The 143,425-nt window shown below is 44.0% G+C and overlaps 6 protein-coding genes and 2 pseudogenes across 17 annotated transcripts; 4 read left to right on the top strand and 4 right to left on the bottom strand.

The window, feature by feature from the left end:
* The first annotated feature begins 3,572 nt into the window (after positions 1-3,572).
* Positions 3,573-5,238, top strand: LOC102782444 (kelch repeat and BTB domain-containing protein 11-like). Its single transcript, XM_006793569.3, has one exon. The coding sequence runs from the start codon at positions 3,804-3,806 to the stop codon at positions 4,959-4,961; it is 1,158 nt and encodes a 385-aa protein (XP_006793632.1). The 5' UTR covers positions 3,573-3,803; the 3' UTR covers positions 4,962-5,238.
* Positions 5,239-11,007: 5,769 nt separating this feature from the next.
* LOC148098516 (uncharacterized) lies at positions 11,008-13,887 on the top strand (annotated as a pseudogene).
* Positions 13,888-28,635: 14,748 nt separating this feature from the next.
* LOC148098515 (uncharacterized) lies at positions 28,636-29,986 on the bottom strand (annotated as a pseudogene).
* Positions 29,987-36,685: 6,699 nt separating this feature from the next.
* ccr6a (chemokine (C-C motif) receptor 6a) lies at positions 36,686-43,547 on the bottom strand. The gene is made up of 2 exons (XM_006793454.3): positions 43,446-43,547; positions 36,686-39,511 (listed from the first exon to the last, which is right to left on the bottom strand). The coding sequence occupies exon 2, from the start codon at positions 39,500-39,502 to the stop codon at positions 38,303-38,305; it is 1,200 nt and encodes a 399-aa protein (XP_006793517.1). The 5' UTR covers positions 39,503-39,511; positions 43,446-43,547; the 3' UTR covers positions 36,686-38,302.
* A 3,272-nt stretch (positions 43,548-46,819) lies between these two features.
* Positions 46,820-72,315, bottom strand: cep43 (centrosomal protein 43). 5 transcript variants are annotated; one of them, XM_006793449.3, is made up of 19 exons: positions 72,152-72,315; positions 71,218-71,271; positions 70,625-70,679; positions 62,583-62,671; positions 61,420-61,557; positions 60,116-60,172; positions 59,953-60,023; positions 59,790-59,851; positions 59,624-59,685; positions 59,425-59,502; positions 58,630-58,677; positions 57,636-57,796; positions 56,377-56,451; positions 54,877-54,945; positions 54,005-54,132; positions 53,684-53,749; positions 48,495-48,528; positions 47,032-47,119; positions 46,820-46,957 (listed from the first exon to the last, which is right to left on the bottom strand). In XM_006793449.3, exons 1-19 carry the CDS (start codon positions 72,233-72,235, stop codon positions 46,877-46,879), a joined length of 1,500 nt encoding a protein of 499 aa, XP_006793512.1. In that variant the 5' UTR covers positions 72,236-72,315; the 3' UTR covers positions 46,820-46,876. The 5 variants fall into 5 exon arrangements, with proteins under 5 accessions (XP_006793512.1, XP_006793514.1, XP_006793515.1 ...); XM_006793451.3 differs by lacking the exon at positions 54,877-54,945; XM_006793452.3 differs by lacking the exon at positions 56,377-56,451.
* Positions 72,316-73,143: 828 nt separating this feature from the next.
* On the top strand, positions 73,144-86,489 carry mboat2b (membrane bound O-acyltransferase domain containing 2b). The gene is made up of 13 exons (XM_006793448.3): positions 73,144-73,460; positions 75,313-75,458; positions 76,006-76,083; positions 76,509-76,604; positions 76,689-76,744; positions 76,819-76,873; positions 83,199-83,382; positions 83,582-83,774; positions 83,950-84,053; positions 84,141-84,205; positions 84,288-84,420; positions 84,569-84,720; positions 84,977-86,489. Exons 1-13 carry the CDS (start codon positions 73,371-73,373, stop codon positions 85,146-85,148), a joined length of 1,524 nt encoding a protein of 507 aa, XP_006793511.2. The 5' UTR covers positions 73,144-73,370; the 3' UTR covers positions 85,149-86,489.
* A 4,172-nt stretch (positions 86,490-90,661) lies between these two features.
* Positions 90,662-112,725, top strand: kidins220b (kinase D-interacting substrate 220b). 8 transcript variants are annotated; one of them, XM_035908963.2, is made up of 30 exons: positions 90,662-90,855; positions 92,607-92,762; positions 93,039-93,137; positions 93,274-93,372; positions 93,461-93,559; positions 93,697-93,798; positions 94,121-94,219; positions 94,323-94,520; positions 94,601-94,699; positions 95,788-95,886; positions 95,967-96,065; positions 96,524-96,701; positions 102,584-102,748; positions 102,849-103,028; positions 103,117-103,282; positions 103,364-103,515; positions 103,611-103,900; positions 104,233-104,373; positions 104,631-104,868; positions 105,233-105,321; positions 105,573-105,717; positions 105,887-106,049; positions 106,124-106,302; positions 106,425-106,660; positions 107,257-107,382; positions 107,865-107,894; positions 109,320-109,457; positions 109,533-109,631; positions 109,866-110,096; positions 110,177-112,725. In XM_035908963.2, the coding sequence occupies exons 2-30, from the start codon at positions 92,631-92,633 to the stop codon at positions 111,368-111,370; spliced, it is 5,265 nt and encodes a 1,754-aa protein (XP_035764856.2). In that variant the 5' UTR covers positions 90,662-90,855; positions 92,607-92,630; the 3' UTR covers positions 111,371-112,725. The 8 variants fall into 8 exon arrangements, with proteins under 8 accessions (XP_035764856.2, XP_035764854.2, XP_006793505.2 ...); XM_035908961.2 differs by having other exon boundaries at positions 105,230-105,321; XM_006793442.3 differs by having other exon boundaries at positions 92,604-92,762; positions 105,230-105,321.
* Positions 112,726-126,733: 14,008 nt separating this feature from the next.
* Positions 126,734-128,741, bottom strand: sox11b (SRY-box transcription factor 11b). The gene has a single exon (XM_006810748.3). The coding sequence runs from the start codon at positions 128,587-128,589 to the stop codon at positions 127,312-127,314; it is 1,278 nt and encodes a 425-aa protein (XP_006810811.3). The 5' UTR covers positions 128,590-128,741; the 3' UTR covers positions 126,734-127,311.
* Positions 128,742-143,425: the final 14,684 nt, after the last annotated feature.

Here is a 143,425-nt window from a genome sequence, read left to right as displayed (position 1 = left end):
ATCGGATAAAACCTAAACGATACCCATCCCTACCTGGGAGGGGCGGTCTGCACTAAGATTCCTGTTAGAGATCCTGTTACACAGCGTGATCGGCTGATCTGAGGTCTGTGTGTGAAAAGAAACTTTAGAGGTGAGCAGTGGCGTGTCCAGCGGGATGGCCTGGGGGGGCACAGGCCACCCCCCCCAACCAGACTGGCCACCCCAGGTGCCACCCCGAAGTTAAAACAATAAAATTCCAAGAATTATCAAATGTACGATTATGTTTTCACAGTGAAGCTCAGATATCCGAGTGTAAGTGAATGCAGCATCGGCTTCTGCACTATGAGCATCATGTTAGCAAAGGTAGGAGAGCCAAGCACGAAAGATGGCACCGCAGAAAACAATTTTTCGGCGAAAGATTAACAGGTTAACATAGCTGGACTGGCCATCGGGTATACCGGTGGCCCGGTGGGCTGAATACCTTTTTTTTTGTATCAGTATAAACAATGAGAGGTGGTGGATTGTCCAGATGCTGGCCGATGTGTAAAAATAAGTCAGTTGTTTGGTGGTGGCTATGGCGGAGCTTCCACAGAGGCCAGCAGGTGGATGAGGGAAGGGGAGGCAGGAGGAGGAGAGACCAGAGGCAGCCGCCAGTCCAAGTGTCAGGTGAACTGAACTTCAGGTAAGAAGTTATGACCTGCAGTCTATCTGGGTCAGATATAAACCAAGTTTAGGTGTAGTTTATTTTCGTTGTGCTGACTTTTTACAGTCAGTTACAATCACTCGTACTGCGTGCTAGCTAGCATGACGGAGTTTCTATACAGCTGGGTGGGTGCTATGATGTTACTGATGGTGAACTTTATTTTATTCATAAGGTTAATTAGTAGAGTTGCCAACGGCTCCTTAAAAAATGGAATCGTCCCTCATTCAGAGAAAATATTACGCGCTTCGTATTGAGCTGAGAAGAGACGCAGTTTGTCCCGGACTTCAGCTACAATGAAAAACACACAAAGCTGGATTTATTCTGTCGTTACGCTGTCTGCTGACTCTTCTTCTCTCATTCTCTCCCCCTCTCTCTCCTACTACTTCAATCATGAAACTGATCAATGATCAGCTGATCGTCTCTCTTGTTTGTTTATCGCCCACTTTGCACCAGAAAGAGGAAACCAGAGCAGCACGTTAAGCTTGATCAGCTGTTGTTAGAATTTATTTAATATTAATTTCTAGTATCAGCTGATGTTTGCTGGAGCCACAGCTGTAAAACCTGCTGGTCATGATATCGGTTTGGTTATCTGGTGAGAGGGAAACATGAAGATGAAACCAGGAGACGTCCTCACTGAATCATCAGAGCTGAACAGGTGATGGAGAAACAGGTTTACCTTTTAGGTGACATGAATGAGTTGAAGGGAAGTTATGAACTGTTTCTGAGAGACAAATAACACCAGGATCCTTTTTTATGTAGCTGACAGCTGGTAACTGTGCAGGGGCGGGTCTAGCAAAGTTTTGCCAGGGGATCAGGTAGGGCATCAACAGGGAGAAGGGGGCACAAAGAAGTAGTTTTCTTTCTTATTCTTATTATCATTTAAAATATCTAGCTTTTATTAAATAATTATCTGAATCTTGCGAACAAAGTTTTTATCTGACGTAAAATTTATAGAAATCATACATATACCAACAAGTGTACATCACTGTCACAACAGCGTTTGTTTTCATTCAAAGGCTTTATGGCTTTAATACCTGGTGGGCCGGTCTGTAGTGAAAATGCCCAATTTTTTGTCCCAGTCCAGCCCTGCAGGTTAATACTGGCAGTGTTACCATGCCAGCTGACTGTATTTCATCATCAGCCAGTGTTGTTCTTCATACATCAATATTACCAAAGTTTTCCATAAGGCAGCATAGAAAGTATTTACTTGCTTTCAGGTTTCATTCAAATGTTAGTCTTTTCATTTTTTCCCCACTTTTTTCCTGTTTCAAAATCAAACAACAGTTTGTGAAAAGATTATCTTCTTTTTTTAATAGGCAGATAAAGTTTTGCATTGGCTAATTTGCCAATTGTATGTTAAAAACGTTTGTATTTTAATATTCAAAAATGTTTTTGCCCAAAACATATGTGCAGTATATGTCAGGAAAAATACTATGCACATATTGCTGTCCTTGAATGCTGAGTAAACACTGACAGAGCACTGATTGTATCTCTTGTACTTTATCAACACAGTATCTAAAAACTTTGCACCATAGTGGTTAAAATCTCATTCTAATAAGAGTTAAAAGCTGATTCAGTTATTAGGTCTATAGGGTTATTGAATTATGGTTAAGGTTTGGTAGATTTCTTTTAACATTATCTGCCAATTACATCTGCCACCCTTCTCCAAATCTGTGCCCCTACCTGGTCCCCCAAACAAAAAGTTTCTAGACACACCACTGGAGGTGAGCTCACATCAGATACGACACAGCCACCTGTGAGCTCCTGAAGTGCAGGCACACCTGTCACTGGATCTGATGGACGGAGAACAGGAAGGTCATCCAGTGAAGTCAGCTGCCCGCACCAGGAGGCGAGGGGAGACCCTGAGCAGCTGCTCAAGGTGTGACTGTTATCACAGGGAGAACAGTCTGCACGCAGATATTCCCCATCATTAGGATTTATGTCTTCATCACTCATGCTGCCTGTTTGAACTCACCTGACCCTTGACCTGCAGGTCTGAAAGTGTGACATTATCAGGTGACATCATACCTCTAAAGCGTCATACCTGATGCTTCACCACCTGCTCAGCTTTTGTTTAAGATAAGATAAACCTTTATTAGTCCCACATGTTGTCACGGCAGAAAGTGGACAGTACAAAGTTAAGAGCAGCAAAAATTAAGAAAAACAATAGAATTGTATAAAATAAAAAAGAATCAAATACAATGTTCCTGGCAGTGTAAAATAAAATGTTCAGATGTATGGTCCAAAGAATGTACAGCATAAAATCTAAAAATTTAATAAGGATACCTGTAAAAATATAACAACAGCATCAGAAATGCACCAGAAAAACTGCACATTGTGCCCAGCAGTAATAGTTTCACCCGAGAATTGCTCATGTTGCATCAGATAAATTGCACTTTGTAATATTGCACATCAGGGAGACTGGGCGAAGGCTATCAGGTGTATTAGATGTGTGTGTGTGTGTGTGTGTGTGTGTGTGTGTGTGTGTGTGTGTGTGTGTCTGTCTGTCTGTCTGTCTGTCTGTCTGTCTGCATGTGTGTGGTCATCTGTAAAGTCTTTATTGTGGAGTCTGACAGCAGTTAGACCTGCAGGGTCTCTCCGTCCCACATCGTGAGTGCCGCAAGGTATCTGTAGCTATGTACAGCCTCAAATGAACTGAATTTATTCTTTATTTTTAATTTATTTTGCCAGTTTTGTTTCCTCAGATGAGATTAAAGTGTCGGATTATTATTATAAGAATCCCCTCAGACAGGTGGGAATGTTTGTGTTTGGTGCATCAGACTGAAGCTCAGACGTGGGGGACAGAAAAGAACCAGCTCGGTTTTTTTTCGCTCGGTCTCATTTTTTTCCCTTCTCAAACAGCGCTGATGACGTCACAGAGACGGGCTCGTGCAGCAGCATGTATCTGAGGGCGTTCTCACACAGGTGAACCCCGCGCGTTCTCACGGCGCTGATAACGGGACTGCTGCAGGGCGTGCCACCCGGTCCTCCCCACGGTGTCCAGAGACATTGTCGCGTGAACGGAGTCCAGAGAGGAGGGGGTGCGCGCGGGCACGGAGCTCTTTGTACAAAGGCAGCAGCCGAGGGTGTGATCTGCAGACACGTCACCGTCAGAGCCGCCATGGACCAGAACCAGGACCTGAACACGCGCTGCGAGCCCGGCTCAGCCTCCGAGGGAACGCGGATCAGCGTGCAGGACTGCCACGAGCTTCTGAGTAGAGCAAAGCGGGACCGCGCAGAGGATGAGCAGGAGCGCGTGTACAACTACATGAGCGCACACTACCTGGAGGTGCTGCGTGCTCCCGCGCTGTACGGCCGTCTGAGCGCCGCGGAGCGCGCACTGATCCTGAGCAGGAGGACGAAGTGGGCGGGGCTAGAGGCGGGGGAGGGGGTGCTGGCGGTGGCGGAGAGCGGGGAGGAGGCGCGCAGCCCGCGGCGCATGCTCTTCCTGCACCCGAGTGCGCGGCGCTGGGAGGAGCTGACCCGCCTCCCGGAAGAGGCCCCGCCCACCGGCTCTGGAATGTGCACTCTCTTCAATTACCTGTTCGTGGCGGGTGGGCTGCGGGGGGGACAGGCCCAGGACAGTGTGCTGTGTTTCGACCCGCTGAGCAGGCGCTGGAGTGGCGTGCGGCCGCTGAGCGAGCCGCGCTGCCAGCTGCGACTGGTGGGTGTGGACGGGCTGCTGTACGCGGTGGGTGGGGGCTGCCTGCTGAGTGTGGAGCGCTACGACCCACGCGCCGACAGATGGAGCCATGTGGCGCCACTGCCCAAAGGCTCGTTCGCGGTGGCGCACGAGGCCACGGCGTGTGATGGCCAGCTGTTTGTTTCGGGGGGGTCGCTCTTCTACCGCCTGCTGCGCTACGACCCCCGCCGCGATGAGTGGGAGGAGTGCCCATTCAATGAGAGCCACCGCCGCTCCGCAGACATGGTCGCGCACCGCGGCCTCATTTACCGCTTTGACGTGGACCGCGAACGTGCCGAGGTCAGCGTGCACAGGTACAGCACAGTGGTAAAGGTGTGGCTCGAGGCCGCCACCATTCCGCTACAGAACGCACTGCCATTCCGCTGCGCTGTGCTCGGCGACCGGATCTACTGCGTCAACCGCAGCCGCACGCTGCAGTTCCACGTCGGCGAGGAGGGGCCCGGCTTCCTGCCCGAGGCCCTACCAGCCCCCGCCGGGTCCCGCGGCAACCTGGTGCCCTTTGTCCTCAGCCTGCCCCAGAACACTCTTGCCTCTGACCATGGATCACAGACCGTGACCTCTGACCCTAGCATTTAAGAACCACAGTTGGGCTGCTTGGTCCCTCCTTGTCGTCGCGGTGCCTTCTTGTTCCTAACTTTGACGGTGAGAATGTTTCCTGCGTGTGCATGGGTGGCGGTGGGCCGAGCTGGAACTGTAACGCAGTTTTTATTCGGACAATTCCTGTTTGGTTTGTGACTGAAGCCGTCAGAGAGGATGCTGCTGCTCGTGAGGAGCTGAAGCGTGTGTTTAGAGTTATTGATGTCGGACTTTGATCATCACTCCTGATGCTGCATGTCGATCAATAAAGCAGAAATCTGAGTGAACACGAGTGTGTGTGTTTCATGTGACATCATCACGTGTCAGTAGGAAGGACACATTAGTAAACATTGATGTGCAAAAACCTATTTCATCTTACTTAGTAGTACTGAAGTCCATTTTCACTCTGCTGATGGACTCAATAACTTTACATATTATTACAATATGACCGTTAATGTAAAGTTAACTGTGACACACTTTTCAATTTCAATTTCAATTCAATTCAATTTTATTTATATAGCGCCAAATCACAACAAAAGTCGCCTCAAGGCGCTTCATAGATACAGAGAAAAACCCAACAATCATATGACCCCCTATGAGCAAGCACTTTGGCGACAGTGGGAAGGAAAAACTCCCTTTTAACAGGAAGAAACCTCCGGCAGAACCAGGCTCAGGGAGGGGCGGCCATCTGCTGCGACCGGTTGGGGTGAGAGAAGGAAGACAGGATAAAAGACATGCTGTGGAAGAGAGACAGAGATTAATAACAGATATGATTCAACACAGAGAGGTCTATTAATACATAGTGAGTGAGAAAGGTGACTGGAAAGGAAAAACTCAATGCATCATGGGAATCCCCCGGCAGCCTACATCTATTGCAGCATAACTAAGGGAGGATTCAGGGTCACCTGGTCCAGCCCTAACTATATGCTTTAGCAAAAAGGAAAGTTTTAAGCCTAATCTTAAAAGTAGAGATAGTGTCTGTCTCCCGAATCCAAACTGGAAGCTGGTTCCACAGAAGAGGGGCCTGAAAACTGAAGGCTCTCCCTCCCATTCTACTTTTAAATACTCTAGGAACAACAAGTAGGCCTGCAGAGCGGGAGCGAAGTGCTCTAATAGGGTGATATGGTACTACAAGGTCATTAAGATAAGATGGGGCCTGATTATTTAAGACCTTGTATGTGAGGAGCAGGATTTTGAATTCAATTCTGGATTTAACAGGAAGCCAATGAAGGGAAGCCAAAACAGGAGAAATATGCTCTCTCTTTCTAGTCCCTGTCAGTACTCTTGCTGCAGCATTTTGGATTAACTGAAGGTTTTTCAGTGAGTTTTTTGGACATCCTGATAATAATGAATTGCAGTAGTCCAGCCTGGAAGTAATAAATGCATGAACTAGTTTTTCAGCACTTTTGAGCTGTTTAAAATGTTTTTGACGCTTGACGTTAACAAACATCCTGAGAGAGCTCCACACCCACTAAATAAGGAACAGGTAAATTAATAATGATAATGATTAGGGGTGGGCGATAGAAACGATATACGATAGAAACGATATAAATTTGGCCAACGATAGAGATTTTGACTATATCGCTCTATCGCGATAGCGCCTGTTGATGATGTCATCAAGCTGCGCCGGTTTTGGTCGAAAGCATCGCAGCGGCTAAAACCATTATCATCTGGAAATTATGGCGGGCGACAGTCATAGCAAAGAGATGAAGCACTCTTGAAATATGGGGAAAGCCAAAAACTGCGCTTCCTCCACTTCCGTAACATTGATTCATTAATGTTGAATTCTCTCACAGCTGCTCTATTCCCATGTTGTTGCAGTATATTAATAACTAACCTCGTATTGTGGATGAATAATCTCAGTTGATCTCCTGACTGAAGTTTGGCCCGTGTACAGCATCCTGCTATGCGATTGCATTTGTCCCTAACCACCAGAATCCCTCACGTTAACTTTTATCGAGTGGAAAAAAAGTTAGCGTTCATCCTCCAGCTTCACTGTGCTAATGTTATGCTAACATAGCTGTGTCGCTAGCAATCACGTAGCACAACATTATATACCAGGTAGTCCAACTTCAGTAACCCTGCAAACGCCACTGCTGTTTAGTTTTCTGTCTTCATTTATGTTGGAAGTGATAGCAGAGCTGTACGTTTTAATTAGTTTCAAAAATCTCTCAGTCAGAACATGGTATGTCATGTTTAGGTGTAAACTAGCGAGCTTACTTCCTGTTAACTTTTTAATAAATTCTGTTTTCATGGATGCATGGATGTAAAACTTAATTGTTACACCCCATAAAGCAGCAACGCTGATGATTTAATTAAAGATGAAAGAATTTAGACCGTTTTTAACTCTTAGTGTTTGTTTGACTTTGGGACCTGAAACAGACGGAGTTTTGGACCCATATTACTCTGCAAAGCTCCTCACTACGGCAGCCGTAATGCTCTGACAATCCATCAAGCAGTGCGGCTTACCAAAGTTGTACTAAAACATTTTTAGCAGATTTCTGCACGCCAAAATCGGTTCAAGGTCAGTAAGCACAACCAGAATTCATACATAAGGCACACTCTCAATTTTTGAGAAAATTAAAGGATTTTAAGTGTGCCTTATAGTGTGGAAAATACGTTATACAGAAGAAAAGAACATATCGTGATATATATCGTTACCGCACATGCTTCAAATTATATCGCGATATGAATTTTAGGCCATATCGCCCAGCCCAAATAATGATAAATATTTGCACTCAGCAGCAAAATCTTGTTAAATTTGGTTTAAAATCAATATGCTTAATGAATTTAATTCTGAATCATTTTAACTGAGGTCAGAGGAAAGCTGCTGCAGCAGGTTCAGTCTTTACATCCATATACGGAATATATCAAATCTGGGTTTGTTCAAGCAGTCTGAGTACAAATAACAATATCAATTATAATTATTAACGCCTCACAGACAGACACTGTGTGTCATTAAAACAGCACCCTGAGTCAGTCGGGCTCACGCTGACGGAGAAACAGGAAACGCTAGTTGGAGAGCAGCTGAAGATGGAGGTAAAGACAGATTATTGATCATCAGAGCGATGTCTGCATTCACGCTGAGCGTATCCTCAGCGAGGGCGTTCCATGACAGGTGGTACAGTGGTACAGGAGTACAGGATAAGAAAATGGAAGCATGGTGATGTCAGAGCCGTTTAATGAAGGGTGCAGTTTGTTATTCATCACACTTATGCAGCTGTGTGTGTGTGTGTGTGTGTGTGTGTGTGTGTGTGTGTGTGTGTGTGTGTGTGTGTGTGTGTGTCAGATCGCTGCAGCTCTTTCTGCTGACGCTGCAGATTATGAAACAGCAGTGAGAGGAGGCTGCTCACAGAACTGATCTGAGACTGATTTCTAAAAGCAGCTGCACAGACTCTGAGCTGATGAAGGCTGAGGATGAACCTGTTGCTGATTCACAAGTGTGCAGAGGTCGGGCCAGATGTAGAGAGAGCAGGAAAGGCAGCAGCCATATTTCAGAGTCTGCGAGGCCCCAATCCCCTCCACCCTTCAATTGAGTCCTCTGCCGCTCTCGCATCATCTGGCTGCGCAATCTCAGTGCTCTTTGTCTAAGTCACAGGTTAAAGCAAAAAAAAAAAATCTTTATCCAGAGTAAACCTGCTGTCATGCCTTCTAATGGAGAGATGAGTGTTCATGACTACAATACAAAGAGGACACTCTGAAAACACTCTGAGACTTCTAACAATCAGAGAACAATAAGACACACAAGGCACAAGGGCATCAGTGAAATCATCCAGAGGGGCACCACAATCATTTTTTTCAGGACCTGTCTTTGATATTGTGTAGACACTTCAACAGAGACATCAAAATAACCGGGAAATAAATTTGGATTTCATCAGCAAACTTCCTGAAAATCAGCAGCAGGTGTGATGAAAACAGAGTAGGACCCAAAACAAAGCCCTGTGGTACACCACAGAAAACACGGGCTAAGGAAGAGGAGGATTCTGCGATGGCTACAGAAAACAGCCTTTCTGACAGACATGAGCCTTCAGGACCAACAGCATGCTCCAGTTTAGATGAATGAATGTATGATCACCACAAGAGTCCAAAGCGATCTGAAAACTTGCCATTTTTAATAATAGGCTTCAGCTGGTACACAGCCTGATGACAAAAAAACATTTAATAAAAGTAAATTATACTAAAATATACTGTACTATATCCCTGGCCCAATAACGTGGAGCGAATCATTAAGAAGACGACAGGGGAGGATAGCTGGAATGGAGTTAGAAGCTCTTAAATAATTACTTCATTTCCTTCCTTCCTTTCCTTACTTCCTTAAAGATTACTTCCTTTAAAACAAAGAAATGTCCCAGGCTCAGGAGTGTTTAGGAGGTAAAACCAGGCCCAGCAAAGCCTGTTAAAGCACAGATTTTATTCATTTTCACAAAGCACAGAAGAAGCCTCCACAGGAACAGTCACAGTTTTGGACACAGCCCAGGCAGTAACGGCTGCCATTAGTGAAACAAAGAGTTGTAACATGAGGTCTGTCTGTCTCTCTTCCTCACTGTAATGCGTTTGGAGACAACGACGATGATGCAACTCTAGATTAAATTTGGCACTCAGGAAACAGGAAGCAGAGCTCAGGCGCTCACAGCCAAATCATGCTGAGAAACCGCAATGCCACAAAGCTGCTGACAAGCCTGGTTTATAGTTTCACACCTGAGTCATTCACACAGCTTTATGAACACACATCTGTTTAACCCATTGCTGTAAAGTCACTGTGTGCACCAGGGGGAGCATCTACACTGTGATAAAGGGACAGGAGGTTCCAGACGTGTGAAGGAGCTGCTGGTTTCACTGGAAATGCAGATATTATGTGGACTCGGTGTCACTGTATGACGTCCTGCTCTATGTGAGGCGCCGGAAGTCCTCACAAACAAACTGACTCTTTCATCTGCTTCAGCAGCGGCTTTCAAACAGACACATGGGAGAGAGGCAGCATCAATGCAGCTCTCTGTTTCTGAACTGGTGACAGTGAGGTCAGTGCTGTTAATGTTCCCACAGCTGCAGTGTTCCCTCGCCTGCTCGGAGAAGACATGCCTTCATATTTCATCTGCAGGGCGACACAGGCGAGCCACCCTGCAGGCTGGACTCCACAAGTGACTGGATTTTAGTGTGCTCATTTCAGTGTGAAAAAAGCTGCAGACTTCACAGTCCAATCCAATTAGAAGCTGAGACACCCCGTGCATTCTGTACCACCCCAAAAACAACCACTAACAGACTAACTGACCACAGTGGACGTCTGTGTCTGTGCATGTTTAAACAGAGCAAATCAAAAGTCAGACTCCTCTTTGTGTGTCTATATCTATCACCTGGCATAAAAACACACATATATACCTGCAGGGACAAGAGGGGAATTTTTAAAATATATATACAGCCTTCCAATCCTAGGGAAGAACTCTGGGGTAAAAAGTAAAATAGCACAAAATATTTTGAGTTATTGCATGTCACTGTCACATGGGGGCGCATGTGAGACTCTTTTATGCATACATTTAGGGTTGCCAGCATGCTGCTAGGCAAGACGTGAAGCAGCTTATGGCGGTGAGAAGCAACCGTCAGAGGAGAGCAGACACACAACCTGACCACGACCAGTATTCTGAGAAACCTTCCTACTATGGCAAATCGTCCTACCCGTATTAGAATTTGATGGTAGCTTCTGACTGAACCTAATCCTAACCCTAACCCTAACCATAAGAAATATTCACAATGGGTTAAAAAAATGAAGCAAATTTGGGTTTTGTGTTGAGCGCATGCACAGCGTATGCTCAGAAACAACAGGATGGTTTGGGAGGTAGGATGGATTCCCAGAACAACAGGTTTTCGAAAAGCTTTTATTTTGAGAATTCCACTCACCCCTACAAAAAATTTGCATGTTAGCTGGGGGTCACGTGACGTTAATGGCAGAGTGCTTTTTGCCCGCTCCTACAGCTTGGCATTCGTTTAGGATTTTATATATGTCTAATTCGGTTAAAGTCTCTGTTTTATTTCCACCTTCAAACTTCATATGATGCCAAGCACCCAGAAGAAGCTCAACCTTGGTCCAAAATTGGGCAAATCTGGAGAAAACCACCCTCCGCTGAGCGACCAGCTGCAACGGTAAAGGCTCCCCGTCGTTTTCACCCCTCTGCCAAGTGGACACCAAAAAGCTGGTGGAGACAATAACAGCGGAGGTGCTGAAGGCTGTGGAGGCCTCCTTTGAGAAGAAGATTGACCCTGTTCTAAAAAGACTGGAAACATGCGCAGCTAATATATATGCATTGGAGGTTCAAATGAAGGAGGCAGAGGTGCGCGTATCAACGCGGTTCAGAAAGGCGGTCTTGCCGCTCCCTCCCTCCCACAATACCTCTGGGCTGCACAGTTTAAATTTCTCACAGAATGGTTTATAGGTGATCCTGATTTCATTTACCTGAGTGCTGAGTCCACTCCTTTAAAGGGCATTCCATTGCGGAACCTGCTATATATTTTCATAGATAAAGCCACACAAGATAATATGCTGTTAAAAAATATGTTCACTATTTAGCACAAAGTCAGGCACCTGGAAGTATATGGTAATTGTTTCTCCCTTCTTACTCCTATTCATGAAAACCCTGACTTCTTACCTGGTCTTTGGGCTGGTTTTGCCGACCGGTCTCAAAAAGGGATTAATATAGTGGGTGATCTTGTTCATGGGAACTCTTTTCTTAGATTTAATCAATTGACAATCAAGTTTGGTCTGACCAATAAGGATTTTTGGAAGTACTTTCAGATAAAGGACTTTATTATTTCTAAATTGAAGGATTTTAATGGAGGGTTTGGGGTTTCTCCTACAGAATCCATCATACTCAACCAAAATGTATAACTAAAAAGATTTATAACATTCTCTCTGATCTTAGAATGGATAACTCTAACAAAATCAAGAGCCAATGGGAATCATATGTGGGCGTGATAGATGCTGAGGCTTGGGATGAGTTGTGTTGTCAACTTTTAAGGAATCTGCATCCATTTCTATTTGGGAGAGGCAATTTAAACTCATACATAGGCTTTATATTACACCTGAGAAAAGACACATAATGTTTCCAGCTTTCTCAAATCTCTGTAACAAATGTCACACTGCTGTTGGTTTTCTGTTTTTTCATTGTCTGTGGAGCTGTTCTGTTATTCTACAGTTTTTTACATTCTACAGCTATGCATCATATTTAACCCTCTGGGGTGAAGAGTATAATTGGGCGTTTTTGACTACTTTTGATTTTACCTCTATATATTTTAAAAACAGTTTATCCTGCCTTGTTTGGTATTATTATTTTCAGCACAACCTCAAACATCTGAAATTGGAAGTTTTTTTTTATTTTGACATTCTGTATTAACCAATGTTGGGTAAGTTACTTTAAATTAGTAACTTAGTTACATTACTAGTTGCTTCTATTCAGATAATTACTTTTTAAAAGCTAGACATCTTGAATAAGAATAAGAAAGAAAAGTATTTCTCTGTGCCCCCCTTTCCCTGTTAATGCCCTAACTGCCCCCTGGCAACACTTTGCTAGACCCGCCCCTGCACAATTACCAGCTGTCAGCTACATAGAAAAGGATCCTGGTGTTATTTGTCTCTCAGAAACAGTTCATAACTTCCCTTCAATTCATTCATGTCACCTAAAAGGTAAACCTGTTTCTCCATCACCTGTTCAGCTCTGATGATTCAGTGAGGACATCTCCTGGTTTCATCTTCATGTTTAAGCATTGGCAACGTTTTAAAAGTACCGGTTTGGCACCGGTATTGGATAAAACCTAAAGGATACCCATCCCTACTTGTAATAAAAGTACAGTAACGGTAATTAGTGACTGAGCAGCCCGGGGCGTCTTTGTACCTCCTGCTTTCAGACCTGCAGGGTTTATCCCTTTGTTGTTCTCCTCTGTCTTATAGTGGACAAAAAATATTTTTTAAAGTGGCACAAATCATTTGTGTGTCTTCTTATTTGATGCAGCACACCTGATTGTTCTGTAAATAATTTTAAATGGTTATTTAAAAACCGGAAGCTGACACACACGGACCAGTACCTCCTCTTTGACTCCCATCACCCTCTGGAACACAGACCTGGAGTAATTAGGACCCTACACCACCGAGCAGAACATGTTCCCTCTAAGCCTGAAGGGAAAAAGAAGGAACACACACATGTAAAGGAAGCACTCAAAACATGCGGCTATCCTAAATGGGCATTCTTAAAGTCAGCAAAGAGGCACAGAAAAGAAGATCAGACACCAGCGAGGGAGGATAAGAAGGACAGGCGCAACAACATTGTCATCCCCTATGTAGCCGGTGTATCAGAGAAACTCAGGAGGGTTTTCTCCAAGCATGACATCCCGGTGCATTTCAGACCCAGCAACATGCTCAGACAAAAACTGGTTCACCCGAAAGACAAAACTCCAAAACACAGACTTAACAATGTGGTGTATGCCGTACAGTGCAGCGAGGAATGCCCAGACCTCTACATTATAGAGACCAAAAAGCCACTTCACAAGTTCATGGCACAACATAGAAGAGTCACCTCCACAGAACAAGACACAGCAGTCCATCTGCATCTTAAGGATAAAGGACACTCTTTCGAGGATGCCAATGTTCACATTTTTGGACAGAGAGGACAGATGATTTGAAAGAGGAGTAAAAGAAGCCATCTATGTCCACTGTGAGCGACCATCTTTGAACAGAGGCAGTGGTTTACAACACCAACTGTCTGCCATCTATAATCCAGTTTTGAGTTCATTCCCCAGACACCTTAACGCCCACTCACATCCTGGGTCATCTGACCTCAGGAATTCACATGGTAAGGTGGGGCCAGGTTTCACAATGAACTCACCTGAAACTCTGGCTGATTGGGACCCACACCCATTTTCACACCTTGGCTCAGGCGATTAGAGGATCATCAGGGGGTCCTTTTGTCCCTCTGTGGGGGGACACTCCCACTAGGTTTATATCTGGGACTCTCCACCATTTGACCTTAGAACTGAAGAAGCTTCTCGGATGAGAGGTGAAACGTCTTCAAGCAACTTAAAGAAGTCCAGATGCTTTTCTCTGCAAGCTCCTTTGACATTTGTTAAACATGTTTGTGGTTTGTACAGTAAAAAATAGAACTTTTTTCTACTCAGATTTTAAGTTTTTTGTCTGAATTTAGATCAATTGTGTTAATAGCAGTGTTGGGACTAACGCGTTATTAAGTAACGCGTTACAGTAATTACGTTATTATTGTGGTAACGAGCATGGTAATTCAATTCAATTCAATTCAATTTTATTTATATAGCGCCAAATCACAACAAAAGTCACCTCAAGGCGCTTCATAGATACAGAGAAAAACCCAACAATCATATGACATATAAGCACTTTGGCGACAGTGGGAAGGAAAAACTCCCTTTTAACAGGAAGAAACCTCCGGCAGAACCAGGCTCAGGGAGGGGCGGCCATCTGCTGCGACCGGTTGGGGTGAGAGAAGGAAGACAGGATAAAAGACATGCTGTGGAAGAGAGACAGAGGTTAATAACCAGTGTTGGGTAAGTTACTTTAAATTAGTAACTTAGTTACATTACTAGTTACTTCTATCAAAAGTAACTCAGTTACTTCAAGTTACTCGTTACTTTCAGAGTAACTAGTTACTAGGGAAAGTAACTTTGGTTTTACTCAGAATTCTCTTGTTAATGTGTTGCTTCCGTAACTTGATACCCAGCAAGATTGCCAGTCTTCTAGCTTGCTTACTTGCCACAAGTGCACTGTGCCACCTACCAATAGAAAGGAAAAAAATAATGTGCACATTTCCACGAGAGAAATCCCACGCCTGATTCTATCCTAGCCTGCTTTTTACATCCAACACAAAAACTGTAGTCGTGGTGCTTTCGATTGTACTCAGAACTCTGAAATTCTGCCTTCTGAATAGGAAGATGTAGGTAACACCAGACTGCAGATGAGCTGCATACAGAGTTGGACTGGGACAAAAAAATCGTCCCGGGCATTTTGACTAGAGACCGGCCTGCCATTATAGGAAAAATCATAAAGCCTTTGAATGAAAATAAACACTGTTGTGACAGTGATGTACACTGTTCTGATTGTATATATGTATCAATCTACCAATCGTTTGTTGTAAGACTCAGATAATTATTTTTTTAAAAGTGGTGTTATTTGTCTCTCAGAAACAGTTCATAACTTCCCTTCAACTCATTCATGTCACCTAAAAGGTAAACCTGTTTCTCCATCACAGCTCTGATGATTCAGTCAATCTCCTGGTTTCATCTTCATGTTTCCCTCTCACCACATAACCAAACCGATATCATGACCAGCAGGTTTACAGCTGTGGCTCCAGCAAACATCAGCTGACACTAGAAATTAATATTAAATAAATTCTAACAACAGCTGATCAAGCTTAAACGTGCTGCTGTTGTTTAGCGTGACATCGACATCCTCTTCTTTCTGGCGCGAAGTGGGCGATAAACAAACAAGAGAGAAAAGCCGATCAGCTGATCATTGATCAGTTTCATGATTGAAGTAGAAACGAGAGAGGGAGGGGGAGAGAATGAGAGAAGAAGAAACAGCTGCAGCGTAAAGACAGAATAACTCCAGCTTTGTGTCTTTTTCATTGTAGCTGAAGTACAAGACAAACTGTGTTTCTTTTCACCTCAATACGAAACGCGTAATATTTTCTCTGAATACGGGACAATTCCGTTTTTTACGGGACGGTTGGCAACTCTACAAACTAACCTTATGAATAAAATAAAGTTCAACATCAGTAACATCATAGCACCCACCCAGCTGTATAGAAACTACATCATACTAGCGAGTACGCATTAAGAAAAAAAATAAACTCCACCTAAACTTGGTTTATATCTGACCCAGATAGACTGCTTGACCACTTGCTAATGTTACTGAATCTGTGGAAGCTCCGCGACAGCCACCACACGAAGTAACGAATAATGAGCCTATCTATATCCCAGTAACGATTAACGTGTTCCTGATTTTGGCATAATAACAAACATCAGCTGACACTAGAAATTAATATTAAATAAATTCTAAAAACAGCTGATCAAGCTTAAAAGTGCTGCTGTTGTTTATTGCGACATCCGCTGGTTTCCTCTTTCTGGCGCAAAGTGGGCGATAAACAAACAAGAGAGAAAAGCCAATCAGCTGATCATTGATCAGTTTCATGATTGAAGTAGAAACAGGAGAGGGAGGGTGAGAGGATGAGAGAAGAAGAGGCAGCTGCAGCGTAAACACAGAATAACTCCCTCACAAAGCTGCAGCTTTGTGTCTTTTTCATTGTAGCTGAAGTCAGGGAAAAACTGTTCATTTTCACCTCAATACGAAACGCGTAATATTTTCTCTGAATACGAGACGATTCCGTTTTTTACGGGACGGTTGGCAACTCTAATAATTAACCTTATGAACAAAATAAAGTTCAACATCAGTAACATAGCACCCACCCAGCTGTATAGAAACTCCGTCATGCTAGCTAGCACGCAGTACGAAAAAGTCAGCATAACGAAAATAAACTCCACCTAAACGTGATTTATATCTGACCCAGATGGACTGCAGGTTATAACTTCTTACCTGAAGTTCAGTTCACCTGACACTCTCGGAGCAGCGGCCGCTTCGGGTCTATCCTCTTGCCTCCCTTTTCCTTCATCCACCTGCTGGCTTCCACCACTTGCTACTGTTATTGAATCTGTGGAAGCTCCGCGATAGCCACCACACGAAGTAACGAATAACGCGCCTATCTAAATCCCAGTAACGAGTAACGCGTTCCCGGTTTTGGCATAATAACTAGTTACCGTGCTCGTTACCACAATAATAACGTAGTTACTGTAACGCGTTACTTAATAACGCGTTAGTCCCAACACTGTTAATAACAGATATGATTCAATGCAGAGAAGTCTATTAATACATAGTGAGTGAGAAAGGTGACTGGAAAGGAAAAACTCAATGCATCATGGGAATCCCCCGGCAGCCTACATCTATTGCAGCATAACTAAGGGAGGATTCAGGGTCACCTGGTCCAGCCCTAACTATATGCTTTAGCAAAAAGGAAAGTTTTAAGCCTAATCTTAAAAGTAGAGATAGTGTCTGTCTCCCGAATCCAAACTGGAAGCTGGTTCCACAGAAGAGGGGCCTGAAAACTGAAGGCAGAATTGGTCCTAGCACTGAACCCTGTGGAACTCCATAATTAACCTCAGTGTGTGAAGAGGACTCTCCATTTACATGCACAAATTGGAGTCTATTAGATAGATATGATACAAACCACTGCAGTGCAATACCTGTAATACCTACAGCATGTTCTAATCGCTCTAATAGGATATTATGGTCAACAGTATCGAATGCTGCACTAAGGTCAAGAAGGACAAGCACAGAGATGAGTCCACTGTCAGAGGCCATAAGAAGATCATTTGTAACCTTCACTAAAGCTGTTTCTGTGCTGTGATGAACTCTGAAACCTGACTGAAACTCTTCAAATAAACCATTCCTCTGCAGATGATCTGTTAGCTGTTTGACAACTACTCTTTCAAGGATTTTTGATATGAAAGGAAGGTTGGAGATTGGCCTATAATTAGCTAAGACTGCTGGGTCTAGAGATGGCTTTTTGAGTAAAGGTTTAACTGCAGCCACCTTGAAGGCCTGTGGTACATAGCCGATTATTAGAGATAGGTTGATCATATATAAGATCGAAGAATTAATCAATGGCAGGACTTCTTTGAGCAGTTTTGTAGGAATGGGGTCTAAAAGACACGTTGATGGTTTGGAGGAAGTAATTATTGAAGTTAACTCAGAAAGATCGATTGGAGAAAAAGAGTCTAACTTAACATCAATGGAACTAAGAGTAGCTGTAGATAATATTACATCTGTGGGATGATTATTGGTAATTTTTTCTCTAATGATAAAAATTTTATTTGTGAAGAAGTTCATGAAGTCATCACTAGTTAACGTTAAAGGGATGGTTGGCTCAAAAGAGCTCTGACTTTTTGTCAGCCTGGCTACAGAGCTGAAGAGAAACCTGGGGTTGTTCTTATTTTCTTCAATCAGTGACGAGTAGTAAGCTGTTCTGGCTTTGCGGAGGGCTTTCTTATAAAGCAACAAACTATTTCTCCAGGCTAAATGATGATCCTCTAAATTTGTGACACGCCATTTCCTCTCCAGATTACGAGTCATCTGCTTTAGGGTACGTGTTTGAGAATTATACCACGGGGTCAGGTACTTCTGATTAGAGACCTTAGTTTTCACTGGAGCTACAGTATCCAGAGTCGTACGTAGTGAGGAGGTGAAATTATTAACAAGATAATCGACCTCTGTTGGGGTAGCGTTCAGATAGCTGCTCTGCTCTGTGTTGGTACAGGGCATTGACGATGATAACAGTGGCTGGATTATATTCTTAAACTTGGTTACAGCGCTTTCAGAAAGACATCTACTTTGATAAAGTCCACTCTCCACTGCTGCGTAATCAATTATTGTAAATGTAAATGTTATAAAGAAATGATCAGACAGGAGAGGGTTTTCAGGAAACACTGTTAAATGTTCAGTTTCTATGCCATATGTTAAAACAAGATCTAGAGTGTGATTAAAGTGGTGGGTGGGTTCTTTTACATTTTGAGAGAAACCAATTGAGTCTAACAACAGATTAAATGCCATGTTGAGGCTGTCATTTTTAGCATCTACATGGATGTTAAAATCACCCACAATAATTATTTTATCTGAGCTCAGAACTAAATTAGATATAAAGTCTGAGAAATCAGACAGAAACTCTGTGTAAGGCCCAGGTGGACGATAGATGATAACAAGTAAGACTGGTTTCTGAGTTTCACAGCTGGGGTGGACAATGCTAAGCATCAGGCTTTCAAATGAATTAAAAGTCTGTCTTGGTCTTTCATTAATTAATAGACTGGTGGGAAAAATTGCTGCCACACCGCCCCCTCGACCTGTGCTTCGAGATTTCTGGTAGTTAGAATGACTCGGGGGTGTTGATTCATTTAAACTAACATAATCATCCTGCTGCAACCAGGTTTCTGTAAGGCAGAGTAAATCAATTTGTTGATCAATTATTAAGTCATGTACTAACAGAGACTTGGAGGAGAGAGACCACACAATCCACATTTCACTGTTTTACTCTTTGGTTCAGATGTGGATACTGTATTGTTCTTTCTTTGTAAATGTTTAAGTTGTTTGTTGCTGGTTTTTAGTTTGTTTTTTGTCTTTTTGGAAGCAGACACAGTCTCTATGGAGATGGGTTTTTGGGGGGGTAGCAGGAGGAGAGAAGCTGCAGAGAGGCGTGTAAGACTGCAACTCTGCTTCCTGGTCCCAACTCTGGATAGTCATATTTTGAGCCATGTAACTTGAAATGGGAATAGCAATTGTACATTTCTAAAAATTATGCACAAGTTTTGCAAACAACAAAGTTATATGGTACTATTTACCTAAAAATGCAGCCAAGTGCCTCAGGCATTTTTTAAATAACCATTTAAAATTATTTACAGAACAATCAGGTGTGCTGCATCAAATAAGAATACACACAAATGATTTGTGCCACTTTAAAAAATATTTTTTGTCCACTATAAGACAGAGGAGAACAACAAAGGGATAAACCCTGCAGGTCTGAAAGCAGGAGGTACGAAGACGCCCCGGGCTGCTCAGTCACTAATTACCGTTACTGTACTTTTATTACAAGTAGGGATGGGTATCCTTTAGGTTTTATCCGATACCGGTGCCAAACTGGTACTTTTAAAACGGTGCCAATGCTTAAACGGTGCTTGAACCGGTGCTTAAAGAATGGAGAACACAAAAACCTCTCATGTTTAGCTGTTTTTTTTGTAAAAAGATAACAATGTTCTCTTCTGCAGCTATAGGGCATATATGGTATCATTCTTGGTTGGAAGCAGTGCTTAAACAATGGAAAAAACACAAACTTTGTCCAAAAACCTCTCATGTTTAACTGTTTTCCAATTTTTCTTTGGTCATTTTAGCCTTTTTGGTCAGGGTGAAGGGAGTATCTGCCATCAAACAAGAAGACAGCTGCATGTAACTACGACGGTGTTTGCTAGTTTACCTTACATGCATTAATGTAATAACATGGTTAGCATACTCAATGTAAATTACACACAAACAACATTAAGCTACTCACGCAGAGAAGAACGGCTGCTGCTGCCATCATCATCCGTCATCATTTCTGCTACACTGACAGGGCTAGGGGCCAGGACTCTCCTCTTTGGGTTCTTGGGGGATGTTGCTAAGTCCGGGTCCGATAACAGGCACCACACCCATACGGTGCATTTCTCAGCTTTAAAAAAAACCCGGCTTTAAAAAAAACCCGCAATGCGTCGCCAGGTGTTTCATCAGATTCAAGGTGTTACCTCCTTTGCACAGTATCACCTTAAAGCACATGTTGCAGGTTGCTGAGTTTGCATTTTTTCCTGTGAAGTAAAGCCAGACTTTTGACCGCTTCGCCTTGGGCATTTTTAATCTGTAGCTCTGCTCTAAAAGAACGTACGTAACTGGGCCTGCCTACTATCCTTGGAAACGTAAAATGATTGGCTAGAATCTGAAGTGTATCACATCTCAGGAAACAAAAAGCACCAAAATAAAGCACTGAAATGTGCGCTGATTTTAGGTCTGGTTACTACAGTTTATTGTCAGAACCGGTGCCATAATGGCACCCATCCCTAATTACAAGTATTATGCTGTAAAAGCAACAGGCTGCACTGTGCTTCGGCTCCTGTGCAGAGCTGATTATTAAATATGTGCAAACAACAGCATGTTTTCAAATCTCTTGCCACATCTGTAAAGACAGTAACACCAAATTAAAAACAAAAAAAAGCTTGTACCTCAGTAACTCCTCATTAATCAGTCTGGGGAGTATCCGAGTATTTATAACATTACACAAATCAAAGGTCCCCATCACAGTGTTCATTAAATGCTGGGTGTATCCATCTTCTGGGATTTATATTGTTTTAGATCCATTACACTCACAGTCTTAAATGTTAAAATCTCAAAGGACAGCATTACATTTTTGATATTAACAATAACTCTGGTCCTCTGTGGAGTGTGCAGCTGATCTTATCGCTGTCTAAAAAAGTGGATAACAAAACCTAAGGAGTGCTGAATCATTCAATAATACAGACTATTAGAGTAACAGTTGTATAGCATCGCTAACTAGCTAGCAACAAGCCTCCAACACATTGCATATGCTAGCGGCTAATCAAGCAAACAAATTAACTGAGTGATTTTAGATGTTGTAGAACTATAAGACGTTAAGCTGTGTGTCTTTTTCATAACAGTGACATAGTTGTGTTTACCTTAATTGAACGAGTCGTCAGTCGGTATACCCATCAGCAAATAAACTGGAGCAGCCGGGCTACGTAAAAAGTATAGAGGGGCATGTTTGCGGTCACGTCCAGCGGATGTGTGGGTGGGAGCATGACACAGTCACTCCACCTCAAGTCACTACTGCGCAGACTCTGGCTCCAAAAATGCAAGATGGCAGCCTCCACAAGCGGGATATTTTGGCTTCATTTTTGCACAACGGGAGGAGATGCTGTCACGTCGTCCATGTTTTCTACAGTCATTGGTTAGGACTAAATGATGAGCTACCTGCCAACTTCCACAGCAAAGATCTCCTTCACATATTGTTGCTCTATGCTCAAAAGTACATTATGATACTGTGGATTTCTGATAAGGCTCCATCTATCAACCAGTGGCTACAGACTGTGATAAGTATTGTGCCAATAGAAGCCATCTCTACAGCGCTTAAGGACAAAGCTTTCCTTTTCTACAGCACATGGTGTAAGTAGACAACAAGCACGGAGTGCACACATTGTAAACAATACAACATCTTCCCCCTTTTTTTTTTAAACATGTCTGCTAGTGGTACAGCCAGTATGCATTTCCAAATAGAACATCCTGAACATGAGGATTAGAATCAGTTTTCTCAGTACTCTCACTTATCAAATTTCTGCTGCACAAGAACAACAACAGCAAAATACAAGACGGGATATGCACTCATTAGTACACATGAACATTTGACTTTGTTTTTTTCCTTTTTAGGGCAGCGATGCGCCTACACCCTTTACAATCACAGGCAAGGATGACCCTTGGTTTGACGACTCGTCCTGATCTGGTGATCAGTATAGGGCTAGTGTCCATAGTTGGTGATCTAATGTCTCTAGATGGCGTCTGAGGCTCTGCTTGCTGTTGAGCTGCACTTTCATGCTGGGATAACAGATCAGGTGCTGGTGCTGATGGTGCTGGTGAGGCCTTAGCGCCTCTCAGGTGTCGTCGGTTATACCGTATAGTCTGCCCCTTGCTAGTGCGGATGACGAAAGGCGTACAGTCTCTGCAGGTCGAACGATGACAGCCAGTTTCTAGCCTGTCTCATGCTGAAAGCGAATGTGGCCCCCTTTAGCCGACAGGTAAAGAGATTGGTTGCTATCGGATTACGTCGTTGAAGAGAAATTGTTCATGCCATGTTTCCAAAGTAACAAATAGCCGACGGATGGCCTGGATTGCAGCCATTCAAAGACCAAATATAACGTCCCAGAACACTCCAGCTCACATGTTAGTCTGCTCCAAGCATTTCCACAAAGGTAAGTGTTTTGTAGTAGACCGACCACAGTATGTGAGAGGAACGGTTCTGGCTCCGTTCCTCTTCACCATCTACACTGCAGACTTCTCCCACAATTCCACCCAGTGCTTCCTGCAGAAGTTCTCTGATGACTCTGCAATAGTCGGCCTCATCACTGATGGGGACGACAAGGAGTTCAGAGGACTGACTCAAGACTTTGTGGACTGGTGCCAGCTGAACTACCTCCAGATCAACACCAGTAAAGCCAAGGAGCTGGTGGTAGACTTCCGCAGGCACAAGCATTCTCCACTGCAGCTACAGGTACCTTGGTGTTCATCTGAACAACAAACTGGACTGGACTCATAACTCAGACGCCCTCTACAGGAAAGGGCAGAGCAGGCTGTACCTGCTGCGGAGACTCAGGTCGTTTGGAGTGGAGGGCCCACTCCTGAAGACCTTCTATGACTCTGTGGTGGCCTCTGCTATCTTTTATGGTGTGGTCTGCTGGGGCGGCAGCATCTCTGTTGGGGACAGGAAGAGACTGAACAGGCTGATCCGAAGGGCCAGCTCTGTTCTACGATGCCCTCTGGACCCAGTGGAGGTGGTGAGTGACAGGAGAATGGTGGCTAAGCTGTCATCACTGTTGGACAACATCTCCCACCCCATGCAGGAGACTCTGACAGCACTGAGCAGCTCCTTCAGTGGGAGACTGCGGCACCCACGGTGTGGGACGGAGAGATTTTGCAGGTCTTTCCTCCTCACTGCTGTCAGACTCCACAACAAAGACTTTAACCGATCAAACACACACATCCACAAATGTGCAATAACACTAATGTGCAATAATCTTTTCTGGCATCGTTGTATTTTTACTCAGTTGTTTATAGCATTTGTATATTTTATTCTATTTTATTCTACTGTATATAGTATTTTATTTTATTCTATTCTGTACAGTTGTGTACTGTATTTATTCTTATTGTATTCTAATTTTTGCTTCATAACTTTTGCACTGTCCACTTCCTGCTGTGACAAAACAAATTTCCCACGTGTTACATGGGAAATATAAAGTTATGTTAAAATTTAACATAATAAAGGTTATCTTATCTTATTTTTCTTAACATAATTGGTGATATAGGTTATAAGCACGTCTGGCGCTGATCAGAAATTGTTGCGCTACGCTCCTTGTTTATTGTGCATAAATAGTGAATTGTCCTGACACAATATTGCGTTTCGCTTCTGTTATTACCATGGTACATTGACAAAAACATATACTTTTATTCACAGGATAAAACTGGTTTTTTTGCATCACTAATTGCCCAGTCTGATTACAGCATACAATATTATTGTCACTGCTACATTTCTGTAACGCGTACCAGAAATTATTTTCACTACTAATTAATTACCGTTGAGCTCAAAGATCCTATTAATAAACGGTTAACAATTGTGTATTTATGAAGACGATTTGTGAGACTGGTAAACTTATGATAGGTACGATGGTCTTTCGTTCTACACGGTGCATTTCAAGTTCCTGTACCCATCCGTCAGAAAACTGTACCTGGGCTTGTTGCAGTGACCTGAAGTTACTAAAAACTTCATGAGTGTATGCACTCACTCCAAGAACCGTATAATTATAAATATGAGCGTGGTGAAAGTTGGGCAGCACGCTAACGTCTTTTGTCCACTCTGTGTGCTCGTAAGGGTCTAACCCTTTCACTCCTTTGATTTTTTCCTTGTATCTTTTCTTTGACTTTTCATCAAGTCTGTCTTTGTATGGACCGGCATTGTTCTCCTTCGTTTTGTACATAACTTTTTGGGGGGGCAAAGAAAAAGCAAGAAGGTATTGGAACCAGAGAATGAACGTTTTGCGGTGCTGCAAATGCTTGCGTTTGATGCGGTACTTGGATTGTTTTGCCACGAGTTCCCGGCATGCAATGCGCAAAAGTCACGTGGTCTGTCAATCTCTATAGTCCACAACTATGATGTAGTCTCGTCCACACCATGTGAAGAGGTTGAGGCCACAGCCTGCCATGGTCTCTCAGGAATCTGGTGTGAAATGAGAGGTTCTTTAGGGTTCGCTGCACGCCTTTCCTGACATATAGAACAGTCCTCTACTGTGGCAGCAATGTCGTTGCCCATGCCTGGCAAGAAGAGGGCGTCCCTAGCTCTCTGCAAAATTTTGTCTCTGAAATTCCAGAAATCCAGAAAGGTTTTGGGACATTTTTTCCTGTCTTCAGGCCAGCCACCATGCACTTTGCTATAACTGGGTGAGCTGTGGGTCGCTTGCTGTAGCAGCCTGTATTTCCGAGATTTTTTTTATCACTTACTGGAAGGCTGTCTATCACTGAGTGGACCTGGTCCTCCATGCCTTCGTTTTATGTGCTTGTCTTGGTCGAGCAATGGTTTTCTGGACAGTGTCGGCCACAGGTATGTCTTTTCCAGGCCGGTGCACAATCTCTATGTCATATCTCTGCTGCTGTAAAAGCATGCACTGCAGACGAGTCGGGGCTACAGAGATTGGCTTCTTCCGTATGTGCTCTAATGGCGGCCCCTGGTGGTGGAGCAGAGATGAGACAGTTGGCATGACAATATGGGCTCCAACTCACAACCCTCTGTCCCACCCAATCCAGGTGAGGGTTATGATGCCTTAGCCAGGGGAAACCTAAAATTATGGGTGTGTCACGGGATTGAGAGGACTAAAAGATCAGTGTTTCTCTATGGTTGCCGGAAGTAATCAAAGTAACTGGTGTGGTGCGATGGGTTATGTAAGAAAAGACTCAATTGTTTAATGCTTTAACTGGGATGGATGGGTTTAACTCAAAAAGAGGGATCTGAAGTTGTTCAGCAAATCCCCTATCAATTAAACTCTTCTCGGCCCCCGAATCAATCAGTGCTTGTGAGGCGTAGGTTCCCTGACCGAGTAAAAGTGTGACCGAAAGTAAAAAGTGGGGCTTAGTGTTAACACTGGTTCCGCCCACCCAATATCCCCTGACCTACCGGCGGGCGGCCTCTTTTCCTTTTTTGGGGCAAGTGTCACGGGTAATGGCAAAATACGTGCGTTTTTTTACAGTGCTCAAAAACAGTCTCAAAACACAAAGCGAAGTGCAAAAATCCAACGATCTTCTCAAATTCCAAGTGGTGTGCAGGTGAGTCTCCCAAGTGATTATCCGAGTGTGTTTCTCCTCCGAGAGCTTAATCCAGCGGGCTCCTTCTGACTGACATTCATACTTTTAACAACGGTCTGGTCCGGACCGGCCTAATTTGAGAAACATGAAACACGTTGTGTACCTTCATGTTGCGCGGGAGGGCCAGCCGGACAGTGACTGGATTCAGGACAGCTTGCACAGAAAAGGGTCCAAGGAACCTGGGAGCCAGCTTCTTGGACTCGGTCTGCAGAGTGATGTTCCTAGAGGAAAGCCATACCTGATATGGCCCACCCGATAGGCTGGTGTAGGGACGCGGCGGCAGTCAGCCAGTCTCTTATTTTGTGCGCTCGTACGCAGTAGGGCCGCTCAAGTCGCCCGCCAGATCCGTCGACAGCGCCTCATGTGATGTTGGACGGAGGGTACGGCCACCTCTCCCTCCATGATGGAGAGGAGTGGGGGTTGATACCCCAGGGATGCTTCGAAGGGAGAGACACCTGTAGCGGCCGACGTGCTGGAGTTATGGGCGTATTCGGCCCGCGCCAACTGCTCACTCCATGACGACTGGTTGGAGGAAACAACGCAGCGCAGCATGGCCTCCAACTCCTGGTTCGCTCACTCTGTTTGCCCATTAGTCTGCGGGTGGAAACCAGAAGACAGGCTGACCTGGACCCCCAGCTTGGCACAAAACATCTTCCACACCTGAGAGGTGAACTTGTGCCCACGGTCAGAAACAATGTCCAGAGGAATGCCATGAAGGCGAAAAACATGCCATGAAGGGGCGGATGATGCCAGCTGCCAGGGAGTCCGTAATGTAGCGCGCCATAGACTTGCGCTCGGGTTTTGAGATACTATAGAGTCGGCTAGTGGGCAAGGGGGCGCCTGGGAGCAAATCAATCCGGCAGTCATACGGACGATGGGGAGGCAGCGATTGGGCCCCGTCTTTGCTAAAGACTTGACCTAGGTTGTAATATTCGGCGGGCACGGTTGACAAGTCAGGGAGAGTGGGCGGCCCCACAGGATTGTCAGACATACAACCTGGCACCAGAGAGCGTAAACACTGCTCATGGCAACGGGTACTCCACCCAACGATACATCCCTTGGCCCAATCAATCTGTGGATTGTTTCGCTGGAGCCAGGGGAATCCCAAAACTAAGGGTGTGTCAGGTGCCTTGAAGAGAAAAAGGGACATCTGCTCAGTGTGATTGCCGGAGAGAGTGAGTGTGATTTCTTGGGTGCGGTGAGTGACAGCAGCTAAAGGACTGCCATTAAGTGCTGACACTTGGAGCGCTTCAGGGAGAGGAACAACAGGCAAACCCATTTTGTGGGCCAAAGCCTCATCCAAAAAACTTTGTTCAGCTCCCGAGTCTATTAGTGCGTCACAAGAATGGGTGCGGGAAAGAAACAGTAATTTAGCTAGGCAGCTGAGGTGGAGGAATTATTAACCGGCACACCCGTCAGTATCCCCACCTTTACTGACGGGCTGAGTCTTTTAACCGTGAGGGACAGGCGTCCGCAAAATGCCCCTTCTTCCCGCACACAAAACACTCACCCACCAGTTGTCTTCTCCTCCGGGTGAATTTAGTCCGTCCCAGCTGCATGTGTTGTACATAGGGCTCTGGTGGTTGAACAGGTGCTCTGGGTGTAGCAAGCAACATACCTTTCAGTTCAGATACCACCTGTAGTAGCACGGACTGCTCCTCGGCAACATTTTTTTCATGTCATTCCAACCGTTCAGCTTGAAGCGCGAGTTCGCGCTGGACAGGAGTTGAGTCCGCTGAGTCCATTGCTGGCTGGATTGTTCTGTCACGGGTAATGGGAAAATACGGACTCAGTCACGGAGCTCTGGATGCGAAGCAAACAGTGCGTTTATTTACAGTGCTCAAAAACAGTCTCAAAACACAAAGCGAAGTGCAAAAATCCAACGGTGATCTTCTCCAAATTCCCAGTGGTGTGCAGGTGAGTCTCCCAAGTGATTATCTGAGTGTGTTTCTCCTCTGAGAGCTTAATCCAGCGGGCTCCTTCTCTCCAACCTTCTGCTCCGTATCTCTTCCTCCTACAAGCAAGCGACAACAACAGGTGAGAAGGCTAGCCGGCTAAAGCTATGTTACGAGTAACAAGCACTCTTTACTACCGAGCTTCAAGTACAATCCAGTGTCGACTGCCATCAGGACACAGTTAAATACCTCAGCCCAAAACGAAGAATGATTAGTGACAGCTGGGTGGCAAATTAGGTGCAGGTGTGTCGGCCGCTGGGTGGAGACAACAAGGGTGGGGAGGAGGAGAGAGACACACACACACATACACATAGGCAGGTCTTCTGGGGAGGACCGTCCAACCATGACAGCAAGAGGAAATCAGATGCTAAATAGGAATAAAAATATTAATTTAACAGTACTCGATACAGTTATAGATCCAGAGGGCAGATTCTTAATCATAAAACTATCTATACTTGATAAAAAGCTATGTATTGTAAGTGTATATGGTCCAAATGTTGATGATCCCTCATTCTTTCATGGCTTTTTCAGTGCACTCTCTGAACACTTAGATCGCACACTTGTTCTTGGAGGCGACCTCAACCTTGGACTAAATGAAGAAATGGATAGGCTCAATACAGCAGGAACTCAGCGTAATTGGCAATCCACAAATATAATCAAACAGTATATGAGCGACTTTGGCCTTTGCGATGCATGGCGCTCCCTTCACCCCACTAGTAAGGAATATACTTTTTTCTCACATGTTCATCACTCCTCTCGTCTGGATTATTTTTTGGTCAGCAGCTCACTGCTGAGCGACATTTCAGACACTGAGATTCACCCTATAGAATCAGAATCAGAATCAGAATCAGAATTTATTTGTCACATACAGGTTGCCCCGCAGTAAAATGAGACACCCCCCCCCCCCCCCCCCCGACCTTACACACATAACACAGACATTACATGGGGGGTTACAAGTCGGAGATCGGCAGTTACAGAAAAAAACACTGAAATGTACACACAATGGGAAGGTACAAGAGGAAAAAAAGAGACCCCTACTCATGCTGTGCTTCCATGGTAGGACAGCACGAGAACAGGAAACAAAAAAACTCCTCTGCACAAAAAAAGCACATGAATGTTCACAGCACAACATTATGAAGACATAACAAGCCACAGGGTTGGGTAGGGGATGAGGAGTAATCCCAGGCAACACAGCAGCCATCCTGCCACTGCGCCGACTCGCCAGCGCGGGCCCAGACCCGCCTCGTGTTCCCAGGAGGTAACAAGCATCGAAGGCGTTGGAAAGGGAAGGGGAGATGAGTGAGTGCTTATCAGTGTAAGTGTGTGTGTGTGCGTGTCCATAGTTCAGCTGAGACAGTGTCCTTCGCCCTATCAGGCTAAGTAAACAGTCCTCCAGCCAATCCAGGTGGCCTTGCATGGGATGGGAAGAATAGTCATCACACAGTCGTTATCAGGGAGTGTTTGTCCGGCTTCAGCCTTGGGCCTGTGCAGCTGGCGCCGTGGTGGTGTCTGCATTTTGATCCCGAATTTGTTGATTTATTGAGAATTTTCAAAGCTGATCTTTTAACACTCTGATACTGGTCTCTCGATCTCCCGTTGGAGAGCCGCGAGCCTCCCCATGATGGTATCAAACTTCTGATCCGTGGTGTTATCATTCTTTTGATTCTGAGACCTCACAACTGCAGTGATCCGTTCTGTGATGTGATCCAACTTTCACTCAAGGTTGTCATTTTGAGCAGGGCCCTCTCTGATGTATCCCACCATACGCTCAATGGTGTTGTTTTGAGCCTTCACATCAGCCGTAAGCGTCTCCAAGATGTTAACCATGCTGCGTTCGTTGTGAGAGGTCGCGACTCGTCCCGTCGCTTCGATTCCAGCGGACAGCTTTGGGGGGGTTTGAACAGCCGGTTCCGCTCTCTTATTTCTCCAATAAGTCAGGGCCATGCCAGCTCCGATCAGCAAGAACCCCGTTATCATGGTTCCGAATAGGTAAATATCTTCAGCGTCCTCGATCGACAGTCCCGCCAGGCACACGATCCTCCATTTCTGCCACCCGTCCATCGTGTAGCCGGCAGGGAAAGTCCCTCCGGGGCACTCGGGCTCTCCCGAGCCCAGACTTCTCGTTGAGAAGAGGGTGTCAATAGCATTCAGAGACCAGTTGATCAAATCCATAATTCTCTTTTAGGTTTTAGAGAACGATAGTGAGAGACTGTTCCAGGGAAAAAGTAATGCACATGAGACAGACAAGGACAGAGAGGCTAAGCAGGGAAGATAAGGGTAAGGAGGAGAGGAGAAAAGTGCGACCGCCTCCGCTGAGAGCCAAACGAGAAGATAAAGCTGTCAGCGATCATGCTCCTGTATCTCTAACACTAATGCACAAGAATAATACTACGCCAAGTAAAAACTGGAGATTTAATACATCACTGCTTAAAGATAAAGACTTTATTAAATATTTTAAAAAAGAATGGACTCTATATTTAGACTATAATGACACTCCCGGAACTTCAGCATCTGTTCTATGGGAGGCAGGGAAAGCTGTGATGAGAGGTAAAATAATTTCTTTCTCATCACATAAAAAGAAAGAAGAAAACAAAAATATTCAAGAAATAGAAAAAAGCATCAAATCCCTAGAAGAAGCCTAAGTGTCTCACGAAGATTAGGAAACATTAAACAAAATACGCAAAACAAAACTAGAACTAAATGAGATAATTGATAAAAAAAAAAATTCTTAGTACAAAGACTACGCTTACAAAATTATGAACATGGTAATAAATCCGATCAATTTCTAGCAAACCAGCTAAAAATAAAGAAAGAAAAAACAACTATATGTGCTGTTCAAGATTCATCTGGGAACACAATATATGACCCGAAACAAATAAACAACATTTTCAGAGATTTCTATAAAACGCTGTATTCACCACAAATAAACCCATCTAAAAAGAAAATTGATCAGTTTTTGGACAACATTACTCTTCCAAAATTATTAGACACTCAAGCAATGGCACTGGATTCGCCACTGACACCAGGTGAACTCCAGGAAGCCCTGATAAGTGTAGCGAATAAAAGCCACCGAGTAACCGCTAAGGGCCTCTATACAACTCGTGCAAAATTTCAGGGCCAAAGCTCTTAAAGGAACGAGCCCAGAATAAATGGGACAAGAGGGTCAATATCAGTCAGACACGTTAAAATTTATTATTTTAAAAGAAAACACAAAGGGTTTGCAAAAGGCCTAAAACACCAAAATGGAAAAGGTCACTAACGACCACAATATAGTCTTATTGGTGCAACCTACCAGCAATGCAACTATCACCTGAGGGCTTGCCCTCCCTTGGCGGTCCCAGATGCTCGTTGCTTTAAAAGAAATAAGTCCACCCCAAACAAATACGAGCCCAACAGAACACATTTCGCATTCACTAAGTGTTTTAGTTCAGGCAATAATTGGTGGCACTAAAATCACTCTTAATAAAACTTATTCACCGCAAATCCACACAGAGGACCTCTAAAAGACCTAATTCCCTTAAGGTAAGAGCCCAGCTCAGGGATTGCACATTGCCCGACTAATATTGCACCAGCCCATTGGAAATAAAAACAAACCCAGCATAAAAAAGCAAACAGTTTTAAAAGGTGACCCTACTCTCAAACCAACTTGGGAGAAAAACGCAACAAAAAAGAGGAGGAAAAGACAGTGAAAAATTCACATGTGCAGCCTGTCCTGCTGGAGGCAATACAATATAAATTAGATTGTAGTGCATAAATATACTTTTTTTTCCATGTCAAATATATTAAGTTAACATACCTCCAGCAGACAAATGTGTTTGCTGCACACCTGGCTTGTCTTCTAAAATCACTACTAGAAACCTAAAATACAATAAACATCAAATACATTTCAACGAATTTTTAAAAAAGCACTAAAAGAAAAACAGCCTGTACCTCGAACCTCTGCTGTAGAGGTTTAAAACAACCGTTTGTGTAGAAGACAATTAAAACTAGTGATGTGACGTTCTGTATCGAGGCTTCAAAGCTTGTGTCGAGTAATGGAGGGGGCGTTTCCGTGATGCGCGTAACGAGGCTTGCTTCATTTATGGGAGGAGCTGAAAATGATGACCGCGAGCTATGACAGCGATATAAACCCCTCAGACTTCATTCAAAATGTGGGTGTTTGATGGAGAGTTGCGGTTAGTGAGAGTTAGAGAGAGTTTGGAGAGAGTTTGGAGGTTTAGGAGAGTGAGGAGAGAAAGTCAGGAGAGAATGGAGCCAGCTAAGAAGAGGAGGATGTCCTCCCCTGTGTGGGAAATTTTTGATCTTATTCCTCCTAACAAGGTATGTAAATTTCTACAGAAGATGTATTTTCATAATACTGATGGTGCAATACAATTTATGTTAAGCTGTCTTTACTTTTGTACAAGGTGAAGCGTTTGCTATGTGCCAGGGAGCTGGGATATAACAACGACACCTCATCCATGCTTAGACACTACAGAGCTTTGCATGAGAATACGGGGAACACTGATTGTGGAGCAAGACCAGGTGAGCCATCAAATGCCATGATAATATAGCATGCCGTAATGTTACTAAATGATATAACAATATTATACAACTGTAATAAGTTACGTGTGTGATATTTATATTTGTGCTTTGTTTTTATTGTCTTCCCTCAGGAGAACAATCTCAAATAGATGAAAAAAAGGTCATAAAAGCAGTGAAAATTTAGTTTTTACAGAATAAAATGTGAACAGGCAGGACTGTGTAGCTACACTACACACTGCTTCACAGTCACGTCGTACTTTTAAACAAAATGTTTTTTTCTTTCCTGTAGGCCCTGAAAGTCATGGTGGAGGCCAGGTACCAGGAGATGAAGGAGAAAGCTAAGGCCAGCATTGAGAAGGCAGCAGCTGTGAGTCTGACATCAGATATGTGGACCTCCATCAACACAGAGGCCTATCTTGCAGTCACCTGCCATTTTGTTGATGAGTCCAGCACATTAAACACCGTTGTTTTAGGAGTGCAATATTTTCCTAATGCACACACTGCAGAAAATATTGCACAAGTGAAAGGCTCACTCATGACAGTGGACAATTACTGACAAAGTCACATGCCTAGTAACAGATGGGACTGCCAATATGGGGGCTCGTGCAAGGGAGCTACGACTCAAACATGCCATATGCATAGCTCACACCCTGAACTTAGTGGTGAAGAAGGCCCTTGACCAGACCCCGGAGCTCTCTGATATCCGAGCCAAGTCCAGGAAGATCGTGGGATATTTCAGGAGCAGTACCACTGCAAAGGTAAGTTCTTAAGTGGCTTAATTACAGTTTCTTTAATGCTACTTAAGTGTATAGTTCTGCTCCTTTGACAATCTAATGTATGCTTTTTTAAATTGTATTTTGTAAGGAGAGGCTTTTAGTGGTGCAGGAACAACTAAGGAAGCCTCAACTCAAACTAATACAAGAGGTGGAAACCCGCTGGAACAGCACTTATAATATGCTGCAAAGACTGTTCGAGCAAAGGGAGCCAGTGGGTGCTGCTTTGGCAAGTCTCACAACAGACATCCCACCTATTTCATCTGAGGAATTTGGTATAATTTCAGAGTGAATAGAATAGAATAGAATAGAATAGAATAGAATAATCCTTTAATTGTCCCACAAGGGGAGATTTGGGTGTAACAGCAGCAAGAAAACACATATACAAACAAATAGTACACAAGACACAGAACAGAAACACACACAATTTTTACATATTTACATGAAGGACAATGGTTATCAAAAACTGAGTAGCATACTGTTGTTAAATTAAATAAAATTAAATACAGATAAGAGGCAACCCTAGTGATAGTGTGAATCGGTTGATAAAATAGTGCAAGATACAGCGCTGATGTAAACATCTATGTTTGTTGGGAGCAGTTCTGATTGTACAGTCTGAGAGCTGCAGGGAGGAAGGACCTGTGGAAACGCGTGTCTGGTTGTCCTAGCACCATTTAACGATGCAACCACTGAGCTCTCTCAGGAAAAAAGAGTGTCTGGGTCAAAGGATGCTGGATCATTGCCTCAATGAACAAATGGAAAAATCACCCTCCATTGGGTCTTCTCTGGCTCAGAAGCTGAGGATGCTATTGAGAGAGAAGCTGGATAAAATACAAACCATGAGCATTATGTGCCTTGCGACACTGCTGGACCCAAGGTTCAGAAAACCCAGATTTCTCAGCCCTGCAAGAGCTAGCAGAAAGCAGAATGTGCTTCCGTAATGAGGGCCTCCACCACCTCCTCTTCCTCCGCACTACCACCACAGCCATCAACGTCACAAACTGTTGAGGCTGTTTCCCACAGTACTATTGTTATTGCATTTGAGTTGCATTTATATAACCTGATTGTACAATAATAGATACAGAGGAAAACCCAACAATCTACTGTACAATATAAAGCGCCTTGAGGCAACTGTTGTTGTGATTTGGTGTTATATAAATAACAATGAATTGAAAATTGAATTATTAGTATCACATAAAACTCTCCTTATTGTTTAGGTAACAACCTGTGGCGTCGCCTGGATGAAAGTGTTAGGCAGACACAGACACAAAATGTGACAGCAGACACGAATATTGAGGTCCAACGGTACATGATGGAGCCAAATATTGGAAGGCTGGAGGACCCCCTTAAATACTGGGAGAGACAAAAATATGTCTACCCTCACTTATATAAGTTAGCACTGACATACCTGTGTACCCCTGCCTCATCTGTGCCCTGTGAGCGAGTGTTTTCAAAAGCAAGGGAAATATTGTCCAAAAAAAGAAATCGCCTACAACCTTCCACAGTGGAGAAACTGTTGTTTTTAAATAGAAACCAATGATGTGTCCCCTAAACACGAATCACTGTCCATACCTCAGCGTTACAAAAGCACAACCACTGTCCATACCCCAACCACACCTCACCTCACAGTAAATGATCATTTCCATTTTATGCATTTCCAAACAATCATTTTCCATACTTCCAGTATAAATATACACAGTATACTGCCATCACTACAATATACATGTTTTACACACTCCTTTTGTTGTTGACATTTACAGGCTGTGTGCAAAATGCCACACTCTTCAAATTTATGCCAACTAATATTTTTACGTCCAATTTAATCAAAGTCAGCGGGAGCTCCCAGACTCACATCCTACTCCATCAAAGCTCAACCGGAAGTCCAATTTTTGAGAAGTTTAAGTACGCCTTATAGTGCAGAAAATACGGTAAGTAATCCAAAGTATTCAGAATACGTTACTAATTGAGTAACTTAACGCAATATGTTACAAAATACATTTTGGGGCATGTATTCTGTAATCTGTAGTGGAATACATTTTAAAAGTAACCTTCCCAACACTGCATACTTGTTATGTATCTGAATGCGAGGGAGGGAGAAAAAAGAGAGTCAAAAAGTACAAGTTACTCACCAGAAACGGAGATGGAAGCATGTAAATATAATAATTACCACTGCAGCCAAAAAGAGTGCGTGACGAGCCCAGTTGTAAGTAAACTGTCAAGACTCAACTATATACTGTGTTCATGTTTTCCTCAGAAATAAGTTATAATATATTATAATATAATAAGTTATGTTGGAGCAGGCTGTTAACGCCTCTCTCTCTGTCTCTCTCTAGCAAAGTTGAACCAAACAACAAAGTAAAGCTAGTTTTCAGCTACGAGCCTGACACAGAACCCGGCTTATTAGCCAGAGGTCCCTTTACTACAGCTCAGACCATCCAGCCGCAGACTTGTTTTATATTCGCACGGAATAGTTTTCTACACGAGATCGCTGCAAAAAGTGCAGCCTTACCCACCCTTCTGTTACTCATTTTAGATTAAGATCTAAAAATCTAGTTGGTATTGGTATGGCAAGTAACCTTCAGTAATAGTAATAAATCATACAGAAATAGTACATTCATGTAGTTGTAAAAAGAATGATCACTTTAAATATACCATACCCATTTGTATCATTGCAGTGTGACAGTGGACTGATAAAAATTCATGCTCAGAATAAATCAGTACATGAAGGTTGTGACTTTCACACTCCTGTGTTGGACAGTTTCTGTTTTCCACTCGTGCACTTGTGTCTGCTTTCATACACTAATGTATCCACAGTTTGTCCTCAGTGTGGTCATGTCATTCATAATTCAGTCATCATTCATGTGCCCCCTTCTGATTCATGCATATGAACTCAAGACACAGACATGGTCTCATTATTTACCAGAGGGCCGGTAAGGTGACAGAACATTGTCTCTGAGACTTCAGTATATAGAGTCCAGAGGTCCAGTTAGTGAAGAGACACACTCTGATCTCTTCACATAAATGCTAAAACATGCATTAAACACAGTGAATTGACTGCCCAGTGTTACACTCTCAGCAGAGCTGTAAGCAAAGCTGTACATGGCGCCAGGGTGTCCTTAAAACAGAAGCAGTGCTGAAAGAGATGAAGTGTGCACGGAGAAGCCGCCATGAAAGAAAGATCAGACGAGTTTAAATCAGACGTGTTTTCATGGTTCCGCCTGTTTCTAACCTCCTGCAGTTCCTCTCTCTGCGTCCAAATGACTTTTCTCTGTGCACAAATCACCTCTGCAGGAAACTGCAGCAGCATGCTTTTACCAGACCCCACTGTCTAACAGCAGGCGGACTATAGATGTTTACACAATAGATTAAAACCCTCATTTCTAGCTCAGTGTTGTCTAGAAAGCTTGATGTCTTTTGTTTATTTGATCGTAATTCTGTTTAAAGCAGTGCGATTTTGCAGATTTGTCCTGTTCTGTGCCGTTGTCTTGTTTTTGGGGAGTCTAACTCTGCAAAGAGTCTGAACATCGAAGATATGCCATAACTCAGCTGTGTACAACAAAGAAAATACTCCTTTAAAAGGAAATCAGTAAATGTCCTTTACACTCCAGAGGTTTAAATCCCGTTAAAGTTCTGGAAAAGGCGCCACCTAGTGTTTAGCCATAGAATGACAGAGACATTAAAACAAAAACTTGGACCCGTAGCTATAGATGAAATAAACTGCATTTATTTTGAAAGGCACAAATCTGACAGCTCAGCTGTAATATTACATTCAAAGGATACATTCACTGTCACAATAATAAACACAGGTATGAACAGGAATTTTTAAAAAAAAGATGAGAGAAATCACAACAAATAAGAGTTGGATATGAAGAAAAGCCGAGTTTTCTAAATGTATGTGCCTTGAGACAAAATTAAAATTGAAAAACTGAATTTCATCAGGGTTTAAATGAGGATGTGAAAACCTCTGAAAAGTTTAAATTCTTAATCCTGGAAATCACCCATGAGCAGATTAGGATTACACATTCACATCAATGCAGACTACTAGCACAGCTGAATGAATGAAATGACAAACGGCAAATAAACATAAAAAATACATTCTTAAGTACAAAATGTTAAAAAAAGGATTCGAAACATGCCTGCAGTCTCATGTGGATGGTGGAGCCTATCAGCTGTTGTTTGTTGGTAGGTTTTAATGGTCAATGTCCAGTTAGTCTGGTGAGTAACCTTCTAACGGGTCAAGGTTCAGGGTAGGCTCGTCCCTTTTATGGATATCTTTTACTGTGTGACACACTTACATGACAGAATCACTGTAACAGTGAGCATGTGGCTGCAACACAACCAATCTGTAAGCCTGAGCCCTGACGCTGATGACAAGTATTTCAGGCCATGCCAGCCATCATTTATGAATCCACATCTATGGGTGGCAGCTGGCAATGATTCCAGTAAAAACAGCTCTTTAAAAGCTTTCACAAAGCAATCACAGACATTGTCACCAAACATGTTGGTTTTGACTCTGATGATGTTTAGGAGACCAAATGGAGCTTGAAGGTGCTGGTCTGACGGCGAGTTTACTACAATGAGCTGATCAGGTGTGTTGGGGATTGGACAATCCCCCTCGCTCTTAATTTGAAAATTCATGTGCTTGTGTCGGGGTTCTTGGTACTGATGGTGCGATTGGGGTGGCTTTAGTTCTGGTTCTGTTCTGGAGGGTCTTTCTAACCAAATGGTGCAGCAGGTGAAGAACTGGATCATGAGCAGAACCAGGACCAGCGGGCATGAAAGTTGTGGGAGGAGGGACTCACTGGAGAGGCAGCTAATTATTGCTGCCTATGCAGGTCACATGGCTATTTTAGCACAGGAATATTTCAGCTGTGCAGGACTGAACATCAGAGCCTGTTTCAGTATCCTTTCTGAGACCTTCAGAGGACACGAAGTTTCGAGTCGCCATCAGTCTTTTCAGGAACACATCAGTCAGCTCTTCCAAGGTCATTTTTTATCCTCGCTTAGAGCTCATCATCTGCAGGTGCAGGAAATGATGAGCTCTGGGCTTCATTTGTGTAGTAAAGACAGCAGGAGGCTCTGTGGGAGACTCATCTTCAGTCATCACTCACAAAATAATCACACACAAAAAGAAAATGCAGGAGTTGGAATATTTCATGATTAAAATAATGAAGTAGAACAAGAGGTGCAGCATGGGGTTAGAACTCTTTATCTTCTAAATATTTTTCTCTGGATTTTAAGAATCTTATCGGTGTGACAGAAGTGAGTCAGTTTCGGTGTTAGAGACCTGGAGCTTCAGAGATCAACCCACAAATGTCTTCAAATGGTGAAAGAAGCACCACTGTTGCTGGACCCGTCCATTGAGCGCCGAGTGGAGGACATGTAGAAGTCGGAGGTGACTCTGGAGAAGCGGCGTGGGGCCATGTACTTCTTTCCAAGACACCACAGGTCCCTGAAGATCCTCCTGAAGTGGTTCCTGAAGTTCACTCCCACGAAGGCGTACAACACCGGGTTCAGGCAGCAGTGCATGTAAGCAATGGTCTGCAACACCTTCAGGGCCATCTCCAATGTTTCTGCATCATCACACGAGCGTTCTTGAAACAAGGTGACCGTGTCGTACAGCAGCACTATGTTGTAGGGCAGGTGGCAGATGATGAAAACGGCCACAACCACCAGCACCACCCGCACCGCTCTGTGCCGCTGGAAGTTTTTGGCCTTCAGGAGGGTGACGATAATGGCACTGTAGCAGAAGATCATGATGAAGAGTGGCAGAAAGAAACCCACGCTGATCTGGGTGCTGGGGACGGCTACCTTCACCTCTTTGGCTGTTTTTGGGTCTTCAAACTTGAACTCGCAGACGTACTCAGAGGTTGAGTTCAGCATCTGCATTGAGATATCATCGTTGAATATGATTCCAGTCATGTGTGATGGCTTGTACCAGTCGTAGAAGTAGAAGGTGGGGACTGACACGAGTATAGCAAAGATCCAGACAATGGCGGAGATAATGCGGCTATACGACAGCGAGCGCAGTCTGAAGCTGCGCCGAGCCTGGACGATGGCAATGTAGCGGTCGGTGCTGATGCAAGCAAGCAGCAGCATGCCACTGTACAGGTTCACACTGTAGGAGCCGCGCAGCAGCTTGCAGGCCACCTGCCCCATCGGCCATGACCACAGCTCGTTGTAGACAATGAATGGTAGTGCCAGCACAAACAGCAGGTCGGCGATGGCCACGTTGAACAAGTAGATGTCAGTCATGGACTTGGTCCTCTTGTAGAAGGCGTAGGTGACAATGACCAGGCTGTTCCCCACAAAGCCTAGGATGCAGATGATGGAGTGGACATACGGGCCAATCACCTTCGCCATACTCTGGTTTTTTTGAAACTGACAAAACCCATCATAATCGTAGTTTTCTTCTTCATCTTTGGTTTGGTTGTATGACTGGTTGAACATCTCCGTGGTGTATGATTGGTTGAATATCTCCGTGGTGTATGACATCAAATTCTTTGCAGAGTAGATCATTTTCGTTCACTATAAAGGAAGCAGAGATAAAACATCAAACTACAGCAAAGGTGTCTGATGAACTCACAGTGAAACAAAGGTGATGGCAAGAGGAAGACCTGAGGGCACACGATGAAAAAGCTGTGTGGATGCTATAGCATTTTCAGTTGGCACATTAAACAGCTCTGTATCTTCATAATAATTAAATGAGAGCCACATTTTTTCATTTGCATCTCTTCAAACAATTAGCAGCATAACTAAGGGCAGGTTCAGGTGACCGTGCACCTGAACCTGCACTAACTATATACTTTAGCACAAAGGAAAGTTTGAAATCTAATCTTAAAAAATCTTAAGTGTCTGTCTCCTGAATCCAAACTGGAAGCTGGTTCTATAGAAGAGGGGCCTGAAAACTGCATGAACTAGTATTTCATCATCCCTCTGAGACACAATGTTTTTAATGGCGTTGCCCAAGAGAATTTTCTTCTTCGTCCTTTCTCAGCCCCTTTCTCTAGCCACTCCATCATTTCCTCCATCTTCTCCTATCCCAGCATCCTCCTCTGTCACACCAACCCTCTCCATGTCCTACTTCACGGACCTCCTCTGAGGTCTTCCTCTTCTCCTTCTGCCTGGCAGCTCCATCTTCATCATCTTTTGTCCACTATATCCACTCTCCCTCCTCTGCATGTTTTCAAACCCTCCATTTCACTCTTGCCTGTTCTTCCTACTTCCTCTCTTTTGTACATCTATAATGTGAAATGGTAAATGGCCTGCATTTGTATAGCGCTTTACTCAGTCCCTAAGGACCCCAAAGCGCTTTACACTACATTCAGTCATTCACCCATTCACACACACATTCACACACTGGCAATGGCAAGCTACATTGTAGCCACAGCTGCTCTGGGGCACACTGACAGAGGCGAGGCTGCCGCCTGTGAAGAAGTATTGATCCCAGCACAGAACCCTGTGGGACTCCATGTCTAATGCTGTGTGTGAGGACGACTCTGCTTTTTGGAGACTATTAGAGAGAAATGACTCAAACCAGCGCAATGTTTCTTTTGACACCTTTTTGTTGCAGTGAAACTCTGGCAGGGCGAGCACTAAAATGAGTTCACTGTCCAAGGCCACAAGACAGCAGAAAGTAGCCTGAGCTGGACATCCACAGACCTGTCGTCCTAAACCACCCAAACTCTAAGAACTAAGTGTCACACCATTACCATAACTTTAACCTGAAGCAGGCGTGTTTCAGGCTGATGAAACAGCATTTCAAAATACCACAGTGACTGTTGTTATTCATTAATTTAAACACTGTTTTTGTGACTTTGATGCAAACACAGTGAGGAAGCCTCACAGTGGTTGTAAGCTCCACAGTTTGTTTCTTGGAAACGTCCCATTGTCCACTCAAATACTCTAAATGTTTTCTTTTTTCCATTGTCTCCCTCTGAGGAATCATAAGTTTTCACCTTGTCAGAGGTTATATCTCATTTTCATGTTTCTGCTGCTGTTCTCTGCATGTGTCACGCTCATGTTCCTGCGCTGTAACATAATTGGATAATTTTTATGCCATCATAAACTAGGCAAGAAGCCCGCGAGGCTCCTGGCTCTCATTTGGGTTGTGAGCTCCATGTGACAGTAAGAGTCGGTGTTTGTCAGTGAGTTTTTACTCTAGAGTGAGATGGAAACAGCTTCTGAGGAAAGTCTGGAATGATTTTTAAAGAGTAAACTTTCACATCAGACAGTGTCAGTCACAAAACTCTTTGAGATTAATGAGTGACACACTTTACAGCCTCCAGATTCCAGCGCTCACTCATGCTCTGACTCGTCCCCGCTAAGCAGCGAGTCCTGAAACCTGAGAGGACTTTGTCATGTTAAACATGTGAAAGTGGTGCAGAAGCCAGCTCCCTTGAGCTGCTGCTGCTGATAAATTCCGATGCAGACGTCCTCATTGCGGTGCCAATGGTGCGCATGCCACACCGTTTCAGGTGTTTGAGCATTTGCAGGAGGTTTGCAGAAATGAGGTCAGAAACAGCGAGTGACCCACTTCATGCATGCATGGCTTCCCCCTCAGTTATTTCCCCCAAATCGCAAGACGCTCCGCAGCAGAATGAACACCTCCCCCTCTTCATCTTCCTTCTTCCTCACATATTCAACTTTTTATCTTCATATCAAAGATTAAAATCGAGCAGAAAGAGCCAGGTGTTGGTCTACCTGACAGGCTCAGGTGTGTTTGTTTATCAAGGGGTTTCCTGTAAATAAGAAAACTTCTTCCTAACCATCAGCAGCAGTTAGATGTCAATAAATGTCCAAATGTCACAAAACGCCATGTGCAGAAAAAAGGCACAAGTCCATTTAACTTAATTCAGTGTAACTTATTTTAATTTCATGTAATTCAATTTAATTGAATTTAACTTTATTTTATTTTATTAATCCCGTGTGAGTAAGGGAGCAGCTTTTATTCATCATCTTTTTAATATAATTTCATTTTTCATTTAGATTTGATTTATTTTCATTTTTATGTCTCTATGATCTTTTTACCTTTGTGTAATTTATTCTTATTTATTCTGCAGTCTGCTTTATTTTATTTTACAACATGATTTTTATACCTTTAGTTTTTTAAAAACTTCATTTTTTTACATTTTGTTTTATAGTCTGATTTAGTTTAAATTGTTTGTATTTTCTTCTGTCTTTATTATTTTCTATGGTTAAATTAATGTATTTATTTATTACCTTTTTAAGCTTTTGTTGTGATTTGGTATAAATAAAAAATATAAATAAAATTAAACTGAATAATGTAGTCTGCCATTTTATATTTGACTGTCTTATTTTTATATCTTTATTGTGTTTTTAATTGATTTTTGATTTTATTGGTGCGTTCGTGTTTTAAATAAAGTTCAGTCAGGGCAGTAATCACAAGGCTGGAAATGTAATAGATTACTTGCAGTATGTGGGCAGGTGTACTAAATGCTGACCTGAGATCAGCTGCTGGTTTTCAGGAAGTTAATTACACAAACACCTGAGCAGGTGACAGGACACAAACAGGAAGGGGCCATTTCCCGCCGCTTGCACATCGGACATTCTGCTGTGTGCATCCTTCGGGGCAGCGCGGCAGATGAAATCATCTGAGGTCTTCTGGACCTTTCGCTTCCCCGCAGGTGACATTTGAAATACGGGAAGTCTGAGGGGAGAAATTACAGCCGAGGGCCGCTGGGAGCAGAAGTGCAGAGCAGGAACCTGAGGCATTTGAGGAACTGTTTATTTCTCCTCTAAAATGAGTTCAGCCTGCACGACACAGACGCCACATCGCTGTTCTGCGGCGGGTAATGGGAAATTTCTCTTCTGCTTGTGCAGAAATGGGAGCCAGTGGTTCAGGACAGCTCGGAGCTCGCCTCGGCCTCGGCTGGCACTTTTATACTCAGTCCTTCTGAGAGCAGCCCCCCAACTGTACTCGGGCAGGTCAAAGGTCAATTTCTCGTTTCAGATGCTTGGAAAAGTTCAGGCTGCAGAAAACATGTTGAACTGATTATAACAGTTTTTATTTATTTTTTGTCAGAGTTTAAAAAACAGATTTATTTTGTAAAAACTGTAAACAAGTTTTTTTTAACCTGCAGGTGATGGCGAATGTGGTCACGACCTCTTCTTTCAGCGCACACAAACTTTATCAGATTTATCAACTGTGTTTCTGAGCTGCAGAGACGCTGCACAGCTGAGAGACTCGGTTACTCTTTGATTAAACTTTGTTCCTGAGGTGGTGATGAGTTTTGTAAATGTGTGGTTTCTGTGCTCGTGCGAGCAGCTGACGGAACGTGCCGTTTGCAGGGAAACGCCGTCTTATCGGTTCAATCTTTTCAAGATAAATCAACAGAAAACGCCTCTTCACAGCACTCCTGATCTTATCTAAAAAATATCACACATTACATCATCTGACAGAGTTTAACCCCAAACTTGCTGAAAAGCAGGAAAAACACACCTGAAGGTTCAAAGTGCCACCTCTGAGCTTCAGCCTCTGTTTCCAGCCTGAAACGTTGAAACAGTCTTCAGAGTCAGTGTCTTCTGACTGTCCAAGTCAGCGCTACAGCAAAAGCTCCGATCAGAAGACTCACAGGTGTGGCGGCGGATGATGAAGCCGGCTGCTGAGGCTGCACAGGTGAGGACGAGGATGACGAGGGCGATGATCCAACAAACACTAAACGCTGCAATTAAAGAGAAATACGAAGCAGTGAGAAACCCCAGTGCGAGCCTTCCTCTTTACCCTGCCCTCTGTGTGTGTGTGTGTGTGTGTGTGACGTCCGCTCTTTGTCTCAGCTTCCTCTCACACTGTGATAAAAAATGAAAGGCTGAATTTTTCCATTTTTCTGCTGAAGACCCCGTCACGTCCCCTTTATTCACACTGAACCTTATTTATACCTCCTTTGGAGACAGAGCTTTATAACATTTGGGGGTTGCTGCTGTAAGATTAAAGGCTGTGTGTGTGTGTGTCTGTGTGTGTGTGTGTGTGTGTGTGTGTGTGTATATGCTGAAAAAAATCTTTTTTGTATTATCTGTTGTGTCGGTTTCCTGTTGTGGTTCCTCTCATGCTATCGGGGGTTAAAAGTGTCATAGCAGCATTACACATGATTTATTGTTTATAGTTTTGCTTCACCTCAGATGACTCTCAGACCATCAGTGACGTTCAGACTCTCAGCTTTAATATAGGTCTGCATGGACCGCTCAGAATTACAGACGTGTCAGTAACATGTAGTAACACGGTCTATGGCATCATTACATGTTTAGATTTTCTGTAAAATTACAGTGTAATTATATTTACATACAAACAGACAAAAAGACCTTGATGGCCTCTAACTTTCTGCTTCTTAATTCAAATAAAACTGCTTCTTAATTCAAATAAAACTGAGGTTATTGTTCTTGGCCCTGAAAATGTTAGAAATATGGTATCTAACCAGATTCTTACTCTTGATGACATTACCTTGGCCTCCAATAACACTGTGAGGGACCTTGGAGTCATTTTTGACCAGGATATGTCCTTCAATGAACATGTTAAACAAATATATAGGACTGCTTTCTTCCATTTGTGCAATACCTCAAAAATGAGAAATATCCTGTCTTAGAGTGACGCTGAAAAACTAGTTCATGCATTTATTACTTTTAGGATACTTGTTGTTCCTAGAGTATTTAAAAGTAGAATGGGAGGGAGAGCCTTCAGTTTTCAGGCCTCTCTTCTGTGGAACCAGCTTCCAGTTTGATTTAGGATACAGACACCATCTCTGCTTTTAAGATCAGGCTTCATACTTTATTTTTGCCAAAGCATATAGCTAGGGCTGGATCAGGTGACCATGATTCCTCACTTAGTTATGTTGCAATAGGTGTGGGATTCCCATGATGCACTATGTGTTAATAGACCTCTCTGCACTGAATCACACTTCTCTCTTCCACAGCGTGTCTTTTATCTTGTCTTCCTTCTCTCACCCCAATTGTTCGTAGCAAATGGCCGCCCCTACCTACCAGTGACCCAGCAACACACTCAGACAAAAACTGGTTCACCCGAAAGACAAAACTCCTAAACACAAACTTAACAATGTGGTGTATGCCGTACAGTGCAGTGAGGAATGCCCAGACCTCTACATTGGAGAGACCAAACAGCCACTTCACAAGCACATGGCACAACATAGAAGAGCCACCTCCACAGGACAAGACTCAGTGGTCCATCTGCATCTTAAGGATAAAGGACACTCTTTCGAGGATGCCAATGTTCACATCTTGGACAGAGAGGACAGATGGTTTGAAAGAGGAGTGAAAGAAGCCATCTATGTCCACTGTGAGCGACCATCTTTGAACAGAGGCGGTGGTTTACGACAGCGGTCCCCAACCTCCGGGCCTCGGACCGGTACCGGTCTGTGAGTCGTTTGGTACCGGGCCGCGAGAGTTGAGGCTCAGGTGTGAAATTTTTATCGGTTTTCAGCGTTATTTTGTTATCGTTTTGATCGTTAACTCAGTTTTCCTGGGTCTTTTCACGTGTGTTATGAATAAATCTTCTTTTTTTCGGTACCGGTACTAGTTTTATTTTGTTGTATTTGTTACGCGACACATTAAAGGCCGGTCCGTGAAAATATTGTCGGACATAAACCAGTCTGTGGCGCAAAAAAGGTTGCAGACCGCTGGTTTACGACACCAACCGTCTGCCATCTATAATCCAGTTTTGAGATCCCTTCCCAGACGCCTTAACGCCCACTCACATCCTGGGCCATCTGACCTCAGGAAATCACATGATAGGGTGGGGCCAGGTTTTACAATGAGCTCACCCGAAACCCTGGCTGATTGGGACCCACACCCGCTTTTACACCTTGGCTCATGTGATTAGGTAGAGGATCATCAGGGGGTCCTTTGTCCCTGTTTGGGGGGAAACTCCCACTGGGTTTAAATCTGGGACTCTTCACCATTTGACCTTAGAACTGAAGAAGCTTCTCGGATGAGAGGTGAAACGTCTTCAAGCAACTTAAACAAGTCCAGAGGCTTTTCTTTCCAAGCTCCTTAGACTACAATGACCTGGATGACTGAGAACCTTCACAGACATAGGGCTGTCAACGTTAATGCCGTCATCACGATTAAAGCGATTAGATTAGCGAAAAGGAGAAACAAGCAAAAGATACAGGTAAGCAGATGTGTCTTTGGAAGGTATTATGTAACATGAAACAAGATAACATTCATTAGTAGGGATTGGGAAAACTTTTGTTTACCTTTGTTAGCCACTTGGCTATGATAGTAAAAAGTAGACAGACAGTAGACACTGATGTGGCTTATTGAATCTTTTGGACTGTGTTCAGCACAATATTAATTACCCATTAATTGGAAGAGGTGTATTGCTGATTTGTCTGCTATTCTCAATGTGTGATGAAATATAATGGCTGTTTGTTAGCCATTTGCATATTCTCTCTATATATATATAAAATATTTATTTGATTAAATTCAGTTTGGTTCCGACAACAGTTTTCCATAATAACGTATGTTAATGTACAATCCTTAATATGTTTTATGTGTGTGTGTGTCTGGGGGAATGGAGGGTGGCAGAGGGAGTGTTCGCCCAGGGCACCAAATAGGCTAGGACCGCCCCTGAGTAAACCAGAGTTTTAAAGGTCGCGATGCCTCTGAACAATAAAATCAGCCCTGAGCACCGACAACCTCTCACCCTGCGACATTTTCACTGAGTAATGAGAAACAGTCTCTGTTTCTGCTTTTTACTTATCTCTGTTTTATTCCCCCATGAACACACACACACACACACACACACACACACAGTAAAACCCAGGGAGGATGTATTGATTTATGAACACAGAGCTTTATTCTTCACTGAGACTGTACAAGCTTAAATATCAGGATACAAAGAAGAGGTGCATGATGGGAGGCTCAGCCGACGTCCTCCATGTAGTCGGCTCCATGACTCTGACTGAGCTGAGAGATGCTGACGTCCTGAGTGGATTCATCCACCTGTGGACAGAGACAGAAATGAGCCTGAGGCTGCAAGTGGAGCTACAGGTGGAGCTGCAGGGGCATGGTCTCACCTTGTCACTGTGGTCGGGGCCCTCAATGGAAACCTCCTCGATCTCCTCGCCGATGCTCAGCTCGCTCTTGGAGAACTCAGAGCGGTGACTAAACAAATAGAAGAAGAAAAGTGAGACGATCCTCCACCTGCCCAGCCTGACCGCAGGACAGATATCACTTTAATGCAAAACATGACAGTGGCTCTGTGGCACTGCGGTCAGCAACACATTGTGTCCTCTGTTCCTTCAAGCTGAATCTGAACAGCTGCTGTAAAGGTGTGGAAGGTTTCAACTACTTCTATTTTTATTTTTTTTATTTATATAGCACTTTTAATTACAACAGTGGTGTTGACCAAAGTGCTGTACAAACAGACAAATTACACAATAAAATAACACACAATAAAATAGCAATATCAATTAACATCAATACTAAATAGCTAATAACAAATAAATAAGTAAATAACTCTCATGCAGAATTAAAAGCCAGTGAGTAGAAATGTGTTTTAAGATAGGATTTAAAAAGGTTGAGGGTAGGAGCCTGTCTAATGTGGAGAGGCAAATCATTCCACAATTTAGATGCCACGACTGCAAATGTACGATCACCTCTAAGAACTAGTCTGAACCTTGGTGTGCCCAAGAGCAAAAGATCACCCGCTCTAAGAGCTCTAGGGGGCGTATAAGGCTGCAGTAGGTCTGACAGATACCCTGGAGCCTGTCCATTCAGTGCTTCATAAGTCACCAATAAGTTTTTTTTTTAATTGATTCTAAAACGTACATGGAGCCAGTGAAGCAATTTGGTCATAGCTCGGGAACAATTCCTCCTAAAAAATTTGAAAAGTCTTGGATAAAATCTTTATGGTATTTTGGAGGTCTGTAGACTGCTGTGACAAGTGTCGGTCGAGGATGCCCCACTTCAAACCACAGAAGTTCAAAACTTGAATAAGAGTCAGTTAAAACCTGTTTGGATGGATGCTTTGTGCAGAAACATTTAAAAATCCCTGAAATCTGAGAGCAGCAAAAACGTTGAAGCGTTAAAATCACAGCTGTGACGTTAAACACTGATTTAATCCATCATCCACATCAGTGATTACAACGCAAGAAAAACCACAAACTACTTTTCCTGTCAATGTCTAAACTCTGGTCTAACACGCTTTTACGAAACATAACTTCGTTTTGCCACTAGATGGTGCTATGACTGACGTTAGCTGTGTTCGGGGTTGGACTTTCATCAGACATCTGGAGCAGGCTGGATTTCCCAGTGAAAGATCAAATAAAGTACTAAAGTAATAAAGTACAAACAAGGTGCCGTAGAAAACACGCTCTGATGTAATAATAACAATAATAATACTAATAATAATGATGATGATGATGATGATGATGATAGCGATGCGTGGAGCAGATCCAGCAGGTTAAAACAGGACGTGAATAAAAACAAGTGTGTGTGCGTGAGTGTGAGAGAGAGAAACTCACACACTGGTACGTACCTGTTGAAGTCGTCGTCGTACTCGACCTCGTCATCTGAGGGAAAAAAGTGAAAACCTCGTTAATCATCTGCCTTCATCCAGCTCAGGTCCTCAAACACCCTGACTCTATTTGTTTGTTTGCGTTTTATTTATGTTTCTGTCATCGAGCAGGAAGAACATACAGCTAGCTGTATGTGCTGCTGCTGCTCACTTCCTGTTCCTGCAGTGGACACTTGTGTAAACAGGAAGTTTGTCAGTACCAGCTAAAGGTGTGCGAGCTCAGGCTCATCTGAACTTTATCAATAAATCGTTTTTTTAATGTTCTTTATTTGTTTACTTCTGAATGTTTTTGTTTATCTTGGCCTGAGACCAATTGTGGACCACTATTTCATTGAGTATAATCATTTAGTTTTGTCTGTACAGGATCTGAGCCTAAGATATGAAGGATCTAATCTGTGTCTCGTATAACGTGAAGGGCTTGAATAGTCCAATTAAAAGAAAAAAGGTGTTGAACCAACTAAAAAACCTTAAGTGCGCCATAGCAATGCTCCAGGAGACTCATCTCTCTGAAAAGGAACACAGGAAGTTGAGGAGAGAGTGGGTTGAACAATAATATAGATCTACTTATCAGGATGGGAAAAAAGAGGAGTTACAATTCTTGTTAACCAGTCAACATATTTCCACCATGAAAAAATATTTGCGGATAGGGAGGAGCGCTATTTGATGGTGACTGGCTCTGTAGGGCGGGTCTAAAATTACTTAACTAAATTTATATGCACCAAATGAGGAGTGTCCAATTTTTTTCAAGAATACTGCATCATTAATAGCAGAAAAATCTGAAGGAATGATCTTGGTGGGAGGTGATTTCATTTGTATTCTGAAAGCAGCTGTTGACAGACTCCCGTTACACAATGGCCCCAAATCCAAAAAATCTCATAGTTTAAATACAATGATTAAGGAACTGGGCCTAGTGGATGTGTAGCGTCATTTGCGACCCCAAGAAAAATATTTCACTTTTTATTCACATGTACATCGCAGCCATTCAAGGATAGATATGTTTTTAATGCCTAGGACCTTTATAGGGCTAGTCAGTGTGGCATAGAGGCAATCACTATGTCTGATCACGCCCCGGTTTGTCTGAAATTAAGAATCAATCCAAACAATCATTTTAAATATTGGAGAGCCAACATATCTATATTGAATAATGAAACAACTCGACAAGAACTTCAAAAGAGTCTGACTGAATATATTCAGTTCAGTGATAATAATGAGGTGCCCCCTTTAATCTTGCGGGAGATTGCAAAAAGTTATTTGAGAGGTAATATTATAGCAGTCTCATCAAGACTGAAAAATGAGGGATTAACAGAACAAATAGAACTAGAAAACAAAATTAAGAAATTAGAAAAAAGTCTATCAGCTAACTAAAGAAACTGGGACTTTGAACTCATTGAAAGAGCAGAGGCAAAAGTTGGATGATTTACTAACATTTAAGGCAGAGGGACAACTACGTTTTGCTAATCAGAAGTACTACCAACATGGTATTCGGGCAAGCCGACTGCTGGCATTTCGGCTGCGTAAGGAGCAATCAAGTAGGGTTGTTCATAAAATCAAATGTCCAAACTCCAGAAAAATTGTCTGCCAATCTAAGGAAGTTGCAAAACCATTTTTAATTATATAAAGAAGAAAATGCCCCAAATAAAATTGAAAAGATTGAACAATTTCTTAACCCAATCAATCTTAGTAAACTGTCTCAGGAAGAGGCTGGACTAATACCAAATCCAATCACCATTGAAGATATAAAAAAAATAGTATTGGAAAACTGAAAAACAACAAGTTTCCCGAAGTGGATGGCCTGCCTGTGGAGTATTAAAAAATTTTTGAAAAAGAGCTAACACCATTGTTATGCAAAGTTTATAACTATGCGTTTAGGTGATCACCCACAGTCATGGTCTGAAGTAGGGCTGGGCCATATTATAGCGTTCACGGTAATACCGGTACTATGCTAGGCAACGATAAGAAAATGAAATATCGCAATAGAATGTGGGTAAAACGCGCATGCGCAGTGCCGAAAAAGCACAGCGGTAACGGAGAATGAGAATGGGGAAAGCAGATTGTTGAGTGAAACGGAGGAACCAGAATTAGTTTGTAAAAATGATGCAACTTAACTGGTTTGGTGTTTGTCCGTCAGATACACAACAAAGCACATTTTTTTGTAGAACATGCAAGCGGGCCATAGTTATTGCTGTATTTGTCAGACTAAGGTGCTCGTAAATCTGGGAGTAATCTGGGTCCTAAACTCTGTCCTTTAGGGTCCCAAAGTCAAACGAACATCACTGAGAGTTAAAAACTGTCTAAATTCTTCCATTTTTAATAAAACGATCAGCGTTGCTGCTTTGCCAGGTGTAACTATGATGTTTAACATCCAGGCATCCATGAAAAAAGAATTCATTACATTTAACGGAGTTAGAAGTTAGCAGGAAGTTAGCAGGAAGTTAGCGGAAGTTAGCTCGCTAGTTCTGACTGAGAGATTTCTGAAAAAAATCTAACGTACAGCACTGCTATCACTTCCAACATAAATGAAGACAGGAAGCTACACAGCACTGACATTTGTAAGGTTACTGAAGTTGGGCTAGCTGGTATTTAATGATGTGCTACGTGATCGCTAGCGACACAGCTATGTTAGCATAACATAAACAGTGAAGCTGGAGGATGAACGCTAACACTTTTCCACTCGATAAAAGTTAACGTGAAGGTTCCTGATCGTGATAGACAAATGCAATCGCATGGCAGGATGCTGTAAATGGACCAAACTTCAGTCAGGAGAACAACTGAGATAATCCATCCACAATAGGAGGTTAGTCATTAATATACTGCAACAACATGGGAATAGAGCAGCTGTGATAGAATACAGCATTAACGAATCAATGGTACAGTAGTGGAGGAAGAAAGAAGAATGAGTTGAATAAAGTTTGATTTATCTGAACCTTATCTGACTGCTTTGTTTCGCTTCATGTGTCTTATAATCCCGTGCACCTTATGGTCCGAAAAATACATATTTGCCTTTTTTGTTTGGCACACTGAAGTTTAATGTAGCAAAGCACCTCTTTTTAACTTCAGTGGTTATTATACATGGTTATGCTCAGGATATGTCAGCCCATTTCTACTGGAAACGCCTTTTGGTAAAACTTTCAGCAAAGAATTTGCATTTGCACAGTTAAATGTTTATATAGCTTTAATACACATAAAAAAACAGCTGCTTGTTTAAGTAAAATAAATGGATGGGGGTTTTTTTGCGCTAGTAAAGTTGTGGAGTTGTATTTTGTCTTGCAGAAATTATATCGTCAGTTATATCGTTATCGCAAATTTTCAAATATATATCGTGATATATATTTTTGGCCATATCGCCCTGCCCTAGTCTGAAGCTATTATTAGTGTCATCCATAAGGAAAGCAAGGTCCCGACATCATGCATGTCTTATCGCCCTATCAGCCTGCTTTGTGTTGATTTTAAAATTCTTACAGCCATTATTGCAAATCGAATCCAAAAACATACGAAAAAACTAGTGAAACCTGACCAAATAGGGTTTATTTCCCACAGGCAAGGTTTAGATAATCTTAGAAGGGCAATCAATCTTCAAATTATGGCACAGGAAAGGGACACCTCATCAATGTTCTTGAGCCTGGATGCGGAAAAGGCCTTTGACCGGGTAGATTGGGACTTCATGCAACAGACTCTCAGGCACACGGGCTTCAATGAGACTTTTATTTCATGGGTCCAAACTTTATATAAAAATCCCAAGTCTCGGGTAAGGGTTAATGGCCACTGTTCTGACTTCTCTCTGGGCCGCGGCACTAGAAGGGTGAATTGTTATCACCGTCCTTATTTGCTCTCAGTATTGAACCTTTAGCTGAACTGATCAGATCCAACCCTCTCATACAAGGAATTAGAGATGAAACCAATACACAACATAAGCTGTCACTTTTCACAGATGACATTTTGCTATTTTTAGGGAATCCAGACACCTCTGTCCCAGCCCTTTAAGATTATGGTACAGTGTCAGTTTATAAAACAAATACAAACAAATCTGAGGTGTTAATAATTGTCGGGACTGGGCCACACAGCCAGATCATCTTGTATCTTTTAGACACTCTAAACATGGTTTCAGATACTTGGGGGTAATTATTACTCCTAAAACCAATCAGTTGCTTACACACAATTATGATTCGGTTATTCAAGGAGATTAAGGGGGACTTGGACAGATGGAACCTACTCCCACTCACTCTTATGGGGAGGATTGAATGTATAAGGATGAATATTCTTTAATTCAATTCAATTCAATTCAATTTTATTTAAACAGCGCTAAATCACAACAACAGTCGCTTCAAGGTGCTTACAGTCGCTTCAAGGTGCTTACAGTCGACTCAAGGCGCTTCCACGCCTATTATTCCTATTTCAGAACCAACCCATTTTGATCCCACAGTCTGCATTGAAATTGTTAGAAAGCATCACATCTAAATTTATCATGCAGAATAAACGAACAAGGGTCAGACTCAAAATGTTAATGGAAAAGAAAAAGGGAGGCCTCAAATTGCCTAACTTCACAATGTACTGGGGAGCTCAATTAAAATCAATGGCTGCCTGGATTATTCATGATTCAGAAATGCAGTGGGAAGAGTATTAATTACCAGGTATCTCCCTTCGGAGTCTCCCATTTCTCAACCATCAATCACGGAAAAAATTTTTAATAACTAATCCATGGGTCAAGCATACTGTAAAGATTTGGAACCAAGTGTTAAAAATGCTAAAAGGGAATTTGACCATGTCTCGAGCTGTTCCCATAAATGGAAATGTTGAGTTCCTCCCATCATTGTCAGATCGGAGTTTTGAGAGGTGGGTGGAGAAAGGACTGATTACAGTCAATCAGCTGTTTGAAAAGAATACTCTTTAAAAGTTTTGCCCAAGTTTGCTAAATATGCTTTATCCCCAGGGGACCATTATAGATATTTGTAGTTAACAGACTACATTACAAAACATAAAGATTGGGACAATATTAGAAGAGAACCAATCGGGTTAGAAAACCATTTTATAAAAAGGAGTTTTGACCTTGTTCGGGTGTTGTCCAGTCATATATTGTTAACGTGTTTTATATATGTTTCATGTACTCTGTGTTATGTGATCTGAACCTGGTGCGTGTCAGCGTTGAATCCTACCTAAGTGCAGAGATCCACTTCTGTCACTTGGAGCCTTGAAGCCTCTGTCTTTGTCCTGAGATGCTCCTGCAGAGAAATCACGAGTCCCATTTTATCTGTCAGCACCAACAGCGTGACTGAGACTGCTCCAGATCAAACAGGAAGTTCCGCATCACCAGACCACACAACCATCCAACCACACGAACATCCAACCACACAACTATACCAGTTGGAGTTCACAGAGAACGGCCATGTTAAGGATCACAATCAGTTTGTTAAAGATCAGGTGACCTCACAGAAACACACTCGACCCAAACTCGCTCAGAGAGAAATCAAACTGACCGTTCCTGCTGAGGTTTGGCTCCGACATGCTGCTTTGTCCTTTTCCTCCTCCTCCTCCTGATGCCGGTCTCTGAGCCTCGGACAGCGACCCTCCTTGACTCCCCCTGGATCCGGACACCTCCCTCTTCCTGTGGAGAGGAGACAGCAAAGACTGAAGACCGACAGACAGTCCAGCAAGTCAAATTAATCAGACACCCCCCACTTCACCCCAGATTAGACATCCCCTCTTCCATCTAACCAGAGCAGACAGCATCAAACAGCAGATTCAACATGGACCAGAAACAGCGTGAGAAGAGGAGGGTTGTAAAGCGGCTGGTCTATCAGCTCCGCCTACAGCTGCACAGTTCAGATTGCTGGTTCCCATGCTGTGGGGCATGGGCCTTCACCAGGTCAGGAGATAAACCTTAGGGGTCGTAATACGAACACTCAGAAACTTTTCGTAGATTTTACATTTTCTGCACAGATCAACCACTCCTGTTAAGTCAGCAAGAGTCTGACTGAAAACCGAAAGGGGTGCACTTGATTTATGACAAAGAGAAGCCAGCAACAGCTTCAAGGCAAAAATAAATACAGAAAACGTGGTGTTTAATCAGTTTATCCTGTCTTTATGATTCCTAAAGTCATCCCTGAAACTCAAAGCTGACCTTTTAATGAAGCCTATAAATCATTTGACTATGTAAGGAGATCCCCTTTCTCTGACATCAGACAGTTCCAGGAATATAAAAACGGTTTATCAAAACACTTTCGTGTTCACGAGAGGAACCAAAATGTCAGAGCAGAGAGGAAAGCCTAGAGGTTTGATGCTGACCTGCTTCACCTGGAAGGATTCATCAGTGGCCAATCACATGAAGAGAGGTGCACCTGCAGCTCACCTGAGCTCAGAGGGATCAGAGAGAGGCTCGTCTCGCTCGCCCTCTGAGTCAGCAGCCAGCATAGACAGGCTAAAGCCAGGAGAGAGAGGAAGAGGAGAAAAGAAGGAAAGAAAGGAGTCAGTGAACATCAAAGTCTGAGCTTCCAGTGAGGAGGACGTAATCAGCCATGAAAACTGTTAAACGCCATGGGGGAGTCATGAGCAGAGGAGGAGGAGAAGCTTGGAGCTCCCCCGTGACCAACTTTCTCCACAAATGTCATTAAAGTTTCACATCGCCACTATCAAACTGTAATCTGAGCCGAGTACAGCTTAGCCCACGGGACTGGCGTCAACAGGGATGCTGATTTAACTCGCGCGTAATAAGGCGGACAGGCGAGCAGCTCCGAGTTTACCTTCCCCAACATGTGACACGGGGCACAGCAGGGTGGGCACAGGTAAGAGCAGGGCATGCTGGGAGATCTTCGGCAAATGTTTATGTGGTCGCTCCGTCAGGCGGTGCTTACACGAGTGTCATTCCTGTATCTCTGTGTCCATCTGTGGGTGTGACGCCCCCTGCTATTAATGGGCAGCAGCGTGCAGAGCCCATCACGCAGACAGGGAGCAGGGAGATCAATAACATCTGCTCATTGCTGATCAATCACTGATCTAAAAACTGTTCGATCAGACTGACATGGTTTCAGGTGCCGCCCAGACTCCGGCTGCTCCACTTTCACGCTCTACAGGAGGTCACCCACATAGAGCTTGGCCCCACCCACATAAAGCTCAGTCACACACACAAAGACAGCTCGGTCACAGCCACAGAGGGCTCAGTCACAGCCACGGAGGGCTCAGTCACAGCCACAGAGGGCTCAGTCACAGCCACAGAGGGCTCAGTCACAGCCACAGAGGGCTCAGTCACACCCACAGAGGGCTCAGTCACACCCACAGAGGGCTCAGTCACAGCCACAGAGGGCTCAGTCACAGCCACACAGGGCTCAGTCACAGCCACGGAGGGCTCAGTCACAGCCACGGAGGGCTCAGTCACAGCCACAGAGGGCTCAGTCACAGCCACAGAGGGCTCAGTCCACACCCAGTCCATCTAGGGAACACCAACACCGTGATCCTGCTCCACATTCAAACCCCAGCTCACAGCTCTGAACGCCGCCTGACAAGCTGTTAGAAACACAGGATCGCTCCCACCATGGAGGAAACTCTGCAGCCTATCATCATCATCATCATCCTGGATAAATCTGAATGTTTGCATTCATGAGCTGGTCAGTGAAACAGCCCAGAGCACAGAAACACTTCAGTGAAAATCTGCTCATTAAGAACAAATACAAATAAATTATAAATAATAATAATAATAATAATAATAATAATAAAAACAACAACGATTCTTTATGCAGTCTGTAGTGAAGTGAAGTGTGTCTGTGTTGGTCTCCGCGCATCTGTTTCAATAAAGTTCTTTAAATAAAGAACGTACAGCTCCTCTGATTGGGCGTGACGGGACGTGCACACTCACTCGCTCAGACTTTTGCCTCGTCTCATGGAGGACACGATGGAGCCAGAGAGACTCTCCTCCAACACGGGGACGGCACTACCGCAGGAGGAGTAGGAGGAGAAGGAGGAGAAAGAGGAGAGGAAGGACAGGGAGCACGTTCAGACACAGCACAGGTGTGAACAGCACAGACAGGTGAAGTTCTATGGTGTTATTTTTGTGCAACTATTTGCCACTATCTCTGCGGACCTACTCGCAATTTGTCGCTTGTGCTCTCCACATCTCTGCCCCTGCGCGTTCAACTCTTTCTGTACAGTGTTATATTTGTGCCACAAAACCAACCAATCACAGACTTGGATGCAAAAATTCTGATTGGCTGTTTTGGTCTCCAATCAGCTCACTAGCTACTGTAGCCAAACCCAGGCAAATATCCTAGAATGCATTTAGTCAAAAACTCAAACGAGGCAGTTGCAGAGGAACGCAGAGTGGCAGGGTTTGATCACAAAATAAAATTTTAAGATATTTTCAGGCTAGAATGTTGCTGCGTAAACGTCAAATATCTGCTCAATTTATAAAGTCATCACATATTTGCAAAATCGTTTTCGGAGATGCCTGTTACCCACCAGCTGTGCGGTCAGCTGGTGGGTAACAGGCATCTCCGAAAAAGTTAGATCAGCACTTTTGCGAGCGGGTCCACAGAGATCTGAGCAAGAGCAAATGCAAAAACTGAGCAAGAGGGGCTGTTATTGTATGTGTATACGGATAATAGCAAACCCTGAAATACATTTTTTTGCACGCAGCAATGAATTTTGTTCGCTCAAATTTAGCTTTTCTTTGCTCAAAATAAATTTCTCCTTAAAATGCAACACTTGTACATGCAAATTTGTTTTACATGCGCTCAAAATGTTTTTATGTGTGCTCAAAATAGTGGCACAAATATAACCCCATAAAATTCAGGTGTGAGATGAAAGAGAGAAAGCTGGAACAATTTCTTTTAAATGCAAATGCAAAAATTCAGTTTTCTATTACAACATGTTTGCATGTATCAAAATGTTCAAATTGTTTGCAACATTTATTTTATTGAAACAATTTGTAGGAAAGAAAACTTAAAATTATTTTTCTTTTTTGGATTCAGCAAATATTTTCTGGAAATTTTCCTTTTATTTTGGAGGGGAGGGTAAATGTGAGGGGGAAGGATAACTACTGTGGTTGGAAGCTGAAAGGAAGTACGTTTGACCCACAAATTCACACTGACTCAGAGGTCAAAGGTCAGCCAAGCTCACCAGCCATAGGTCTTCTGCGGTTTGGGCAACGGGTCATCAAAGAAAGAATCTCCTTCATCGAGGTCTTCCTCCTCCTCCAGGTCCAGGTCCAGGCGCTCCCTCTTGTCCGCAGAGATCTCCTCCTGCTGGAAATCTCCTTTACTCAGAGAGCGTTCTGAGTCCTAAGCAGCGACATGACAAGTTCAGATCACACCGTGCACCCCAGACTGGAGGTGAGCAGGTGATGAAGACGCGGTGAAGAGGAAGATGTGGAGGCCGATTAAAGCTGCAGTAACGAGGTCACAGTGTTTCAGAGCAGAAAAGTTAGATTTGATCATAATCAGCTGCAGGTCTCAAACTAAAGCTGATGTTCAGCAGCCGGGAACTTCCTGTATGTTTCACAATGCAAGCTTTTAAAGAGGCAGCACCACAAGTTAGAAAAATGTTCACGTCTTCATTCAGAAATAAACAAATCTATTTAATCAGTAAAACTAAAGATGTGTACTCTTTTGCAGCTTTTATTCTTAAAGATGCGAACAGGAAGAAGCCATTTTATCACACAAACACAGAATAAACTAGGTTTATGGTGGCAGTGATAGTGTCTGGTGAATTCAGATGCTGTTGCTCACAGGCTTAGTGTACTGCCCCTCAGCAGGCTTCCTGAAGTCCACCAAATACAGCAGTGAGGGGAAGGAGGTAAAACATATTTTCCCATAATCGGATAACTGATTATTCTGAACTACAACTGATGCAAAAGTACTCTGGAAAGTTGGGGATGTTTGAATATTAAAAGATTTAAAGTTAGAGCCTTTCATTTTATTTCCTAACCAGAAGAGCTGTGATCATTATAGCTGATGTCTTATAAGATGAACATAAGTCATAACATGAATAGCTTCCTGTTTCTGAGCTGTGACAGAGGAGGCCAGAGAGGAGCGTTAGTCAGAAGTGCTGCTGTTTATGGTGATGGTTAGCAATAGCACAAGGTGAGTCTCTCATCTGCTCCTCATTGTGTTACCTGGGCTGCTGTCTGACTTTGTCCTCTGAGGCCTTTATACCTGGGGATCTGTGCAGGACAGGATAGCAGCTATCAGCTAACAGGCTAACATCAGTGCTACACGGCTATCAGCTAACAGGTTATATCAGCTCTACATGGCTATCAGGATAGTATTACAGCTAAATGGTTATCAGCAGAGCTATCAGGCTAATATCAATGCTACACAGCTATCAGCTAAAAGGCTAACATCAGTGCTAATATCAGCTCTTACATGGCTATCAGGTAACGGGTTAACATTACAGCTAAATGGTTATCAGCAGAGCTAACAGGCCATCATCTTCACTACATGGCAGTTAACAAGCTGAAATCAGTGCTAGAATTAACTCAATGCAGCTACCAGCAGAACTAACAGGCTAACATTAGCATCTTCAGAGCTAACAGGCTAACATCAGCGTCTTCATCTTGGTGCCAGCAGCTATAACTGTGTTAGAACACAAATTAAACTGTTCTAATTCTATTTTGTGAACTATTTATCCCACGGTTTTCATTCTATCGTGTACACATGTGCTAAAGTCTGCTGCAACCTGACCTTTAGTGAACTGTTTACTTTTATGTTTGTTTCTGTATGTGTTTTAAATATTCTTTATTTTATTTAGCTAGCACCAAATTACAACAACTGTTACCTCAAGGCGGTCGCGTTTGGGAAAAAAACAAAAAAACAAACCCAGAATCTCTGTGATGTCACCAGCTTTAAATACAGGGAGATGAAGTAAAGCGGAATGACCTTTGACCGGTCAGATGACAGAGCAAACGTACCTTACTGTGAGGTGGAGGGCTGACTTTCTGCTCAGGTAACTGGCTATGAGCCACACCCATATCAGAGTCCTGAAGCACCTGAACAAAGATGAGGCCTTGTGAGACTCGGAGTCTCTGAAGAGCATTTTCTCAGATTTATACTCTAAATGTTTCACATTAACTCATAAAATGTGATCAGAAACCATAAATTGAGTCTCACCACACTCCTGCACTGAGAGAAGAGCCGTCGGTACATCCCGAGGAACTGCTGGAAGTCTATAGCTGTAGACGTATTGATCAAATCAACCAGATCAATCAGACACAGATCAGTCAGAGCGCCATCAGAGTTTCTGATCAGTGTGATTGGTTTAAAATCGTTTTCTTACTTGTAGAGAAGTCTTTTTCTGAGGCTCTGAGCTCATCAGTGACGAACCTCTCCAACAAGTTCCTGTAGATCACACAAACAGATTAACCTTCATCATCATCGTCATCATCCTCAGACTCTTTCCGTGTCCCTCTGCACTGTCTGAAACAGGAAGTAAAACCTACTTGTTCACAGCGGGGAACAAATCAGTAAAGATGTTTTTCAGATTTTCTCTCAGCACTGAGCCGCTGTGGTCCTGCCGAGGGTCAAAGACAAAAGATCAATACTTGCAGCCTGTAGTTGGATAATGGCTGATGACATCACACACAGGTACAGTGTGGGGCTCACCTTGTCGTAAAAGTCAAACTTCTTATTGGCATTTGTGATCTGTTTCTGAGTCAGCTCCTACAACGAGGGGAAGGAAGGAAGTAGTTTATTTGCTGATAAGGATCAGATGAGACACGTGTGAACCTGTGACCTCACGCTAAACCTCTCTCAGCACGCTCAGTGATCAAAGAGCTGAAGCAAGATATTGGCTGAGATTAGATTGCAGCTCACAGAAAACAAACCACAGATTAAACCAAACCGGTGCAAGCAAACACACACACAAAACACACGCCTTATATATACACACACACACTTAAACCACATTGAACAGAAACCTTGGGGGGTTAAGGGATAACTCTGGATTATTTAATCTCACACTCAAATTGGCCTCTGAGTGATACCACGGATGGAAAAACGTTCAGAGACCACGCCCACACTAACCCATAAATGCCCCTAACAGGAGGACGGGTTGACGAACTGACCAATCGAGCTCCAAAAATAGCATGGAGTCCCCCCTCCTCTCCACGCTCCTTCTGACTCATCCATCTGTGGCGTCAGTGTTCAGTAGGAAGTGAGTTAAATGAATCATTTTAAGTCAGATTCTCATGTTTGTGTCAGCTGAGCCGTTTCTTTCAGAGGGATCAAACGTGTGCAGCCTAATTTTACATTTTGGTCCATTTCAGTTCTCATAGTCGCTCTGATCTTCTGTATTGTTCTTCATGTCTGTATTGTTTTTCATGTTAGCTCCACCTGACTGTCAGGGGTGAAGCCCTGCCCACCTGCTGCTTCAAATAATCCTTACTGATCACCTCATTGTTTACTTGCATGTAACCGCCAATGTGATTGGTTAGCTTCTGTCATCCACAGACTTTTTTAGTATTTAAACGAATAAAAGTCCAAATGTCTTCAAACTACACAAAAATTAAACAAACTTGATGTGGATCATGCAAAGCTGCCGTGGCAGAGTCCAGGAACTGAACAGAAGACTTCATGCACGTTACTATCAGTACTAGTGTCAGTAGCAGTACTGTAATACCAGTACTGTGGGCTGGTTGCATGTGCTGCAGAGTTCGGAGCAGAAACTAGGACACCCTGAGATCAACAGGAAACCAAAACCCTCCATCTACTGACATCATGACCCAGAATAACCCACACAGACACACGCACCGACACACAAACACACACACACACATACACAGTGAAGGAGAAGTCCGCTCATCTTGGGAATGCTCCCTCCTTGGTCTCCCTGCTCTCACACGCACACATTCCATCAATAACTCTTCATCACTTCACTGACATCATCATCCTCAGGAGGTTTGTCTCACCTCAGCCAAGGAGGCCGCTTTGTCCCGGTGGCGCCCCCTCCTGACAAGCTCCAGCAGCAGTGGAGACTTCCTGTTCAGGTCCAAGTCGGAGAGGCCGAGCTCCCTGGAGATCTGATCCCGCCCATCCAGACAGCTCGCCTGGACAAATACAGCAGCAGGAAACAAATAAAGCTTTATCAAAAAAACTAAACAAGAACTCGTCCAGCCAGCACAGGCTTCACGCTTAAGCAACAGCATAAACATCCTTAATTGGCTGATACTGGCTTCTTTGTTTAAAAAAAAAACCACACAGACAAAACTTTATTTAAACGTTGAGCAGACATGGAGCGGACACTTAAAGGTCGTGTTGCATTTGTCAGCAATAATGTTTGCATTATTGCAGTCCGTTCACCCTCATCAGTGAGCCATCGTCGCAGGAAGCTCCTGCTGAGTAAAGTCGGGCCTAACAGAGTTTAATCTCAGCATACCAGTAAAATCATCATCATCAGCTGATCTGACAGTCATTACTGTTACCGATGGCTCTTTGCACGTCTAGCTCCATCTGTGCTGGTCCTTGAAACACCTCTGCTGTAAGGTTGTATGAGGGGGTGCAGAGGTGGAGGTGCAGCTGGATGCTTTTCTGCTCGGGCTGAGCAGTTTGTTCTAACGTGGGAGAATCGCATCGTCCTCGAGGGTTTGTGAGCTTTCCAGAGTTTGTAACTAAACAGAGAACAGAAACCGTCACACAGCCGAGGGGAAGCCAACCAGTGATCTAAGCTTCAAACCCACAAACCACGAGAAGGAAAATTGAGTCAGTTTGTGGTCGCGAGCGTGCCTCAGCGAGTCCTCGGCTACAGGAGGAGGAAACCGCACGCTGTGTGGCGCTGAGCTTCAAGTGTCGAACACGGCGTTCAGGAGCTGCTTCGGTCCTTTGTTATTTAGACATCATCGCTCACATTTTCTTTCCAGTCATAGGCCGCCATCATCACGCCTCTAATTTATCGATACACTGGAATATGTATTATTATGGATCCTCTACTGATACCACAGCTCTCATAGCTCAAACACTCAAACAGCAAATACAGCTGCACTTTCTTCACAGCTTCATGACACCTGAAAGCAGCATGAGGAGTCAGAGGCAATGACGAGGAGGAAGAGGTGGAGGAGAAGCTTCTGGTACTCACAGAGTTGATCTCTGGCTGGAAGACGGCGAGGCTGAAGTCCAGGTTAAAGACCTGCAGGAAGTCCACGATCAGACTCGCCACCAGACGACCTGCAAGGGCATGACATCAACACTATCACCATCATCAAGATGCATCAGAGGGAAAACTTCTCTCTCAGCAGCTGAGATCATCTGATGCTGTGTTCAGAGACAATCTACCAATCCTTATCACTCATCAATCACTTCACGTATTGATTGATTACCTGGCGTTTCACTACTCATGATCTGTAAGACTGATCAAACACTAAAATCTGATTGATGTGACTTTGCTCCAATGGTCCTGACACTAATTTTCATGAAGCTTTTTTCTTCTCATTGTTTAACATCATTTAATTCCTGAAGGCCACACAAAGCATCGGCGTCTCATCGCTTATTCACACAATGTAATCCCAAAAGGTGAAAAACATCCTGCTGGATGTCCAAACTCTTCACATGCCTCTGAAGCAGGGAACACTGTGATGAGCACTGTGATGTCACTAGGAAACCAGAAAACCGTTTTTGGTCAGACGAACACGTCCTGACCTCCAACTCTCTGCTCGGCTTTCACACCACTGAACGTGGTCACTACTCATGCCACAGACCAACCAGGACTCAGCTGCAGGCCTCCAGTTTGACCTCAGTGGTTTAAACGAGTGTATGTCTGTGTGCATGTATGTGTGTGCATGTCTGTGGCGTCCTGCTGCTGTACGTTTGTGAAGTTTGTGTGACACCCTCGAGGGCCAAAGAGATCAAAGCTCTGATCTTCATCATCATCAATGTGACTGCTGCTAAATAAAGGACAGAAAATCACATACCAACAGGAAGTCACATAATGCAGGAGTGACCCAGAATCTCAGCGTGTGAGTCGGAGTTAGCTCTGATTGGTGGATTCCTGTTAATGAAGCGCACCTTATAAAAATACTGACAAAATGTAAACGTCACAATGAACACCTAAAATCCCGGTGAACTCCTGCTCGTCAACTCTGTCTGCTCCCTGCAGTGGTCTGAGATAAGACCAGCTGACAGCTGGAGCCACAGTGCCCCCCTGTGGGGCACATAGGAGCTGCAACACCTGCTGACCAAGGTCATTGCAGCCTTAACCTTTGCTGTCACAGCTCCAAAGGACGGCAACTGGTCTGTTCAAGAAAACCGGACTTACCATACACAAAGAAATGTATAACAATCATATCTTGTTGTATAAGGACTGCATTGCTTCAGCCAAATCTACATACTATTCTGGTTTAATCAGTTCTAGTGAAGGTAACTCCAGGTCTCTCTTTTTATTGTTTAGTAAAATTACAAAACCTCCGGACTCATTCCCCTCTCATATGGACTCTGCTGACTTTTGCAACTCTCTTATATCTTTTTTCACTCATAAAATCGCTGATATCCACCAACAACTTAACTCTGTAGGAGCTTCTAGCTGTGAAGTAGACTTTCTGTTTTCCTCTTCCCTCCATAGCTGATGTACCAAATCTTACTCAAAAATCAAAATCAACCACTTGTCAGCTCGACCCTCTTCCCACTGTGTTAGTTAAAGCTTGTCTCCCTTCATTGGCTCCTCCTATAACTAGTATTATCCACTCTTCCCTTAACACTGGAATTATTCCTCCATCCCTGAAAACTGCTTCTGTCACTATAATTCTCAAAAAGCCTGGTGCAGATCCCAATAATTTTGATAATCTCTGCCCTGTATCAAACCTCCCCTTTATTTTGAAACTCCTTGAGAAAGTTGTTGCCTCCCAGCTTCACTCATACCTGAATGACCATAATCTCTACCAACAATTTCAGTCTGGTTTCCGCCCCAATCATAGTACAGAAACTGCTTTGTTAAGGATTACTAATGACCTTCTGATGGCAGCTGATTCTGGTCTTTTAATCATCCTCATCCTTCTCGATCTTAGTGCAGCATTTGACACAATTTCTCATAATATCCTCCTGAGCAGATTAGCATCTATTGGCATTAGTCATACCCCCCTTGCCTGGTTCACCTCATAGCTCTCAGACCTCACTCAGTTTATCCAATTTAAATCACACTCTTCAAGTCTCTATCCTGTTTCTGCTGGCGTGCCCCAGGGTTCAGTATTAGGGCCTCTTTTATTCATTATCTACATGCTCCCTTCTTGGCCAAATATTCCGAAAATATAATATCAATTTTCATTGTTATGCTGATGACACCCAGCTCTACATTTCCTCCAAACCTAATTCATCCCTTCCACCTACCTCCCGCTTGAACTGTCTTATGGAGATCAGATCATGGTTCTCCTCCGATTTTCTCAAACTTAACAGTAATAAAACAGTTTTACTCTATCTTAACCAAATCTAACAGTTTCTCTTAATATTGAAAATTCCCCGATCCTTCCTTCCCCGCAGGTAAAGAGTTTGGATGTAATACTTGACAGTACTCTCTCATTTCATAACCCGGTCTGCATACTTTTCACTTAGGTAACATTAACCAACTTCATCCCATCCTTAGTCAAAGCTGTGTCCCAGATGTAACACAGGCACTTTTATTAACATACAGCATAGATGTACATGAAAAAATTACTCAAAAATAAATTATCAGCATTTATTAATATTGCTCCATAAATAAAAGAAAACAATGTTGTTTTTGTGCATAACAAAAAGCTCACAATTGTGCAGTCAAAATGTAAACTAACAGACGCTGAGTATAATAACAAAGAGACAGATCTTACAGCTGCTCTGTTCCCAAGTTCTACTGCGTGACTGACAGCCTGGAGCTTGAAATCCTCTGTGTAACCGTGTCTCTTAACAGGAGCCATTTAAGGTCCTTATACGCACAAAATACGGTAACATTACGTTGAAGCACAGTACGTATTACTCCGCGACAGTGTTTGGCGCCCTGGGCGAACACTCACCACTTTTCTTGTCCATCTTCCATTGGTTTTAATTTTGCACTCCAGTATGAACACCCATCCCTCAACCCGAGGATCGCCACAACATAATCTAACACACCTACAACTTAGTTCAGCGTTCCCCAACCTTTTTTGCGCCACGGACCAGTTTATGCCCGACAATATTTTCACGGACCGGCCTTTAAGGTGTCGCGGATAAATACAACAACATAAAACTAGTACCGGTACGAAAAAAAAAAAGATTTATTTATAACACACGTGAAAAGACCCAGGAAATCCGAGTTAACAATAAAAATAATAACAAAATAACGCTAAAAACCGATAAAAACCCAGAAAACCATACATTTCACACCCGAGCCTCAACTCTCGCGGCCCGGTACCAAACGACTTGGCCCGGGGGTTGGGGACCGCTGCCTTAATTCACAGATTCACTTTGTCTAGGGTGTATTTCTGAGATTTCACACAACCCAGGATTCAAATCATGAATACATAATGGGCTTGGATTTACAACATTATAAATGAAATGTGCTCTATTTGGAAGCAGCAGGGCCCCCTCCCCTTTCGATGGGTTGTGTGTGAGACTTTAAATCATCAAACTGTAAATTTAAAATTGTTATTGATCCCTTTACCCCTGGTCCTAAAGTGTATATTTATTTTCTTACTCTTCTTATATATATTGTTTGTTTACTTGCACTGCTGTAACTGGAGCCTCATTGTCTTGTCTCTTTATATTGTCATCTCCGGGCGACACGGGCGGCTCCGCGAGGCTCCAGACTACGGTAGCTGTAATGCTCCAACATCATCCATCAAGCGGTGCGGCTTCGTAGCTTACCAAAGTCGTACTAAAACATTTTTGACAGATTGCTGAGCGCCGTGTACCACATAAAATCGGTTCATGGTCAGTAAGAACATCCAGAATTCATACATAAGGTGCATTGTCAACTTTTGAGAAAGCTGTTAGCTCGTTAACACGTTGATGCCGTCCAGCCCCACGCACGGGGCGATCCGCGGTAACGGAGATTTGCTGTGTCCGTCTTGTTGTTGCCTGCAGGTGAAGCGATGGGGGAGGGGGACTTGTGCTCAGTGAAGGAAAGGCGAGGTCGAGTAGAGACAAAAGAGAGGCAAACTTGCGGCTCTACGAGTATAATTATAACGCAACATATAGCGGTTTTTGATACGGGCGACACGGGCGGTTGCCCGGGGCGGCATCGTGGTGGGGGGCGGATAAAAAACATTGCTCGTACTCATGCTGCCCCGGCATCAGCCAGCGCGTACTGGGAATGGCATAGGCACTAGTGATGGGTCGTTCGCGAACGAAATGGCTCTTAGAGCCGACTCTTTGAAGTGACCGACGCGATCCGGCTCCTTATTGGGAGCCGTGAGGTTTTTGTTTTTTTTTTTCTCTTTCTCTCACCCTCTCTCTCACCCTTTTTTCCGCTAAACTCGCACGTGCGGCCTGTACTTTGCGCTGGGCAGAGGGGGGAGGGGCGTTAGTTACACTTGCAGTAGCACAGGATCAGAGCCAGAGAGAAAGAGAGCGAGGGACAACAAGGTCAGGTTAGAAAGGTATAGTAATCATCCACTATTTTCAGTTGCAGATGATAAAGGATTCAGAAATCATGCAGGCCCATATGACAGAGAATGTGCATCTTCTTTTTGTTTTAATATTTTAATTTATATTTAATTGTGTTGTGGTTTGCAGTGTTTTGTGTTGTTTCACGTTAAATTTGTTTAAAAGGAAAAAGCTGAAATTTTAAATAGTTAAAAGTTTAAATTGTAAATAGTTGTTCTTTGTATTATATGATTTATTTATTACATTTTATGTGGAGTGAATAAATAAAGTATATTTATGGTGGCCCTTAGAGACAAAGCACGTACAAACTCCAAAACTCGTAAAAACTCCAAAACGCGTAAAAACTCCAAAACGTGTAAAAACTCAGACGCACTTACAAACCCCGAAGCATGTACAAACTCCAAAACACATAAAAATTCAGAAGCACGTACAAACTCCAAAACACGTAAAAACTAAGACGCACGTACAAACTCAGAATCAAGTACAAAAGCCAACAGAAGAGCTCCAGGATGCTAGGGCGCAGTGTTGAGCTTTTGTTACCTAGTGGCTACACAAGCCAGGAAGTATCAACAACCGGATTTGGTGTGTGGTAGTAACAGGTAAATGATTTTTTTTTTTTTAATTATTTGAATAAATATGAGTGCTTGTCTATAAATACACAAACAATACACACATGCTTTCAATTGTGTAATTTAAGTGATCTGGGTAGCTCTGTTTTGGAAGTTCAGTTCATGCTAGAAATGTGTTTTGGAGTTTGTACGTGCTTTTTGGAGTTTGTATATGCTTTAGAGTTTGTACGTGCTTTGTCTCTAGGGGCCATATATAAACATATATAAATAAAACCACTTTTTTTACGTTAGTAATTCCTTTTCTGCATAATTTTATATTATTGTTAATGATTAAATAATTAAAGCGACAAAACAACCTGAAGAGCCGGTTCGGAGCCAAAAGAGCCGGCTCTTTTTAGTGAGCCGAGCCGAAAGAGCCGGCTCTCTAAAAAGAGCCGGAAATCCCATCACTAATAGGCACTGATCGGTTTTCTATCGCCCATTTGCTGGGAGTAAGGGCGCCCTCCGTTAGCGAGGTGCGCCTGCTGCTTGCGGCACAGGGAGGACTGGGCGGGGCGGCGGAGGATTCTCTGGCTGGAGCAGCATCTAATAACCAGCTCGCAAAATAAAACAAAATAAAAGCAAAACAACAAATACGAGACATTATGATACAGATTTATAATTTGCACCGATGTTTTTTCGAAACGTGAAAAGTGAGCGCGAGAGCCCTCGGTGCGCATGCTTGCTGCTGAAGTCAAAGTAAAACTTTATTGTCATCTACGCTACATACAGTCCAGTATATAGAGAGAGAGACGACGAGGCTCCAGTTACAGCAGTGCAAGTAAACAAACAATAAATATAAGAAGAGTAAGAAAATAAATATACACTTTAGGACTCGGGGTAAAGGGATCAATAACAATTTAAAATTTATAATTTACAGTTTGATGATTTAGTTTCACACACAACCCATCGAAAGGGGAGGGGTGCGGGCTGCTTCCAAATAGAACACATTTCATTCATAATGTTGTAAATCCAAGCCCATTATGTATTCATGATTTGAATCCTGGGTTGTGTGAAATCTCAGAAATAAACCTTAGACAAAGTGAATCTGTGAACTAAGGTGTAGGTCTATTAGGTTATGTGCTGGTGATCCTCGGGTTGGGGGATTTGTGTTCATACTGGAGTGCAAAATTAAAACCAATGGATGATGGACAAGAAAAGTTCAAAGCCATCAGGTGCTCAGTTTAGAAAAAAGAGAAAAGAAGAGGAGAAACGAGCAAAAGATACAGGTAAGCAGATGTGTCATTGGATAATGGCAGGTCATCCTGAAACAATCAAAATCAGAATACTTTATTAATCCCTAAAGAAATTATGTGCGTTACAGTTGCTCCAAAAAGAAATGGTAAAAATAGTAACAGTAACAGACTAAACTCCAAACAATACATTAGGTTACAGATTTTAATATTAATTAGTCATTGTCAATTGTTGATTTGTCCTGTTCTCATTGTATGACGAATTATGATGGCTGTTTGGTGGCCATTTGCATGTAATGCATACTCTCTCTCTTCATATGTGTGTGTGTGTGTGTTTCTCTGGTGAAATTCAGTATGGTTCCGACAACAGTTTTATGTTCATTTACAATCCTTAGTGTGTGTGTGTGTGTGTGTGTGTGTGTGTGTGGGCGGGGGAAGGGGGCCAGAGGGCGTGTTCGCCCGGCGCGCCAAACAGGCTAGGACCGCTATTGCATATACCATATCGATATAAACGATGCTGTCACATCTTATATCTCGTATAAAAATATATCGATATTTAAAAAAAACAAAAAAAAAAAAAACAACTCGATATATAATAATACATTTGATTTGAAAGCGCCTTTCAAAACACTCAAGGTCGCTGTACACAGTAGAATAAAAGCAACATAAAAGCAAGAAGTTTACAGAATCATAAAAGCATAAGACAAAAACAAATAAAATAAAATATATTGCCCAGTCCTACTGCTGCCATCCTTGTCCATAGTCTTATTACTTCCTGGATCAATTATTGCAACTCTCTCTTATTTGGTCTCCCTAATAAGTCCCTCCATAAACTTCAACTTCTTTAGAATTCTGCAGCTCGGGTCATAACTTGTACTCCCTTAAGAGACCATATTACCCCAATTTTTCAACAGTTTCACTGGTTGCCCATAGAAGCCAGGATAAACTTTAAAATCTTAGTTCTCACATTTAAGTGTATTCATAACCTCCTTATCTTACCCTCCTTATCTCTGTGATCTGCTTCATATCCCCACTCTTTCCCGCTCACTCAGATCTTCATCTGCCACTCATCTTGTTGTTCCTTCTGCTCGCCTTATCACTATGGGACACAGAGCTTTCAGTCGCTCTGCTCCTCGGCTCTGGAACTCACTTCCTTCAGCCTTAAGAAATATAGATTCCCTTTCCTTATTTAAGTCACAACTCAAAACCTACTTGTTTAAACTGGCTTACTCGCTTTAATACAGATTTTACTTGCTGTCAAATCGTGTTTTTTTTCTTTAATTTGTTGTTTGTGGTTGTATTTTGTGTTTTTTGTATTTTAATTTATTATAATCTATTTTAATCTACTGTTTTATTGATGTCTTCCTCTCTTTGTAAGGTGACCTTGGAAAGGCGCCCTCAAATAAAATGTATTATTAATATGATTATTATTACTTGTTGCCATTGTAACAAATACTGCAGTCTGATGAGCGATGACATCAGGATAAGAAAGAAACGCATGATGAACCTGCGGATGCTCCGCCATGGTGCTCACGGGTGGTTTCACTCTTAGTGAAAGCTGCTGGGTCAGTGAGGGATTCTTTAGAGCATGTTTGAAATTATTTAAACCTTTATGAACTCTCTCGCTGATGAGTCTTTCTGTTGGACTAATTTTAGTAAAACTGTAAAATAACAGCCATGAAGCAGTATGACCTTCATCACTGCTAACCTGCTCGTGAAATGTTGCTGCTCAGTGCAACCGGCTGCAGGCAAGAAGAGGAAGTTGAGGAACTCACCGTCTTTGGTGTTGAGACATTTTTTCAGGCTCTCGTTGACCAGCGGACTTTTATTCTGAGGAGAAACATCAGCGAGAGCTCAGAGCAGGTCAAAGCTGTCAGTCACACAGCAAGACCATCATTGACCCCTCCCAACTTCCTGACTCCTCCCACCTGATTGTTCACTTTTCCAGACTACAAACTTAGATTTTAATCTAAATACACCATGAACCTGCTGTCTCACGTATTCCTGAATTTGAATACTTTATTAATGATGTAGTAATAGTCGCTCCAAGACACTTAAACCTGGAACTGACTAAACTAAAGTTAAAATATAGCAAAATAGCTCTTATTATAAATATTCCAGCTACACAAATTAAATATATATGGTTAACATTGCCCTTGTTATGTGCAGATATTTTAGTGTGTGCTGTGCATTAGATGGAGGAATTGTTCAGTGCTGCATTACGTATAATCTCATGCTCTCGTTGTGACTGGCCAGCATGTCACAGAGTGAGTGGGAGGTTTTGTCCGGCATTGTCCTGATCTTGGACTATGACGGACAGCACTGACTGATCAACACTGTGATTGGAACTTCTGTGTGAATCACTCACCTCCAGTTTGTCCTGCTCCTCCATTGCCAGGAACACCGCCGCTCTCATCTCCGCCTGCAGGAACATGTCATCAATACAGGCAGTTATTGAAACCGATCAGTAAATTCATACATGTCATTCATGACAGATATTTCAAACTAAAAGGGTTTCCTAAATATTATTTCATTTCCACTCATCAGTTTTCTTCCAATCATAGTATACAGGGTCGTGGGGCTGTGGAGCCTCTCCCAGAGGCGGGACACACCTGGACGGGTCACCAGCGTGTTGCAGGACTAACAGCGTTTCATTCATTTGCTGTATTTCACATTATTTTTATATGAGCTCTCGGCGCGAATCTTCCTGGTTCCTGGATCACATTTTAGGCTGACGGGTTCCAACTGTGCTGAAGTTAGCACGCACGAAACTAGACCTGCACCATCCACACAGCGCTTAGTTTAGATATAAGTCACAAACTGATCAGATATCAGTCACAAACTGATCAGATATCAATAAGAGTGGTTTCAGGTTTGGAGGTGAGTCTTTCTCAGCTCAATTCACCTGACGCTGTCGAGTCACATGACAAAAACAGGGCGTGAAAGGAAATAAAAAAGGAAAACTATTTTTATTTGTTCTGTGAGGTTTCCGCTTCCTGGCTGTGAGCTTTGAGGTTCTATGCTGAGCCGCAGTTACACGTTATTAGTAATAAAATGTCTCATCTACTCTCGCGGATGTTTAAACCGGTTTCAAAGGTTAGATCCTGCTTGATCGACAACAGCAGCAACAGAGCTCACACAGCTGCTGAACCTCTACACTCAGTCAGAACTTCATCTCTCCTCTCAGGTTAAATAAAGTAAACCTGAAACAGTCTCTGAGCAGCCGGTTAGCAGTCGTTAGCTGCGAGTAGCTGTAGCCTATCCCGCCGTCAGGGCGTTTCACATTAAACGTGACCTTTCACCTTCAGCTTGTTCAGAGCTCCGCTGTTCTCAAGATTCTGGATCAGCAGGTCCCGCAGTTCCGTGTCGTCCTCGGCTGCTGACATTTTTCTGTCTGAAGCTTAAGGTGCTAACGTAGCTAATTGCTGCTGCCAGGACAACACGCCAAAACAACGTGACGCAACTTCCGCCCTTTCTTCTTCTGTTGCTCTTTAGTTCAGCCTGAATGCCATCTGCTGGCTTGCAGTCGGAAATACAGCTGGATAATTTACCTGTTTAACAAACGGCGTTCACGGTCCGTGAGAGGGATTCAGCCTCACGTTTTTCATTTTATTTCCACTTTTATTATTTTTTACATTTAAGCCTTCAGTGGCAGGCTGCCAAGGGGCCAAAAAATAAAACAGAAGACTCATAAGATCCCCAGTGAGTAAAAATACTGCACTGTACTGCACAGAATACTGCATACAAAAGGGTTACCAAAAGTGACCAAAAAGCACCAATGAACGCCACAGTAAATCATTCCTACCTGTGGCCATCTCTCCTCCTTCTAATACAATGTAAACACTACAATAGTTACATCCTTTTGGCACACACTCTTTCTTACTCTGTAATGTTTCTGTCAATTTGTTAATATTTATTTATAATCACATATGTCAACCCAGAATATTTATTACTTGGTGACTTGTATTGTATATATTATGCTATTTCTCATATCTTAACATACTGTATTGATAAATAGTCTAGTTTGTTTTTGTTAATGCTACTGTACTGACACAACTGTAACCCATATAATTTCCCTAGGAATTAATAAAGTATTCTGATTCTGATCAAATCAGGAATGGCTCTCATATACAGTAAAACACATTCAGTCCCTCAGTTTTGAGTGCGACCGACAAACTTTTTTTTAATGAATGAATTAATTTATTTATTAGTTATTGATTTCCTGTTTTGCCAGTTTTATCCTTGAAGACTTAAACGATTAAAAAAAGACTTTGCCTTCAGATGCGGTGAGCTGTGTGTGTGTGTTCTTTAGCCAGATGCCAACAGATGTTTCTGAGACTGATCTGAAGAGAAAGCAGTAGGAGGAGGAGGCAGACGGAGGGGGAGAGGAGGAGGAGCAGAAAGCAGAGAAGCACGCGCAGACGCACGGGCACGGACCTCCGGTGGATCACGGAGCCTCCGCCGCCTCTGCGCAGCTGCAGCCGGTATCAGAAGCAGTACGGTCGGCCTAACATCGGAACTATGGCTGACGACGGAGCTCCATCCACGGCCTGCACAGGCTCCAGCCTTCTGCAGCCGCTCAGCGAGCTCACCGACCTGCCGCTGGACCAGGTAAGAGCCGCCGGAGCCCGGACCTCGGCGGCTGCCGCTCCGGAGGTCCGAGACGGGGGTACAAAGAGAGGCGCGGACGGGGAAGGGAGGAGGGCTTTGTCCGTAAAAGTAAAGGGCGGAGGCCTCGTGCAGACTCCTGCAGCTGTGATGGAGGACAGGCTTCATGCTGCTCATTCACGTAAGGAGGAGGAGGAAGGGGATGTACGAGTGCAGCTGTGCGGACTATTGTGATGATGATGAAGGGGGAAGGCATGTCGGTGGTGGTGGGGGGAGGGGAGAGGGGGTGATCTGTCACCCGTGATGCTCCTGAGGCTCCACCTTTCCTCTTAGGTTTCGTCTGCGCTGGGGTCAGGTTTGGAGCTTCTCTGACGCAGGTGTGGCTCAGGTGATAACCAGGCACAGCCATGACCTCCACGTCAGCTCCTGATTGGTCATTCCTCAGTCCAGAGCTCAGAGGGGGTGGAGCAGCTGCTCACTCAGCAGATGGTAGATCAGAGTGTGGTTGTGTGGACCTTCACCAGGTGATCCTGGTGAGCTGCTGCACACACCTACCCTCTGACTGGCTGACAGCCAGGCCTCTGGAGCCGGTTCAGGTGACCAGGTGCCTCAGTTTACTAGTTTTACAGGGAAGTACTGATGATACCAGTATCTCCTGTGGGCTGATGTCATTGTGTGTGAGTCTTCAGAGAAAAATCCTGTTTCTACACCACACAGCAAGTTTCACGCCTCTGAGTGGAGGCTCTGGTGTCACTTCCCTCCGAGGCAGGAAGTGGGGACTGCCAGAGGCGCACCGAGAAGGAGGCCGGGGGGGTGCGACCCTCACCATGGTCGCTCCATCTCAAACAGCACATTTCATCTTCTGCTCGACCGTCTCTGATTTTCATAAATATTTATGGTCCATAGTGTGAACACACGGCCGCTGTAACCTTTAAACAGTTTGTAGATACTCTAACAGTACAACAGAGAGTACTACAGAGAACTGTTTGAAAACAGCTGCATCAGCAAACATTTAGGCCTTTTTCACACATTCAAACATGAAAATCTCAAACCTGTAAAAGATCAAAGCCAGAGATCTCGCTGCTCCTTATTCCCATCGTCCTGACTCAGATGTGTACTTTGGGACAGGCACAGTAAAACTTGCCTGAGTATCATTTAGGTAGCTTCGAGGCGTCTTGTAACATCTTATATTTCAGGACACTCTGATAAAAACTTCAGACTGTAAGAAAATACCTCGTGATGGTGACTCAGTGATGAGTACTTCGACTTCACAGTGTTGTAAAAAAACTCTGATTGTTCTAATTCTGAGTTTTCAAGTACAAAGAGACACAAAGTACTGCAGGTGGTGATATCATTGCTCTGTTTACAAACACACACAATACTACAAAAACTGACAGCACTATTGATACTCTGACATTACTACAGATATTAGTCAGATAGTACTCTGATGTTATTTTCTTAGTATTCTGGTATTAGTCGGTAGTAGACGGTGACTGGACAATAACATGGCTGTTACTGTGCTAATGATGATGAAGATCCTCCTCCTCCTCGCCTTCTTGCAGGAGGAGCTGCTTGGAGAAAAAGGCAGCCATTTTGTGCTTGTGTTGGTTCTGAAAGAGTCATGTGACACCTCTCTCACACCCAGGAGGGGGCGGTGGCGCTCAGGTTTGGTCCCCTCAGCAGGAGGCAGGCAGGATTAGCCAATGAGCATGCAGCACCCCTCTGTGAAGGTGTTAGAGAAGGTGAGGGGTCAGCCTGAGGGAGTCGGAGCAGTCTAACGGTGGGCGGGTCTGCCCTCTCTCACCTGGATGTACTGAAGCACCAATGACGTGCTGTCTGTTTGCTTCACCTGCAGGTGAACTTCGTAGCGTGCCAGCTCTGCGCTCTGATCTCCGCCTTCTGGTTTCGTCTCTTCCTCCATCCCAGTAAGACCAGTCCCATCATCCGGCACGTGGTGGCCACACTGCTGGGACTCTATTTTGCCATGTTCTGCTTCGGCTGGTAAGACCAACTATGACTCAGGATCAATAAAACTGAGCTCTCCAAAGTCTGACTTATCCTAAAATTGAACCAATCAGAGCTCTGATAGAGGTCACACCTGCGTCGCTCATCTCACCTGTAAAGGAAAAATTACACAATAATGACTTGTCAGGAGCAGAAAACATCAGATGTGACTGGACTAAATAAGAACCCGCTGTTAGAGCAGCTTTGCATGACTCACAGTCATAATAATCCTTCTTTCATTTTCTCGCCATCTGAAACAACTTTTAGCTCCCCCCCCCTTTAAGAAAGCTTTCTTCTGATTCGCTCTGTGTGTCAGATGACCCTAAAACAAACTCTCTATGACATCATCCAGATCCCAGAGGGAAAAATGCTGTGACTGACTGAGTGTTGAGGGCAGCCTGAGCGTTGGCTCACAGAGATTACTGTTTGTACACCAAGCTCATTATGTTTAATGTGAGGATCCATCACAGGAGCAGCAGACACATCACATGTTCTGGTCAGCTGGTGTCTGAAGATGACGCTCTGTGTTCTCCTTGTTTTACAGGTATGCTCTCCACTTCCTGGTTCAGAGCGGACTCACCTACGGCATCATGATCCTCACCGGAGTCGAACACATGCACAAGTGAGCGTCACACGCGACATGCATTAAAACGCTGCTAACAAGCCATTAATGAGCTCAGGATTAATGAGGAAACTTTTTATCACCTTTGATGTCAGGAGAGCAGCTCACAGTCGGACCTCTGTTATTTCCAGCTCTGTGAACATTAGGTCATGAATACTGGCACAAAAGGACTTCCACAGATTCTGATGTTGTAAAAGTAACAATGTGCTCCTTTCAGCCAAACAAACATGACTGCACCAGGTGTTCTGTCCTCAAAAGGATGCAAACTTCAGACTGGTGAAGGTCTTAAACCCGTGGAGCTTCACATGAGCTACAGCCAGAAACCTGAGTGAGCCAGATCATCACAGAGGTCCTCAGACCTCAGTGAGGCCGTCAGGACCGCCGACCCCAAGTTGAATGACAGCCTGTTCTCTGTGTTTTTCCAGGTACTGCCTAGTGGTGGCGCTCACATACCTGAGCCTGTGTCAGATCACTCGAGTGTACGTCTTTGACTACGGCATGTACACCGCCGATTTCACAGGGTAACGCCTCCGCTCTGTGGCCAATTCACTCCTAAACGCCTCCCCGTGTCCAGGCTCTAATCTCTGCCTCTGCCCTCTCTGCAGCCCCATGATGGTCATCACTCAGAAGATCACCAGTCTGGCATTTGAGATCCATGACGGTGAGCTGCACTCTCAGACGGGCTGTTTTCTGTAAATCCTGCAGGTTTTACTGTCCACTCTGTGTTTCTGACAGGAATGGCTCGGAAGGAGGAACATCTGACGGCAGGACAGAAGATTCTGGCAATAAGGTTTGTTCATGGTAGAAACATTATTTACTGGAGCAGAAATCACCATGTTTAGGCAGGAGGGTGGAGCTTAAGACAAAATCCATGCCTCCATGGTAGAGACTTGTCAATCAAAGGTATCTCCGCCCTAATGTTTCTCCCTAAAAGTGATGCAACTTCCAGCTGTACTTCTGTTCATGCAAAACAGGTTTAGTATGAAAAAATAGCTTCATTAGTTGACTAGTCACGATTACGTCGACTATCAAAATCGTTGCAGAGTAATTTAATAGTCAACGCATCATTTGAAGCTTTTTAAGATCCTGCAAGACACAGGAATAAGTAGTAGGATTTAAGAGTGTAATAACAGACTGAAACAGAAGATGGCAGCAATGCATCTACAAGGATGCCAGCTGCCGTTAAACGCCAAAGAAGAAGAAGAAGAAGGAGCAGTCTCCGGTATCATAGCTGTGTCCAGATTCAGGGGCTGTATCCCAATTCAGGGTCTGCAGCATTGACTGTAGAAAACAGTCAATGGTCTGCAGCCTTAACGGTCCACGAGGGCCGCGTACTCAAAGACCGCTAAGGCCAGAAGTGCGAGGCTTGTAAAATGGGACGGTCTAGCCGCCCAGGTTGCCTAGCAACCATGATACTAACAGCTGGAAACCTTTCATACAGCATTGTTTGACAGAAATGAAGGAGAAAATCTTTTGTTCATTTGTTTGTTTGTTTCTACATGAGCTTTGATCATTGTCTGAAAGATTAAGGTCAGCTATTGAACGGCATATATTTTAAAGTAAAGGCTTTAAAACCAAGTTAGTACAAACGTCACTAATGTCACATAACTTTGCCGACATGTGGCCAACAGTAATGTTTTAATGTTCTTCGTTATTAAACATTTGCACATAAATAAGTGACATAATATTCATTTGGGGTGGCTGTAGCTCAGGAGGTAGAGCAGGTCACCTACTGATCGGAAGGTTGGTGGTTCGATCCTTGGCTCCTCCAGTCTGCATGTCAAGTATCCTTGGGCAAGATACTAACCCCAAGTTGCTCTCCGATGCATCCATCGGAGTATGAATGTGTGTGAATGTAATTAGATAGCACTAAGTATAGATAAAGTGCTTGTGAGAATGTGTGTGATTGGGTGAATGTGGCATGTTGTATAGAGCGCTTTGAGTGCTCCGAAAGAGTAGAAAAGCGCTATATAAGAATCAGTCCATTTACCATTTACTTTAAGTTTACTCTTCGGGTGCTCCGCTTCTGCCGTCTGCGGCAAAATTATCCACACCGACTGCCGCGCTATGAATTGTGGGATATGTTGGGCCACGAAGTCTACACTGCCACAGCCTTAAAATTCAGGGAAATGAAGGACGCATTTGAGGGCCGCATTTCGAGCAGCCTTTGAATTGGGACAGCCTTCGGCGCGCCACTGTGACGTAATCGGCCTTAAAATGCAGCCTTTAAGGCTGCAGACCCTGAATTGGGATACAGCCAGGGACTGCATGGTCGTGTCCAAATTCATGGGCTGCATCCTCCTGAGGCCGCATTTGTAGACCGATTACATCACAGCAACACGCCGAAGGCTGTCCAAATTCGTAGACTCCTCCGAATGCAGCCGACAAATCCGAATTTGAAGGATGGGTCGGGTATGTCCTTCGTGGCCTACCATATCCCAGAATTCATAGCGCGGCCGAGCCAATTCCAGTTTCCAACAATGGCTAATGGCTACTAAGTTTTAAAAATTACTCATACTAATCTTTCTGGGTCTCAAAATAAACTTTTAACATATTTTCAGGTGAGAAAGTAGCTGTGTAAACATCAAATATCTGCTCGGTTTATCAAGATATCGCATATTTTCAAAAGTGCTTCGACGTTTTCGGAGACGTCTGCTACCCACCATCTAAACAGCTAGCCGGGAGCTCGAGGGTTACTGATGCGGCCGAGAATGGCACAACTCCCGGCACATCATTTTCAGATCACCGCGGACTTTCGCTGCTCGGGTTAAACGTAATTGTAACGGAGGGAAGGTGATGTTTTTCAGTGTTCGTTTAAAGGAGGGGAAACCTTCCTCCAAAACGGACAGAGCAGTGGAGCCGCCAAGGGAAAGCACACGAATTTAAAACTATAAAATTAAAATATAATTTATTATATTTAAATAGTTAAAAATGTAAAATGAATTAAAACAACCCTGGCCAGGGGACAACACAATAAAAATCAATAAAACACAACATTAAAAGTCCGGTGGCGTGCGCCACGATATAAGAGTCAATAAAAGTTAAAAATCCAGCGGAGCGGTGCAGGAGGGGAACCCGGCGGCGTCCTCGCCTTCCTCTCCACGTTCTGCGCCCCGGCGCGCTAAAGGAGGGAGGCAGCGGCAGTTACTACTCTTTTTGGCAGCTTTGAATCATTAAAAGGGGAAAGTCCAGAGACTTACCCCGGGTGGGCAGAGCTCTCAACTCCGCCCGCCGCTTCTTTGTAACTGTAACTCAGCACCGGCCCGTCTCGTCGCCTCCAATTCTCTGCAGACGCGTACTCTGGCCTCCTGTTACTGCAGCAATCGGCCCGCTTGCTCTGCGTCTCTGGTTGCCGGCGCTGTATCCTCCTCTCTCCTTGACGCCAAGCTCCACCAGCCCTCCGGGCTTGCAGGCGCCGCCGCCTGACACCGCTCACTCCTGCCGTCTCTCAAGTCTCTCTTTCCAAGCCGTGTTCCTCAAGCCTCTGTTTTGTGGTCTGCCAGGCCCTCTTATTGGCCTCTGGGACCTCCCAGGTGTGATTAGGTTTGTAATCAGGTAGGGGCGGAGTCTTTCCAGGACAAGTCACCAAATAAATACCATAAAACATGCAGTAAAACTCATAAAATATAAACCAATGTACAATATTAAAATATTAAAAACGATAAAACACAGCAAAACATGCATAGTAAAAAACCCTAGGAACTTGTCCCTTTCCACCCCGTGACATAATATATAAGTCACTTAGACAACCTAAAAATGTTATTGTTGGGCTTTTTTCAGTGTTTTGTTTGTTCGTGAGTAAATCGGTTTGGCTGAGATTAAAGTTATTAGATTAGATTAGATAAAATAAAACTTTATTAATCCCCCGGGTGGGTTCCTCCTTGGTTTTTACACAGCTGACTAAACGTCAAATAGAAAACTGATTAAACAGAAGTATAAGACGGTCGAGAATTTACGCCAGTGTCCTGTTATATTTTAGATAGCAAGGAGCAGACAGCTGAGTTTCTTAAACTCCACCGAGACAGCGGTGACGCTAATCAGAAGGCTAGACTGTCCAATTTCCCCGGCCGTTTACTTCCAGCCTACCCGACCCTCTGAGGACCCGGCCCACGTAGACCGCGAAGGCTGGGTCCTCAGGAGGATGCAGCCCATGAATTTGGACACGACCCATATCTTCGGAAGCCGCATTTGTAGGCCGATTACGTGACAGCGACGCAACGAAGGCTGTCACAATTTGAAAACTCCTCCAAATGTGATCTTAAGCACTTTGGCAAAATTATGTATCATCTGTTTTATGATGTCTAATAAGCCTCATAATAAGCACAGTCACTACATGACTGAAACACAAGCTTAATCTCTCTATCAATAAAAATAGTATACACGTATGCTTGAATAAAAACAAACAGGTGATATAGAACACTTTTATTTTTATTTTAGCATACACTCAAAAATTACAATAGACAGCTGCACTTTTGTAGGCCAAGTACGTAAAGGTGACGCGACAAAGGCTGTCCCAATTCAAAGACTCCTCCAAATGCGGTCGACAAATGCGTCCTGCTTTTCCCCAGATTTGAAGGATGGGTCAGATGTATCCTTCGTGGCCCAACCTATCTCAGAATTCACAGTGTGGCCCAGCCAATTTCCAGTTTCCAACAATGGCGGCAGCTACTTAGTTTTAATATCACTCTTATTGCTCCTTCTGGGTCACAAAATAAACTTTTAAGATATTTTCAGAGAATGTAGCTGTGTGAACTTCAAATATCTGCTCAATTTATCAAGACATCGCATATTTGCAAAAATGCTCAGACATTTTCAGAGACGTCTGTTTCCCACTAGCTTGATAGGTGACCGGGAGGTCAAGGCTCACTAGAGCCGGCGAGAACAGCGAACTCCCGGCACATCGTTTTCAAACCCCCCACGGTCTTTCGCTACTCAGGTCCCCCAACACAAACAGAGTAATGTAGTGTGTGCTGTTAAGTGCCAGAAGGACTGCCATTATACATCAGGGTAGCTAAACAACTTCTGGCTAAGTGGATGGCACAGCACACAAGAGCTAACTTGTCAGGCCAGGACTCCACAGTCTATTCACACCTACAGGCCAGTGGACACTCTTTCAATGATGAAGATGTAAACATCCTGGACAGTTAGGAGCGCTGGTTGAGTCAAGGAGGCCATTTACGTGAAAAGGGAAAGACCATCTCTTAATCAAGAAGGGGGCCTAAGGGTACATCTTTCGCCATCTTAGTCGTCATGAATATTTGCATATTAATTATCATAAACCAACCTCACAGCAAATTGTTCAATCAGTGGGCTGGTTTCAATTATTGCGCAAATCTACTGTTTATAAGATTAGGGAAACCTGCAGTCAACTGAGACTGAAGAAGTCGCCTGGATAAATGACGAAATGTTTCCCCCACTAAAAACGTTACATCCAGATGAACAGAATCAACCTTTTGGGATTTACTTACCTGGGTGATTTAGCATGCATCAAGACAGTGTTAGAGTTGTTACTCAAAAAAGTAATCTATTGCACATTACTTGTTACTTATATTAAAAGTAGTGTTGTATGTTACTTAATTACTCACTGAAGAAAGTAATTTCTTACACAACCTGTTACATTACCTTCATGTCACGCCAACCTGAAGCACAGTCTGATAATTATCAATGAACAGTGTACACCTGAAGCTACAGTCGCACACTGACACAGATCTCTGTGCTAATAAGGACACACACACTCTTGAAGTTTGAACAAAAGCAAAGTTATAACCAGCCAAACAGACTTCAGAGCAGTCGTCATGGTGATTCTGCTTTAGAAACATGAACAGGTAGAACTGCCTTTGTTAACCTGTTGTAGTTCAGGGTCTGGCTGGGGTCTACATATACTCCGCTCTTTCATCACTCTTAAGTTCTTGGCTAGCTTAGCATTAGCATGCTGTCTGTGCAGATGTTAGCTAAATATCAGACATGATAAATGGATATGTACTTTTAGAGAGCTTTTCTAACTGAGGTTTTTACTACAAGTCTCACTATGCCAATCACATTAGCTCTTTGTTCTGTGTTCTGGTTCTCCTTTACTGTCTCCCCTTCATTGGCTCCATTAAAAATCCAGAATTTAAATCCTGCTCCTCACATTCAAGGTCTTGAATAATCAGACCCCATCTTATCTTAACAACCTTATAGTATCATATCGTTAGAGCACTTCACTCTCATACTGCAGGCTTACTTGTTGTTCCTAGAGTATTTAAAAGTAGAATGGGAGGGAGAGCCTTCAGTTTTCAGGCCCCTCTTCTGTGGAACCAGCTTCCAGTTTGGATTTAGGAGACAGACACTATCTCTACTTTTAGGATTAGCCGTCAAACTTTCCTTTTTGCTAAAGCATATAGTTCGGGCTGGATCAGGTGACCCTGAATCCTCCCTTAGTTATGCTGCAATAGGTGAAGGTAGCTGGGGAATTCCCATGATGCACTGGGTGTTTCTTCTTAACTCACGTCACTCATGTGTTCATACACCTCTCGCATTAAATCATTGGTTCAATAAAAAGAGATTAGTACAAGAAACTGAACATTATTTATTGACATACAGAATTTAATGAAGCCATTTTGCAAGTACTCTGATGGCCCACCACAGCAGAACAGAATCCCAGCAGTGATAGAAATTAAGGCGTGTGAAAACAGATCTTTTATATCAAACTTAAGGTTAATTTATTATTAATCTCTGGCTCTCTTCCACAGCGTGTCTTTTGTCCTGTCTTCCTCCCCTCACCCAAACCGGTCACAGCAGATGGCCGCCCCTCTCTGAGCCTGGTTCTGCTGGAGGTTTCTTCCTGTTAAAATTTAGTTTTTCCTTCCCACTGTCACCAGAGTGCTTGCTCATAGGGGCTCGTGTGATTGTTGGGGTTTTCTCTGTTTTCTTTGTATTCTTGTAAGTTACTATAAAAAGCACCTTGAGGCAACTGTAGTTGTAATTTGGCGCTGTATAGATAAAACTGAATTGAAAATTGAATAGTCCTCCATGCCTTCTTTCGGAGCACGGCTGTTTCCATAGCATACAACATTCACAGGAGTCGCCAATAGAAAGCATTGTGGTGAAATGGTCTTAACCCTCTATTTATTTAGGAGAATGCCCAGTCTGCTGGAGTACTTCAGCTACAACTGTAACTTCATGGGAATCCTGGCTGGCCCCACCTGTTCCTACAACGACTACATCGGCTTCATCGAGGGAGACCCTCGACGCTGCAGAGACTATAAGGATGAAAGGAAGTCCAGCAGCAAGCTGAAGCACAGTGAGCCCTCCCCAAATGTAGGTCGCATGACTAAGGTATACCTGTATTTACAGTATGAGCAGTCGCCCCTGCTTGACATTAAACAGAAAGCAGGTTTAAGACATTTACCTTTGAGACGTTTAAACTGAGGAGCGTAATATATTTCTTCTTTTGTTCATGATTGCTGACTGAATTTAAGACCTACTGAACCTGAATGAATACTCTGTTTCTCCACAGATGGAGGTCGTACGTAAGGTCACCACCTCCTTCTTCTGCCTGCTGGTGTTTCTGTCAGTGTGTAAGGTTTTCCCAGTGGAGCGAAACATCGACGACGACTTCATTGCCAACACACCTTTCTATGCTCAAGTGGTTTACCTGTACCTGTCCATGCTGACTACCAGACCCAAGTACTACTTCGTCTGGACGCTTGGTGGGTGGCTGAAATCTGCTTTGTGCAAATAAACCTTCATGTGCTGCTGTAGAGAAATTGAATTAAAATCAAAATCTAACCGATCATTTGTGCTGAAATGAAAATGCTGGGTTCACCGTTAGCACAAACACACTGTTCATACCTAAATTTCTGACCAGTCACATCTGTGCTACAGCTGATGCCATCAACAACGCCGCCGGTTTTGGATTCAATGGTTACGACAGCGACGGCTCTGCTCGCTGGGACCTCATCTCCAATCTGAGGATCCTGAAGATCGAGGTCAGGACCATCACAGACCTGGACAAGTTTGCGATTCACTAAAATGGTTTGATAACATCAGTCTAACGGATCTCTGTCTGCTTCCAGTTTGCCACCAGCTTCAAAGTTTTCCTGGACAACTGGAACATTCAGACAGCACACTGGCTCAAAAGGTCACACTCAGTTACCTGATCTGGAATCTGTACCTGGCATGTGTAAAAATGACTGTTTGTGACCTCTGACTCTGATTGACAGGGTGTGTTATGAGCGATGTCCCTACCATCCGACAGCAGCCACCTTCATCCTGTCAGCCATGTGGCACGGAGCCTATCCAGGATATTACCTCACTTTCCTCACAGGGATCGTCATCACGCTGGCAGCCAGAGCGGTGAGCCGCTGTTAGCTATTAGCCGCTAGCTGTTAGCCATTATCTGTTAGCAGTTAGCTGTTATCTGTTAACTGATGTTGCTGCTAAGCCTTTGAAATGAGACCTGTGTCCATTTTAGCAGTCATCCATGTTAACTTCTCATCCTCAGGTCAGACACAACGTTCGACCATACTTCCTGCACTCCTCCGTACACAAACTGGTCTATGATGTCATCACATGGGCAGCCACTCAGATTGCCATCTGCTACACGGTGATACCTTTTGTCCTGCTGTCTGTGGGTCCATCCATGAAGTTCTACAGGTCAGTAAGTCAGAAAGGGTTGACCAAAGTTTAATCAAGATTCAATCCAGGTTTAATGCATGTTTAACACAGCTTTAACCCAGGTTTATATCAGGTTTTTCCAAGGTTTAATATAAGTTATTCCAGGTTTAACCCAGATATATTTCAGGTTTACTGCTGGTGCAGCCCAGGTTTAAACCTTGTTTAACCCAGGTTTAATTCATGTGTAACTTTGACTGCTCATAGCAGCATTTCTGAATTTTCATCTTCTCTGCAGTTCCTGGTACTTTAGCCTCCACATCGGCTGCATTCTGGTCGCATTTGTGCTGCCCGTCAAACGGAGGAATCTCCCTCTCAAAGACCAGCAGAAGAGCCCAGTGCAGGAATCGCTTCAGCGCCACCTAGAGGCTACAGACAGGACCTGCAGCCAGAAGGAGAAAACCACATGAGACAGAGGACAGAGAGCAATGATGTGACATCATGCATTACATGGACGTGTACAGAAAGTGGGCAGACGGAGCTTCCTGCTGGCTGGGTACAGAAACATGATAACGATTACTTGGAGTCATAGGGGGGGGTATGGAAACAGGCCCCGTGTTGTCTTCAAAAGGATTCGTGACTGCTCAGATTCAGACAGATGTGTGGTGACGGAGGATTCATGTGTATAAATACATACAGTGTAAGTTGACATGGAGCTGCTGTGTGGGAACCGAGCTGCCCCAAACTCTCATGATCACCTGTGTAGTGTTTCTTTGTGGTTAAACACCTGCTGACTGTTCATCTGCAAGGAAGAAGAACAAAGGAGGGACGGGAAGAGTGGCTGGATGAGTGAAGCATGCACAAATGGAAGTCAGGCAGGTTAAACCACAGCATGACAGTGTTCACAGGGGCCGATAAAGGTCCACTCAGCAGCCTTACCCGTTTGGGTTTTTGCAGGTGTTACCTGGAGAGGGTGGCATCACGTTTACATTAGCAGATGTCTGAATCAGGTGATTTATGTCATTTCATTCCAAGCAGTCAGGTGTTTGCAGATTTAGCTCGAAGATTAAATAAACTGAAAGATCAGTAAGGGTCATGTGATCATCTTTCACGTTAAAGGAGAACCATTGAGCTAACCTGCAGCTCTACTCAGCTGTATTACCCTCCTATGATTCAAAAATAATTTAAAAAAAACCCAACTTTTTTTAACTTCTTCTTCTGCTTCTCAGCTCAATAAACACTTTTAGCTCCTCTCTCTTTAAAGTCATCCTTCTTTAAAATCTTACTTCCTTCTGATTGGCCAGCTTCTGAAAACCCACTGAGGGCAGCACTCTGTACCTGTGAGCTGTGCTGCCCACAGGAGATGACCACATAAAGAAATCTAATGTAATGACAAAAATATAGAACAGCGTTGAAGCTGAGTGCTAAGAGCAGGCTTGAGACTAGATTACTTTACGTTGGGTTACTTTAGATTACTCTGGATTACATTCACATGCTAGTGTTATTACTTTGACCTTGGGCCATGTTTCGTATGAACACATGCTAATATTATGTAAGAAAATAAAGAAAGTGCTTCGGGTTGGGTTCATCGTGGTTCTGTAGTCTGGTCTTCGGATCTAGGAGGACGTCCCGACAGGAAGTGCTATGCGTTTACTGCTGTGTGTTTTTGTAAACTGAGGAAAACACATTTCTGTTTCCTGTTGCCATATTTGTATCGTCAGTGTTGTTCCTGGTGGTTCTGGAACACAGACACCTCTCTGTGGGCTTCATGGTTTTGTAAATGTGAAATAAAGCTGATTTTTGACACCTGACCAGGTGAACGTGTGTGATTGTTGCTGGGATGGTTGGAAGTTTGAGTCTGCACTTTAAACTTTGGCAGGCTGATAGGAATCAAACTAGAGAACAACTCTGTTAATAATTCCTCAAATATCAGGTCATAAAGTCGCTGGGTGATGTTTGTGGTTCAGAGATTTCACCAGCACAGCATTAAACCCACAAACATGCACACACAAACACTTTATTTAAAGCTATCACTCAGTGGATTTCTATCAAATACACCAGATGTTCTGCTATCCTCACACACTCCGGCCTTTCAGCCTGAGCTTGCATTTTCCTGCTTCTTCCTTAATTCTGAGTTAAGCAAATGTTCCACTGCACTAACTTTGGCTTTTGTACAGGAGGTGCAGTCTGTTACAGTATGTATAACCTCAGTAAGTATCTGGGTGCTTTACATAGTACAGTCATGACTGAAGGACAAACAGTCATAATAATGAGTTGCACAGCCTGACATGCTCAAAATGTTAAACACTGAGAGAATCACACTGAGATAAATGTGATTATGAGGCAAAGGTAAGGTTTATAGTTAGGCTGGACTCTGAGGAAGGAGAGAAGGACTTGTAGAGGCAGAGAGACCGAGCTGAAAAGGATGTGCAGCAGGTGAGAGTGACTCCCTCCCATGTGAAGGAGTTACTAACTATCCTCAACCAACTTATAAAAGATGTGAGAACATCTTATTTTGTTGATTTGATTAACGAGAAACACCATCCAAGGTTATTGTTTGACGCCATCAGCAGACTCGTCAGTCTGCTGTTCACGTCCTGTTCTTCGACTTTAAACCGGTTTCCTCGACAGATCTTCTCAATATAGTCTCACACATGGACGCTGTCATCCCGCCCAGTGGACATTATCCCTCCTAATTTCATCAAAGGCATTATGCCTCATCTCCCTCAGATTCTTTCTATTATGAATCAATCCTTTTTATCTGGCCGCCTTCCAGATTACAGCCAGCATCTTTACTCTGCTGTAAAACCCTACTTAGATCCCACTGTTTCAGATACTCACAGGACAATTTCCAAACTCACATTTATTTCTGAAATCCTTGAGAAAGTCTGTCAAGTCGTTTATCGTTTAAATTCCAGTCCGGTTAGAGATAAACCCACAGCACTGAACCAGCTTTATTGACTAACGATATTCTAATACACTCAGATAAAGGTGAGCTTTCTATTTTAGTCCCGCTCGACTTATCTGGTCCCCTGCTGATCCCAGTAGGCGCCCCCATTCCCCGGAATCCACCAAGGGCAGGGGGTCCAGGCCCATCCAGACCCGGGACCCACAGCAGTAGCACCACCAAGCCTCACAGAGTCCGGGGCTCTACCCCCACCCCATCATCCAATTATCTTCCGGACTACATAAAACAGTAGACACCCAGGTTGAGTTCATTCTCCACCTCTCCTATATCTCTCCCTCACCTGCAGAGTGAACTCCTGAAGAACAGAGACCTGCAAGGATGTAACAACCTCCCTGCCATTTGAAGGGACCCTCAGTTCCGCAAATGCTCCAGAGGCCCCCCATGCCAGGGCTGGGGCCCATGCACACACCCATCCACAACCTCGGTGACACACCACCCTCAGGACCCAAGCCCCTGAGGCCCAGCCAGAGCCCCAGCCCAGACGAGGAGCACCCCCGCATCCACAAGCCCCCAAGCCTGGTTGCCACTGGGTGGCAACCAGACTACCAGTCCAGTAACCCACGTCCGCCAGCACAGACTCTCCCCAAGCTCTGCGGCAGTGTAAGTTCTCATCACTCGTATGTAGAGTCCCCCAGGGCTCAGTCCCTGGACCAGTTCTGTTTTCTTTACATACATTACCCCTGGGTCACCTGTCTAATGGTTTTAATGGAATCTCCTACCACAGCTATACAGATGACACACAGCTATACTTTTCTGTAAAGCCCAGCAACCTCGACAGCGTCTCCTGACTCAACAAATGCTTCTTTGCCATTACTGAGTGTATATATTCAAATTTCCTCCATCTCAGTTCCAGTAAAACTGAGGTTCTACTGCTCGGCCCAGACAGTTTCTCTAAGGAGGTTAGCCATTGCTTTGCCCCCTTGCCAATAACATGAAATCATATGCTAAAAACTTTGGCATCATCTTTGACTAACTTTTACTCTAACACCTCAGTGGAGCTCATCCAGTCTTTTTCCCTTCACCTCAGAAATATTGAAAAAATTTAACCTTTACTGTCATTCAATCATCTGGAACCTGTAGTTCACACTTTTGTCTCACCTTGATCATTTTTGATCGAAATATCATCATTTTTGATCAAAAATATCTGTAGAAGCTGGTGAAGGCATGCCTTCACCAGCTTCTACAGATATTCCAGAATTTATGTTGCACAATTCATATTAATTTAAAATCTACTTTAAAATTCTGTTACCAAAATAGAAATGTCAACACGGACTCGCCCCTGCTTATCCAGCAGTCTCTGAAACCTTGTCACAGCAGCTGGCCTCTGACCCTCTAACCAGGGTCTCTTAACTGATTTTAAAACCAGAGAAGATTGTGCTTTTGAGGTTTTTGCAGTCAGAATAACTCTTTTTCATTTTCTTTATACGACTGCTAAAAACTCATTTTTATAGGTTAGCTGTCCCTTAATCTTTTCCACTTAATTTTCAGCCATAGCTTGCAACCCTGCATGAATGCATGTGTGTATGTTGAAATATGTATATTTATCTTTAATGTGTGGCATTTACTGAAACTGTGAAGCACTCTGCAACTCTGTGTTTTGAAAAGTGCTACACAAATGCAACAGTTAACAGACTGGTGTAAAGTCAACTGTCTTTGAACGTGGACAAAACAAAAGAGATGATCGTCGACTTCAAGAGAGCACGGAGAGATCACTATCTACTGAACATCGATGGATCCTCTGTGGAGGTCGTCAAGAGCACCAAATTCCTTGGTATTCACCTGGTGGAAAACCTCTCCTGGTCCCTCAACACCAGCTCCATAACTAAGAAGGCCCAGCAGCATCTCTAATTCCTGCAGAAACTGAGAAAAGCCCATCTCCCACCATCCATTCTCACCACTTTCTACAGAGGGACTATCAAGAGCATCCTGAGCAGCTACATCACTGTCTGGTACGGTAACTGCACCGTATTGGATTGCAATATTCTACAATGGATAGTGAGAACAGCTGAGAAGATCATTGGAGCCTCTCTTCCCTCCATCACAGACACCTATCGCACCCACTGCATCAGCAAAACCACCAGCATTGTGGAGGAACCTACACACCCCTCACACACACTCTTCCCCCTGCTGCCTTCTGGCAAGAGGTACCAGAGCATTCGGGCCTTCACTGCCAGACTTTGAAACAGTTTCTTCCCCCAAGCCGTCAGACTCCTGAACACTCAGTGACTGGACTGACACACATACCTTCATACATCGAGTTACTTTTGCAAAATGCTCAGTCATTTTGCACAACCCACTGTCATTGTTTTGCTTTTCTACTGCACTGTCTTGTGTCTGTATTGCTGTGCTTTGTCTGGTGTTGCACTGTTTTTGTTTTGTTTTATTCTTTTGCAATTGTTCTGCAATTTTTGCACACTTGCACTTTATGTAGTCCTGTCTTTATTGTCTGTTATATTTAGCACCAAAGTCTTGGAGGAACACTGTCTCGCTTCACTGTGTACTGTACCACTGTACATGGTTGGAATGACAATAAAGCCACTTGATTTGACTTGAAGGAGGTTGGCCCAGACGACACTTGTTAAGGTATGGGGAGGTCGGGGAGAGAGGGTGGTGCACTATAAAAACAGTCTGTTTAAAAAGTACTGCACAAGGCTGGAAATTGAGCGGATGATGAATATGAGGAAGACGTGTACCAGTTCTGAGTTTCGAGAACATGGTGAAATGCAGAGCTGAAGGAAGTACAGAGTGATGAAAACACGGGAACCAGGTGTGTAAGTTAGGTTAAGCAGAGGTGAAGAAGAGAGTGCAGGCTGGGTGGAGATGGGAGATGGGGGTCGGGGGTGATGTGTGATGAAGACGCGTTGGAAGTGAAAAACACACTGGGCTTAGAGTGTGGGTGTTTTATTTTAAGTAATTTTAAGTTAACAGGAAACTGCTGTCGTGTGTGCTTTTATCGTAGCAGCCGAGAGCGGAAGCGGCGAGCTGGCTTTGGCACGCTTGACGGGCGGCGGACTGCGATTGGCTGCCTTGTCTCCGTGCCTCCTGCTGTTGTTCTGATCAGATCAAGATGGCTGCTGTTGTCGGGGATGGAGAGTGAGCTCAGGCTGACATCCGAACACAGGCCGAGGACACGCGCACCGACCCGCTGATCTACGGGAGCCAAACCCCGGACCCGGACCGCCCGAACTCACTCTGATTCTCCGCTGAAGGTAGAGGGGCTCCGCTCCCGTCGCTCTCTCTACAGCATCCTCCCTGCCATCGATCGCTGTTTGATTGACACGTCGCCGGATCGGTCAGAAAAATCAGATTAGGGTGATTCGGTTTGATTTCCGCCCCCGTATCGACGGTAAAACATAAAATCTGAGTGCTACCGGTGTAATATGGTTCGGGGGTGGTGGGAGGGGTGGGGGCTCCGGGGTGATTGGGTGAAGGTTATCCCGGCTACCGCGGGAGATAACAGCGCTGTTAAGGCGACATGGCGGCGGTGTTTCACCGGTAATGAGTCCGAGAGTCCACTGCCCTCACCGGGACCAGCCGGGCCGGTCAGATACACCACTGCACGGAAACATGGCGGTTTCTTCATTTACAGTGTGGTTATTATTAACACTGGACCCAAGAGAGTCAATATAATAACAAACATAATAACATAAATCATTAAATGACGTCATCAGGTACCTGCTTATTCAGCTTACAATAAAACCTGATCAATCAATATGACTACAGATTAACAAAAAAACTCCGCAGTTAATCGATCATTATTATTGTGACTGGATTAAAGTTGTCTGATTTATCTACATGTATTTATTTATCTATTATTTATTTGTTGCTGGTCCTGAGCTGTAAACAGTCGGATTATCGAAGACGTCACTGTTAGCACATTAATGAATTCTGTGACATATTGGAGCTGCTCCTCAGACACAGTTATTGTCTGCTTTTCAGTTTAAATCCATAAAGATTTCAGTATTTGTGACTCTGCTCATGCTGGCATCTCCATCTTTGTTCTGGGACTTTGAAGCAGCTCTGACCTTTTTCTGACTCTTCTGTGTGACCTCTGGCCTCTAGACAGACTGTCCAACAAGCTCCAGTTTTAAAATGTTATTTGGATGTTACAGATTAGCAGATCTGTGTCGTGCCCCTCAGTAGGCTTCCAGAAGCCAGCGAATGAGGAGAAAGCGGGGTTTTAGTGTAAAAGAGGATGAGTCAAGGTGTAAAAGTGAGGACACACGACTGGAGAAATCCTGGAACATATTCACCTGGGTTGTTTTTATTCCTCGGCTCCTGGCAGAAAGTTGTGGGCGTGTTTGTGGCTGATTAGAGGGAAACGCTCGCTCATGTGGACAGACCTCAGGCTGTCTGTTCATGGCGGTTTGTCCATTAGATGATGACTTCCTGTTTTATCAGGTGTAGAGCAGAGCCGCCAGCTGATCTCAGGTCAGCTTGTTTCAAAGAAAACTGTCTTCAGACACTGGCTGATGTCTGCACCACAGAAATGTCACAGAGATTTAAACAGGCTGCAGCTGCCTCTTACTAAACCTGCCAGCACCTCCTGCAGGCTGCTCAGCTCCCGAAAACCAGGAGAAAAACTGACACTTCAGTGTGATTATTGACAAACAGGAAGTACTCAAGTACAGCTAATTGTTTTTATCAGTAATTAAAATCTTCTTTGTCTTATAAACTCAAACAACAACATGCAGAAACACGTCTTTGTCCTTTAAACAGAATTCAAATAAAAACTAATGATGAGGGAATGAGGCGGTGGTGGTGGTGGAGTGGGGCAGCTACGGGGGCAGCTTGATTTATACCACAGGACGGCATATTTCTGAAGCAGGTTCAAAGGTCACTGTTTGGCTGCAGTTAGAGGAGCGACAGCTGAGTGACTCTAAGAGTTTCATCTCAGAAGTTCAGCTTAGTTTTACCCAGCAGGCCAAGCATTTCACTGCCGTATTTGTTGTGTCAGCAGCGGGCGCCGTGAGAGACCGCAGACATGGACACTACCACGTCCATCAAGATGACCACGCTGGCCATCCAGAACCTGTTCAGCTACGTGGAGGAGGAGAACCTGTCCGCCCTGAAGGCTCACCTGGATCGCTTCAAGGAAGTGGATGGACGCAGTGATGTATGTAATTGCGCTGTGATGGTGGCAGCGCTTGCTTCACAGTCAGAAGACATTTTAGAGCATTTGAGCACAGATATCCCTCCTTTAACTGTATTTAATGACATTCATGTTCAGTTTCATTGTTTGTACTGTAGTTTTTCTGTGAATTCAGTTCATTAATGCTGTTGTATTATATTATTTTCATTTCTGGTCACTTTTTATTTGACTTTTATTCTTTAGTGCTTGTTTTATTTTTCTGGTTTGTTTACCTGTTTGTGTACTTGCCTGTGTGTGCAGAATGGTCAGACTCCTTTGATGCTGGCGGCCGAGCAGGGCAGTCTGGAGATCGTCCAGGAGCTCATCAGGAGAGGAGCCAATGTCAACCTGGATGATGTGGTGAGCGAAACGAGGGCTCTGTCACCAATGAGAAAAAAAACCCTCCCCCATCCTTCAGTGCTGTGGTTGCTAGGAGACAGGTGGGCAAGGTGGCCGGCTCCTGTTTCCATGGTAACCTTGTCTGTGTGTATTTTAGGACTGCTGGTCGGCTCTGATCTCCGCAGCCAAGGAGGGTCACGTGGAGGTGGTGAAGGAGCTGCTGGAGAACAGCGCCTACATCGAGCACAGGGATATGGTGGGAGCAAAGCCTCATGGGAAATTTAGTGCAGAGATTGAAGTAGCCAAACCAAGGGTTAACGTATGTGTGTGTGTGTGTGTCCCAGGGCGGCTGGACAGCTCTCACATGGGCTGCTTATAAAGGTCGTGTGGAGGTTGCAAAACTGCTGCTGGAACATGGGGCCAACCCCAACACTACAGGACAGGTAACACACAGACAACACAGGTAACACACACGGACGAGAGAATTGATTTTGGCAGGAAGATTTTGTTGTGTTTTGGACTGTTTCAGTCCACAGTGTTTCAGTGATGGCGCTGACACGTCCTCCTGTGTCCCTCGCAGCAGTACAGTGTGTATCCAATCATCTGGGCCGCAGGTCGAGGACATGCTGACATCGTGAAGCTGCTCCTGCAAAATGGAGCCAAAGTCAACTGTTCAGACAAGGTGAGGGGGCGAGAGCCCAACAGAGAGCACACACACCTGCATGACCTGACCTGAAACAGCAAGAAACCACAGGAAACAGTGCAACACAACATCCGACTGACATCAAATAAATTAACCTCTGTGGGCTCGAGTAAATCGAGAGTAAGAAAGTAAAAACACCTGGACAGGAAACGTCCTGCAAAATAACACCAATACAACAATAAGTAGCATGATGGACAACAACAGGAAGTGACACAACACAGGAGCACACACCAAACACTGTGACATATTTCACAATAAAGCAGCTCAGAGATGGTGTGTGTGTTTCGTGTGTGTGTTACAGTACGGGACCACCCCTCTGATCTGGGCGGCGAGGAAAGGACACTTTGACTGCGTGATGCACCTGCTGGAGAACGGTGCTGACGTTGACCAGGAGGGGGCGGTACGACCTTACTCACCGTCACTACCTTCATCATCACCATCACTGCCGGCATGCCAGAATAATACGCGCCCGCCTCTGTTAACTACTTCCTGTCTGTCCCCAGAACTCGATGACAGCACTGATCGTGGCGGTGAGGGGCGGGTACACGGAGGTCGTGAAGGAGCTGCTGAAGAGGAACCCCAACGTCAACATGACCGACAAGGACGGGAATACGGCACTGATGATTGCCGCCAAGGAGGGCTACACCGAGATCGTCCAGGATCTGCTGGATGCCGGCACCTATGTAAACATCCCTGACCGGGTGAGGCACCAACAGGCATCGTCACATGACACACGCGGTTTCAATAACAGGGAAACTAAACGGCGTCCTGTGTGTTCCAGAGCGGCGACACGGTACTGATCGGAGCTGTGAGGGGCGGACACGTGGAGATCGTCAGAGCTCTGCTGCACAAATACGCTGACATCGACATCAGAGGGCAGGTGAGGTTTTGGAGACACATTTCCTTCATCACAATTTAAACAGGGAGTTCATTTCTTAGCTCATTAGATGTTTATGAACATGAAAAATCTTTCCCATTTAATTTCACACACGCTGCAGTCTACGGAGCCCCGCAGGGTACATGGGAGAAAAAAAAATTAAGACAGACTTTTGCGAGATCTCGCAAAACTAACTCGGGATCTCGCAAAAGTTTTGCGAGATCTCGCAAAACAAACTCGGGATCTCGCAAAAGTTTTGCGAGATCTCGCAAAACAAACTCGGGATCTCGCAAAAGTTTTGCGAGATCTCGCAAAACAAACTCGGGATCTCGCAAAAGTTTTGCGAGATCTCGCAAAACAAACTCGGGATCTCGCAAAAGTTTTGCGAGATCTCGCAAAACAAACTCGGGATCTCGCAAAAGTTTTGCGAGATCTCGCAAAACAAACTCGGGATCTCGCAAAAGTTTTGCGAGATCTCGCAAAACAAACTCGGGATCTCGCAAAACAAACTCGGGATCTCGCAAAACAAACTCGGGATCTCGCAAAACTTTTGCGAGATCTCGCAAACGTTTTAGCCGCATTCTTCGGACGCTGGCTCGAAGCCGACCGGGAGGTCGAGGCACGATGTGCCGGGAAAGCGGTGTTCCTCCCGGCTGTAGTAGGTCTCGACCTCCCGATAGCTCGAAGCTAACGGGACGTCTCGACCTCCCGTTAGCTTCAAGCTAATGGGAAGAATGCGGCTAAAACTTTTGCGAGATCTCGCAAAAGTCCGTCTTAATTTTTTTTTCTCCCATGTCCCCTGCGGGGCTCCGTAGCAGTCAGACTAACACAGATGATATTTTATAAATGTGTCATCATTACTTAATTCAGTTGCAGGTTTAGGTTTGATTGTTTTGGCACTTCGTGCCCTCTGCAGTTTTGTCTCTGTTTTGATTTGCTGGTGTCTTCAACATTCTGATGAGAAGGACAACCGAGGGCTTCACACTGCTGTTACTCTGCGAGCATTCAGTAAAGAAGAACTTGAGGATCAGAGCCAATCAGATGCAGCGTAAAGTGATGTTGCTAATGTCATCTCTCTGCTCTGCCTCCAGGAGAATAAGACGGCTCTTTACTGGGCGGTGGAGAAAGGAAACGCCACCATGGTGAGAGACATCCTGCAGTGTAACCCCGACACGGAGACCTGCACCAAGGTGAGAGCCCAGCACACCTGAGAACACCTGTCTCAGAGTCGGGGGTGGGGTTCTGTGGTTAACCTGAGTTTTGCTTTCAGGATGGAGAGACTCCGCTGATCAAAGCCACCAAGATGAGGAACATAGAGATCGTGGAGCTACTACTTGACAAAGGAGCAAAGGTGTCTGCTGTGGACAAGGTGAGAGCCAGATAGACTAGGGGTGGCTGTGGCTCAGGTGATAGAGCAGATGAGCTACTTATTGGAAGGTTGGTGGTTCAATCCTTGGCTTTCTACATGCCAAATATCCTTGGGCAAGATACTAACCCCAAGTTGCCCTCCGATGCGTTCATCAGAGTGTGAATGTTGGTTAGTTTGCACTTGAGTTTAGAAGTGCTTGTATGAATGGGTGAATGAATGAGGCATGTTGTATACAGCACTTTGAGTACTCTTTTGAGAGTAGATATGTGCTATATAAGAATCAGTCCATTTACCATTTACCAATCAGTCCATAGACACAAGCATCACATGTATCTACCTGCCCTTCAAAGTAAAATCAGGTTTAAATATTTAGCTTGTTTTTTAGTCTGTAGATTTGTCACAGAGTGAAATGAATGAACAGGTTACAGAGGACCTGATGCTGACACCTGTTTTCACAGAAAGGGGACACTCCTCTCCACATTGCCATCCGGGGGCGGAGCCGGCGCCTGGCCGAGCTCCTCCTCAGGAACCCCAAAGATGGTCGCCTGCTGTACCGCCCCAACAAGGCTGGAGAGACGCCGTACAACGTTGACTGCAGCCACCAGAAAAGCATCCTGACGCAGATTTTTGGAGCACGTACGTCTTTTTCTGTCTCACCTCATAGTGAGCCTGAACTGCACGCAAACGCAGTGTTATGGTCGATGTTTGCTCAGCTTTGAGTCTCTTCGTCACTCCTTCGACCTTTAAATGAACCTGGACCGATCTCACTGCTGAAACTTAAGAGTGAATTAGCTGAAAGAAGCTACAATTGGAAAGTATGAAGTAATGAGGCAGCTTTACATGGTGCTTTGTGTTTTTGTAGGCTGCAGCTGCTCAGTGAGCCAGACTGGATATCCTCAGCTTGTTACACATAACTGGATCAGTCTGCAGTCAGAGATCAGAGTGTTATGAATAAATCAAAGCCTGGCCTCAGTGCACAGCTCACAGTGATAACAGCCTCGGCTGAAACCAAACTTCTTAGTTTTTCTCATATTTAAAAGCTGTGAGACTGCTTCACTATGTGGATCATTCTAAACAATATCCCTTATAATTGTAGACCTCAAAATAATCTGCAAAGCTCTCTCAAAAAGATTAGAGAAGATAACCCCCATTTTAATTCATCCTGACCAATACCGGCTTTATAAAAGGTAGGCACTCATCAACAAACACGTGTAGATTACTTAATTTAATAGACTACTCATGCAGTAAAAACATTGAAACCACAATAATGTCTCTAGATTCTGAAAAAGCATTTCCAGTTAACTGGAAATTTTTATTTTCAACTTTACACAAATTTGGTTTTGGAAACTCTTTTATAAACTGGCTAAAATTATTATATAATTCCCCAACAGCTTGTGTCAGAACAAATGACCAAACATCCTCCAGCTTCTGTCTCCTGAGGGGCACCAGGCAGGGATGCCCACTCTCCCCTTCACTGTTTTTTATCATTTTTATCAAACCACTAGCAGCAGCTAGTAGTTTGGTCCTGCCTTCGCTATTGTGGTTGATGTGGAGGTAGGGATTGGCTTAGGCATCTGGAGAGTCCTTAGGGACATGTCTGTGAAGGTTCTCAGTCATCCAGGTCATCGTAGTTTAAGGAGCTTGGAAAGAAGTTAAGTTAAGTTGGTTGAAGACATTTCACCTCTCATCGGAGAAGCTTCTTCAGTTCTAGGGTCAAAAGGTGGAGAGTCCCAGATTTAAGCCCTGTGGGAGTATCCCCCGGGAGGGACAAAAGGACCCCCTAATGATCCTCTACCTAATCACATGAGCCAATGTGTGAAAACGGATGTAGGTCACAATCAGCCAAGGTTTCGGGTGAGCTCATAGTGAAACCTAGCCCCACCCTATTATGTGATTTCCTGAGGTCACATGGCCCGGGATGTGAGTGGGCGTTAAGGCGTCTGGGAAGGGATCTCAAAACTGGATTATAGATGGCAGACAGTTGGTGTCGTAAACCACCACCTCTGTTCAAAGATGGTCGCTCATAGTGGACATAAATTACTCCTCTTTCAAACCATCTGTCCTCTCTGTCCAAAATGTGAACATTGGCATCCTCGAAAGAGTGACCTTTGTCCTTTAGATGCAGATGGACAGCTGAGTCTTGTCCCGTGGAGGTGGCTCTTCTATTTTGTGCTATGCGTTTGTGAAGTGGCTGTTTGGTCTCTCCAATGTAGAGGTCTTGGCATTCCTCGCTGCACTGTACTTAGGGACATTTTCCCTGGAGGGCTTAACCCGGGGGTTGTGGTCATGAAATGGTTAGGGGGTGTGGTGGCTCTTAGATGGTGTTTCCCTCGTGGCTGCGTGCTGCAGGGCTGGGGGAGGGTCTGCGCTGGCAGACGTAGGTTACTGGCCTGGTAGCCTGGATGCCCCTGGGTGGGTCTGGGGCAGGCATGGGGGCTTGGGGTTCTGGGGGTGCTCTGCCTCCGGGCTGGGGCCCTGGCTGGACCTTGGAGGCTTGGGTTACCACCACAGTGCAGGGGAGGCATTCCCCCTCTGTCCCCTTATGGTGACCTATGCCTCAATTTTATTCCACAACTTAGACATCCACATTATCACGCTCTCATAACACATACATATAGGGCCTTGGGAGTGGGCACGTTATACAGCATCCAGAGGATGGTCTGTGTATTCAATGTCACCTCTGGCGCTGGTGCCCACCTCTCAATTTTAAATGCATGTAGACATTGAGGGTTCTTGGGAGGGGCCGTGCTGACACCTGCTGCTCTCTGGCAGGAAGCACCATGCCCTCCCGTGTTCTAAATGCAGCAACACTACACATGAGCAGGTGAAGGGAGGTATGGGGTCTTCACACACCCCTGTTCTCTGTTAGCCATCAGGGCGGAGGGGCTGGGAGGAGGTGTTGATCGTCCGATTGGGGTCCCGGATGCGGGGCCTCCCTGCTGCTGTGGAGCCGAGGGCGGTCTGCTTGTCTCCATCCCGGGAGAAAGGATAACATCTCCTGGGTCTAGTTGCTTTCTACGGGCGAAGGTACCTGGACCCAGGGTATAGAGTATGTTTGGGGAGTGTGATTGTGTGTACAGTGTTCATTTGTGTCTGTCTTCCCGTTGGGTGAGTGCTGAGTATTTGTATATGTGTGCATGAGGGTGGGAATGCATGTTTGTTTCTCTGTGTGCCTGTTCATCTGTGTCTGTATGTCAGGTCGGGTCTCAGACTGCACCTCTCTGGGAACATCTCAGGCCCTCCAAGGTATGGAGGCCTATCTACCCTCACCACACTGCCTGATGCCCTCAGCAGTCAGTGCGTTGGTGGTTCTTGGTGTCCAGGGCTGGGGGCTCAGGTATGTACTAGAGATGGACCGATCCGATATTACGTATCGGTATCGGTCCGATACTGACCCAAATTACTGGATCGGATATCGGCGAGAAATAAAAAATGTAATCCGATCCATTAAATATCAAAAAAGCACCTCACAAAGCTTGCTACACGGTGTAACTCGGCTCATAACTGTAGCACGTCGCAGCAGTATGCGTCACGTGATAGAGCCACTGTGTGTATTTGTAGCCTTGCTAGCAAACCAGCATTTCATCTCCGAGGAAGTTTTCCCAGAGAGAAGTAAAGCAAGTGTGTAAGTTCATCTCTGAATGTTTGTAAAGCATTCCCACCTTAAGCTTAACAACAGATATATGGAGCGACTGCCTCTCTCCTGCTGCTACTTCAATCGTGAAACTGCTTAATGATCAGCTGATCGGCTTTTCTGTCGAGAGTCCGTCTCTCTTCTTAGTTTTTGGCCCACTTTGCACCAGAAAGAGGAAACCAGCGGCTGAACAACAGCAGCACTATTAAGCTTGATAAGCTGTTGTTAGAATTTATTTAATATTACTTTCTAGACCAGGATCGTTTTCTACGTAGTTGACGGCTGGTAACTGTGCAGGGGCGGGTCTAGCAAAGTTTAGCCAGGGGGGCCGATAGGGCATGAACAGGGAAAAGGGGGCACAAAGACATACTTTTCTTTCTTGTTCTCATTTAAAATATCTAGCTTTTAATAAATAATTATCTGACTCTTACACCCAAAGTTTTAATCTGATGTAAAATATATAGAAGTCCATTACTGTATATAGTAACTGTTAAGTCTAATATACCCTAGTAAGCTATAGTACTTTTTCCTTTGGGAAGATACCATCTGTGCAGTCTGCAATTCTGTTGAAGAAAGATGTTGAATCTATTTAATTATTCTTGAAAAATAATTTCTTTCTGTGCATTTTTCCCCCTGCATCAAATTAAATTTGATTACATCGATTAAGCATCATGAGCTGGAGGGTGGTTCCCTATTTTTTTTTTTGCTGGGAGTTTGCAACCCTATTAGTTAGGTTGCTTGATATTTCTGCTCAGTACTCTTTAAAATACCAGAATAGGGAGGATGGAGCAGGTTTACGTTTATTAGATTGATCAGTATTGCTGAACTATGAAATATTTTGTTGTATTTTTTACATACAGGTATAACAGAATAGCTTTAGTGTTGTTATTTATTTAAACTTGAGTATAAACTTATACAAAATGCAGCAAGATATTAAAAAAACGTTTTATTGATTAAAAAACACACTATATCGGATTCATATCGGTATCGGCAGATATCCAAATTTATGATATCGGTATCGGTATCGGACATAAAAAAGTGGTATCGTGCCATCTCTAGTATGTACCAGCTCACTCCCGGTGGCTGCTTGGCGGGGCCTGGTGCCCTTGCCTCGGTCGGATCTCTTCCGGGGGAGAGTTTCTGAAGAGCTGCATGATGAAGGTGTGCAACATCTTGTGTCCCGACAAAACGCAGATTTTGGCAAATGTGAGCCTGATTAGAAATACGATTGCTGATCGGGTTTGTGAGATGGCCACTGATTTAAGATGAACACAGATGAGTGAAAGAAGCAAATACTTTATTGCATACTCTCTTGCTGTGGATGAAAGTAAAAACATAATGGACATTTCACAGCTGGCCATCTTCATCCGTGGAGTGGACTTCAATTTGCGCATTACAGAGGAAATATTGGACATTAAATTGATGCACGGGACAATGACAGGAAAAGACATTTTTGAAAACGTATGTCAAAGTGTAACCGACATGAAACTTCCCCGAGACAAACTTGTTGGACTTACAACAAATGGAGCGCCGGCAAAGTGCAGTGAAAAAAGTTGACATTTCAGAAGGCATTTCAGGTGAAGCTGCTCTTATGGGAGTCACAAATGCACCAGTGCAATTTTCCTCACTTTCTCTGTTGCCAAGTAATGTTGAACCAAGTCGGCGCAACGGTGTTCCCAAATGCGCGCTTTGCTGATAAACTGAGCGCACTGTGCACTGAGTTCGTACGGCGCTTTGGTGACTTTGAAACACGAAAAGAGAATTTCAAGCTGCTTTGCAACTCATTTACAGCTGATGTGGAAACTGCACCTATGCAGATTCAGATGGAGCTGATTGAGCTGCAGTATAATGGGACATTCAAGGCAAAGTACGACACTGAAGGGCCTGCACAGTTTATTCCTTCCATTCCTGAAGCAATGCCACAGCTGCCTGACTCAAACCTCCTTGTTTTGATTTGTTGTTATTTTAGCGTTTACTTAAAAGCACAATTTTCATTAAATTTTCTGGGGTTTTTTGCAGCATGTTTATATTTCTAACCCATGTGCAGTGTTCATTGACACAAACTACACCTTTCTTGGCTGCTACCTCAAAGCACATTGTGCACTGTCAGTCCTGCGTGCTGCACAACAACATTCAATATTTAGTGTTTACTGTTATTTACACTTAGCTAGATTAATGGGATGGTGTTGTGTTTATTATGTTGCTCTCTTTTTTGTTTTTGTTTTTTGTTTTCTTTCCTCTCTTTCTTTCTCCCTTTCCTATCGCCCAGCCATGTCTGTCCCATCTGTAACAACTGAAAATAAAATAAAATAAATAAATAATAACACCAAAGGTCGATCAAATGGACCAATACGGCAAGGCTGTGATGATCCACTTGGTAAAGTAAATCTGTTGGGTATCTTTGTTGGCCTTCAGACAACAATTTTGATGGCTAAAGAACCAAACGGGACAGTCAAAAACAAAAAAAAACAAAGATGAAGGAAAAACTTGTAGTTTATCTGCAATAAGAGCTGATTTGGGTTACTGAGTGCAGAGTGAGTGAATGAACAGTAAAGTATCATCAGCATATTGACGTATTTACACCCACTCACAGGAAATAATGTCATGAGTAGAAAATGAAGTTCAGAAGCTGCAGGCTTGAGTTCCCTCTGCACTCTCTGCTCATTCAGACTTGGTGTTTGCTGTAAATTGATACAAAGAGTGAAATCAGCCACGGTGGGACTGCTCCGCAGGCTCGTGTTAATCGATCAGCTCATCTTACCAAAATCATTCCGACTCCAGAAGTCTGATTACAACGCCAGAGCAGATTACTTTTATCTGTTCTGTCCTCAGGGATCCTCAAATCAAAAGAATAAAAGACTCTCTGTGTCTCAACCCCCTGCAGGTCACCTGTCGCCTTCAGAGACAGACGGCGACATGCTGGGATACGACCTGTACAGCTCGGCGCTTGCCGACATCCTGAGCGAGCCCACCATGCAGCCGCCCATCTGTGTGGGTCTGTACGCTCAGTGGGGCAGCGGCAAGTCCTTCCTGCTCAAGAAGCTGGAGGGTGAGTTCGTGTTCGCCACGCTCGCCAGGCTCACCACGCCCGTTACACTAAGGGTACGTACACCTGGCCAACACGTACTGACGCTCCTCTTCCTCTTCAGATGAGATGAAGACTTTTGCTGGGCAGCAGATTGAGCCGCTGTTTCAGTTCTCCTGGCTCGTCGTCTTCTTGTCCTTGCTGCTCTGTGGCTCCATCGCCATCATCCTCGGCTTCAGTGTGGACCCAAAGCTTGCCATGGCGGTCTCCCTCAGCCTGCTTGCCCTGCTTTACCTCTTCTTTGGTGAGAAACGCCTCGATGTTATGCCGCACGTTAACACATGACCTCCTGTACTGCCACCGGTCTTCACATAACGTTTTACATTCTGTAGTGGTGGTGTACTTTGGCGGCCGGAGGGAGGGCGATAACTGGACGTGGGCGTGGCTGCTGAGCACCCGCCTGGCGCGGCACATCGGGTACCTGGAGCTGCTGTTGAAGCTGATGTTCGTGAACCCGCCGGAGCTTCCGGAGCAGAGCACGCGAGCGCTGCCCGTCAGGTAACGCCACCACACAAGGGAGGTCATGATGTCACAGTAATGTCACGCTGATGTCATGATGATGTCACTTGTCTCCTGCAGGTTCCTGTTCACAGACTATAACCGGCTGTCCAGCGTTGGAGGAGAAACATCGATGGCCGAGATGATCGCCACGCTGTCGGACGCCTGCGAGCGAGAGTTCGGCTTCCTCGCCACACGACTCTTTAGAGTGTTTAAGACCGAGGAGACGCAAGGTAACGCATCACGTCCTGTCTGGCAGCCTGCGCTTCTTGAGGTCACCTGACCCAGGTCCAGTTCGGCTCAATCTCTTCTTCTTCGGTGCTCTCAGGTAAGAGGAAGTGGAAGAAGACATGCTGCGTGCCGTCCTTCATCCTCTTCACCGTCGTGCTGGCCTGCCTCGTCACCGGCATGGCGCTGCTGGCCGTCTTCAAGGTGGATGGCGAGAACCGGACAGTGAACGCGGTGCTGATCGCCATCGGCAGCGTGGTTGGCCTCGCTCTGCTGCTCAACTGCAGGACGTGGTGGCAGGTGACCGACTCGGTGCTGAACTCGCAGAGGAAGAGGCTCCACAGTGCCGCCAACAGGATGCACAAGCTGAAGAGCGAGGGCTTCATGAAGGTGAGGAGAGGACACAGTCTATGGGGCGGCGAGGGGGTCTCCTTGAGCTGAGGGTCTTTAGTTTCAGTGTTTTTAATCCTCTGATGTCTCTGATGGAGGGAAACGAGGTGGGGGCAAGGGTGTAGCTCAGGAGTCTTCCTGGTTCTAAATGAGCCCTTGAACGTAATTGGCTGGTTCTGCACACAGGAAAAAGCTTCATGTAGCTCGTGTGCTGTGGTGAACTTTCAGAATAAGAGCATGGGGGTGGTCATTTGAGTTTGTTAGTGTGAGCTCAGAGACTGAAGTGTCTGTCTGAGCTGCATTCTGATGCTTCTGCACACTTTCTCCTGCAGGTCCTGAAGCACGAGGTGGAGCTGATGGCAAGGATGGCGAAGACGATCGACGGGTTCACGCAGCACCAGACAAGGCTGGCGGTGGTCATCGACGGGCTGGACTCCTGCGAACAGGACAAAGTGCTGCAGATGCTCGACACGGTGAGACGCTTGCATGGCTTCATTCAGTCAGTGTTTTTAAAGATGGCGGAGCAGAAGCATGGACACAGTCTGACCTCATCGTCATCTTTAATGCAAACGTTAGCTGTGACATCACAGACTTAGTAAAGCTGACTCGTGTTTTCATTAGATGAATGTGATCAGTCGGAACAGCTCAGCTCTCATCACGTGGGTAAGATTTACTTTGAAAGGGCAGGAAGTTGCCTCAGATGGTCAGTGTGGGCATGTTCCTCCTGCAGGTGCGTGTGCTGTTCTCCAAAGGGCCCTTCATCTCCATCTTTGCCAGCGACCCGCACATCATCATCAAGGCCATCAACCAGAACCTGAACAGCGTTCTGCGCGACTCCAACATCAACGGGCACGACTACATGAGGAACATCGTGCACCTGCCTGTCTTTCTCAACAGCAGGGGGCTCTCCAGTGCCAGGAAGATGTGCACTGCCGCGCCCACCAACGGAGACGCCACCACTGCCGATGGTATCCACACATACAATGACTACGTTATATGAGACTTGCAGTTACATCGCTTTTTATCGTAGCTGATTAATGAAGCGTGCAGGTGACATCAGCAGCCTGTTGTCATATCCTTCTGCTCTCACGTGACCGCGTCTGCTCTGAAATCATGTTCGATGAAGTCTCACAGAGATTCACTCAGATTCAGTCTGGACCTGAAAATAAACCATTGACTGGTTTTGTTTTTCTTACTAAGATAAAAGTATGAATTAGAGGAGCAGGAGTGCAGAGGCTATTCTGTAACCCCAGAATATCTGCACACATCATACTCACCTCTGTCTGTGGTTACAGAACGACATAATGTTTACATCTGTTTGTGTGTCAGCAGGGTGGCATGAGGAGCTAGACAGGAAGCTGTCTCAGCACAGTCTTGGAGAATTAACCAAGTTTGGCAGCAAGACGACGCTCAACCGCCGGGTGTGTGTGTGTGTGTGTGTGTGTGTTAATCTAATGACTTGTAGGCAGTCTCATGTTTCCTCTGATTGAATTAAATCCAGCTGCTTTTCAGGTTTTAATTTGAAAAGGGTGTGGTGTGATTAGATTTGATCAGGTCCGTTTATTGACTTAGAGCTGTGTCAATGAGCTGCTGTTTCTTGATTGACAGCTTGTGTAAATATACTCCATCCCTCGTGCGTGTGGTCATGTGACCTGTGTGGTGCACTTTGCAGGAAACGTACCGGCGCCGCCAGGTGCAGCGCTCGGTGACGCGTCAGATGTCGTTCGACCTGACGAAGCTGATGGTGACAGAGGATTGGTTCAGCGACATCAGCCCACAGACGATGAGGAGGCTGCTGAACATCGTCTCCGTCACAGGTGACCTCCATCACCTTCATTATTAGCAGGACACAGTGTGACTGCCGTCAGCCCGTCTGCCACTTCCTGCTGATCTTGTTGGTTCATTCCAGTATTTTTACATTAAAAAAACTTTTTTATTATTATTATAATAATAATGCAGTATTTAACCCCACCTGCTCCTGTCCAGGCCGTCTGCTACGAGCCAATCAGATCAGCTTTAACTGGGACCGCCTGGCGTCGTGGATCAACCTGACGGAGCAGTGGCCCTACAGGACGTCCTGGCTCATCCTGTACCTGGAGGAGACCGACGGAGTCCCTGACCACGCCATGCTCAAGACCATCTATGAGAGGTCAGAGGTCACCCTCCCTCCACAGGTGTAAAACGACGCTATGTCAGCTGATCAGTGTGTCCTCTCTCCCTCAGAGTGTCCAAGAACATCCCAACCACAAAGGACGTGGAGCCGCTGCTGGAGATCGACGGAGATGTGCGCAGCTTCGAGGTCTTCCTGTCATCACGGACACCCGTCCTCACAGCGAGGGACATTCGCACCTTCCTGCCTTGCACCGTCAACCTGGACCCCAAACTCCGTGAGATCATTGCAGGTACGAGTACTGCTCAGTACTGCTGAAAATACTGCTCAGTGTATTGCTGACTGTACTTCCTGTTGCTCTCATGAGCGTGGCGTAATTTGATGACATCATCAGTTTGAGATTCTTCTCCACAGATGTTCGCGCTGCCCGTGAGCAGATGAACATGGGTGGAGTCACGTACCCGCCCCTGCCCCTGCAGGAAGCTCAGCCCCGCCCCACATCAGTCTACAGTCAGGTGTCGTCGACGTGCTCGCCCTCCGCGTCCTTCACCGGGCCTTTCAACCCACCGGCGGGGGGCGTGGTCTCCCCGCCACCTCACAGCAGCTACTACAGCGGCATGGCCAGCACACAGCATCCCTTCTACAACAGAGTGAGTAAAGGCCCCGTCCCTGCCCACACCTCATGATGTCATTGAATCCTGTAGGTGGCTGAGCGGCAGGTAGCGTAGCGATGTCATCGGTTCACGTGACGACTGTCCCGGCTCAGTCCCTTTCATCGTTTGTGTTGTTTTGCTTGATTTGATTTTATTTCCTGTTTCACTGAATCCCTGCTGTCTCACACAGCCCACCGATCAGCTGACAGGCTGTCGTCCAGCTCCGTAGAGTAAAAGGAGTCGACAGAAAGCCAGGGCAGAAACTCTCTTCACAGAGAGTTGAATAAAGTTCAACTTTCAGCTAGCTTCAGCTAATGATGATTTTTTTTATTTTGAATGCGTCAAAAGTTTTCACATCATAACAAAAAAAGCACAGAAATACAAACAGAAACGACAAAAAACACATAAATGTTCATGAAACACATTGAAATAAAAATTCAAAGTTTCACATTCCTGTTTTATTCTTGTCAATTGTCTGCTGAGGCTGACGGGGTGTCAGGCGGCAGGGATTCGCTCTTTGATTTGACAGGGGTTTTTTTATGTTTCATCACATCCACCGACATTATTTTGATTTTTCACCTCCTCCCCCTCAGCCATATTTTCCCCACCACCTTTACCAGTTGCCACGCCCACTCATGGCTTCCTTCCCACCACACCTCCATCCACGACCACCTCCTAAAAGCTCCTTCAGCAGGGATGCCACTGCTGCCGCCGCTCCTGTAAGTACAGCCATAGCTGGAAGCTATGACTCAACATGAACGTTTTTAACAAGTTTCTATTTTTCTGATATTTTGTCTTAAAATGTGAAAAAATAATGAAACTTGTCCGTTTTCAGTTTTTGAATCTGAAACTTAAAATGTTTAGTTTTATTACCTGGTGAAGAAGAAACACATAAAATGTTTTAGAATAAAGTCTTTTCGAAACTCCGCCCACCAGATGTTTGTTTGCTCAGAGGTTTTCCTCTAGAAATCTAGAAAGAGTCTTAGTCAGAGTTTTAGTTTTCTTTGCTTGTGGTCTTTGAAGGCTCCTCTGTTTTCCCCTCTTTTACTGCTGCTGTTATTCTCCTCTTCTTCGATTTCTGGAAACACTGAACAAGTGGTGGTTTCTTAAAACTGTGCCTTCAGTAGAAATCATTGTGCTGTCCTGTCGTTCATCTGTGTTTCCTCATGTTTTCATTCCCAAACTGTCTGTCTGTCTGCAGTCTAAGAGTTCGTCTTTGAAAAGGAAGCAGGTATTTAACCTTACCTAACATGACCCTCCTTGTCTCTTTCCCTCCTTCCTTCCTGAAGTGTCCACAGCAAATGTCCGCGTGTTTTGGTGTTGATTGCTCTCGTTCAGCCAGCTGACAAATCGGCCTCAGAAGGTTTCTGTGAGGTTCTCAAGGATGTTTCAGACACAACAGGTTCCCACAGGAACACTTGAAACATAACAAGTGACTTTTTATTAAAATATTTCGCTTCACAACTGAGCATGCTCTGTTTTTATTTAAGGAGCAAAATTTCTGATTTGTAGTTACAGCGAAATGAAAAAAAGATCCAGGCATGAACATGAGCCTGTGATTGAGCCGTGACCGATCTGAACTTCAGCCGGACTTGAGCCAGATGCTGTGGACCAAAGGAGGAAGTGTTCCAACCACTACAGCCCCCCAGCATGCACCTTGCCTCTACTAGCATGTGGCTTCAAAAAGTAGTAGTAGCATAGATCAGAAATTTGTTGTTTGATCTATTCAGAAACTTTAACTTGACTTTTGACCCCTCACTGCTAGCCCACACAGCTGCTCACCACCCCAAACTCCCCCAGCCCCACCTCTGCACGGTGAAAAAATGTCCTGACTGTGAGTTAAAGGTGCTCACAAAGCTTTAAAACATCTGTTGGACAGTAATTTTTTACGTCATTGGGGACATTTCTGTGTTTCAGGCCGCGTTTCAGCAAAAAGTTATCTTAAAATTAAAAATTGGCCTAAAAGAAACAGAGGAGTCCTGTGCTAGCTGTGCTAAGTCACGTGACATGGTTATCCAGATTCCGATAAACTGTACATCGGAGGCAGTACAAAACATGGACATAGCTTCTGGGTCCAAAAAATAAAGCAGTCACGGAAGTGCCTTAAACCTGTTTTGGATTTTTATGGCCGCCAGGAGGCGACACTGTAAAATTTCTTCTGGTTCTATAGAAATCTGTGGGATGACCTCTGACATTTAAAAATACCTTCCTTATGTTGCTTAGTCTCTCATATCGGGTCAAAACAAGGTTATTCAATAAATTTTGGTCATTCTGAGCATGAGAGAAAATTTTCCAACTGTGCATGATGATTTTCAGAGCTGCTGCTCTTCCTCACATCCGATTTCTAAAGACCAAGTTAACAGTGGTGAAGCTGATCAGTGGGCGATCTCACAGTAGCTACATCCGTCTTTTACATGTCTGTCAGGTGTACTTTTACCTGAGTTAGCGTTTATGTTTTTAGTCTGGTGGAGTCACTGAAGAAAAATGTTGAGCCAAATGTGTTAAGCTCAGGTTGAGACTTACATTAACCTGGCAGGATTTGGAAGAAGTTTCCATTCATCTCACAGCTGGATGTCACATCTGAAAATAATGACATTTGTTATTAAAATCTAAAAAATGTTGGATATTTTTCCCTGGGAAATATATCTGTGTTCAGGGCTCCGCCTCCGTTGCTTCTGCCACTCCGCCCATCCTCCTAAGCTCCATGACCACAGAGGCTGTCTGTGAGCGCGTGCGGCATATGGAAGGCATCGACCAGAGCATGATAGGACAGTACACCGCCACCATCAGGAAGGTCAGTGACACAACTTCACAGGAAAGCAGAAAGTCTGGGACCTGAGACTGAAATACAAATGTTTTTCATTTTCAGGCAAATGTTAACGGCAGAGTTCTGTCTCAGTGTAACATCGACGAGCTGAAGAAGGAAATGAACATGAACTTTGGAGACTGGCAGCTCTTCAGGGCAACGGTCAGTCCAGGCAGTGAATGCATTACTGACTAATAGCGTAAAATTATCTCCATATAGGTGAATTTTCTAAAACAGAACCCCTGTAGCAGTGGAAAACCAAAAAAATTGGGTTTAAAACAGTTTTCAGTGACCTGCAGCAGCTTTTGGGTTCATTTCCACATAAAACACATCTTGGTTTACTGCTTAATGATGTAATGACTTAAAATAAGATCCACCTCCTCCTTCCTGCTGAAGGTTTTGGACATGCGTCACATTGAGACCCAGGTGCTACATGAGGAAACTGCCAGCGAGCAAGGTAGCGTAGTTGGCGGTCACATCGAGCCAGTAAGGCGAGCGATGGCTCCACCCCACGCTGGCGCCCCGAACACGGATGCATCACCAATGTACAGCTTCAACCTGAGCTTCGAGGAGCTGAGCACGGTGGGACTGGATGACCCGCAGCGACACGGAAACATGCCATGGATGGTAACTATAGAACATGGGATCTGTGATGTCAGATGTGAGGGGTCTGATGCTGAAGAATGTTGTTTTCTGTCTGTCTTCAGGGTGGCGCTCACAGAACTGCCAGCATGACCAGTCTGAACTCGCAGGAGTCCTCCAATGACATCTCCAAGCTGACGGACAAGCAGCAGGCAGAGTACCGCGATGCCTACCAGGAATACATTGCCCAGATGGCCCAGCTGGAGTTGGGCGTCATCACCGGGGAGAAGCCCATCCAACCACAACCGGGACAGTTCATGACATCATCATCTGAGGATAAGAGCAAGGATGGCACCGAGCAGGATGGACGCAAATCCTTCAACAAGAGGAGCAGCAGCAAACCGGCAGCGGACAACACTGACTTTGCTTCCAATGGTGAGGCGCTAGATCCCATCAGAGAAGAAGACGAGAAGGGTGACCACGGGTCTTCCAAGTCAGTGCTCATCCGCAAGTCCTCAGCTGAAAGAGGCGGGCTGTTCCAGGGCGCTGCTGATCTCAAGCTGAAGGCCAGTGGTGGGTTGCGCTACCAGAAGCTGACCAGCGATGACGAGGAGTCTGAAGAGTCGGATCACGCCCCCCTGCTGAAAGATGGCAAGAAGGTGGTGGACCCCAAACTGCCCGGCGGTTCACTGGCGCTGAAAGGGAAGGACTACCTCTCTGATGCCATGCTGGACAAGAAAGACTCGTCTGACTCTGGCGTGAGGTCCAATGAGAGCTCGCCCAACCACTCGCTGCAGGACGAGGAGGCGGACCTGTCGCAGCTGGACAGGGCCAACCTGATTGAGCTGGATGAAGAGAGCCTAGCCCGGAAGCGCGGCCTTCCCAGCAGTCTCAGCGGCCTGCAGGACCCGACAGTGGCGCGCATGTCCATCTGCTCCGAGGATCAGTGCAGCCTGCTGGCGAGCAGCCCGGAGGAGAGTTGGCCGTCGTCCAGGAGCTACAACCTGAACCGCACGCCAAGCAATGTCACCCTCAACAACAACACCAATGCCCAGCAGGCCAACCGCGCCCGCCAGCCCCCAGAGGGCTCCACCTCCTCCAACCCCTCCTCCTCCACCTCCTCCACCAGCGAGGTCATCATCCCCCCAAGCTCCGGGACCACCACAACCACCTCAACTTCTACTCGGCCGGGGCCAAACAACGAGAACGTCAGAGTAGTTCACCTGAAGCGTGGCCTGAAGCCCGGAGACCCGCCGGAGATCTGCACTGTGTCCTCCGACACTGTCACCTTCGGCGAGGAGCGTGAGAGCATCCTGTGACCTCACAGCGAGGAGGGGGAGAGCGCCAAGGGTCCGCCGAGAGTCGCCTTTCAACTTCTGCAACCAATCAGGACCCTAGAAAGGTTTGACGAGTTTGACGAAGAAAAGAAACATTTGATCAGTAAAAAAGAAAAAAAGCTCAATTTGACTGAAAAATTATCAAAAATCTGAAATTAGGAAGAAAAAATATGTTTAGAAGTTTTGGACTTTAAATCTGAGCAGAAGAAGAAGAGTGGCTGCTGGAGGACCTCAAGTTCAGTGTTAATGGTAGATGTTTGTGCATGCTCACCTGTAGTCTGTAGGTAACATGAAGCTTCGTAGAGACGTAACGTGAAGCTGCTGCATGTCGTTATTGTCCCGCTCTGACTTGATTGGGCGCTTCCGGCCTGTTTACATCGTGACAGAGTTCATTATTGATGCTTATCGTTTACGCCCCTGAAACCCATCGCCACTGACATCGCATTCAATTGTTTAACAGCGAGAGAGGCGACTTCCTGCTGTCAGAACACCACAAACTAATTGGCCAATTAGAGACAGACACCTAACCTATTTAGGGTCAAACCAGCCAATGGGAATGATCTGGTGTTTCATCAGTTAAAGCAAGGTTTCCATGGTGATACAAATCACCAGCTTCCTGTGAGTCCAGAAACATCAGCAGAGCTTCCTGATTGTTTAGTAGAAGATCCTTCAAGGACCAATCAGGAGAAAGAGTTGGAACAACACCTGCTCTAACTGATCAAACAGTGAACTAGCACCCTGAGAAATTACCTGGACAGGTGAGCGCAGACTTCCACTTCGCCCCCTGGTGATATTCAGCATTACAAATGGGTTATTCACCCATTGCTGAGGTGTACTGCAGTCAGTTATAATCAGAAAAAAACCTTGTTAACTATTTTGCAATGATCTTTGTGAACGCGTATTTAATTGGCTGTTTGTGTTTGGTGTCACACTGACGTGGTGCTCTTACAGTGAAGTGAATCTGTGATCATGTCGTTTGGTCTGAAAATCTTTGAAATCATCGTTTAACGTTCTCCAATCATCAGGAAAAAAATTCTGACCAATCAGCAGTGAACGTGAGCTTTGTCGGAAGTTTATGAACAACAGGAAATGAAAATGAAGATACCAAAATTATCCACATATCTTAAGATTTCAGAATAAAGTAACAAAAATAAATGTTTCCTTCAAAATAAATAATGAATAATATAGCTGTTTTCAGTGTTAGATTCTAAAAGCATGTTTCTGTAACGCTGTCGTTTGTGTCTCGCGCTCTCAGTGATCATGTGACCTGTCTCAGGACGAAGTTAATGGAAAAAATGTTTCTGTGAACTAAAAATAAAAAAACCTGGATGTTGAAAGTATCTGAGTACATTTATTGAACGAGTGAACACAGTAGTGAGCATTTTAAAAATTTTATTTTGTTCTGCAGAACACTTTTTAGGAACTTTTACAGGAAATTGGACATAAAGAAGCAAAAACAAATATTTACAGTTTCTAAAAGACATTTTTTTATTTTTGTGTGTTTATTTTTTTATTTCAGTATTTCATTTGGATTTTTTAACTTTTGGCCTTCCTTAGTTTAAAGGGAAAAATCCAAAAACTTATGCTAGGTTTCTTATACTTTTTTCATTTGAGTGGAGAAATATTTTTATTAGAATTAATGTTTAAAAATATTTTCATAAACTATTTACATTTCAATATTTAAAAAGTTTCAGCCCTTAATGGACAAAATGTCTGTCCCCACGAGTTTGAAGACATGTCTGAGACTCAAAATATGGTTTTAGTTTCAGGGTTACAGTTAGGTTAAGGTTAGGTTTAAGCTCAGGATTAGAATTGGGCATTCGTGTTGATTGTGCTCTGTGGTAGAGTATCACTTCCTGTTCCTGCTCAAATACAGTGCTGTTTCTGAGTAGCTTATTTGCTTAGCAGTTTAATTAACAACTTTTAAATACATTCTTTTTTCAGAGTATAATCTTCACGTGCTTCATCCGAAGCACACTTTCTGTGTACTCACTACCTAATTTATAGCCAAAGTATTCACTCACTGTCTCTGTACTGTTTCGCTAGCTTAGCTCGTAGCCGACTCGCTAGCACCATGGCTACTTCACCTGTCCCTCCTGCACTTTCTTTCTCATTGTGTCAGATGTTTAGTTACTCCTCGGCCTCCTTTAGCAGTAATGATATCTGTAACAAATGTAGCATATTTGCAGCTCTGGAGGCCAGGATTACTGAATTGGAGACTCTGCTTCGCACCCTTCACTCACCCTTAGCTAGCCAGGCCCCTGTAGCTGGTGCAGCCGAAGATAGCGTAGGCCCCGCTAGCTGTTCCCCGGCAGATCCCAAGCAGCTGGGGAAAGACGGCGCCTGGGTGACGGTGAGGAGGAAGCATAGTCCTAAACAGAAGCCCCAGGTACACCACCAACCCGTTCATGTGTCTAACCGTTTTTCCCCACTCGGCGGCACACCCCGAACTCTGGTAATTGGTGATTCTGTTCTCAGACATGTGAAGCTAGAGACACCGGCAACCATAGTCAATTGTCTTCCAGGGGCCAGAGCAGGCGACATTGAAGGAAATTTAAAACTGCTGGCTAAGGGTAAACATAAATTCAGTAAAATCATAATTCACGTCGGCAATAATGACACCTGGTTACGCCAATCGGAGGTCACTAAAATCAATATTGAATCGGTGTGCAACTTTGCCAAAACAATATCGGACTCTGTAGTTTTCTCTGGTCCCCTCCCCAATCAGACCAGGAGTGACATGTTTAGCCGCATGTTCTCCTTAAATTGCTGGCTGTCTGAGTGGTGTCCCAGAAACGATGTGGGCTTCATAGATAATTGGCAAACCTTCTGGAGGAAACCTGGTCTTGTTAGGAGAGACGGCATCCATCCCACTTTGGATGGAGCAGCTCTCATTTCTAGAAATATGGACAAATTTATTAAACCCCTCAAAATATGACTATCCAGAGTTGGGACCAGGAAGCAGAGTTGCAGTCTTACACGCCTCTCTGCAGCTTCTCTCCTCCTGCTACCCCCCCAAAAACCCATCTCCATAGAGACTGTGTCAGCTTCCAAAAAGACAAAAAACAAACTAAAAACCAGCAACAAACAACTTCAACATATTCACATCTGAACCAAAGAGTAAAACAGTGAAATGTGGATTATTAAATATTAGGTCTCTCTCCTCCAAGTCTCTGTTAGTACATGACTTAATAATTGATCAACAAATTGATTTACTCTGCCTTACAGAAACCTGGTTGCAGCAGGATGATTATGTTAGTTTAAATGAATCAACACCCCCGAGTCATTCTAACTACCAGAAATCTCGAAGCACAGGTCGAGGGGGCGGTGTGGCAGCAATTTTTCACACCAGTCTATTAATTAATGAAAGACCAAGACAGACTTTTAATTCATTTGAAAGCCTGATGCTTAACATTGTCCACCCCAGCTGTGAAACTCAGAAACCAGTCTTACTTGTTATCATCTATCGTCCACCTGGGCCTTACACAGAGTTTCTGTCTGATTTCTCAGACTTTATATCTAATTTAGTTCTGAGCTCAGATAAAATACTTATTGTGGGTGATTTTAACATCCATGTAGATGCTAAAAATGACAGCCTCAACATGGCATTTAATCTGTTGTTAGACTCAATTGGTTTCTCTCAAAATGTAAAAGAACCCACCCACCACTTTAATCACACTCTAGATCTTGTTTTAACATATGGCATAGAAACTGAACATTTAACAGTGTTTCCTGAAAACCCTCTCCTGTCTGATCATTTCCTGATAACATTTACATTTACAATAATTGATTACACAGCAGTGGAGAGTAGACTTTATCAAAGTAGATGTCTTTCTGAAAGCGCTGTAACCAAGTTTAAGAATATAATCCAGCCACTGTTATCATCGTCAATGCCCTGTACCAACACAGAGCAGAGCAGCTATCTGAACGCTACCCCAACAGAGGTCGATTATCTTGTTAATAATTTCACCTCCTCACTGCGTACGACTCTGGATACTGTAGCTCCAGTGAAAACTAAGGTCTCTAATCAGAAGTACCTGACTCCGTGGTATAATTCTCAAACACGTACCCTAAAGCAGATGACTCGTAATCTGGAGAGGAAATGGCGTGTCACAAATTTAGAGGATCATCATTTAGCCTGGAGAAATAGTTTGTTGCTTTATAAGAAAGCCCTCCGCAAAGCCAGAACAGCTTACTACTCGTCACTGATTGAAGAAAATAAGAACAACCCCAGGTTTCTCTTCAGCACTGTAGCCAGGCTGACAAAAAGTCAGAGCTCTTTTGAGCCAACCATCCCTTTAACGTTAACTAGTAATGACTTCATGAACTTCTTCACAAATAAAATTTTTATCATTAGAGAAAAAATTACCAATAATCATCCCACAGATTTAATATTATCTACAGCTACTCTTAGTACCATTGATGTTAAGTTAGACTCTCTTTCTCCAATTGATCTTTCTGAGTTAACTTCAATAATTACTTCCTCCAAACCATCAACGTGTCTTTTAGACCCTATTCCTACAAAACTGCTCAAGGAAGTCCTGCCATTAATTAATTCTTCGATCTTAAATATGATCAACCTATCTCTAATAATCGGCTATGTACCACAGGCCTTCAAGGTGGCTGCAGTTAAACCTTTACTCAAAAAGCCATCTCTAGACCCAGCAGTCTTAGCTAATTATAGGCCAATCTCCAACCTTCCTTTCATATCAAAAATCCTTGAGAGAGTAGTTGTCAAACAGCTAACAGATCATCTGCAGAGGAATGGTTTATTTGAAGAGTTTCAGTCAGGTTTCAGAGTTCATCACAGCACAGAAACAGCTTTAGTGAAGGTTACAAATGATCTTCTTATGGCCTCTGACAGTGGACTCATCTCTGTGCTTGTCCTTCTTGACCTTAGTGCAGCATTCGATACTGTTGACCATAATATCCTATTAGAGCGATTAGAACATGCTGTAGGTATTACAGGTACTGCACTGCAGTGGTTTGTATCATATCTATCTAATAGACTCCAATTTGTGCATGTAAATGGAGAGTCCTCTTCACACACTGAGGTTAATTATGGAGTTCCACAGGGTTCAGTGCTAGGACCAATTCTGTTTACATTATACATGCTTCCCCTAGGCAGCATCATTAGAAGACATAGCATACATTTTCACTGCTATGCAGATGACACCCAGCTCTATCTGTCCATGAAGCCAGATAACACACACCAATTAGTTAAACTGCAGGAATGTCTTAAAGACATAAAGACCTGGATGGCCACTAACTTTCTGCTTCTTAACTCAGATAAAACTGAGGTCATTGTACTCGGCGCTGAAAATCTTAGAAATATGGTATCTAACCAGATTCTTACTCTGGATGGCATTACCTTGGCCTCCAGTAACACTGTGAGGAACCTTGGAGTCATTTTTGACCAGGATATGTCCTTCAACGCACATATTAATAAAATATGTAAGACTGCGTTCTTCCATTTGCGCAACATCTCTAAAATTAGAAATATCCTGTCTCAGAGTGACGCTGAAAAGCTAGTTCATGCATTTATTACTTCCAGGCTGGACTACTGCAATTCATTATTATCAGGATGTCCAAAAAACTCACTGAAAAGCCTTCAGTTAATCCAAAATACTGCAGCAAGAGTACTGACAGGGACTAGAAAGAGAGAGCATATTTCTCCTGTTTTGGCTTCCCTTCATTGGCTTCCTGTTAAATCCAGAATTGAATTCAAAATCCTGCTCCTCACATACAAGGTCTTAAATAATCAGGCCCCATCTTATCTTAATGACCTTGTAGTACCATATCACCCTATTAGAGCACCTCGCTCCCGCTCTGCAGGCCTACTTGTTGTTCCTAGAGTATTTAAAAGTAGAATGGGAGGGAGAGCCTTCAGTTTTCAGGCCCCTCTTCTGTGGAACCAGCTTCCAGTTTGGATTCGGGAGACAGACACTATCTCTACTTTTAAGATTAGGCTTAAAACTTTCCTTTTTGCTAAAGCATATAGTTAGGGCTGGACCAGGTGACCCTGAATCCTCCCTTAGTTATGCTGCAATAGATGTAGGCTGCCGGGGGATTCCCATGATGCATTGAGTTTTTCCTTTCCAGTCACCTTTCTCGCTCACTATGTATTAACAGACCTCTCTGCATTGAATCATATCTGTTATTAACCTCTGTCTCTCTTCCACAGCATGTCTTTTATCCTGTCTTCCTTCTCTCACCCCAACCGGTCGCAGCAGATGGCCGCCCCTCCCTGAGCCTGGTTCTGCCGGAGGTTTCTTCCTGTTAAAAGGGAGTTTTTCCTTCCCACTGTCGCCAAAGTGCTTGCTCATAGGGGGTCATATGATTGTTGGGTTTTTCTCTGTATCTATGAAGCGCCTTGAGGCGAATTTTGTTGTGATTTGGCGCTATATAAATAAAATTGAATTGAATTGAATTGTTAGGGTTAGCGCATAGGGGAAGTATTATCTCAATTAGATGTCCCCACAAAGATATAAAAACGAGTGTGAGTGTGTGTGTGTGTCCTGGTTTGGATGTTTCAGCAGGATCGGAATGCTGTTACCATGGGGATGATCATCACGGTGATAAGATGCCAAACATCTGCCTCTCCTGCAGTCACATGACTCTGATCCGCCTGGACTATAGCAGGAAACAGCAACAATGAAACATGGTGAACATGTTGATGGTGAAGATGTGATGATGACGAAGACTGTTCGTCCTTTGTCTGTGGAGCTGAAGGATAATTAAAGTTTTTAACAGTGCTTTATTTAAAACTGCAGTTCATCAGACAGTCTGAAGCTGATTAAATGTTAAATCTCAGACGTGTCAGCAGGGGGCAGAATTTGCTGCCGTCACATAATTCCCACAGTGCTGAGCGGCCCATTGGATTGTGTGCTGATGACACAGACCTGTTTTTACCTTTTATAAATGCCTCAGAGTCTGTCAGACACATGCAGGGGAGGGGGGATGTGAAAGAGCTTTGAGCACCCGCCCTTTCAAACATCTCTGCACGGCCCTGGAGTCTGGGGCATGACTAGCATAGACTGCTAACTATTGTAACTATGGCGACGCTCCATGATCTGCCATTACTGCAAAAAATGGGCCACAGGAGTGACTGGAATGACACAACTCTCCCCTTCATTGACTCTGGTTTGAGCCAACCAGGTAAAAGTGAGGGTATGATGTGAAATGTAGGAATGAACTGAACCAAATGAGCCCGCTGACTTTCATCAATTACTTCCTGTGAGGAAATAAATCTGTTGATGTGTCCACTTCACAAACAAATAAGCAAACAAACATTTGTGGCAAACAAATCTAAACCATTAGGATAATTTTAAAAAGTTAGACTTTAAAGACTTTATTTTCTTCACATATTTAATTCATTTTTTTAATGTATGTGTGTGTGAGTGTATATATATATATATATGTGTGTGTGTGTATGTATGTATGTATATATATATATATATATATATATACACCTATATGTGTGTGTGTGAATATCCTTGTTTTTTATTTGAATTCTTTCTGAATTTTTTCTTTTTGTATTTTATCTGGTAAACTGCAGTTGTGTTTATTCATTATGTTCATTAATTATTTGCTTTTTATTTCTGTGCTTTTGAGCCACATTCTGATTTATTTTCTCTCTGCTTGATAAAGTTTTATTTCACTTTTTATTTTTAAATGCTGACTTTGTTCAATAATGTATTTTTTCTTCATTTACAATTTTTTCGACTTGTCAAGTTTCTTCTTCAGCTGCTCTTTTCTGAAACTGCAGGAGCAGAGTGGAAGATGGGAGTTGTTGTCCAGCAGGTGCCACAGATGAGCTGTTTGAAGATATTTGTTTTATTTAATTAAGTTTTATTTTGTATTCTTTTAATTATTTGAGTTATTGTTGTTAATTTATCAAACATCACAAACGTAAACACAGCCGATCAGTCAGTTGACCCTTAGCTGTCCTCCATCAGCTTCAGAGAAGGTGAGAAGCATGATGGGAAACATAGGAAGAAGTCTGGGTGACTTTGTCTGTGAAGGTTCTCAGTCATCCAGGTCATCGTCGTCAGTGATGGAGGAAAGAAAAGTGTCTGGACTTCTTTAAGCTGCTTGAAGACGTTTCACCTCTTATTTGAAAAAGCTTCTCGGATGAGAGGTGAAATGTCTTCAAGCAACTTAAAGAAGTCCAGATGCTTTTAAAACATGAAGCTCAAAAATGCACGTCAGTGAATGCATTGCTATGCAGATGAACTTGATGGCAGTCCCTGTGGGGTGTCAGTGAATGCATCGCGGCTGCTGCTCTGATGTTTCAGATAAAAGCGAGTGGTTGATAAGATTCACGCTCCGGTGAAAATATGCAAACACAGCAGAGGAAGCCAATCAGAGCCGGGATCAGAGCTCAGATGTTCGCCTCCACAACTCACCAAACACAGGGCCACACCTGCCAGCCTGACAGGGGCGCTGCAGTCACCGTGGTCTGTGATGGTACCGGCGTCGGCTCCTATGTGTTTGTTTCCCTTCATGTTTTACTGGTTACTTTTCGTTTGTCTCTGCTGTTCTTGCTTCAGACATCAGTGATAAAAAACCTCCAGGCTGAATTTCATTAAACATTTTGAGGAGGTGTAGTCGGCCCAAGGAAGACGAGCTTTACCTTTGATTTTACAAAGCTCTGATTTTTGCAGGAGAGGCGACACGTCTTCAAGAAACCTAGGTTCAAGGTTCAAGGTTCTTTATTTGTCACATGCATAGTTATACAAGTATAACACACAGTGAAATGTAGCCTGACACGCTCCTCGACATGTGCAAAAATGGAGGCGGGTAGAGGAAGAACATTATATTATATATATATATAGTATATACATTGGGTGAATGTGCAGTAGTAGCAGCAAGCAGGTGAATTCTGTACATTAATATGAATAGACATCTGACTATTTTACAGAATAGACAATATACACATATTTAAAATTAAAGGAATTTGGAATGTACATTGTGCCTGGGTTTAGAGTGTTTGGAAGAGAGTCCTGTCTCAGTCAATTATAGATGATGTGAGAGGGCGGGTGTGTGTGTTTAGGGCCCAGATGGCTTGGGGATAGAAGCTCCTCTTGAGTCTCTCTGTCCTTGCCCGGATGATGCGGAACCTTCTACCAGATTGCAGAAGTTGGAACAGTTTGTTGCCAGGATGGGACGGGTCCTTCAGTATCTGCGCTGCTCTAGTCCGGCATCTCCTAGTGTAGGTGTCCTGAAGCGGGGGGAGAGCAATCCTGCAGCAGCATTCTGCTGTACGGATCACTCTCTGGAGAGCTTTTTGGTCCTTCACACAGCTGTTCCCAAACCACGATCTCATGTTCTGTGTGAGGATGCTTTCCACAGCGCCTGTATAGAAAATCCTGAGGATCTTTGGAGAGACCCTGAACTTCCTCAGTTGTCGTAGGTGATAAAGAAGTCCAGTGGGTTTTCTTTCCAAGCTCCTTATACAATATTTATTTTGTAGTTAATTACTCACATGTTTGTTGGGAAGAGTTCTCTGCACAGTGTTTCTGGTGCCGACCTGCTTCACTGATCTATTATTGATATGATTCACTGCTCAGCCTCTCTGACTTTTGCTTCTTTCTGCTGCTAAAAGCACATTTTTAAATATATTTTTACTTCTCCAATGACGTCGTCCTCTTATTACCCAGAATGCCGCTGTGTTAGCCTCAATTATCCCAAGCAGAACCTTCTGATTTATCAGGCCGGTGGGGATCCGGCTGCCTTTAATCTGCTGCCAAACGTCTGATCAGAGAGTAGTGGGGATAGAGAGGTCAGCAGTCTGACTGTTTCCTCTGATTCGACCATGAGCAGCGACATGCGCTGAAGTCAGCTCACTCCAAATCCCAGACGTTTCCCGACCTCTGTGATGTATGCACAGGTGAAAACCAAGGAGGATCTTCTCTAACAACCTAGAGCTGAAGGAAAGTATACTGCTCTCTGATTGACTGTTTATCAGGCCTTGATGTCAGAGTTAACAACCAACAAACAAATGAACAAAGACAAACTATGCTCTGCAAACAACAGCCAATCAAAACCAACCTTCTCAGAAGAGACACCAGTAAGGTGTCTGAAATCTGTGGTACTCTTGATCCTGTACCTGTGAGCCAATCACAGTTTGAAGTGTGCACTCAGAGTAGACATTACTGCACACTACACAATAATGTATCTGATATACTTGTGTCGTCACCATTATCATCATTATGTTGGTTCAGGATCAACACTGCTGACCAAGTTTTGGGATGTGGAGAAAAAAGAAAACGATGGCTTGGTTTGTATGAAACTCAAAAGTGTTTTCTTTATTAATTTCTACAATATAACAAATGAAGTACCAAGCTGTTAACATTTGAGTGTTTGTGGATGTGGAACCTTAAAACTGGGCCAAACCGACCAGTGCGTGCAGTTTTTATGACCTTTCCAGCGTTGGCTTTAAAGTTATAGGGTGCTACCAGCTAAAATAACTGTCCAGAGGCATTACCATAATGTGTGACAAGACACACACACCTGGTTAGCAGGTATTGAGCTCTCCATTTGCCATCTAAGCAAACTCCATCTTCATCCCTCCTCCTCTGTATATTTACTGATAACACACATTTTCACAGTGCGTAATAAAAGCATGAACATGTTGCTGCTTAGGTCAGGCCAGTCCTCTAAAACAGGTTTGAATATAGATCTCTGGGACTTCCTGCTTAAATAAAGGTTAGATAAAGGTCCCTGTAAGGTCATCATTTTGAGACAGAGCTTTTTTAAAGTTCAGACCAAAAATCAACAGGAGTTGGAAAAAGAACAAAAGCTGCAGTTCCTCTAGCGCAGGGGTCGGCAACCTGTGGCTCTGGAGCCGCATGCGGCTCTTTTGTCCTTATACTGCGGCTCTGCGTGGTTTGGGAAAATAAATTAGAAGTATTTAGCTGAAGTGTATTTTATTTGTGTTTAGTTCTTTTTTTAACTTTTAGTTATAAATTGGAAAATTATGATTTTGAAATATAAAAATAAAATTATATTCTATTATTTTTTCATCGCTCAAAATAAACGTCACACTCGCGGAAGCCAGTATACCCGCCGAAACGCTGTGCATTTATCGAGACTTTCGACCCCAGTTAGGCCCGTTATGGATCTTCGGATCCACATTATGTCGGCAGCTGTTCTCCACCGTGAACTATGTTAAAAACAAACACCGCTCACGCCTCACAGATGACAGCTTACAGTCCTGCGTAAAGATGAAAGCCCCGATTCGCGCTGCAGACCACGCCCCGCCACACACATTAACCAGGTAAAATACATATTTAGGCAGAATTTTGCAAATATCTATTTTTTTTTCTAACGGAATAGTGTTTTTTTTTCCAATTACTTTTTAAAAGTCAGGTCAAGGCTCCAAAAGCCCAAAGGCAATATAAGGGTGGCGGCTCACAACAGTTTTTGTTTGCTACATGGATCATTTTAGTTCAGCTGGGTGTCTTTCTTTTTGTTATATTTCTTTAAGAGTTCAAAATATGTTAATTACATAAATAAAATGTAATTTTCTCTGTAGCACTTCATGGATTTCATAAGCAACACACCTTAGTTGCTCTGTGGATTCTTTTAAAAAGCAGTTAAAAACTTTTCTGTTCAAACAAGCCTATTGTTGATCTACGTATTTTATATTCTTTACATTATTTACATTTGATCTTTTACATTGTGTATAATGTCTATTGATTGTATTGTTTATTTTAATATTTGTGTACAGCGCTTTGTGACTGCCTGTCTGTGAAAAGCGCTTAATAAATAAACTTTACTTACTTAATTTAGTTGTTCACACAAAGCATAAAGGTAAAAAAAAACAAAAACACTATATACCTACGGTGGCCCTGAGAGGCCAAACGGACTGCAACTTCAGAAAACACTTGCAAAAAGAAAAATGCTGCAAAAAGAAAAATGCTGCAAAAAGTATAACACCTGCAAAAAGAAAAACACTTGCAAAAAGAAAAACGCTGCAAAAAGAAAAATGCTGCAAAAAGAAAAAAACACTTGCAAAAAGAAAAATGCTGCAAAAAGAAAAACACTTGCAAAAAGAAAAATGCTGCAAAAAGAAAAACACTTGCAAAAAGAAAAATGCTGCAAAAAGAAAAACACTTGCAAAAAGAAAAAACACTTGCAAAAACAAAAATGCTGCAAAAAGAAAAACACTTGCAAAATGAAAAACGTTGCAAAAAGAAAAGCGCTGCAAAAGCACACACAACACAACGGAAATAGGAAAAAACACAACGGAAATGTTTCTGGGGAGACAATAACCGGACGGACCAGTTGACCAAAACATGCTAACAAGTGCACTGGGACTGGGAGACACTTCAACATAACTTTGCCGGCATGTGGCCAACAGTAATGTTTTAATGTTCCTCGTTATTAAACATTTGCACATAAATAAGTGACATAATATTCAGAACTTACTTTTGAAAGTTTACTCTTTGGCCGCTCTGCTTCCACTTCGTTGAAGTGTCTCCCAGTCCCAGTGCACTTGTTAGCATGTTTTGGTCAACTGGTCCGTCCGGTTATTGTCTCCCCAGAAACATTTCCGTTGTGTTTTTTCCTATTTCCGTTGTGTTGTGTGTGCTTTTGCAGCGCTTTTCTTTTTGCAGCATTTTTCTTTTTGCTGCGTTTTTCATTTTGCAAGTTTTTTTTCTTTTTGCAGCGTTTTTCTTTTTGCAGCATTTTTCTTTTTGCAAGTGTTTTTCTTTTTGCAGCATTTTTCTTTTTGCAAGCATTTTTCTTTTTGCAAGTGTTTTCTGAAGTTGCAGTCCGTTTGGCCTCTCAGGGCCACCGTAATATACAGTGTTATCTTCATTTTAGATTTCAAAAAGTATTTGCGGCTCCCAGTGTTTTCTTTTGCGTGGAAACCGGGTCCAATTGGCTCTTTGGGTGTTAAAGGTTGCAGACCCCTGCTCTAGCGTCTAGCAGAGGTAGCAGTGAGTCAGTGAGTAGAAATAAATATAATTCCACCTGATACAAAAACTCTTTTGGTATCTATAGCTAATTTAAAGGTTCCGTTATTAGGGGTGTGGTCTCTGTGACGGACAGGTGGATGGTGATACAGGTGGCTGTAGCTGCTAGCTGTCTGCTAATTTCACCTGGACTAGACCTCTGGCCCATGTTTGTGCTGTTGGAGCCTTTTTGAACAGTTTAATGACATCATGTGACCAATAATATGGTTGCTGTGAGGTCATTGTACTAATAGATGGTCCAAGAAGACAGTGTTCCAGTTTTGCATCTGATGGTACCAAACAGTCTCTGGCTGCAGTACAATAATCAAGAGTTGGCTGATAACAGACTGTCCACAGGCCAGTGAGTTGTGCTGTAGCGGCCATGTTTGTATAACATCTTTGGGACTGTTTTAGGGTCCTGGGAATACTGTAGGTCAGAGAAGGTCCTGTTTTTAAAGCTGCGTGAGAAAAAACCCTCACAGTGCCTCCGATAATGTCACTTTCTCTTTTCTGACTCCTTAACAATCTTAACTTCTTGACTCTTTCATGATCAGTTTTGAAGTCCACTGATTGTTAACATGAGTCATGTGACCACTGAAAACATCATGCCCTGCTCTGCCTTGCTCTGATAAACTGGGAGGACTAGTTCACACTCTGGAAACGCCAGAAGAGGTCAGACATCACGGGGGGTCATCAAAGTGTGGAAGCTTAATCTCATTTAATGTGATGCATGCCTGCAAACAGCCTCAGAAACACCAGAGTTTCACATACACAGACAGGCTTCAGATGTCTCAGGTGCAATTATGCTGTCCAGCTGAAACATATGGAAGAATCATATATATAAATATATATAACATATGATTAAAAAGTTAAATCTCAAGAAATTCAAAATGATCACAGCATGAATTAAAAATACGTTAATGATCATTTAGAGAAAAAAGTCCAAATGTTCCTGTGGCCTCTCATTGGGCCAAATTGTGTTCACCGTACGAGGCTATAACCATCGATGACTTTGCGTGTGTCCACAGCAGCAGATCATTTTGCACAAATCTGCCCGACGTGGACTGAAAACGGAGTCTGACCTCGCCAACACACCAGACATTAGCATAGAGAAAAGCACCCGTGACAGATTGCTCTGAAACAACTGTAATGTCCACATTTCAAAATAATGAATAATTCTTCTTCGCACAACCCTAACAGTCTGTCATAAATCTGTTCAAAATTATTCAATCAAAATAACACAGAATGAGATTAAAAACTATCAGTTTAAAAAAACTGAAAAATGAAGCTAAAAACAGGCACAAACAGGCTTCCATATGTGCAAAAAATGAACATTTTTATGTTCTTGACTAAAAACACCAGAACAAATTTGTATAAATCCAGTTAAAACTCAGTTTGTCCAATGACTGAAACATACGAAGATCGTTTATGCCAGAATCAGGATTGCACTCACAGACAGACTGAACTGTAATATATAGATGCATATACATGACTGAAAATCAGAAGAGACCCTGTAAAGAAAAAACTCAATCTACATAAAAACTAAAATAAATGAGCTCTTAAATCAAAAGTACGATTTCGAATCAGCATGTTCTGATTGGCACAAAGAGGCTTCCATACAGGTATAAACTACCTGAGTTGACCGGATGGTAGTTTAACAGTTAATGATTATTTAGTAGAAAATCTGGAAACATCAGGAACCCGATGAAGAGCAAAAATGTTACTCTTGAATTTGATTTTTATTATTTATTTTAAAAATTCACAGAAAATGATCCAAACCTCACGTTTGTGTGGGGAACGCTTGAATGTGCTGAACAGCTGAAAGCTCATCAGCCTTTTTGACTTAACTCAAAAAACTCTGTGGAAACTGCTTCAAAGGCAAATCAGAATTAAAAATACATAATTTATAAAAATGTGTAAGATCTGTGAAAAGAACTTTACATAACATAATGAAGATCATGTGACACTGAAAGCATCAGTTTAAATCTACCTGAGCTCACGGGCCAGTCTGAACCCTCTAAAGGCTCACGTGCAAAGGTGCAGATAGAAATATTACATTTTCAAAAACAGCCAAACCTCATGTGCCGATGAAGCCCGAGTCCGGTGAGCAGAAGCTCCAAAATACCTTATTTTAAATTGGCCGTTTCCTTTAACGCATAGATAAAAATATAGATATTCAGAAACTGCTGAGAAATGCATAGATTATAGATTTCGGATGATTGGATAACTGAACAAATCTTAAAGAGATTTTTTACCCCAGCGTGGATGTTCAGTCAAAAACATGAACATTACAAACTGATGGAAGGTTTAATAAAGCAGCAGGGCTCTTAAAGGAGCCAATCAGATCCCAGGAGGATCAATAATGAGACAGAGGCGCTGATCAGTTTGCAGCTGATTTATTCAGCTTCACATACACACTCCATCATAACGCACAGAATCACTGGCTTTTGGATTTCCCTTTTTTTCCTTCATATTGCACCAAAAATAATGAGCAAACAACAGCATGAAAAAGCAACAAACTTCTTGTTTCCCTCAAACCTTTTTTACACACCGGTAGGTACAGACAGGCCTGAATGTGTGTAACCATTAAAACAAGGCAGGCCACGGGGGTTTGAACCCTCACATAGGAGAGCAGTGGAAGAGTCGGACATTCCTTTGACTGTACAAAAATAGGCTTGAAAATATTAATCTGGTTTCCTTAAAAAGATGAGGTATGCTCGGTTCGGTAATATCACAAATATCCACACCTGAACGGGAAAAAAAAATAAAAGTCAGTCAGTGTCGTCCGGGTCCGACCCGAGCGGCAGAAACGAGTCCATAAAACCCTATTGGTTCATCTGCTCACGAGCACCAAGTCCACGCCAGAACGCAGCCGGTCACAGCGCTCAGAGCCCGTGCAGCAGCAGCCGCGACACCCCGCTCCCTGACCGGAGCTCGAACCGAGGGTGAAGGGTCAGACTAGCAGGTAAACACCAGGTCCGTGAAGTCGGCCTTCAGCCAGTCCCCGGCAATCATCTCGCTCAGCTCCGGCGTGCAGTAGTCCGGGAACTCGAAGTGGGACCCGAGGCTGCCCCCCTCCGTGCATCCGCTGGTGTCCAGGTCCTTATCCACAAGCGACAGGCTCAGGCTCCCCGAGGCCGAGCTAGACGACGAGTTCCACGGGTCCGAGCAGGACTGCAGGCCGCCCAGGAAGTTGGAGGTGAAATCCAGCGGCTCCACGGGGAGGTCATCCAGGTCTTCCCCGCAGCAGGAGGAGGCGGAGGTGCACACGGAGCGGGAGGGGGAAGCTGGGGAGAGGGAGGCGGGGTGGACCGGCGTGCTATGCCGTGTGAAGCTGAAGTAGAGGCGGCCAGAGGACGGGAGCGTGCTAGGTTCCACAGCGGAATCCCGGGGGGGCAGCTTGGTGATACTGTAGCAGGGCAGCTCTTCTTCCTCCTCAGAGGAGGAGGAGGATAAGGATGAGTCGTCATTGTCCTCCTCCTCTCTGTCCGTATAGTCCCGTTTGCTGGGTGTAATAGTGCTCGGCACGTACCGTAACCGGTGATCCGTCTGCCGGGCGCTGAGCTGATAGCGGGGGTTCAGTTGCTGGTACTGGGGGTCCGGCTGCTGGTGTTTCAGCTGGTACCTGGAGTTTAGTTGCTGGCACCGGGGGTCTAGTTGCTGGTGCGGGTTATCTCGGTCCTGTGGTTTCCGCTGGTGGCGGGAGTCCGTCTTCTGGTCTTGCGGGGGGAGACTGCCAGCTTTGAAGGCCCCGCCCACCGACTTGCCGGCTCGGGGGAACTTCTTCGCCGCAGCAGGGGTCTTGTGAGACGTTGTGTCGTTTCTCTCCTGGTACTGACCGGCCGACCTCCCCTCGGTCCGGGGCTTCTTCTTGGGCCGGTACTTGTAGTCAGGGTAGTCGGCCATGTGCTGCAGCCGGAGGCGCTCCGCCTCCCGGATGAACGGAACCTTCTCGGTGTCGGTTAACATTTTCCAACGCTTCCCGAGCCGCTTGGAGATCTCCGCGTTGTGCATCTCCGGAGACTGCTCCATGATCTTCCTCCGCTCGATTTTGGACCACACCATGAAGGCGTTCATGGGCCGTTTGATATGGCCCGAGGCGATCTTACACCGCTCCGGTTTCTGCGGCGAGGGGCTGCTGGCACAGGCCCCCACCGTCCGGCTCCGCTCCGGGGCAGCTGCTTCACGGTAGCCGACGGTGAGCCTCGCCTCAGTGGGCTCCTTGTGCAGACCCATCGTCCGAAATAATCCCTGAAAGCCACCGGGCCGGACCGGCTGATGTTCCCGCGGTTTCCTTCAGTTTCTCAGTTTGTCTGTACTCGCGCACCTCAGTCACGCTTACTGCATTTTGTGCGCGAGCTCTCGAACCGGCGTCTTTTTAACCGAAGTAGAAGTCGTTCCCGCCCTTAACCAATCAGCGTTGTTTTGCAAGAACACCTTCCCGCCTCCGCTTCGCCCTCAGCGAGTCACAGTGTAGAGCTCCTCCCCCGCGTGTTAGCTCACCCGCCTCAGGCCGTTACTCCAAATCATTCTCAATAGATCAATCAGTGAAAGTAGTCAATGATTGCGGCTCTCTATCGACAAAAGAGAAATATTCCCACTGTGTGTGTGTGTGTGTGTGTGTGTGTGTGTGTGTGTGAGTGTGAGTGTATGAGAGACGGTTCAGTGTGAACAAACTGGTGGTCACTTACATATTGAATAAAGCCTGGTTTATTTCACTGTTTAATAACAATCACAGCTGGATCTCATGTGTTTCTGATATTAAATGAGTGAAAAGCTCAGCGCTCAGTTAGCAAGCCCTCTAAGGCTCCTTGAAGAGTCATTAAGGACATCCCAGGAATCCTTTAGGAAGGCCGGGAGGTTCCTGGAGTCTTCAAGGAGTTCCAGTTATTCTGCTTAGATAATATTCTCCAGAACCACAGTTGGACCCCAGGAGAACATTGAGCTCATCAGGAGAGACAGTCAGCATCAGAAACTGATCAAACCGTGTTTGCTTACGTTACAGGTATGAAGGACTTCCTGTGCACGACCACAAACACACACAGGAGCCCCACAGAGACACTGCCTCTCAGGGGGTCACAGGTCACTGTTGTTGCTGCACTGCTTTGATGCTCTCAGGTAAAAGAAGTCTGAAACCAAAACTGCTCCCCCTCAGCTGAACGACCGTCCTCACCCAGTGCCCTCAGCCCCCCCTCGCCCAGCACCAAGCCTTTCTAACTGCCCTACATGAAATTTCCATCTGTAAGCAGCGTGTGAGGACAGTCAGGTAGACAACGCCCCCCCAGCCCTGCAGAGATTCCCACTTGTACAGCAAATAAACATCCAGACATCAGCTGACACAGGTCCGAGTCCTTGGGAACATGTGTTTAAGGTCACATTTCAATAAAAAAAAAATCACATAAAAAAACCTCCTTCTGTGGATAAAGTTCCTAAACCAGAAAATAAAATAAAAAAAGAATTTACACACAACGTGACAAGAAACCAGGAGCAGCACATATGAAGCTTCTATAAGCACAGCTCAGCTGCTGCTGGGGGATGCAGGCCCTTTAAAATGTAAATTGAAGCTTTTAGAGAGCCGTTAGGACCTTTCATCCCTCAGAATGAAATAATTAACCTGGTGTTTGTTGAAATGCAGGTACAGTCAGGGCTTCTACCTGCCAGCTGCTGTAACAGTTGGCAGGTAGATTGTGGATGTTAATAAAGTGAACTTCTGGATAAAACAGTTAGTGCGCTGTCTGATTTAATGATTCCCGAATCCAGCTGTGAGCTGCCGATCCTGCACCAGCACACGGTCCACGTGTGTGTGTGTGAGTGTTTCTGTGTGTTTGTCTGTGTCTGCAGCTCAGAGTTTCTACTGAAAAGATCTGAACTTTAAAGTTTTTAACCTTTTTTAAGGTTTTGAAGACAATGTTTAGTTTTAACTGTTATAGTTGTTAGAAATGAGTCACGATTTTGACTTTTATTTCATGTCTTTTAGTTTAATCCAATTACTTCAGCATATTTGTTTAACCTTCATACTGTGAACACTTTGAGAGGTCACAGGGGTCAGGTCCTGTGTTTTAGATCATCTTTGGTCAGCAGTTCAGTGCAGCAGAAATCTGCATGGACGTTCAAGTTTTACACCCCTAGGGTGCACCTCCAGGCTCCTGTCAGCACTGACCTAGCCCCGTCCCCCAGGGCATGAAGCAGGTATGGAGGAGATCCAGGCCCCAGACATCCAGAGGCCCCAGAGTCTGAGAGCCGAAGGAGGACCATCGGAGGGGCATCTGTGCCACCCTCATGGGACGAGCTGAGGAGAGCCGCAGACAAGGGGTCACCCAGCAGCCACGGAGCAGAAGCCAGAGGGGGACCTCCATACCTTTGGGGGCCTGAAATCAGCTGAGTCCAGTTTGTCCAGTTTGATCTGAAACATTTAATAAACTGTCCTCCTGCGTCTGGTCTTGCTACCTGAGTGTTCACGCTGCTGAAACAGAAAATCTTGACTTTGTTAAATTTACATATATTTCTCTGGTGTGGAGTAAATTCTGCTTTTATTTGATAAAACTGAATTAGCAATTACTTTAATAACTCTAATTTTAAAATATTTTATTCCATCACAAAGACTTTCTTTCTTTTCTTTTCTTTTTACACATTTTAACACATAAAGTCACAGCAGGGATGATGAGCCAGAATCCTCATCGTCTCCTGTCTCATACAGAGATGATGTCACACATTCAGATTTGCTAAACCGTCCTTATGGATCTCCTGTTGTTTTCCTACCAACACGAGCGAGGCAAATGGTCAGGTTTGTCTGCAGCACGAAACCCAACAGCAACAATGATTTCTTAAACCACAGAGAAACAAAGGCAACAACCCGCAGTGAGGTCATGCATCAGGACTGAGCTCTCTGTGGTGATGAGGATAATGGTGGTGATGATGATGATGATGATGATGATCATCATCATCATCATCATCATCATGTGGATTGGTGGGATCTGTGAAAATAAAACTGAGGTTTAAAACTGGAAACCTGTGGATGTCAACATAACCCTAAACATGGATGGATGGAATCGCAGCCGGAGTTACAGGTTGAGCAGCCCTGTTCTAACCTGTCAGCAGGTGGGGGTGTAACCCTGGATTTATGTTGCCATGGAAACAGGGCCCATGGTGCATGATGGCTGGAGTGTCAATGTACATGTATTTGTACATTTGTACATGTACAGGTGTTTGTGTGTGGGCACATGTGTGAATATTGATCAGTCAGTGTTGCATCCAAGCTGATCAATTCATGTGATCAGTACAGACAGAGTCACCTGACAGGTCCTCCTGTCAGGTGACTCTGAGCTCAGTATCTTTATTTGAATGATGGATCCGAGTCTGCAGCAGAAACAGATCGAGACGCGGGACAATGAGTGAACGCCTGCCTGAGCCTGGAGCAGCTGCAGGAGGAAACAAACGTGCTTTGATGGACCGACTCTCAGTCTGCTGGTCCTGTTGTCCAGCAGGCCCAGTGCATGCTGGGAGGTCTTGCAGCTCCATGTTTCCTCATCTGAAGGCTGTGTGCAGCTGCTGAAGGCGGTTCTGGTTCAGGTGTGATCGGTCAGTCTAACAGGAAGTTTCGAGTTGTTGGATGAAATCCTTCCAGCTGTTGACGCTTTTTGAGTCTGAGGCTGCGATTTAAACTTTAACTGATCTAATTGTGTTTTTTCAGGGACGATGCTGCTTTTTGCTTCAGAGCTATCAGGCCTGTTGTGATTGATGACCTGCTGTCACATGACCCCTCACCACAAAATAAAGTAATCAGTGAGATTATGCACTGCTAATCTAACAGACAGATGAAATCCTTTTTAATCTTAATCATTTTGAAAAGAAAGATGATCAGTGATCTGATCAGAGTTAATCAGCTGGTGGGTGATAATGCTTTCAGTCACAGCTCTAATATTTTCCACTGCTGGTGTCTTAAAATGAGGAGCTGGTGCTCTGCTGGTCACATGCTGTGATGGGCATAACACCAAGTAATCTCCCTAACCCCTGGTCTCTCAGATGGCCACCCCTCCTTGAGCCTGGTTCCGCTGGAGGTTTCTTCCTGTTAAAAAGAAGTTTTCCTTCCCACTGTCTCCAAAGTGCTTGCTCATCGGGGGTCGTCTGATTGTTGGGGTTCTCTGTAGTACTGCAGGGCCTTTACCTTACAGTGTATAACACCTTGAGGTGACTGTTGTTGTGATTTAGTGCTATATAAATAATGTTGAATTGAGTTATATGCAAGGGCTGTTAGCTGCAGTGAAGATGTATATCTACACAGGATGGGAGCAAGAAAGGATTCTACGTGTTTCTTTTATTCATGTGGATAAAAAACAAAGATGATGAGTTACTGAGAAAACATCCACAATTGTCTTTCACGTTTGTGTTCCTTGAACATGAGCCAGGTTTAACCACACTGGCTTGTTTTCCTCTGCAGTCCTGCATGTTAATGGCACATTAAATTAATCAAGAAATCCAAAAGTACAGAGGACTGTGAGCATAAAGACAAGACAGAAAATATGTCAAATAAAAGCCACGTGACATATTAAAGATCAAACGCACTTATATAAAGTCCCAAAGACAGACACAGACTTTCAGTGACACTGCATCACTAACCTGGTCCTGTTTTATAGATTCAATATGATCCTCCTTATTCCTGCTGCTGTTCCTGACGTTTACGGCCCTCAGGGTTTAACAAGAATATCTGCAAGTTTAATCGTGTTTTTAAAACACATACTTACAATGATGAATTTCTGTTTTTTCTAATGTTGCAGGTTCTGCTTTTAAAATCTTTCTAGTCACCATGAATCAAACATTAATGAATGATATAATGAGATAAACTGGTTGTAGTAGTTAAACTGGTGGTTATAATAATAATAATAATAATAATAATAATAATAATAATAATAATAATAATAATAATAATAATAATCCCATCATCATGCACTGCACTATTAACCTTAACCTATTAACCTTTGGATTAGCAGCTCCACCCTCAGGGTGATATCTAAAACCTGCAGGACACCGGCCCTTGAGGCCTGGAGTTCGACACCCCTGATTTAGACTAAAGACTGAAAAACTCCCCTCTGTTTCTAACTACTTGGTAAGATCCCACTTCCCCCCTAATATATAGAAGCTTGGAATTTCTTGTTTGGCGGTCTGGACCTCAAATTCAATTCAATTCAATTTTATTTATATAGCGCCAAATCACAACAAATGTCGCCTCAAGGCGCTTCATAGATACAGAGAAAAGCCCAACAATCATATGACCCCCTATGAGCAAGCACTTTGGCGACAGTGGGAAGGAAAAACTCCCTTTTAACAGGAAGAAACCTCCGGCAGAACCAGGCTCAGGGAGGGGCGGCCATCTGCTGCGACCGGTTGGGGTGAGAGAAGGAAGACAGGATAAAAGACATGCTGTGGAAGAGAGACAGAGATTAATAACAGATATGATTCAATACAGAGAGGTCTATTAACACATAGTGAGTGAGAAAGGTGACTGGAAAGGAAAAACTCAATGCATCATGGGAATCCCCCGGCAGCCTACATCTATTGCAGCATAACTAAGGGAGGATTCAGGGTCACCTGGTCCAGCCCTAACTATATGCTTTAGCAAAAAGGAAAGTTTTAAGCCTAATCTTAAAAGTAGAGATAGTGTCTGTCTCCCGAATCCAAACTGGAAGCTGGTTCCACAGAAGAGGGGCCTGAAAACTGAAGGCTCTGCCTCCCATTCTACTTTTAAATACTCTAGGAACAACAAGTAGGCCTGCAGAGTGGGAGCGAAGTGCTCTAATAGGGTAATATGGTACTACAAGGTCATTAAGATAAGATGGGGCCTGATTATTTAAGACCTTGTATGTGAGGAGCAGGATTTTGAATTCAATTCTGGATTTAACAGGAAGCCAATGAAGGGAAGCCAAAACAGGAGAAATATGCTCTCTCTTTCTAGTCCCTGTCAGTACTCTTGCTGCAGCATTTTGGATTAACTGAAGGTTTTTCAGTGAGTTTTTTGGACATCCTGATAATAATGAATTGCAGTAGTCCACCCTGGAAGTAATAAATGCATGAACTAGTTTTTCAGCATCACTCTGAGACAGGATATTTCTAATTTTAGAGATGTTGCGCAAATGGAAGAACGCAGTCTTACATATTTGTTTAATATGTGCGTTGAAGGACATATCCTGGTCAAAAATGACTCCAAGGTTCCTCACAGTGTTACTGGAGGCCAAGGTAATGCCATCCAGAGTAAGAATCTGGTTAGATACCATATTTCTAAGCTTTTCAGCGCCGAGTACAATGACCTCAGTTTTATCTGAGTTAAGAAGCAGAACGTTAGTGGCCATCCAAGTCTTTATGTCTTTAAGACATTCCTGCAGTTTAACTAATTGGTGTGTGTTATCTGGCTTCATGGACAGATAGAGCTGGGTGTCATCTGCATAGCAGTGAAAATGTATGCTATGTCTTCTAATGATGCTGCCTAGGGGTAGCATGTATAATGTAAACAGAATTGGTCCTAGCACTGAACCCTGTGGAACTCCATAATTAACCTCAGTGTGTGAAGAGGACTATCCATTTACATGCACAAATTGGAGTCTATTAGATAGATATGATACAAACCACTGCAGTGCAATACCTGTAATACCTACAGCATGTTCTAATCGCTCTAACAGGATATTATGGTCAACAGTATCGAATGCTGCACTAAGGTCAAGAAGGACAAGCACAGAGATGAGTCCACTGTCAGAGGCCATAAGAAGATCATTTGTAACCTTCACTAAAGCTGTTTCTGTGCTGTGATGAGCTCTGAAACCTGACTGAAACTCTTCAAATAAACCATTCCTCTGCAGATGATCTGTTAGCTGTTTGACAACTACTCTTTCAAGGATTTTTGATATGAAAGGAAGGTTGGAGATTGGCCTATAATTAGCTAAGACTGCTGGGTCTAGAGATGGCTTTTTGAGTAAAGGTTTAACTGCAGCCACCTTGAAGGCCTGTGGTACATAGCCGATTATTAGAGATAGGTTGATCATATATAAGATCGAAGAATTAATCAATGGCAGGACTTCTTTGAGCAGTTTTGTAGGAATGGGGTCTAAAAGACACGTTGATGGTTTGGAGGAAGTAATTATTGAAGTTAACTCAGAAAGATCGATTGGAGAAAAAGAGTCTAACTTAACATCAATGGTACTAAGAGTAGCTGTAGATAATATTACATCTGTGGGATGATTATTGGTAATTTTTTCTCTAATGATAAAAATTTTATTTGTGAAGAAGTTCATGAAGTCATCACTAGTTAACGTTAAAGGGATGGTTGGCTCAAAAGAGCTCTGACTTTTTGTCAGCCTGGCTACAGTGCTGAAGAGAAACCTGTGGTTGTTCTTATTTTCTTCAATCAGTGATGAGTAGTAAGCTGTTCTGGCTTTGCGGAGGGCTTTCTTATAAAGCAACAAACTATTTCTCCAGGCTAAATGATGATCCTCTAAATTTGTGACACGCCATTTCCTCTCCAGATTACGAGTCATCTGCTTTAGGGTACGTGTTTGAGAATTATACCACGGGGTCAGGTACTTCTGATTAGAGACCTTAGTTTTCACCGGAGCTACAGTATCCAGAGTCGTACGTAGTGAGGAGGTGAAATTATTAACAAGATAATCGACCTCTGTTGTGGTAGCGTTCAGATAGCTGCTCTGCTCTGTGTTGGTACAGGGCATTGACGATGATAACAGTGGCTGGATTATATTCTTAAACTTAGTTACAGCGCTTTCAGAAAGACATCTACTTTGATAAAGTCCACTCTCCACTGCTGCGTAATCAATTATTGTAAATGTAAATGTTATCAAGAAATGATCAGACAGGAGAGGGTTTTCAGGAAACACTGTTAAATGTTCAGTTTCTATGCCATATGTTAAAACAAGATCTAGAGTGTGATTAAAGTGGTGGGTGGGTTCTTTTACATTTTGAGAGAAACCAATTGAGTCTAACAACAGATTAAATGCCATGTTGAGGCTGTCATTTTTAGCATCAACATGGATGCTAAAAATGACAGCCTCAAAGAGGGTGGCAACATGGAATAGAGCAACCTTCAAATGTTCTGGTAGTACTGATAATCCACCCATGCAAGAAATAGGTTTAAATACATGAGCCTGTACAGCAGATGCTTTGGAGAATGACCAGAAATACACATTTGATTCCACCTGGTCCACAGCAGCTTTAGCGGCACACTTCAGGTGTGAGCATGTTTCATGTCTGTACTGATCACACGAATTGATCAGCTTGGATGCAACACTGACTGATCAATATTCACACATATGCACACACACAAACACCTGTACATGTACAAATGTACAAATACATGTACATTGACACTCCAGCCATCATGCACCATGGGCCCTGTTTCCATGGCAACATAAATCCAAGGTTACACCCCCACCCTCCTATCTCAACATGTAATTGGTAGTCATGGAAACCGGGCTGCTCTAAACTCTCCTGATGGAGGAATGACATCCATCAGACCACCCACCTCCAACCCAGAACTCCCAGTGAGATGCTGGGAGGTGGTGGAGGAGATGGAGGAGGTGGAGACTTACAGATCATTTTGTTGATCATTTAGTGTTTCATGTTTTAGTTTTGAGTTTTGACTCCAGATTTATTGATCTGGAGTCAAAGAGTGTTCAATGAAATGCTATCGAGATGGAAACTCATCAGCAAAATTCTCTGTGGAAATCCCAGGAAGTTGATCCTTTGTCTGGATGTTGTGTTCTCAGTGTGAAACGCAGCTTTGAGTGTCAGCTGACCCTTAGAAACATTTCCATAATGACAGTAACCAGCACTGTTGATGAACAATGGGCCACATGCTCAGTCTCATGGTCATTAAAATGCAAATGCAAATTATAATAATGAGAGTTGATGAGTGGTCATCAGCAGCATTCCCAGAGCGCTGCGGATCGCTGTAAACGTCACCTGGATGAATCGTTTCTCCCATAACACAGCAGGAAGTGCCTCTGCAACTGCAGGTATCGCCTGTTTTATCCCGTCTGCAGTTCAGTTTTGGCATTTGCTCAAAAAGCTCACAAGGACATGTGTCACCTTCATAAATGTGCCAAAAATCAGGTGGAAATCAAACTTGTACCTTCCACCTGTCACGGCTCAGAGTGTTCCTGTAACTCTGTCCACCCCTCAGCTGTCTGTGGTGAGTGTCATGTCCAGACATGCCTTTAGATCTCACATTACCACAGGCCTCATTAGGAGTAATTATGCAGCTGTCAAGTAAACAGCACACCTGTTCAGGTGTTCCAGCTAAATCGGGGCATGCTGTTTGTTCTTCTTTGTTTACTTTGGAAGCTTTTTTTCCCCCTGTGTTCTCTTCCTGATTTTTTTGGGAGATCCTCCAACACATCCAAACACATGAAACATAAAGCGACAGCATCTCTATGAGTTTATTCTGGCTGTAACTGAAACATGCACAAACTGGTTCTACCACCAACACCTGCAGTTCCTCTGATGTCCAGCAGAGGCAGCAGTGAGTCAGCCCCTTCCCCATAGAAAACGAACTCATCACTAATGCTCAAAGGCTGTAAAATTGATAAAGAGCAGAATTCAAACAGTTTGTTCTCTAACATCTTGCTAGACAAGAAGATGTTCCTCGGGGATCAGATATGATTTATGTTCAGGCTAAAGAAGCAGGTTTAATTCTTTAAAAGTCAGAGGCTTACAGATGAAGCTGTCTGTGTTGCAGCACTAACCGTCATACAATACAAAAACACACAGCCATGGGGGTCAACATAACAAGCACAGAACTAAAGACATGAATAATACCAAAGGGTGAGCTACAAAGAAATAAAGAGCCATGAATACCAGGAGATACCAGAACGCTAAAGATAACCAATCCAGAGCACAGATGCATTGAAGATGATATTCACACAATCTCAGCCGAAGGACCACGAAAACGACCCTCAGGCCTTCATTAGCAGCTTCATGTCTGTGAAACCAGTGCTGGGAAACTCCACAAAGTGCATTCTGGCTAACCTTTCAGGCCCCAGCAGCCTGTGGGACAGGTGAGAGCAGGTTCTTTACAGCCTGGATGTGTCTCACTGATGGGGATCGTTTACGTTTTAAGGTGTTCATGGTTCTCAGTGCTCAGGATCTGTGGATGTGACATTTTCCTCCTGCTCGTGTCGGCTCACTCGCGTATCAAATGTTAGATCAGCCACCCATCAGGAACATCTGGAGGAGAGTGGAGGACTCCAGGCTTTCCTTCACTTCCTGTCTGTGTGAGTGATCAGAGCGAGGATGGTGGCGGTTGCTCTGATTGAGGTGGGACAATGAGCTCTGACAGGCTCCAAACAGAAGCTGTCATTGTCATGGCGGCGTCTATGCCTCCAGATGAGCCGCTGATGGATTTAACTGTCTGAACGCATTCCCGCAGCAGTACAGGGTGCCATTATTCTGCTGTGATTAAGTGGCGAGTGCCGAGGAAGGACGCCTCTGTGACAGCAATCAGCACACAAACCGAGGATAAAGGATGCTCTGCAGTCCGAGCTGCGCTCAGGTGGAAGACAGGCCATCTTTATGCCAGTCTGCCTTCTGACGGACTCTTGCATTGAAAAGTGAAATGGTCAAAAAAAATGAGGACCACGAGGGAACATCTGCAGATGACTACTAAGCTTCAGATGTTCTGAAACACAAAGCGGATGAAGTTTAAGGGGGTCCAACATGAGTGAAAGGGGTGCACAATATGGCCTACTGAAATCAGCAGAATGGAGGAGAAGCATAGTGGCATGCCAATTTTCTGTCCCCACAAACATGTACATGCCTACACACACACACACACACACACATGCTGAGCAGAAGTTGCAGTGATGCGCACTAATGCCTTTTTCCCACTGGTACCAACGGTTTTCAGGGTTCTGCATTAGGTGGTAGAATGAGCCAAAATGTAATGTAAACAGACTGGATGCCACTGATTGGCCGGGAGTGATGTCACTTTTTGAGAGCGACTCTTTTATCAGAATTGATGGACAACGATGAAAATGGCGACACATGAATCAACGCAGCAGTCCAATGATGAGGTGCAGACATGGGTTTAGCAGCAGGTACGTGCCGACACCTTGAAATCATTCATTGTTGTGTTTGTGTTGCACAGTGGTGATGTCACAGACTGTCAGGCTGCGTTGCTAGAACACAGGTACTGAAGCAGAGTGGAGTAGGTGTTAGTCTTAGCTCATGTTTCTCAGTGAGCAGCTCTCTGATTGGACACTTTAGTACCTGGCTGTGACTAGAGATGGCACAATACCACTTTTTTTAATGTCCGATACCGATATCATAAATTTGGATATTTGCTGACACTGAAATGAGTGTATTTTACAATCAATAAAACTGTTTTTTTTTTTACATATCTTGCTGCATTTTGTATAAGTTCATACTCAAATTTTAAAAAACAAAACACTAAAGTTAAACCTTTATGCAAAAAATACATTGCACCCAAAATATTTCATAGTTCAGCAATACTGATCAATCTAATCAGCTTAAACCTACACCATCCTCCCTATTCTAGTATTTTAAAGAGTACTTGGCAGAAATATTAAAACAAATGCACAGAAATCAATTATTATTCTACAATAATTAAATAGATTCAACATCTTTCTTCAACAGAATTGCAGAATTCACAGATGGTACCTTCCCAAATAAAAAAGTATTCTAGCTAGACTTCTACTAGACTTAATAGTTACTGTATACAGTAATGGACTTCTATACATTTTATATCAGATGAAAACTTTGGTTGTAAGATTAAGATAATTATTTATTAAAAGCTAGACATTTTGAATGACAATAAGAAAGAAAAGTATTTCTTTGTGCCCCCTTTTCCCTGTTAATGCCCTACCTGCCTCCCTGGCAAAACTTTGCTAGATCCGCCCCTGCACAGTTACCAGCTGTCAGCTGCATAGAAAAAGATCCTGGTTTAGAAAGTAATATTAAATAAATTCTAACAACAGCTTATCAAGCTTAAACGTGCTGCTGTTGTTTATCCGCTGGTTTCCTCTTTCTGGCGCAAAGTGGGCAATAAACAAACAAGAGAGACGGGACGTGTGACCTTCAGGCTACACCTGACCTTCCTCTGATTTGGACACAGAAACTCCCAAACAGGGCCATAACTTTCTGGACACTTCCTGTGGGAATGTACCAAGTGTGGTATGAAGAAGGGGAGGCTATTTGTCCTCTGATAACTGTTTCCTGTTGTTTTCAACAACAACCTCGGGACCCTCTCCCTGCTAACACATGGAGCAGGAGAAGCTCTGTGATTGGACGACACCTTCACAACCTCTCTGCGATCATTCCAGGTCAGCACGCTTGACCAAGTGAATCAGGACTGAGGTGGCTCCTGAAATGTAATCAGGTGATCAGATGACCTCTTGAAGACTTTAAAGTGTCCAGATGTTTCTGTACAGAGCTGAAAATGATGTGACAGATATTTTTTTAACAGCTTTAAATGGCTCTCATTTCTGAGAGCTCTTTGTGTGCTGATAAAGCTCTTCTCATTTAATTTTAAAGTGACAGAAACATGAAAGGAGGGGGGAGAGAGCAAACAAGGAAATCACAAGGATTCTTTTCTTTTTCCGAGGCACAGTGAGGCTTGCTGCTCTGGGCCACTGCACCTCTCAGGGTTACAGGCCAGCTCGCTAATAAGCTCCAACACAAAACCCCCAGCAGGCTGAGGGGGAGGGTGGAGGAGGGTGGAGGAGGAGGTGGCAGATGCCAGACTTGGGACCCAGCAGATGGAGCCTGATGAATCCTGAAAAGAAGGAATTGAAACCCGGAGAAGTTGCCAAGCGGCCGGCTGTAATTATTGCCACGCCTGTGGGTTCATTGTCAATTAGAGAGGCGGTTGGGGAGAGTGACAGCTGTGGCAGATGGTAAAGTTCCAGGGAGAGAGAGAGAGGGGGGTTCCTCTCCAGTGCAAAGCTCAGACCATCAGGCTGCGATTCAGCAGCGGCTCACAGGAAACAACATTATGACCACATTTAATTTCATTTTACAGTTATATACATTTTTCATTGGTTGGTGTTTTGGTGACATCGCTCACGTTTCCACAGATTTCCTCATTTACATATTTTACATTTATCCCTTTAGTCTTTTTTTTGGGGGGGGGATGTGGCAGTTTTTGGGTGAGAGTGGAGTGCTGGCGCAAAGTAAGTGACGGACACGTCACAGCGCCCCCTGATATGCGCCTCAGGTATATTTGAACAGTTTTCAGTTTGGGTGTTTTAATCCAGCTTCAGTGCCTCCAGTGTGATTTCATTTCATGAAACAAAATTCGAACACACTTTATGTGTAAAAAGAAGAAATGTAATCAGGTAAAAGAAGATTTCCCATTTCGGCTCAGAATAAATGACAATTATAATTAAAAACTACCGGGGAGAGGATCCCGGAGCAGACCGAGGACACGCTGGGGACATGATGTCTCTCGGCTGGTTTGGTCCAACTCAGAAGAACTGCAAGAGGAGGCTGGAGAGGTGGAGGGCCTAGAATGGATGGATGGAAGGATATATCTTACAAGCTGCTCTATCCATCCATTCTCCGCTTATCCTTGTTAACGACCGCACCACCCTCTGTTATACAAAGATGAGAGCACTGGTACTAAATCTTTGAATTTTTGGATGGGTAAATGGATGGGTGTTGGGTGGAGGCTGGGCCATGTATTTACATATTTCTGTAGGAGCAGGTGTGGTTGGAACCACTCTCTATGGAAGTGGCAATTTGGTGGTTTGGTTTTGCCATCACACGTGTTCAGACGCTTGAGAGCATGTTAAAGTTTGGAGCATGGTCACCCGTGTGTCCGTCGGGTTTTGGTGTTGAACCTGTGAAGATGTAATTTTTTTCTGCTCTGCAGACATGCTGAACTGTTGTGTGTTTGACTCCGTCAGTGCTCCGCTCAGCCTCCACCTGAACCTGCACTGCTTGGTGATTGCTATGAGTCGATCTGAAGTTTATCTCAGACACACATGTGCACCCTACACGTGTTAATGATTCTCATTGAGTCCATTCAGTTCAGTCACTGTGCTCCTGATCTTTGTTTTACTCTGCCTCCTCAGCAACATCATTATTACACCTCAGACCAGTAAAAGTGAACTGAGTAATTGTGGAATAATAACCTCCTGGGCTGCTCTGATTACTCGTTCATACAGTTATTTATACGCATGAGGGGATTTTGTAGGATGACGATGAGAAATACTGCGGCTCATCCTTCAACACTACAACTGTTTGATAAAGTTTATGAGCTTTTTGTTTGTATCCTGGAGATAATGTCTGGACAAGACACTGGGACCACAGACCACAGACGGTTTTACAGTGAGTACAAGCACTTCAACCTCCAGAACAGCTAAGGGGGTTAAGTCAAGCTAACCGCTAACATGAACAGTGTCAGGTGATACCTGTGCAGGACCTCATGGAGCTGATTAGAGAAGCTCTTCAGCTCTGACCACTGATAAGGAATCTGAGGTATCAACTGCTGGTTATTAGTAATTAATAACTAGTTAGTTATTTAGTTAGTTAAGTTTGAGTTGCTTATGAGTTTATCACCTGTCACCAGATAAAGGTAAAGATATTGTTAACAATTATTATTAAGGAAGGACACCTGGTCACAGGTGGATGGCGAGCAAGCACAAATACATCTTGGTAACAGGTGCATTAACCATGACAAAGGGCCCTACAACAGGTAGTAAAGACTAAGGCTACTGGCCAGTGATGTGTACCATGATCGCTGACCCTGTCACCTTAACAACAGCCTGTTTGATCACCTGACAGATTGGAAAGACTACAGGTGTCTCAAGTTTTTCCTTGTGGATTAAACTCACAGTTATTTACTGCATCATGCAGAGTAGGCCTGAGACCAGCAGATATTGATCTCATGTTAGTGCATGTGATATTATTTTCACCCTTCCATTGTTTTAATCCACTTTATCCTGTCCTGTGTTAGATGTTGTTGTGTTCTTTGCATGGCTGTGCTGGGCTGAATGATGCTGCAAATTTCCTGCTTTTAAAAAAATGAAGGGGTGCCGATATGGAAGAAATATTC

The sequence above is a fragment of the Neolamprologus brichardi genome, chromosome 15 (assembly GCF_056152115.1).
Source record: "Neolamprologus brichardi isolate AB-2024 chromosome 15, ASM5615211v1, whole genome shotgun sequence".
NCBI classification, from domain to species: Eukaryota; Metazoa; Chordata; class Actinopteri; order Cichliformes; family Cichlidae; genus Neolamprologus; species Neolamprologus brichardi.
This window is presented reverse-complemented; position numbering and strand designations above follow the sequence as displayed.

What these genes read in the sequence shown, in the direction of transcription:
- kidins220b (XM_035908961.2), top strand. Translation starts at nt 92,631, where the DNA reads ATGGACACTACCACGTCCATCAAGATGACCACGCTGGCCATCCAGAAC. An exon ending in ACACGGAGACCTGCACCAAG is followed by an intron (nt 95,887 to 95,966) that starts GTGAGAGCCCAG and finishes TTTTGCTTTCAG; the next exon opens with GATGGAGAGACTCCGCTGAT. An exon ending in TAAGACCGAGGAGACGCAAG is followed by an intron (nt 103,516 to 103,610) that starts GTAACGCATCAC and finishes CGGTGCTCTCAG; the next exon opens with GTAAGAGGAAGTGGAAGAAG.
- ccr6a (XM_006793454.3), bottom strand. Translation starts at nt 39,502, where the DNA reads ATGATCTACTCTGCAAAGAATTTGATGTCATACACCACGGAGATATTC.
- LOC102782444 (XM_006793569.3), top strand. Translation starts at nt 3,804, where the DNA reads ATGGACCAGAACCAGGACCTGAACACGCGCTGCGAGCCCGGCTCAGCC.
- cep43 (XM_006793449.3), bottom strand. Translation starts at nt 72,235, where the DNA reads ATGTCAGCAGCCGAGGACGACACGGAACTGCGGGACCTGCTGATCCAG. An exon ending in GAGCTCTGAACAAGCTGAAG is followed by an intron (nt 71,272 to 72,151) that starts GTGAAAGGTCAC and finishes ATGTTCCTGCAG; the next exon opens with GCGGAGATGAGAGCGGCGGT. An exon ending in AGGAGCAGGACAAACTGGAG is followed by an intron (nt 70,680 to 71,217) that starts GTGAGTGATTCA and finishes GTTTCTCCTCAG; the next exon opens with AATAAAAGTCCGCTGGTCAA.
- sox11b (XM_006810748.3), bottom strand. Translation starts at nt 128,589, where the DNA reads ATGGGTCTGCACAAGGAGCCCACTGAGGCGAGGCTCACCGTCGGCTAC.
- mboat2b (XM_006793448.3), top strand. Translation starts at nt 73,371, where the DNA reads ATGGCTGACGACGGAGCTCCATCCACGGCCTGCACAGGCTCCAGCCTT. An exon ending in CTACTTCGTCTGGACGCTTG is followed by an intron (nt 83,775 to 83,949) that starts GTGGGTGGCTGA and finishes TCTGTGCTACAG; the next exon opens with CTGATGCCATCAACAACGCC. An exon ending in CCATCCATGAAGTTCTACAG is followed by an intron (nt 84,721 to 84,976) that starts GTCAGTAAGTCA and finishes TCTTCTCTGCAG; the next exon opens with TTCCTGGTACTTTAGCCTCC.